Genomic DNA, 144,179 nt, shown 5'->3' with positions numbered 1-144,179 from the left:
TAACAGGGGAAAATAAAAATAATAAAATAAATAAATGAAGATTAAAAAATAATAACTTAGGTGTTTTTCTCCAACTGTTTGAAATCTTCCTCTTTCAGAGGTAATGAGCCTACAATGTCTTCAAAATTGCTTGGTTTCTTAAATGGATTTATCTGGTGATACTTGATCTAACAAAACTAATAGAACCAAGGAGTATGGCACTATGTCCATTCTCTTTTCCATTAAAAGGCCATAGTGTTCTAGACTGACTTAGGTGGTCCAGATCAGATTCAGTCCTAGGGTGCTATGAATTTTAATGAGAGAAATTAGACTCTCTTTTTCCATACTCTGATTTAACCTCTTCCTGGTACTGTGAAACAATTTACTTAAACCTTAGATTTGAATTCATGGCTAGCATCTTTCCAAAAGAAGGAGAGTAGAAAGGTATTCAATGAATAATATCAATCAGGAATAGGACAGGTATTTTTCCCAAACACAAATCCCAAAAGACCTAAAAGAGTCACAATGCACATTAGTTAGACAAGCAATCAGTAATTTATGACTTAGAACTACTATTATAACTTTTGGGAGGTTGAGTTAAAAATATTGGAACATAAGGCTATTTGTAGTTTCACTTAAGTTCTTCATTGTTCAAACAACATTTGGTCTATATTTTCATGCACCTCACCAGGGCTTAGGTGGTTACTTGCTTGCATGAAAAAAAAAAAAAATCCTCAAATTATTGCTGGTTCCAGCCAGTGGAGCTAGAATCTCTAGATCTCTGGAACAAAATTCATTATCTTTCTCCCTAAACTCTTCCCCTGTCTATTTCTATAGATATCATCCTGCCAGTATCTCAGATTTGCAATCTAGGATTGCATCTTGGATTTCTCACTATCTCTTACACTCCCTGATTCCCATTTAAACTATTGTAAAGCCCTGTCTTTGCAACATCTCTCATCTTAGATCTGTCCAATAGGAAAATGGGCTGCTTCTCTCCTCACCTTCTCACTAATATTGTGACTCTTTTAGTTCAGGTTCTTATCATCTTACAACTGGACTACTCTAATAGCCTCTGGTGGTCAGTGTGCCTCAAGTTTCTCCTCACTCCAATCTTTTCTTCATTCATTCATTAAAAAGATTTCCCTAATATGCAGTTGTGATCATGCTGCTTCTGCACCTCCAACTCAATAAACTCCAATGACTCTCTATTTTCCCAGTCTTCTTATTCTTATTCTCCAATACATACTCTTTGAACTGGTGGCACTCATCTCCTGGATGTTTCTCAAACAAGAAATTCCATTTCATAGTTTTTGGCATTTTCTTGAGCTGTCTCCTGGTCCTGGAATCTATTTCCTCCTTTTCTTTGATTACTAACTTCCTGGCTTACTTTAAGTTCCAATTAAAATTCCCTTCTATAGAAGGCCTTCTCAGCCTTCTTAATTTCAGTGTCTTTTAATTATTTCCTATTTTTCTCACAAATAATTTGCTTTGTACATATTTGTTTACATGTATCTCCCCCATTAGATTGCGAACTCCTTGAAAAAAGGGATTGTCTTTTGCCTCTTTTTGTATCCCCATAACTTAGCATAATGTCTGGCATACATTAGATGTTGTGGCCATCTTTAAGAGCTCAAAGCATATGAGTTCTTTGATCTCAGAGGAGAGATGAATGAGGCAGGAGACTCATAGAGTATGAAAAGAGCTCCAGTTTATTATGCCGTACAGTCTTGTTAATATACATTTTTGCAAGCGTGAGCAGTGTGTGAACAGTAGGCAATCCCCAATCACCATTCAGAGAAGCAGCTCATGGGCTTTGCATATGCATGGTATCTGCCAATGGGAAGAAGGTAGATTCAGCAATTCAGCAACTTGCTCACAGGCTAGAGGCCCTTTCAGGCATCCCTTTTTTATGTAGCAATTAAGCACTAAATAAATTTTTATTGAGTGGTTCAAAGTCACAAGTAAACCCCCAATTTGGACATGTTGATTTCATATCAATGTTCATCATTTACTCAAAAAAGGAAACAAGAAGAAAAGACAGATGAGGTCCCAGTGTCCAAACTCTTCTTACAAGTTAACCTGCTTCACTTACCATGTAAGATCAGCCACTTGATGTCCAGAGTAGGGAGACAAAAACATGCCCTTCCCTCAGAAGAATTTTAATGAGATACACTTGTTACCATAAGAGAAAGAACACTGGAAGCTATCTCTTGTTTTTAACCAATAGAGCATCCCACCCATTTGCTTGATCTAGTCTATTTTTCCTATTAATTTGCTTTAATTTTTTTTACTTAATAGTTTTTTTCCAATTATATGAAGATAGTTTTCAACATTCATCTTTATAAGATGTTGAGTTCCATTTTTTTCTCCCTCCCTCTATCTTCCCCAAGACAGCAAGCAATCTCCTGTACATTATACATGTACAATCATGTTAAACCTATTTCCACATGAGTTGTGTGAAAGAAGACTCAGAACAAAAAGGAAAAAGCATGTGAAAGAAAAAAATTTAAAAGTTAGAACAACTTGCTTCATTCTGCACAATTCTTTCTTTGGATATGGTTAGCATTTTCCAACACGAATTCCTTGGAATTGTTTTGAATCATTTGCATTGCTAAGAAAAGCTAAGTCTATCATAGTTGGTCATAGCATTTTACTGTGTACAATGTTTTCCTTGTTTTGCTTACTTCACTCATTGTGTGTTCATGTAAGTCTTACCAGGATTTTCTGAACTCCTCCTGCTTATCATTTCTTATAGAACAGTAGTATTTCATTACATTCAAATACCACAACTTACTCAGTTATTCTTCAGTTGATAGATATCCTCTCAATTTCCAGTTCCTTGCCATCACAAAAAGAGCTACTGTAAATATTTTGTACATGTGAATCTTTTTCCCTTTTTAAATTTCTCTTTGGGATATAGACCTAACAGTGATATTGCTTGGTCAAATTGTGTGCATGGATTTATAATCCTTTGAGCATAGCTCCAAATTGTTCTCTAAAATGGTTAGATTAATTACAACTCCACCAACAATGAATTAGTGTTCCAATTTTCCTATCTCTTCTCCAAATTTTATCAATTTCCTTTTCTATCATATTAGCCAATCTGAAAGGTGTGAGGTGATAACTCAGAGTTGTCTTAATTTGCATTTCTCTAATCAATGGTGATTTAGAACTGTTTCATATGACTATAGATAGCTTTAATTTCTGCATCTAAAAACTGTCTATCCTTTGACTTATTATATCCTTTGATCATTTATCAATATGACAATGACTTGTATTCCTATAAATTTGATGCAGTTCTCTATATATTTTAGAAATGAGGCCTTTATCAAAAACATTGGCTATAAAAATTGTTTCACAGCTTTCTGTATTCCTTCTAATTTTGGTTGCATTAATTTTATTTGTGCAAATACTTTTTAACTTAATGATATCAAAATTATCCATTTTGCATTTCATGATATGTTTTATCTCTAGTTTGATCATAAATTCTTCCCTTCATAAATCTGAAAGGTAAGCTATTCCTTGCTCTCCTAATTTACTTCTGTTATCACTCTTTATATTTGAAGCATGTACCCATTTCAAACTTATCTTGATACAGAGCATGAAATGTTGGTCTATCTGTGCCTCATTACTACTATACTATTTCCTAATTTTCCAGATTTTTTTTATTTTATATACAGTTCTCATCCCAGAAGCTGGGGTCTTTGGATTTATCAAATAGTAGATTACTGTATTCATTCACTACTATGTCTTGTATACCTAACCTATTCTCCTGATTCACCAGTTTATTTCTTAGCCAGTATCAAATATTTTTAATGACTCCTGCTTTATAATACATTTTTAAGTTTGGTATATAGCTAGGCCACCTTCCTTTGCAGTTTTCTTTCATTAATTTCCTTGACATTTTTAAACTTTTATTCTTCCAGATGAACTTTGTTAATTTTTTTTTTAGCTCTACAGAATAATTGTTTTTGACAGTGTTATGGTATGGCACTATTAGATAAGTAGATTGATTTAGGCAGAATTGTCATTTTTATTATATTAATTTGGCCTATCCATGAGCAATTGATATTTTCCCACTTGTTTAGATCTGTCTTTATTTTTGTGAAGTGTTTTATAATTGTGTTCTTATAATTCATGAGTTTGTCTTAGCAGGTAGATTCCAAAATATTTTATTTTGTCCACAGTTATTTTAAATGGAATTTTTCTTTCTATCTCTTGTTTCTGGGCTTTGCTTTTGATTACACAGAAATGCTGACAATTTAAGTGGATTTATGTTATGTTCTGCAACTTTGCTAATGATAATTGTTTCTAGTAGTTTTATAGTTGATTCTCTAGGATTCTCTAAATATACCATCACATCATCTGGAAAGAGTGATAGTTTTGTTTCTTCACTGCCTATTCTAACACCTTCATTTTCTTTCTCTTTTCTTATTGTTAAAACTAACATTTCTAGAACAATATTGAAGAATAGTGGTGATAATAGGCATCCTTCTTTCACCCCTGATATTCTGGGAAAGCTTTTAGCTTATACCCATTAAAGATAATGCTTGCTGATGATTTTAGAGAGATACTACTTATTTTAAAGAAAACTCCATTTATTCCTATGTTCTCAAATGTTTTTAATAGGGATGATGCTGTCTCTGGTCAAAACTTTTTCTGCATCTACTGAGTTATATGGTTTATTAATTTTGTTATTGATATGGTCAATTATGGGGATAGTTTTCCTAATATTGAATCGACTGTGAATTTCTGGCATATATCCCACCTGGTCACAGTGTATTATCCTCATCAAAGTTGCTGTACTCTCTTTGCTAATATTTCATTTTAAAATTTTGCATCAATATTCTAGGAAATTGGTCTACAATTTTCCTTCTCCATTTTGACTCTTCCTGATTTAGTTATCAGCATCATATTTGTGTCATAAAACAAATTTGGTAGAATGTGCTCTTCACCTATTTTTTCCAAATAGTTTACATATTATTGGAATTAATTGTTCTTTAAAGATCAGGTACAATTTCCTTGTAAATTCATCTGGTCTTGGATATTTTTTCCCTTAAGGAGTTAATTGATGGTTTTTAAAACTTCTTTTCCCCCCCTAAAATGGGATTATTTAAGTATTTTATTTCCTTTGTGTACTGACCTTCTGAGCTGAAAATTTGCCTTCTGAACTGGGGCTGAGAGCTTGACATCCCATTAGCCTACTGGGCCATGATTGAGAGGTCCTTGATTGCTGATTTGTGCTGTGGCTAAGAATTTCTTAGCTTACTTAGACAGCATCTGTGCTCAGCTGTGCTCCTCTTTTACCCAAGTGAAATCCTTCTAAGTTATCTTAAGTTGGAAAATTGTGTCATTCTGTCTTTTTGTGGATTCTGTTATGTTACAATCCACTTACAGGCTTGATTTAACATTGTTTCTGAGGGAAATAGGGGAGAATTCAGGCAACTTCTTGGCTTTTCTCTGCCATTCATTTACTTTAGTGGCATTTCTGTATTTCTGTGTCCTCATATAGCGTATCAGTGGTAGTTTCACTATTATTGATGAAGAAAAGATGTTATTGTACAAATCTTTATAGATCTTTTCCATTGCTATTCTTTCTTTCTTTTTCCAGTTTCATCCTTCAGTGTCCTGATGTTGACTTTGCTTCAGTGGGTCTCTGGTCAACCTTTATAATTTTGCATTTTCCTTCCATAGTTTCTGGAAGGTGTGAGGATAATTCTCTTCTAGGCTTCACCTGTTTTCACTTATTCCCCTTGCTTCTTTTTTTTTTTTTTCTTTAAAAAAATGGGTCTCCCTTTTCTATCCTGGCTAGAAATATAGGAGCCACTGACAGGCCCAATCCCACTGTAACTGGGATAGGAATTTTGACCTGCTCCATTTCCACATTCCAAAGGCCCTATTCTGCGCCCCTCCCCCTCCTCCCCCCTCCAGGTCTTTACTTTCCACTCTTAGGAGTTCAACACATTAATGAAATTTATGGCAGACACCAGATTGCCTTAGATACTAAAACTAAGAATTTTTGAATTTAAGAGATGTCAGACTAAGCACTTCTGGTGACAGTTAAGCCTGATTGTGCCCAACCTCATATCAAAGGCTTGATATTTAATTAATCACACCATATCCTGGCTCAATTTTAGCCTAAGAGCAATATAATAGTGTCCATAGCTCCTTCTCCTGCTGTTTTATGGAATTTTAATAGATCAAAATTTATAATTACAATGACAATAATTCAGAGTTCCCAGTTAGGAAAAATTCCCAACATTTAAATACATAGAGGATTGTTTCTTTGTCCTATTTTGTGTAACCATAACTGATTCTAGGTCTCTTTATGTTTGAGTCAAAGTAAGGATACAGAAATCTTTAAATAAAAGAAGTACAGAATTATTAGCCTGTCTACTATTGAAAAGACTTGGAGAAGGAAGATAGGGAAAGAACAGATTTTGGTGGGAAACTAATCTTGAAGCTGTGAGTGTATCTAATTGATAACTTTTATCTGAGCCTTCTAAGATACTTGCTTACCTCTCTTTGTTGCCACTCAAACCTTTTCTTTTTCAGTTTCTCCTTTTCATTTTTCATTTTCATTTTCTGCTTTAAGTTGCTGCTAAGCACTCATATTAAATCCTTTAAAAACTCCTAAGTTACAATTCAAAGTTCAAATCACTCTTAGAACTGGAAGGGAATATACTTTTTCCTCTGTTACTTACTAATATCTTACTAATAAGTTCTCAAAATACTATTACATTTTAATAATATTTATCCTGTCTGGCATCTTTTTACTCTTACTGAAAAAAAAATATTATTCCCTATAGGTGATGGTGAAGCTTCATTATTCACCACATATCTCTGGAAACATTTTCCAGCATATTTTGATCATCTTCCCTTATATATTTACACTTTCAATAACTATCAACACATATGTTGATTTAATTTGAGATTATATTCTTTGTGAATTTCTACACTTCTAATCCTCTGCAACAGATTCAGATTAATGAATGACCCTATCACTCATTAAAAATGCATGAGAAAAAATAGCCAATATCTCCAATGTAATAATTTTAAAATACTGAATTGTCTAAAATCTTTAATGTGCATGCAGTAAAATTTTACTGATATAATGTTGCTTTGATTCTATTTCGTTTATTGAAAAGATTTAAGGTCAAGTCCTATGTATATATTCTTGTTTATAAAAGTTAGGTTTGATGCATCCCAAGGAAGCATTTCCTAATTTAATTTCGACAGGTGGAAAGAGGAATGGAACAAGCATTTATTAAATGCCTGTTATGTGACAGACACTGTGCTAAAGCCTTTTTTTCCAACTTCAAAGAGACTGCAGAGATATTGCAGATTTTTTTCCAGACCACATTTATTTACAATAAAGTAAATAATGCAAAAAAAAAAAAAAGTCATACAATTTTTTTGGTTTTCCAGTGCACATAAAAGTTATCTTTATACAATACTGTTGTCTATTAAGCAATATTATCATTTCTTTAAAATGTACATAGCTTAATTAAAATACTTTATTGCTAAATATGCTAATCATCATCTAAGCCTTCAGAGAGTTGTAATCTTTTTGATAGAGTATTTTGACCTGTTGTTGTCTTATAAGGGTGATGGTTGCTAAAGGCTGGGGTGGCTATGACAATTTGTGGGGGGACAGGCAATTAGGGTTAAGTGACTTTCCCAGGGTCACACAGCTAGGAAGTGTTAAATGTCTGAGGCCAGATTTGAACCCAGATTCTCCTGACTCTAGAGCTGGTACACTATTCACTGATTCATCTAGCTGCCCCGACAATTTCTTAAAATAATACAATGAAGTTTGCCAAACAGATTGACTCTTCCTTTTACTTGAATGCTCAGAGGTCATTTTTGTAGGGTTATTAATTTCAATATTGTTGTGTCTTGAAAAAGAGGGAGGCCTGAGGAAAGGGAAAGAGAGAGAGAAACAGAGGGTTGGAGGATCAGTCAGAACACACAAAATACAATGTATTCATTGTTTGCTGTCATAGGGGTGCAGTTTATTGAGCAAAACAATTACAATAGTAACATCAAAAATCACTGATCACAGATCACCATAATAGATATAATAATGAAAAGAAGTTTGAAATATTGTGAGGGTTACCAAGATGTGATACAGACACATATTGGAAAAATGACACCAATAAGACTTTACTCAATGCAGAGTTGTCACAAACTTTCAATTTGTAAAATATGTATATATGTGTGTGTGTGTATGTGTGTGTGTGTATATATATACATATATATATATATATATATATAATATATGTATTATTCACTTATGAAGCACAAAAAACAAGGTATGTCTGTATTGTTTCATTTGATCCTCAAATAACCTGTGAAATAAATGCTATTTTTATCCCCATTTTGCAGTTGAAGAAACTGAAGCAGATAGAAGTTAAAAATTACCTGCCAAGAGTTACATTGAGTATTTGAGGTTGGATTTCAACTCAAGTGTTTCTGACTCTTATATCCATTGAACCATCTAGCTGGTTTAGATTTAGAGCATTCAGGATTTTAGAATCTGTTATTAGAAACCAGGAGGATCTTCATTCAAATGTGTGGACCATGTTAGAACAGCTTCCCCACTTCTTTGTCATTTCCTTAGATATTGATTTTTCCCCAAAATTCTTGGCTACCATTGTAGATTTCTGGTTTATACTCTCTTGGAAAGTGATTTGGACATACTTCATTTCCTTTAAAGGAGGCAGTTATGTGGTACAATGGATAGAAGAAGATCTGAATTTGAATTCACAGTTACTGTAAGATCCTGAGAAAATCACCTTAAAAAAAAAATCTCTATTTGCCTCAATTTCCTCAACTGTAAAATGATTAATATAAAAATATGCATTTCCTAGGACTCTTGTCAAAATAAAAGAAGATAGTATTTCTAAAATTCTTCACATAGTGCTTAGAGTGTAGTAAGCACTACATAAATGTTTTTGCCCAGTTGTTGTTCAGTTGTGTCAGACTCTTTGTGATCCCTTTTGGTGTTTTCTTGCCAAAGACACTGCAATGGTTTACCATTTCCTTTTCCACCTCATTTTACAAGTAAGGAAACTGAGGGAAACAGGGTTAAGTGACTTCCCCAGGGTCACACAGTTAGGAAGTATCTGAGGCCAAATTTCTTTTTTTAAATATTTTTGAATGATAGCCTTTTATTTTCAAAATACATACAAAGGTAATTTTTAACATTCACACTTGCAAAACATTGTGTTCCAAATTTTTCTTCTTCATTTCCCCCAACCCCATCCTTTAGACAGAAAGTAATCCAATATATGCTAAAGATGTGCAATTCTCTCTCTCTCTCTCTCTATATATATATATATTTATATCCACATTTATTATGCTGCACAAGAAAAAAATCAGATCTGTATTCTGAAGAAAGTGGATTTCTTCGACAAAGAGATCTAACTCAGTTTCAATTGATCAGTGAAAGACAGAAGCAGCTAATCCAAAGAAAGAACACTGGGAAATGAATGTAAACTGTTTGCATTTTTCTTTTTCTTCACGGGTTATTTTTACCTTCTGAATCCAATTCTTTCTGTGCAACAAGAGAACTGTTCCATTCTGCACACATATATTGTATCTAGGATATACTGTGACATATTTAACATGCATAGGACTGCTTGCCATCTGGGGGAGGGGGTGGAGGGGGGGAGAAGAAAAGTCGGAATAGAAGTGAGTGCAAGGGATAATGTTGTAAAAAATTACCCAGGCATGGGTTCTGTCAATAAAAAGTTATAATTATGAAAAAAAAATTCTTGTGAAACAATATTTTAAGATAAAATGCATAACCTTAATTGTTATATAAAGGTTTTTTAATTGTATAAATAGTTTTATATTTATTTTAGTAAAAATTGAAAGCAAGCCAATAACAACAAAGAAGTGAAAATACTATTGTGATCCACATTTAGTTCCCACATTCTTCTCTCTGAAAGCAGATGGCTCTCTCCATCACAAGTCTATTGGAATTGAATCACCTCATTGTTGAAAAGAGCCATATTCATCAGAGTTGATCATCACACAATATTGTTGTTGCTGTGTACAATGTTCTCTTGGTTCTACTCACATCACTCAGTATCAGTTCCTGAAAGTCTCTCCAAGCCTCTCTGAAATCATCCTGCTGGTCATTTCTTACAGAACAATAATATTCCATTACATTCATATACATAACTTATTTAGCCATTCCCCAACTGATGGGCATCCATTCAGTTTCTAGTTTCTTGTCACTACAAAAAGGGCTGCCACAAACATTTTTGCATATACAGGTTCCTTTCCCTCCTTTAAGATCTCTTTGGGATATAGGCCCAATAGAGACATTGCTGGATCAAAGGGTACACACAGTTTGATAGCTATTTGGATATAGTTCCAAATTGTTCTCCAGAATGGTTGGATCACTTCACAACTCCACCAACAATGTATCAGTGTCCCAGTTTTCCCACATCCCCTCCAACATTCATCATCTTTTCCTGTCATCTTAGCCAATATGAGAGGTGTGGAGTGATATCTCAGAGATGTCTTAATTTGCAGTTCTTTAATCAATAGTGATTTAGAGCATTTTTTCATATGATTAGAAATGGCTTTTCTTTGTCTGAAAATTTTCTGTTCATATTGTTTGACCAATTGATCAATTGAAGAATGGTTTGAGGCCAAATTTCAACTCTTCCTTTTTCCAGGCCCAGCTCTTTATGCACTATGGTGCCATTTACCTTTCTATGTAAATATTACCCGTTATTATCTCTAATTGTAATATTTGCCTCGGCATGATTATTGTCCTATTGAGTCAGTTCTCTGGTAGAAGATATGTCTTAATTGGCTCTTTTCTCTTGAAGTTCTCCAGATGCCCCATTGTTCAGGAATGGACAGCACTGATTCCTGCAGACCCTTTGAACTCTTAGATCCTATGATTTTGTCACCCCTAAGTAAAGAAAGTTTTCTTTAAATGTTAGGGAAGTTATGGTCATTGCAATTCAGATCCACTGAAATGGTTAAGGAAGGAAAACAGATTATAGAGAGATATTATGCAATGGAAGGATGGCAGTTATATACCAGACAAGGAAAAAAAATACTTTTTAAAGACCCAGTGAGATGCAATTTGAAGCCCTGTGACACAGCTTGTCAATAGTTGGAAAGTGACACCTTAAGCTTGATCCAGCTACTCAGTGACAATTGGTGATGGGGTGGCTCAGTGGGAACAAAAAGGTTGTGCTGTTCACAGGACAAAGAGGTCAGTCCATGAAGAGTGTTAGGCCAAGAATATATCAGCTGCTGTGAAAAAAAGCCGAAGTGAAAAAAAGCAAGAAAAAAGGCAATGAGTTCATTGGTTAAAAGCCTATTCTTTATTCATTGGAAATAAGGAGATATTGAAAAGGGATGAAAAGAAAAATCTTTTAACAAAGAATTAATCAGGTTTAACTTGGGTGGGATATCAACAAAGTTCAGATTCGTTATTTCCCTTTTGACATATATATCTAAAAGTCACTGGGAAATGTACCATTAACAGTCATGTACTGCTGGGTATCCTAAAAAAAAAAAGTCCTTTAAGGTCAACACAAGTTGGTTTCTTTTCAAAAAAGAGGCAAGCTGTTAGCTTATTTTCTCCTTTCTTCTCCCCCACTCAATTTGCTTTTCTATTTGCATTTTAACTTGATGACTTTTTTTAGTACTAAAATCCTATCAGCTTCCTGCATTTTGAATTCACCTGGGCTTTCAGAACATGACTAAAACCTAGTTTGGAATTAACTCTTTCATCTATTATTCTCCCTATCTATTTCCTCAGCCAAAGTTGATGTTGTTTTGGGTTTCCAACAGTAGCTGCCAAATACAACTTCAAAGAGAGTTTAAGATGTATATCCTGTATGAATATGACTTAGAGGGCAAACTTCCTTGTACTTAGGTTTAGGAGAGGAGAGGGTTTGGGGTTATCTGCCAGTTATAATTTCATCCAGCAAACTCAACTCTTTCAGGCCAATCTCACTCAAGCCTTTTCTATTTGATAAGTGGATCTTTTTAGTTAGCAGTTGATTTTTTTTTTTTTATTTGAGGACATGTAGGATATGTGGCGAGATGAAAATGGTGAAGTGAAAAAAAGCAAGAAAAAAGGCAATGAGTTCATTGGTTAAAAGCCTATTCTTTATTCATTGGAAATAGGGAGATATTGAAAAGGGATGAACCATGGTTGAATTATTCTATGTATGGAAGACATTTAAAGGGGGAGTTTTAGTAATCTCTTTTTGAGTTAAATATGGTGTGGATGAGGGATTTGGTGATGGGATTGAATGAAAAGAATATTTGTCACTTGGTCCTTCCCCCATGACCAGTCTCTTCCTGTACTGTAAGAGCAGAAAGAGGACTATGATGTGTCAGTGAAGTAGAAAGCTTTTAACTTTCTCTCTTCTGTATAATGATTCAGAACAATTCGTATTTTTTAAGGGTCATCAGAAAGTTAATCACTATAGGCAAAGGTTTAACATATTAATATTTCATCATCTGCTATTACATTCTACGATGACATCAGGTGAGCTGGGGAGGATCCTCAAAACCAGTTCCGCTTCATTTCCCACTCTTCACCCTTCACAATGAATGTCAGATCAAGATGTATCAGACATTAGGCAGGATTGTGGAACTGTCATGGTCATGGGAATTTTTTTAATAATAGGGAGAATTTAGGTATAAGAACTACATGTTTTGTCTCTAAGACATTGAGTTTTGGGTCAGAGTAAGAAATTTCCTTCAAATAATAGGAGATGTTGTTCTGGACTAAAAAAGGAAAGGCAAGGGCAAAGATATTGATTTGGGCATTTTCTGTGGCTTAGCTCAGAGACCACTTCCCATATGAGGTTTGTCCTGGATTCCTCAATTGTTAGTTCCCCCTCATGTTAAATTACTTAAAAAAAACTTTTTGTACATATTCATATTTACTTTATCTGTGTGTATATTATTTTCCTCTAGTAGAAGATAAACTTCTGAAGGGCAGAGACTCTTCATTTTTGTTTTTGTAATCTCAGGGTTCAGTGTGATCTCTGGCACAATATATACCTAACAGAAATGACTATTAAGTTTGAATTGAATCCAGGTACAGATGATAATTGGTACAGATAATCTCTCCAAGGGAAAAAGAGAATTAATCAATTAAAATTTATATAAGCATCTACTATGTGCCTACTATGAATTTAATGTTGTGAATACAAAAACAGTAGCAAAAGCAGTCTCTACCCCAAGGAGCTTTAGGTAATAGATAGATAGATAGACAGACAGACAGACATAGGGATAAGATATGTATACATACATACATATTTATTATTGTTATTTAGTCATTTCAGTCATATGCAACTCTTCATGACCCCATTTGGGGTTTTCTAGGCAAAGGTATTGGAGTGCTTTGTCAATTCCTTCTCCACTTTATTTTTATAGATAAGGAACAGAGGCAGATGGGATTAAGTGACTTGCCCAGAGTCCACACAGTTATAGTTAAATATATGAAACTAGATTTGAACTAGTATCTTCCTGACTCTAGGCCCAGCACACTATCATCTCATGGCCCAAATATATTTGTATGTATATGAAAAACACATAGAAAATGTTTACCAGGTGCTTTTGAGAGAGTCACTAGGAGCTGTGAGTATGCTGTGAGCATCCATGTAGAAAGTCCCACTTGAGTTGACAGAGCCTTGAAGAAAACAAGGGATTCTAAGAGATGGAAATAAAGTGTAAGCACATTCCAGGACATCTAGTAGAAAGGCATAGAATCAAGAGATGCACTCCAAATAGCAGAAGAAGCAGAATGTTAATCACAGACTGATGGTGATAGAATCTACAAAGCAATTCACATTGTTGCCTCCACTGGGAAACATGCCAGTAATTGGACAATGACTGGGGGTGGGATGGGGATGGGGAATAAAGGCAAAGTCCTTCTCTAGGGAAAAAAAATGTATATACATACATACACATACATACATATATATACAAAACCTTGAATACATATACATAAACATATATGTATATACATGCATATATATACATATATCTATATCTATATATACACATATATAATGTAAAAATATGTGTATATGCACAAAATTATAGAATTGGAAATATACAGTATATTAATTTTATATATACCTAAATGCACACACATACACACACACACCTCCAAACACACATACATATACATTATTGTAGATGTAATTTCATTGATATAGGGAATTCCCAAATGAAGAAACTTCCTCTACCAATGCAAGTCAGAATTTTCTCTGCAGATTAGAGAATTAAGACAGTTGCTGTGGGTTCAGCTTTATAAAATGTGGTTCATGACCACATGGGGTCTCATAAGTAAATGTGGGGGTCACAAAATTATGATTTATTATCAGTAAATGTTTGACTTGTACACCTATTTTTACATACCCAAGGTCACATAAAAATTTTTTGAATGAAAAGAGGTCACAAGTGAAAAAAAGTTCAAGAAGCCCTGGCCTAGGGCACTAATAGGTTAAGTGACTTACGTAGGACCATGCAACCAAGATCTACCAGAGGCAGAATTGGACTTCAGGTCCACTGTCTCCAAGTCTCACTCTTGGAGAGAGAATCACACTGACTCTCTACTAGACCATGTGTACTACCTCTCATATTACACATTCATTGCCTTTCCCATATATATAGACCAAACATGTTATACATACTTAAAAATTTTATTTTGTTTCAATGTGTCTTCCTCATGAAAATCAACCAAAATTTGAGGCTTAATACCGTATGTAGCAAGGATTTATGGAGCCAACAAATGCTAAATAGGTTCATTGTAATTCAAAATCATGAAAGAGTCCCTACAGAGTTTCATAATAAGCAGTAAACACACAAGACTATTCTCAGTGCTAACTAATACTGTTGGATTAAGCAACACAAAATTATCGAGGTTTTCCAAATAAAGCCTTATTTTATAATTTTTAGCAAACTATATTATCCTGAATGTTTTAAAAATTATATTTGGAAAACTTCATATGACATTATAAAAAATAACAACAACATGGATTTTCCTGAAGTATAGAAATATGACCTTGCCTTTAAGAACTAATCTATCATGCAATTTATTAGTCAAAGACAACAAAACTGTTAAGTGCTAGACTGTGTTCTCCCACGTGCCTATTTAGAAGAAATCAAATCTTCATTCTAACTGGGTCATCCATTAATCTAGATCATTTCTTATTGTATTGGGTTTCTCTACCCTCCTCTAATATATCATCTGTCTTTCTTCCCCTACAATCCCAAATATTTCTCTCTATAGAACTGTTTTCTTTATAAATTAAATCATGGAAGAAAAAAAAAATCAATGTAATCAGCACTTGAATGTAACTAGATATTTACCACAAATTTATGTGCAACTTACAAACAATTCCTATATCTACCTACTCAGTTGAGAAATCTATTGAGGTTGGAAAATAGGTCACAATGAAATTTCTGAAGCATTATTATTAAAATAGAGTAGAAATTTAGGTATTACTTTCAATATTCACCTTAGTCTATTACAAACCCCACCAAATCATACATGTATTTATCAGATGTGTTAACTCCTGCAAATTTACATTATTGTAACATATTTATCAAATTTTACATATTATAGCTGAACAACCAAGTTTCTCATCCCAAATTTTGTATTCTGTATGTTTTACATATTATACCATCATTTACAAATTTTGTTGAATGATGCATATCCAGAGTACCTATTAATTATCAAATGTGTCAAGAATTCTTCTGCTTGAACCAGGAACTTGATATTGTCTAGGAATGCCTCTGCTTAGACCAAAAAACAAAACAAAACAACAACAACAAAAAAAACCTGATCCCAAGAATTCCTCAATTCCTTTTCAGTTATTTCTGTCCATTTCCTTCTCCAGCACCATGCTGTTAACCTATAAATATTTATTAAGTGCTAATTATATCAGGAAGACTTAGCTTCCTGAGTTCAAATCTAGCCTCAAATATCAGTTGTATGATTCTGAGAATCATCTAGCCTGGTTTATCCCAAACCACTTTAGTATTTTTGCCAAGAAAAACTCCAAATGTGATCATAATTAGTTGGACTGAATGAAATGACTAAACAACACCACACGCCATACATTGTGCTAAGCATTGAGGAAAAGCAAAAGGCAATCACTGCCCTAAAGATGTTCACAATCGAAAGGGAGAAACAAGAAAATCAGCATATAGAATCAAACTATTTAGAGGATAAATAGAAACTGACTAAGAGAGGTATTAGAATTGAGAGGTTGGAAAGTCTTCCCTTAAAAGGCAGTATTCCCCTGAAGGAAGTCAGGGTAGCTAGGAGGTGAAGATAAACATGAGGAATAACCAGAGAAAATGCTTGCAGTTGAGAGATGGAGTGTCTCTATTTGAAGAATAGCCAGGATTATAGTATCACTGTATCAAAGAGTATATGGGAGAGAATAAGGCAAAAGAAAACTAGAAAGGTAGGAGTAGGAAGGTTAGGTGATAAAAAATTTTGAATGCCCAACAGAGTATTTTGTATTGAAACTGGAGGCAATAGAAAGACAATGGTGTTTACTGAGTTGGAGTGGAAATGACATTTCCTTTGCTTTCGCACAATCATTTTAAATGGCTAAATGGAAGACAGATTAGAGTGGGGACAGATAAGGCTGGCAGAATCACAGCAAATGAGCATGAGAGCCTGCACTAGTATCAATGTCTAAAGAAAGGGGCATATTTGGGAGATGTTGCAAAATTGTAATGAGTAAGTTTTGGCAACAGATTGGATGAGGGTGAAAAATAATGAGGAACCCATAACTTTTATTTTACAAGCCTGAGGAACTGGAAAAATGGTGTGATCTTCTATGGTAATAGAAAAGTTAGGAGCATGGGAGTGTTTAGAAGGAAAGATAATGAGTTCAATTTTGGAGATGTTGAGTTTAAGATGTCTACTGGATATCCAGTTAAAACTAAAAGGAAGCTGGAGATTTATGACTGGAGGTTAGCAGAGAGGTTAGTACAAGAGAGAGAGATTTGAGAATCATCTATGAAGAGATGTAATTAAATTTATGGGGGGTCTATGAGCTTATCAAATGAAGTAATACAGAGGGAGAAAAGATCTAGGATATAATCTTATGGGACACTTATAGTTGGAAGGCATAATCTAGATGAAGGTCCAGCAAAGGATACTGAGAAAGGTTTGATGTGGGTCTAGTGATGAGAATTGATGTGAGAATCCCCTCTTTGCTCAGAGGTGCAGGTCCAACTTGAAAGAATTCATGAACCCAGAATCTTAGTGGCAAAAAAGGAAGTTTTATTTTTCACTAAGAAGTCTGCTCTTAGCAGACAGGTCTCTTAATGAGGAAATTTGCAAAGAATGTGTTAACAGAAACTTATTTTATGAGCAGATCTTGGGGGCTGGGGACAGTTTGAGTTGATTATCAGACCCACATCTCCCAATTGAATAAAATCACTTTGAAGGCTTTTTCCAGAATTTGGAATTTCCTGAATGGGGATCTGGCTATCCTAAAACATCAATGGGGGAGGGGGCAGTGACTTGCCTTAGAAAAGGCCCATCTGGAAGTGGACCTCTTTGATAAAGAGAGCCTTAATTGATCAAAGATGGACAGAAGCAGCTACACCCAGAGAAAGAACACTGGAAATGAATATAAACTGCTTGCATTTATGTTTTTCCTCCCAGGTTATTTATACCTTCTGAATTCAATTCTCCCTGTGCAACAAGAAAACTGTTTGGTTCTGTACACATATATTGTATCTAGGATATACTGCAACCCATTCAACATGTAAAGGACTCTTGCCATTTGGGGGAAGGGGTGGAGGGAGGGAGGGGAAAAATCGGAACAGAAATGAATGCAAGGGATAATGCTGTAAAAAATTACTCTGGCATGCGTTCTATCAATAAAAAATTATTTAAAAAAATAAAAATAAATTAAAAAAAAGAAAAGGCCCATCTGGAAAATATGCCCCCTCCCAGACTCTCTGGAGTCTGAGATCCTGAATCTCCCTTCTTTTACAGATCAAAAGGGACACAGTTTCAGAGTAATTATTTTACAGATTAGAAGGGACACAGTTTCAGAGTTCACCCTCATCATCCCCTCCTTCCAAGCAGTTCCCCCAAAGTCATTTGGGGTAAACCGGCAAAGATCTCATTTTTCTGTAATTGCTTCAAGCTGACAAGGGTCGTAGAGTTATCCCTAAATTCACTGGGGGTTGGGGGGAAGTTCAAGCCAGGAGGGGAGGTATAAGATCTGAAAACAGCAGCAGTGGCATCTAAGGTGTGTTGTGTATCCCAATCAGTCATCCCATGATCTCCAGGCTAAAGGAGCAGTTGAAAATTTGCAGCTTGAACCCTAGAGGAAACAAATCTCAGGAGCAGATTAAAAATGTGGTGACATCCAGGATGGAGATGATGATGTTTGGGAATGGGGCCTTTTGCAAAAAATGCATCAAATTCTCTGTGGGTTGCCATAAGGATGCTGATAGCCCACCCAACAATGCTGAACTTCCCCCACTGCCCACAGAGCTCCCTAGCTGAAAGGCTAAGGAGTTAACTACTGGCAGAAGCTGAAAGGCTGAGAAGGAGTTAATTGCTGGCAGGGGCATAGAATGTTAATCAAGAAAAGTAGGAGAGAAAGCACTAGGAACAAAAAGTTCTCATCTCTGGAGAAAAAGTTAGGTAGAAGAGTGAAAGTGAGGGAAAGAAGGACACAGGCCCATTACACCCTTCTTTCTCTAGAATGCTCATAGAAGAACTCTGAAATATCTGAGAAATAAAAACTGGACTATTTGTCTGTCTACAAGGAGTTTAGGCAGGTTTATCAAGTGCCTTAATGTCTTTTGAGCCTTCTCAGCCCTTCAAGGAAAAATTTTTTACCCAATTAACAAAACTGAAAGCAGTTTGAAACCCCCTGCAAGGGGGCATTTGTGTAAAGTCTATTTGCCAATCTCTTCCTGGGTATGTGCTCCTTCTCTGAACTGGCTTCAAGACAGGATGAGGTTTAACAGCTCCCTCAGGATCACTTGGGCACAAATTGGGCAGGCCAGGCAAACCTGTTTGATTGTTTCTCCCAGCTTGTGACCAGTGAAAATGCATTTCACCAGGGATTGGAGAGCATTTCTTCCCAGGTGTGTAGCCTGATGAAGACCAAAGATCAGTTTCCACTGACTTTCCTCTGGTATTAGGAGGTGGTCTGAGGGTTTTTGAAACCAGCCGGAGGGAGAAAGGATGTACCTCATCTCTTCTGCAAGGGCTTTTTTCTTGTGAACTATAAGAAAGGGTATAAGAATCAAGGAGCTGGAGGATTAAAGGTACTATGGTCAGTGGTAAACAGGCAGCCACTTTAGCAGCTGAATCTGCAAACCTGGACCTTGGCCTGAAGCAAATCTCCCTTCTGGTGTCCTTTACAAAATATGACTGAAACCTCCCTGGGTTTGTGGACAGCTTGTAATAGCTGTAGAATTTCTTCTGCGTGTTTAATGGGAGAATTCTTTGTTGTCAACTGATCCCTCTCTCTCCATATAGCCCCATGAGTATGCAAAGTATAGATGTTCATTCTCTTCCTCTTCCCTAGTTCTAAAGCCCTGATTAGGACAAGAGTTCAGCCCTTTGGGTAGAAGTTCCAGGAGGTAGTGGCTTAGCCTCCAGGGTGCTCTTAAGAGTCACCAAAGAATAGCCTGCCTTTCTTTCCCCATTTTCTTTTTTTTTTTTTTAAGAACTATTAGAGTATTCTTTTTTTTTAATAACTTTTTATTGATAGAACGCATGCCAGGGTAATTTTTTACAGCATTATCTCTTGCATTCACTTCTATTCCGATTTTTCCCCTCCCTCCCTCCACCCCTTCCCCCCGGTGGCAAGCAGTCCTTTACATATTGAATGGGTTGCAGTATATCCTAGATACAATATATGTGTGCAGAACCGAACAGTTTTCTTGTTGCACAGGGAGAATTGAATTCAGAAGGTATAAATAACTCGGGAAGAAAAACAAAAATGCAAGCAATTTATATTCATTTCCCAGTGTTTTTTCTCTGAGTGTAGCTGCTTCTGTCCATCTTTGATCAATTAAGGCTCTCTTTATCGAAGAGATCCACTTCCATCAGAATACATCCTCAAACAGTATTGTTGTTGAGGTATATAATGATCTCCTGGTTCTGCTCATTTTACTCAGCATCAGTTCATGTAAGTCTCGCCAGTCCTCTCTGTATTCATCCTGCTGGTCATTCCTTACAGAAGAATAATATTCCATAACATTCATATACCACAATTTACTCAACCATTCTCCAATTGATGGACATCCTTTCATTTTCCAGCTTCTAGCCACTACAAACAGGGCTGCCACAAACATTTTGGCACATACAGGTCCCTTTCCTTTCTTTAGTATCTCTTTGGGGTATAAGCCCAGTAGAAACACTGCTGGATCAAAGGGTATATCATAGAAGAACTCTGAAATATCTGAGAAATAAAAACTGGACTATTTGTCTGTCTACAAGGAGTTTAGGCAGGTTTATCAAGTGCCTTAATGTCTTTTGAGCCTTCTCAGCCCTGCAAGGAAAAATTTTTTACCCAATTAACAAAACTGAAAGCAGTTTGAAACCCCCTGCAAGGGGGCATTTGTGTAAAGTCTATTTGCCAATCTCTTCCTGGGTATGTGCTCCTTCTCTGAACTGGCTTCAAGACAGGATGAGGTTTAACAGCTCCCTCAGGATCACTTGGGCACAGTGTGCCCAAGAATGGCTGGATGTGTTCACAATTCCACCAACAATGTATCAGTGTCCCTGTTCTCCCACATCTCCTCCAACATTCCCCATTATCTTTCCCTGTCATTCTAGCCAATCTGACAGGTGTGTAGTGGTATCTCAGAGTTGTCTTAATTTGCATTTCTCTGATTAATAATGATTTGGAGCATATTTTCATATGTCTATAAATAGTTTCAATTTCTTCGTCTGAGAATTGTCTGTTCATATCCTTTGACCATTTATCAATTGGAGAATGGTTTGATTTCTTATAGATTAGAGTCAATTCTCTATATATTTTGGAAGTGAGGCCTTTATCAGAACCTTTGATTGTAAAAATGTTTTCCCAGTTTATTGTTTCCCTTCTAATCTTGTTTGCATTTGTTTTGTTTGTACAAAAACTTTTCAATTTGATATAATCAAAATTTTCTATGTTGTGGTCAAAAGTGATCTCTAGTTCTTCTTTGGTCATAAATTCCTCCCTCTTCCACAGGTCTGCGAGGTAAACTATCCTATGCTCTTCCAATTTATTTATCATCTCATTCTTTATGCCTAGGTCATGAACCCATTTTGACCTTATCTTGGTGTCCGGTGTTAAGTGTGGGTCAATGCCTAGTTTCTGCCATACTGATTTCCAATTTTCCCAGCAATTTTTGTCAAATAATGCATTCTTATCCCAGAAACTGGTGTCTTTGGGTTTGTCAAACACTATTCTTTCCCCATTTTCAAGAAAGCTTGATCCATCTGTAACCCATTCCCCATCTGGGTTCTCAAGGGAAATTTCCCTTAAGTCATGCCTGCTGGAGTAGACAATATAGAGCTTTTTCACAATTATGGATAATTTCTCCCAATTAGGAATTGTCAGGGAGCAAGGTGGCAGGATTAAGGGTGTGGTACACTCGGAGAGTTAGTTCGGGGGTATTTAGCAGGAGCACTTAGTGATATCTACTAAGTCTCCCACTTGAAAGCCACTGATGCCCTTTGGCTTCTAAAATAATCCAGACCAATGGGGAATTAAAACCTCTAATGGCTTTCCCAAGGTTAAAATGTACTGGATCTCAAGATCTTTTAACTCTCTAACTAAAAGTTTGCTCGTAAAAAATTTCTCTGGAGGTCTAAGAAGAGAAAATTGGGTCCCCAATTTCATCATTAAATCACATCCCAATAAGGGAACAGGATAGGAGGGAATAATAAACAAGTATTTAAATGACAAGTCACCTGGTGAGGCAGAGAGAGGTCTTGAGATAGCCCTTGAATTCCCCTGAAATCTCCATTCTATGGGGTGAGAGTGAAGAAGTCCCTCCCATAGCAAAAAAAAAAAAAAAAAAGAAAGAAAGAAAGAAAGAAAGAAAGAAAGAAAGAAAGAAAGAAAGAAAGAAGAAAGAAAGAAAGGAAGAAAGAAAGAAAGAGAGAAAGAGAGAGAGAGAAAGAGAGAGAGAAAGAAAGAAAGAGAGAGAGAAAGAGAGAGAGAAAGAAAGAAAGAAAGGAAGGAAGGAAGGAAGGAAGGAAGGAAGGAAGGAAGGAAGGAAGGAAGGAAGAAGAAGGAAGGAAGGAAGGAAGGAAGGAAGGAAGGAAGGAAGGAAGGAAGGAAGGAAGGAAGGAAGGAAGGAAGGAAGGAAGGAAGGAAGGAAGGAAGGAAGGAAGGAAGGAAGAAGGAAGGAAGGAAGGAAGGAAGGAAGGAAGGAAGGAAGGAAAGAAAGAAAGAAAGAAAGAAAGAAAGAAAGAAAGAAAGAAAGACACATAGAAAGAAAGAAAGACACATAGACACATACATCCAGGGATAGCTAGGGTTCCAATGTTGATGTGTTGTTGGAAGTGGAGCTAGGGGGAGCATTACCAAGCCTCAAACTCCTACCGGAAGGCAGGGCATTGGGGATATATAGCATCCCCTGTAGGCAGTTCCTCCTCCAGTGCTCCTCCTGTCTGAACTCAGAGCAAGGACTGGGGAGTTTAAAACATGGACTTCTGTGGTTCCTGGAAATAGTAGCTAAGAGTAGGGACTTTCCTCCAAATCTCTTTTTAATTCCATGGCCTCTTTTCTTAGCTGCCATGTGATCCCCATCATTAAAGACTCCATAAGCTGTTTTTAAGGGAGAACTCTGAGGAACCAAATCTGGCTTCTGCAGCTTCCTCCCTATATCTGGGGCAGGTTGTTTAACATCAACATCTCCCCAGGACAGATCAAGGACCCCCTCAAAAGGCTGGGTGAGGTCTTCAGAGTAATGGCCAGTAATGGCAGTCTGGGAGAGATTTGACATTGAAAGAAATACCTCTGCTCTGGATGTCACTCCCGAAGTGCTGTTTCTCCCCCCTGGGAGTTAAAATCAGTATCCTGAAGAGAAAAAAGGGTCCCACTCCATGTATTGAGGAGTGGGGGCTGGAAAGTCTCAGGATCTAGTTCAGATGAGAGAGAGTTAAACAGATATTGCCGGACATAAGGTACTGTTCTGAAAGGGATTCAGAAATTTCCTGATAAGGACTGCAGAGTGGGGCTCCCTTGCTCTTACAGGGGCTGGAAGGAGGGAGTTTGATTTCAGTCCAGCAAATTTAAGCAGCATATTATAATACTGTTTTAATTTAAGCTTTCCAGTTTTGAGATCTTTCAAGCTGAATTTGTTTCTGCCTAAGGAAGGATCCTTAGAAACAGAGGTGTTTTGTCCCATTTTTCCACAAGTCTTAGTTGCCCCAATTCTATAGCTCCTTATCTGTCTCTAGACATCTCTAGAGATGGAGAGATGACAAAATGCTCCCTGAGTTAGGGAGCTCTTTTCTCAGAGAATGCAGGTATTTCCATACAGGCATCCCTGAGAGAATTCTATTGAGTATGGAGCCCCAACAATCCAAATTTTCCTGGGAATTTGGATTTTTCTGGCTATGGAATAAAACACACAAAAAAAGGCTTTGCCTTGTCCAGATTTTCAGAGATTCCTGGTCAGGGAATCAAAATGATACAGGTGTAGTTGTAGAGAATTGATGAAAGAATCCCCTCTAGTCTCTGCACAGGTACAACATGAAAGAATAGTGGCAAAAAAGGAAAGTTTTATTTTTCACTAAGAAACTCTCTCTTAGCAGACAAATCTCTTAATGAGGAGATTTGCAAATAACATGTTAACAGACACCTATTTTATGAGCAGATCTTGAGGGTTGGGGGCAGTTTGCGCTGATTATCAGACCAACATCTCCCAATTGAATGAAATCATTTTGAATGCTTTTTTCCAGAATTTAAAATTTCCTGAATGGGGATCTGGCTACCTCAAAAAACCAATGGGCAGTGATTTGCCTTAGAAAAGGCCCATCTAGAAAGTATGCCCCCTCCCAGACTCTCTGGAGTTTCCCTTCTTTTACAGATCAAAAGGGATTACAGTTTCAAAGTGATTATTTTACAGTGATTAAAGAGGACACAGTTTCAGAGTTCACCCCCGTCAGGATGGTATAATAGATTGAGAGACAAACAGAAGAGAGTGATATCCCAAAAATCTAGACAGAGAGATTATCAAGGAGAAGAAATTGATCAATAGTGTCAGAGATTTCAAAGAAATTTGAAAATATATAGAATGAAGATTGAGAAAAAGCCATTGAGTTATTTCAAGTTAGAGAGCAGTGGTATCTTTGGAAAAAGCAGTTAGGTAGAATGATGAGTTCAGAAGCAGAATTATAAGTGGTTAAGAAAAGAATGAGAAGAGATAAAATGGACATACTTATTATAGTCTTTTCAATAGGTTTTAGCCACAAAGGGCAGAAGAACTAAAAAAAAAAATCATAGGAAGGATAGAAGGATCAAATGAGGGTTTTTCAGGATGGTGAGTCTCTGTCTTCCATTTTAAAATCCTCTAAACAATGTATTACAAGATCCTTATAGCAGTACTTTTTGTGGTAGCAAAGATCTGGAAACAAAGTGGGTGGCCATTGATTGAGAAATATCTGGAAAATAATTGCATATAATTTAAAGTATATTATTGTGCAGTAGGAAAGGACAAATATGAGAATTTCAGGGAAACATGAGAAAATTTGTATGAACTGACAAAAAATAAAATAAGAACCAAAAGAACCTTGTATATAATGAAATCAGTGTGAATTAAAAGATCACTGAAAAGCAATCTTGAATAATTAGAAATCAATGAATGTTCTAAAATATAATGACACATCTTCATCTTCATAGTAGAAGTAGTCATTGTCTCAAATGTTTTTGCTTTATTCTTTTTGATAAAAGAATGTTCAGTCTGGAGAATATTTTTTCCCTCCCAGAAATGACGTATGATATAATGAGATGTAAAGAGGCATTATGTATAATTTATAATTATATCTTTATACATATATGTATACATGTGGATATATATAGAAATACATATTTTTGATATATAAAAATACATCTATGTAAATGTTTTAAATCTTCTATAAAACATTATGAAAAGACAAAGAAGAATGTCATTGAATGAAAAGACATGGAAGGGTTATCTGATCTATGTTGGGAGAGGAGGTACCCATATTAAGGAATTCTATCAAAAGAAGCAGCAACTTATCAAAGTATTATAAATTTCTTCTATTAAAAGGAAAAGTTGCCCTCTAGGAAGTGAAAATCTGAGCATTTTTAGTTGTGACTTCTTAGTTGATCACTGAATAAATATGTTTATGGCATCAGAGTCAATTATCTCAGTAGTTATTTCTATAAAAAGAAAATGCAATTTCTTTGGGAATTTTTTCACTCTTCTTGACTGAAAAGGTCCTATTATCTTCATAGAAAACAGGAATTCCAAATGTCCTCATACTGAATGGGAAACCTATGCTAAAAAGGAATAAAGGAACAGAAATACTTTGTAAGAGTTTGGTGAAGCATATTGAGGATAGGAATAATAAAAGGACAGTATCTTAGGTACAGCATTTAATATGTGGAAATGATGCAGCTGATTATCAAGATCTGTTTGAACCTTGAACCACTCTTTAATCTTAGCTATACATCAAGTTCCTCCACTCATCTGTACTTTACTTCCTAGTTCAGCCTGGGGCACTTACATTTTGGCATTGACTCATAGTGCCATGAACAGTATCAAGGAACAAGTCAATATGAGTTTGCAAAGAGGCAGGGAGGGAGATAATAATGTTCTATATCTTTCTGTCTTCTGAACTTTTATGCTTTTTATTATCAGTAACATGAAGTTGGCACTTTGCTACATACATTTTTAATGTTCCATAGGTTTAAATCTTTGCCTAACTAGGTTGTAAGCTTTTTGAAAGCAAGGATTATATTTTATATGTAACCTGTGACACAGAACTGAAGGTCTAGATTTATAGGAAATATACTTGATTGGAGCAGGAGGGATGCTATTTACATAATTTTTATTTCTCTGACTTGTTGGCTGTTAAGTTCATGCTAGTTCCCTGGAGGCCTCAGGATCATCCAGAGTAAGGAAAAGTAAAAGTCCTTAGTCTTTAGGGGGAGAAGGGAAAGAAGCAGGCAAACTGCCAGGAATTTTGCCAAAGATCTCTCCTCTATTCTGGAGTCCAGAATCTTCACCTTTCTCCTCCTCCTCCTGAGTCTCTGGACTCTGTCACCCCACTCTCTTATTCTTGCCTATGATTATCTTAATACCAAACATTGAGCCAACACCAAACAGTGAAAAGAGCTATTTATCCAAAACATATGCTTTGTCATTGTCTCACATCGAATAGGTAATTAGCCTTAAGGTTCAGTTATCTGATTCAAGTACACCTTTTCATAGTTTCAACCCTTTACAGTTGGCCACACCCAGGATTTTCCCTAAGAACTTCAGAATTTGGCTTCTTTTGCATCCCATCTCCTACTCTCCTTCAAATTATGTCCAAGAGTTTACCTTAGGAATAAAAATAAATATTTATGTCTCTGTATCTACAAAAAAAAAAAAAAAAAAAAAAAAAAAAAAAAAAAAACAAGAAAAGAAAAGAAAAAAGATACTCTGTTCTCAAATAATCACCATGAGTAATGAATAATAAGACAACAAATAGAACTGGTTTATTTTAATGTGACAATTAAAGAGAAAAAAGTATAATTGACTTATAAATAAATACTCTTCCTTCTCTAGGAGGCACTTAGGAGGCACAGTTCATAAAGCACTAGTCCTGGAGCTAAGAAGAAATGGTTCAAATCCTACCTCAAAAACTTAAAAGTTGTGTGATTCTGGTCAAATCACCTATCCACTATCTTTCCTCAACTATCAAATTGGAATAATAATAGCACCTACTGGCCAATGTTTTGGGGAAGAACAAATGAAATAGCATTTGTAAGGTTAGTGCCCGATAAAAAGCAATCACTTAAATTTTTATGCTCATGTAGTAAATTTCCTTCCCAAATATATCAATGGTCCTTCAGACTTATAATATACCATGGATTTGACCCTTTCCCCAAACATCAAGAAATACATATGGCAAAAAAATCAGGATTGTTAAAGAGTCAGCCAATTCTAATAAACTCCACTTCAAAGGAAGATGGGGCTTTGCAGCCCTTTACAATGATAGCATACCCTATGGGTGTTCCCTCTACTTCAAAAGGGAAAATTGTTCAAAGTGTCTAGAGAATCAAAAAATGCCATCTCCTGGACTTGTATAATCAATGTTCCTCATAGTTCCAGAGAAGGGCAGAGTCTGGGTCACTTTTATTCCATATAAAGGCTTTTCTTCTTGACTCCCATTTCTACTTTGTCCTGGATCTTGATTTGGGCCAAGAATTCCACTGCTGGGTCTTGAAACACTTAAAATACAGTTCAAGAGCATCTCTGTCACTTTATTGTTGCTTTAAAATGCAACACTGTGTATGCAAAATTTTCCTAGCTTTGTGTAACCATCTTTGTAGGTGAGGCATAGAGGCTATGTGGCTCGATGACATTGACACTGACTAAAAGCTCCTTTAGAAAATATGTGAAGTTCTCCATTTTAGATAGGTCAGTTTTCCAAGATGGCTGTCAGAAATGTTAGTAGTTGTTGAGGGTGACTGCTCCTTTGGCTTACGGCCCCCTCCCCCCTTCTCCCCCCACCCTAGCTCCTTTTTAAAAATCATCATCATCACCACTATGTGAGATTGTATAAGTCCATATGGAAAGGAGCCAAGAAATGTTGAGACAGGTATAATGCCTCAGAGTAGATCCCAACCATGTTTCTATCTTTGTTTTCCTGATGTTCAATTTGTTGCAAATCAACAACTTTCTATCTTGACCACAGTTGTAACAACAACAACAAAAAACAAAACAAAACACCAACTTGGCTTCCTTTGACTACATTGTTGCTGTTTATTCAGAAGCCTGCTTCAGCTTTTGGTCTTGACCTCTTCTTTCTAGTAAAGGGATTTGTCTCTGGTTTACTTTGCAGCAGGATTGGCCATAGTCTCTTAGATAAAATCTAATTGAATCTATGTAGCTCAATAATCTATATCTTAGGAGATACTCTGGGGACAGATGGGGCTGGTTTTTGTCATTTTCAAACATTCTTGGTCTATCTTCATGTCTGCTATCTTCATATCAAGCCATTTCAACTTCAAATAAGTGATAAAATGTCCTTGTTGCAGTCATAGGATTTCCTTATACATTAACCTCCTAGTCACAAGTTATTGTGACATTATCCACCTGTTCCAAGGGTATTATTCGTTTGATCTTCACTTCTGAAGTAGATTTTCTTATCTTAAAACAAAGTCGCAGCATGTTTTATTCCCCCATCTTTTGGAGGGTACTGAAGAACTTGACAGAGTTGGGTTGACTCAGGCATTATTAAATTGTGCATACAGCATCTGCAAATATTGGAATACTATGACCTTAGAGGTCTGCATTTTCAAGGAGCATATGAGGTCAACTGCAAGTCCCCTGAGGCTTTCCATTAATCTCCTGTATTTATCAGACTCATTTCTGTTGTGTGCTTTCTAGAGCCCTCAAGTTGGGGTGCCAAAATGTACTATGCTTTCTAAAGCCCTGAAGCTGGAATGCCAAAATATATCATCTGAACTAGCTCTCTGGAGGATATTGGGACCAGCCAGAGTCCTTGGTCTTAGTGGAGGAATGATGAGATGAGACTCATGTGGATGGTCAAAATATGGAGTCCGTTTATTCCAAATTCTCTCACCCTTATATACCCTAACATCCTTGTATAACCAAAGCAACACTGTGCATGCACTAACTATATACTGTGCACGTGGGACCACATAAACAACTTGCTATTGTATGTAGTTTGCCACCTGGTATCATTCTGCCACCTGGTATCACTCTGCTTTAATCTCAACACAGGTTGCCATTGCCTCCTGACTTCTCAGGAAGGCCAAGAGCCCTTAGGGGAGATGGGAGCCGAACTAAACATTGTCAGCAAGTTCCCTCTGGATTGAAGGGTTTATACCTCATTCAAAGTTCCCCACTATCTGTGGTCCTCTACACATTTTCATGCAACACCTACTTTCAGTAGAATATCTTAGCTTGGGTTCTAAAAGATCATTCTGGTAGGCAGTGATACTCCCCTGAGAATGACTATAATTAATATTTGGGGTTCTCTATAACAGGACTTGATGGACAGCCTGTTCTATAGACTTGATCTCTGTCAAAATTTCACTTGGGAAGCTGATTTTTAGAGAAGATGTTGGTACTGAGCCACTAGTTGTTCCTTAAAATGTTGACATTAGGTCACTGGCTACTCTAAAGCATATAAACTCCCTAGTTACAAATAAATATTTCATTTCTCTCAACAATCCTTTCATCCTAACTGTGAGGGATGTAAGAGACCCCTGCCCAAAAATGACTACTCAGAGATTTCTTGAAGTAGAAAACAGAAAGCTTGTTTATTGAATCTTTGCGAGGATGAGCAGTCCTACCACTAGATAAAGGGAAAGATAAAAGCTCGCAGCAGGAGGGCTAAAGAACTAGTAAAGATATACAGCTTTTATAGGTTTATATCATAAGTTGGAGAGCATTAATAAATGTGGTGCTCTCTCCCCAATTGAATGTTAGACGTTGATGCCAAAACAGATTAGAATGGAAAGCTTTAGTTTCCCTAGTTCTAAGGGGAATCATCCAGCAGAACTTCAAACTTCAGATTAATAGGCTAACAGTGTTTAAACTAATAGTTTAATAAACTATTTATTAGTTAATAGTTATTAGTTAATAAATCAACTAATAAGCAAATGAACTAATAGTTCAACTAACATTAAACATTGATAAATATCATCATCTCAGGTTAAGTAAATATAGCTAAAGCTTTAAGTAAATATTGGCTTACACACAATGTACTTATGCAGGTTACAGAGATACAGAGATAATGAAAATAAATACAGAAGAATAATTCACACATTTCTGTAAGTTCTTCACCTTATCTCTCCATTCCACACATATCCTTAGTTCATTCTGCTCTCTCTAGAAAGAGCAATAAAATACATTAATCAATTCTTGTTCAGCAGTGGTAGGTTTGATTACTATTCTATAATATTAAAAAAAGCTCCTTCAAATCTCAATTCAAGAATCAATCAACATGAAAATTTTCCTGAATGTCCCTCTATTTGCTTAATGCCTTGCTCCCCAAATTTTCTTGTTAACCGCATATATGTAATTTGTATGTATATATTTACATATATACACATTGTCTTCTTTGATTCAATATAAGCTTTTTGAGAGTAAGAACTGTTTCATTTTTGTTTTGATATCCCCGGCAGTCTGGCACATAGTAGGTGTTAAATAAATGCTTGTTAATTGTTTGACTATAGCACACCACTTGTCAACTTTCTTAAAGATGCCTTTTGTTTTTCTGAAGCTCACATAGCTATATCTTTTCTGCATACATCACCTTTCCCTTCCTTCTCCACTACTGCCCTGCCCAGTCCACAGCATTGCATCACTATCATAATCAGTGAGAACACCTCCAAACTCACATGGATGTGTGGAAAGTATTTTGTAATTTTGCTCATATAATGTTCACGTCTCACAATTAAGCAGTAATTCTTCAATAACTGGGTAGCCATGGTAACTGTTCATTTTAGCAAAAAAATATAAAATGTACATTAGCAGTTCAACAAAATATATCATTAGATTTCAGCACAGTTAGACACTGTTTCCTTAGATCAATTTGCCTGGGTTGTTAATAGAGTTTATCTGTCTAGTATGAAGGGGGTAAAAGGAAATGAAAAGGAACAGGAGAAACTAATGACAAATTACAGCCTTGTTCTTCAGGAAATAAAATCAAGAAGAGCCATTGGAACTTAACAAAATTCATGTAGAAGGTAAATACAGTTTTAAAATGACTCAATGGAGAGATTTTAAACATATCTTAAAAGGACAAAAATCATAAAAGAATGGAAAAGATCATGAATGCTGCTTTTACCAAAACTAAATTGAAATAAGAAAAAATCAGCAGTTTCCAAACCATGAGTTGTGAAGGCCTTTGTTTGGGTGCTGGCTATATAAGCTGAAAGAGATATTGTGAAGATGGAAATCACAACTCTTATTTATTAGTAACAGTCCTGCTACTCGTGTCATCTTTCTGTAAGAGAATTTTCCTAATTAAACCTCACAGCTTTTTTACTTAGTTTTTTTTTTCTCCTCAGATGATAGATTTCTTGGAAATAGAGATGTCTATACACAGTTCATAAAAATTTTAAAAATGACTTGAATTGTGCCAAAAATTGAAATCTATTTTCTTGTTCAGTTGCCAGCAGCAAATGGGGATCCAGCCTCTCAGCCTTCCCTGCTACTTTGACTGCTCTTTAACTAGTATTCTTAATACTCCATACCCCATTCCAGCTAATAAGTTTCTAAATTGAACTACAGGCTGTTTTTTCCTGTTCCATTTTTCATCTTTATGGAGTGAAGTGGGGAAGGGGAGGAGAGAGAGAAGATGACTAAAGATAGAGTTATTAATCTTTTTTTTCTGTTCTATTATGTTATGGAAATGCTTGTGTCTTAAGTTCATAATAAAATAAATTTTAAAATAAATATATGTATTAGAAAATTATGATTGACAGTAGAATTCGTTGTAACTGTTGATATATATGTCAATAAAAATTAAACATCAAAAATAAATAAACCAACAAAAGTTTTCAGGGCAGCTAGTTCTACCTAGGGCTAGAAGAGATAGATAATACCTACCAGTATAAAATTCTGCCCAGTGGTGAGTGCTTTCACTTGAGTATTTCCAGTTTTTTACCATCAGAAAGAGACCTTCCATAAATATTTTAGACTATACAGGTTTTCTATTATAAATAATTCAGAACTTTAGCAAAGTTGCAGGATAGATACAAAATAAATCCACATAAATCCTTAGCATTTTTATACATCACCAATAAAATCCAACAGCAAGAGATACAAAGAGAAATTTCATTCAAAATAACTGTCGATAACATAAAATATTTGGGGATCTACCTACCAAAGGAAAGACAGGAATTATATGAGCAAAATTATAAAACACTTTCCACACAAATAAAGTCAGATTTAAATAATTGGAAAAATAGTAAATGCTCTTGGATAGGCCAAGCAAATATAATAAAGATGACAATACTCCCTAAACTAATCTATTTATTTAGTGCTATACCAATCAGATTCCCAAGAAACTATTTTAATGACCTAGAAAAAAATAACAACAAAATTCATATGGAAGAACAAAAGGTTGAGAATTTCAAGGGAATTAATGAAAAAAAAAATCAAATGAAGGTGGCCTAGCTGTACCTGATCTAAAACTATATTATAAAGCAGTGATCACCAAAACCATTTGGTATTGACTAAGAAATAGATTAATTGATCAGTGGAATAGGTTAGGTTCACAGGACAAAATAGTCAATAACTATAGCAATCTAGTGTTTGACAAACCCAAAGATCCCAACTTTTGGGATAAGAATTCATTGTTTGACAAAAACTGCTGGGAAAACTGGAAATTAGTATGGCAGAAATTAGGCATGGACCCACACTTAACACCATACACCAAGATAAGATCAAAATGGGTCCATGATTTAAGCATAAAGAACGAGATTATAAATAAATTAAAGGAACATAGGATAGTTTATTTCTTAGACATGTGGAGGAATTTGTGACCAAAGATGAACTAGAGATCATTATTGATCACAAAATAGAAAATTTTGATTATATCAAATTAAAAAGCCTTTGTACAAACAAAACTAATGCAAACAAGATTAAAAGGGAAGCAACAAACTGGGAAAACATTTTTACAGTTAAAGGTTCTGATAAAGGCCTCATTTCCAAAATATAGAGACAATTGACTCTAATTTATAAAAAATCAAGCCATTCTCCAATTGATAAATGGTCAAAGGATATGAACAGACAATTTTCAGATGATGAAATTGAAACTATTTCCACTCGTATGAAAGAGTATTCCAAATCACTATTGATCAGAGAAATGCAAATTAAGACAATTATGAGATACCACTACACGCCTGTCAGATTGGCTAAGAAGACAGGAAAAAATCATGATGAATGTTGGAAGGGATGCGGGAAAACTGAGACACTGATGCATTGTTGATGGAGTTCTAAATGAATCCAATCATTCTGGAGAGTAATCTGGAATTGTGCCCCAAAAGTTATCAATTTGTGCATACCCTTTGATTCAGCAGTGTTACAACTACTAGATTTATATTCCAAAGAGATACTAAAGAAGGGAAAGGGACCTGTATGTGCCAAAATGTTTGTGGCAGCCCTTTTTGTGGTGGCTAGAAACTGGAAAATGAATGGATGCCCATCAATTGGAGAATGGCTGAGTAAAGTGTAGTATATGAAAGTTATGGAATATTATTGTTCTGGAAGAAATGACAAGGAAGATGGATACCGAGAGATTTGGATAGACTTACATAAACTGATGCTGATGAAATGAACAGAAACAGAATAAAGAACCAGGAGATCATTATACACTTCAACAACAATATTGTATGAGGATGTATTCTGATGGAAGCGGATATCTTCAACAAAGAGAAGATCTAATTCAGTTCCAATTGATCAATGATGGACTGAATCAGCTACACCCAGAGAAGGAACACTGGGAAATGAGTGTGAACTGTTTGTAGTTTTGTACTCCTTCTCAGGTTATTTTTATCTTCTGAATCCAATTCTTCCTGTGCAACAAGAGGACTGTTCAGTTCTGCACACATATATTGTATCTAGGATATACTATAACATATTTAAATGTATAAAAGACTGTTCTTTATTGTAATGTTCTGATTAGCTTTCTGGAGGTCTTGGGACCAGCTTTCGTTTTAGCAGAGTAATCACCACTAGAATAGTCAGGGATAAAGTCCAAAGTCTTTATTATCTCCTTCACAGTCTGTTTCCTTCACCTGGGGCTGGGGTAGCTTTCTGGAGGCCCTCCAGAATGGGTCTTGGTTTCAGTGCAGGAGGTGGGAAAGCCACCAGGACAGTCTCTATCTTGAAATCTGTGTCTGGTTGAGTTTGTCCCCAGTTTATATACTCTATTACAATTGCATCATTATAGTATATTGAGTACAAACCAATCATTATATCACTAGGGAACCATTATTTGTTGTAAGATTAAATCAATCATACTGAACTAGAAAACTCACATGCTAAACCAGATAACCATTGTATTATCAATTCCACTGAGTTAACACTTGTAGGATTAAATCAATCATACTGAGTTCTTGCCCTTTACATCGCTCACTTTCTTTTGTTTTAGAACATAGATGATCACACCCTTCCTGATTTCTCAGATAGGGTGGTGAAAATACTAAAAAAGGAGGTGATCACGCCCTCCCTGACTTCTCAGGAAGGAAGATGAAAACACCAAAGGGAAATGGGGAATCAAACCAGATTAGTGGGTTTCTGAAGGATCTCACTTGAAACAGGTATACATAAATCTATCAGCATGGGAAGTATTACACAAGCACATAGTCATATAACACAGGCTAGTAGTGATGTAACAAACATAAATCAACATGAGGAATTATACATCCCCATAAGTCCTAGAAATAGTTCAAAACCAATCTGTTGTCCATTACTTCATTATGAGGGAATTCAATAATTCCTGCAAGTTTTGAAGTCCTGCAACAGTTTTATCAACAATTTTTCATCTCAAGGAATCCAATGTTTCCTGCTGGTTTTGAAATTCTGCAACAACCTCATCAACAATTTTTGATGTTCATGAGTCAATTGTCATATACATTGGATTAACAGTCATACTTTTTCAATGGCACATGTAGTCAGAGATGGAACTACCCGAGGTTTCTTGAATTTTTTCCTTTGTTTCTAGTTTTTCTCTTTTTCTGTCTCTTTCTGATGGACAAAGAGAATATGGCTCATTGGCACCCATCTGACTCCTTCTCCATCTGTAGAGACACAAGCAAATCTTCTACCCCAAGCAATTAACCTATCTAGTCCCTTCCATTCACCACTTTAAGGATCTCTCCTCTTCACCTAGCGATTATATTTGAGCTGCTCACACTGGACACTGCCCTTCTGTCGGGCCTATATTCTTCCCAATTGTAATCCCTTTCTCCTATCAGGTTGCTTTTCGGCTGATTGATCATATCAGAATATTGAATTTCTAAAGACTCTCTGGGTATAACCTCAACTGCCATCATGCCTCATCTGTTTTTTTGCCTGGGGCTCTGGAGCTGGGCTCTGCTTCCCATTTCCCTGAATCAATCTACATTCTGATATCCAATAGAAGCCTTTGTTGCATTTTGGACATAGGGTTTTAAGTCTTGTTCTCTCACACTGTCCTCTCACTCTATCTCAATGTCAACATTGAGCTCTCAGATGTCCTACTTTACCACACTGAAAGCATTGAAAAATCTCCCTGGATGTCCCTTGCCAAAAGAGACTGCATCATAGCCTAGGTATAAAAGCCAAAAATGTTCTGCATCATAGCCTGTGTATAAAAGGCATTTGTGCCCATTGTGGCATAATGTCTTATGATCTCCTCTAAAGAAGCATCCTTGTGTAATGCCAGAATAATTGTTCTACAAACCTCATTAGCATTTTCTCTAGCAAGTTGTTTTATCATTATTCCTGTTGCTGCATTTTCACCAATCGTTCATATGACAGCTGTCTACAGATGTCCCACAAAATCAGTAAAGGGTTCATTTGGACCTTGCTCTATTTTCATGAAGGCTTCCCCTCTATTTTGTTTTCCTGGGAGGGTTCCCCATGCTTTGATAGCCCCAGTAACAATTTGCTCATATGTTATCAAAGGGTAATTAATCTGTGCTAAAGCATCTGAACAATGACCTATACCTGCTATTGATCAAAGGTGACACTATACTCCGAAAGTCACAACAAGTTTTGTCCAAGTTCTAAATATATCCTTGTTATAGATTTCCAATCACTAGGGGTTAAAATTTCATAAGCCAAATTCTCTAATACCATTTTAACATAAGATAATGTAGCCCCATAAAGAGTGCAAACCCTTTTCAGATCTTTGATAATTTCCAGATCAAAAGGAGTATATCTTCTCCTTTCTTGACCTGAAGAGTCAAACTCTTTAATAACAGGGTATGCTTTTATTGTTAAATAAGATACATCCTGTCTTTCTTTTTTAGCTTTAACTAGTGCCTTTTGTAATCTTGTCATAAGGGGTGGACAAAGCTGCTTTATGGGTGTTATTGATTGTATCACTACCCCTCCTCGCTTCTTCTCACTCTACCCATGGAGGGTTGATCAGGGAATGGAGAATGCCTTAATGGTTCCTGCTGTGAAGTACCACCTTCCTTAATTTCATAAGCATTGTAGTTAACTCCTTTCTTGTGTAATTCTTCATGCTTTTCAGTTGTTTTAACAGTACCTTCCCCCTCCTGTGCTTTCTTATTTTTCCTTATTCTAATACTTATGTAATCCCTTAAAGCCAATTGTATTAAGTTATATGTAAAGAATGTTTCTTTAGGAATTGAATCAGGACTATTATCATTGTAATATCCACTTAATTGCTTTCCCACTAATTTCCATTTGTCTGGCTCTAATTCTTCTTCCTTAGAGAACCAAGGAGATGTGTTTTAATGTTTTGAAGAGTACAATGATCTGCATCCAAGATACAATCAAACCTTCGTTTTTTATTAGCTTAACTATGTACTCTACATACTTCCCTTGGGGTGGGGAAGGCTCTTTTCTAAACTTTGTCCCATTTCAGCTGAAACATTACTTTAGCCCTTAACAAAGTTTCCTGCTTGTCTATTTTTGTTCTCACCCTAATTTCTGGGTCACAGAGACTTTCCCACTGAACTCAGGATCATGTCAGTCTGCTCTGCTGAGTGTAAATCTTTATTTCCACATTTGGGCATCAAAATATAATGTTCTGGTTAGCTTTCTGGAGGCCCTCTGGAATGGGTCTTAGTTTCAGTGAAGGAAGCAGGAGAGCCACCAAGACAGTCTCTATCTTGAAGTTTGTATGTGTCTAGTTGAGTTTGTCCCTAGTTTATTTTATTTTATTTTTATTTTATTACATTATAATATAATATAATTACATAATAATTATAAATTATTAATTTATTTTATTACAATTACATCATTACAGTATACTGAGTATAAACCAATCATTATATATCACTAGGGAACCATTATTTGTTGTAAGATTAAATCAATCATATTGAACTAGAGAACTCACATGCTAAACTAGATAACCATAGTTAACACCTTGTTGTAGGATTAAATCAATCATTTCCTGATTGAGTTCCTGAGTTCCTGCCCTTTACAGTACCTACTGTATGCAAAGCACTGTGAAATATTGTAAGACATCAGGCTCCTAGGGAGGGAGGATGCCAAGAATTAGGAAAGTGATAGAGGCCAATAAATCAATTGAGCAAGATAGTGTATAGAGAAAGAGAGAGGAATTTTTTCCTTAAAAAATGAGCAGCAGAAAGATGGAATAAGGACCGTAGGTCTTAATTAGAAAATTAGATTTTATTTCATATCTTTGTGTCTGTCAAATAAATTAAGTCACACCTACCAAATGGAATGATGACCTAGTATTCGGCAAATAAAAGGAATTATTGGCCATAAGCCGCAAAAATGAAAGGAAGTGGGTGGATTTTATTGAGTCTTTCTGGAGTCTCACTTCTAAAAAGAAACAATTTGTGACAGTAATTAGCTACAAGAGCTAACTAATAAATTTCTAAAAACTTGCTTCAATAAATATGGAACTCATGAAAAAAGTTATTGTGATCTATGCAGAGGAAGCATGCTATGCTTGTATTTCTGCCAATCCCACAAAAACCTTAAGTATGCATAGAGCACAAATTGGTCTCAATCCTAGAGGAGAATGTGAAAGAACTGAAGAAGTGCATGCAATTCTACTCTCCAAATTATCAAGAAGAATGAAGTGTTCCTTGAGAGAATGGAAGATCTATGCCTAGAATGAAAAAAAGAAAAAGGATGTCAAAAGACAAAGAGGAATTGTCTATAATCAGATTTTGGAGCCGAGAAGAACAAGAAATACACTGAACATTTTTAGCTAAATTTTAGATATTCGACTCTTCATGTAAGAGGGTGTTGGAATAACTGGTCTATTTATGGAGGGAGGAAATTTTTGTTTGTCAAAGCAAAATGATTTAGTAGTGTCATCAAGTAGTATGCCATCCATTAATGATCTGCAACAGAAGAGAAGAATAATGGAGTTTGTGACATTCTGCTGGGAGGGACCAAAACAACTGCTTACTAACATGATAGTCAAGATAGGTCTGCTCTTTTCCTGGAAATGTATCTAGTCCATGATGAAAACAAGTATATGAGGTATGCTCCTGCCATAGACTGAAATATCAGACTCTCTAGTTCTGGATGCTACATAACTCTATTAATGAAGTCTTAGATTGAATTGCATGTTTTGGCTTCTAATATCACTCACTATTGTTTCATATTAAGCTTATAGTTATTAAAATCTTTAGATTGGTTTTTTAGATGAACTGCTATTTAGTCTCAGTTTCTCCATTTTCTGTTTTCAAAATGATTTGAACTAAGGTTTAAAGATTTTTTGAAAAAACAAATTGCAAGTAAAAAAGATAATTCACAAGAAACAAAATCCAAGAAGAGAACCAGCAAAGCAAGATATGGAATTAGATATGTAAATGTACATGTATGAGTAAGAAATAGGATGCACTATAGATGCTAATGTGAGGAAATAAATTTGCCCCAAGTATTACTGAGACTTAATGAGAAGAGACTGATTGCTGAAACAGATGTGGGAGGTTATACCTTTTTTTTTTTTTTTGAGGTTATATCTTATTTAGAAAGTTTCAAAATAAATAAAAAGAGAGGTGAAGCAGTAGCATTGTACACATATTAAAACTGCATTATTATGAAGTCACAGCCAAACTTCTGACTATCACCCAAATCAAATTAATGTGCAACTGGAAATGTTTAATGAAATAAAATACAAAACAACATAGACGATGTTAATTTGTGGTTTTCTAAGTCAATGTGCTGCCTCAGGAATATGTTTATATTTTTTGACACCACTGGTATGCACTCTTTTGGGGGAGGATCAGTAGAATTCCAAGTAGAAATTATGCTACACTAAAGAATACCTAAATCAGGAATTTTTAAAATAAAGTCCATGAATTTCTCTTTTTCTTAAAAATGTCAAGATTATCAGTTTCTCTTGTAGTCATGTATTTAGTTTTATGAATTTGGAAATACTTTTCTTTTTTTTGGTTTTGTTTTTTGTTTTTTAATAGTTTTTATTGTTAAAAGAATATTGAATGGATTTCAGTGTAATAAGATATTTCAAAACATTATGCTGAGAAGAGATCCCTGGACTTCAGCAGTGGGACAAAAAGGTTCTAGACACACAAAAAATTAAAGAACCCTTGACTAGACATAAAGAGGAATTTGGGACATAGATCAAACAAATCTGGCATGAAGGTATGATACAGTCATGCTATGGGACTTATTTTCTAAATATTTACTAAACTTGTCTGCCAAATGTTGGGCAGCTGGCAAATTTGTGACTTTCTAAATGATGGTTACATCCTTCAAACAGTGGGAGAAGCAGCAAGAAGAACTGCTCTTCTGTTTTAGATACTGACCAACAAAGAAAAACTGGTTGTTGAAATGGAAATGATAGGAATATTTGGAGGCAAGTGGCAATTTCATCATAGAGTTCTTAAAGGCAATCAGCCATAGTCTAAGCCTTTTCTAGAGGTGGGAAGAGCATATATTAACACATTCAGAGAAGGACCAAGGTAGGCTCATATTTTGCCAGAAAAATTAATCCAAGAGACATGGAAACTCTTGAGAATAAATTCCAAAGAAACATGTTGCCATTATTCTGATGACTTTGAAAAGAGAGGAACTGCTTCATAAGAACAATATGGATGCATTAAAAACTCAATAAATTCAGGGGAAAAATATATCTGTAGAAAATGAGAGCAATGGCAAAATATTGAGTATAAAATGCAAAAGGGCAGGGTCTTATAAGAATTATGCCAGCAACAAAAGAACTGTATAAATATGTATACATATATTGTATTTAAGATATACTTTTACATGTATAACATGTATAAGACTGCCTGCCATCTAGGGAAGGGGATGGAGGGAAGAAAGGGAAAAGTTGGAACAGAAGTGATTGCAAAGGTCAGTGTTGAAAAATTACCCATGCATATGTTCTGTCAATAAAAAGCTATAATAAAAAAAATAATTATGCCAGTAGTGCTAAAACCCACCATGGCTTAAGACAATAGGGGGAAAAAAACAGATTTTAAAGTTATATTGGGAAAAAAAAGGAAAATCAGGGAAGGCATTGGACTGCTACCAAATACCAGGGAAGGTATATGGTATGATGATAAAGATGAGAAATCTGAACTACTCAAATTTCTTTGTTTCTGTTTTCTTATCACAGAAAATGATCTTTAGGATATAGCAGGTGGTGATCAGGATAGAAACATGAAAAGTGAGAAGATGGTCAGATAATATTAATTTTTCTTAAAAGAATTTGAGTCTGTTGAGTCTGAATTATATACTGGCAAATATATTTGCTGAGCTGTTGTCAGTGATCTTTGAAAGATCTTGGAGATTGGAAGAGGTTTCCTGAAGAAGAGCAAATTTAGGAAATAGTGCTATGAATGAGACTTCTCTTTTTGACAAACTCAGATTACTTGGAAAGGGAAGTATTGATCACTCAAAACCAGCAGGGCTTCACCAAAACTAGATAATGCCAGACTGACCTCATTTCTTTTTCTGATAACATGGAGACTGCTATAGATATAGTAAACTAGATTTCAGCCAGACATTTGCCAGTCTCTTATGTTCTGCTTGTCCATGAGATAAAAAGACATAGGCTATATTATGGTATAATTAGGTTGAATTAGACCAGTTTGAATGTCCATACTCAAAGCATAGTTATTAAGGTGGTGTGATAGGACTAATAACTATCACTTTGCCCCTATACTCTGATCAAAATGGATGTTTTCCCTTTAAAGAGTACAGTTATCTATGGGATCTGATTAATTTCTGCCTCTGATTACATAGATTTCTGGTGAGAAAAAAGGCATAAAAGCCTTATCAAAATGAGCTGGGGCCCTCTGATGTGTATGGATGTCTGAAGATCATGTGAAAATTCACAGTCACCTATGCTTCCCTGTGGGGATAAGAAGGGATGCATGTGTATATTCCTCTAAATAGAAGGAGCAGGCTCCTATTCAGGTAGAATGATTAGCTCAAAGTTTCCTGGAAAGGAAGGTAAAGGGAACAGCAAGAGTAACATTTCTGATTGTTTTTGATCATCCTATAGAGGTCGATTTGCCTAAATAATCAAAGTTCAAAACTTGGGGAAGTTAATAGTGCTGATGGATGCACAAATGTCAGGCTCTTAGCTGATAGGGATGGAAAATGACAGCAGATGGGAACATACTGTGTAGTCTCCAACCAAGAGATTCTTCTTTTATTCTGTATTCCAAAGAGATTGATACTGTGAGATAAGATTATGAGAGTGGAAGAGAAGAAGAGATTTTGGGAACTCCCATAGTTGGCAAAATCACAAAACCAAAACCAAAAAACCCAGACTTATAACTTGATTACAGCATAATTTTGAGCAAGTCAAATCACTTGACGCCCGAGTTTTGGGATCTCTATGTTTGTCATAAATCTCACAAGCCTTTGTTTTAAGAGTCAAACAAAATAAGTGATAAGATCCTATATAAATGTAAATTATCATTATTCAATCCCTGTGATTATCAAAGCTAAGCTTTGAAAACTAGTTTAAAAACCCTCTTTAAAAACAAAAAACAAGTAGGAGTAAAACTGTTACTTTAACTCTTATTTTTTAGCAAATTAGTTAGAGAAAAAAGGTACTAATCTATTTCACAGGAAAGATGATGCAAGTCTTGATTAATATTGTACTATTTTAATGGCTAAAAAGAGTGGGAAAAACACTGATGAAAAAGAAAGTATTTCAAAACTGGGTAGTTAGGTGGTGCAGTAGATAGAGTACTAGACCTGGTGTCAGGAATACCTAAGTTCAAATAGACTTCAAATAGTAGCTGTGTGATTCTGGGCAAGTCATTTAATACTGTTTCAGTTTCCTAAGCTGTAAAATAATGGCAAATCATTCCAATATCTTTATCACAAAAACCCCAAATATAGTTGCAAAGAGTTGAATATGACTGAACAACAACATCAAAACTGAGGACCACATAACTATAATTGACCAAACTGGGTTCCAGAAGAGAGAATACTTACCTCCCTTCTTTGCAGAAATGGGGAACTTTGAGTGTGCAATATTGCATATTTGGATAAGTTGGTATATTTATTAGTCTTGATAAACTATTTTTCTCCCTCTATTATTTTTAATGATAAAGGATAGCTCACTAATATATTTGGAACTGGAAGTAATATAAAAGCAAAAATCTGAATAAAAATGTCAAAGAATAAACTGAAGTATTTATTAATTATGCAAAGTTAAATTTTGAAAGTCGGTGTTCCTATGACATTTATGACTCAGTTAATAAACAGTATCTTAAATATGAATTCCAAAGCCAACAAAGTTTCACTTGTTTTTTTTTTTTTTTTTCCTGAGCTTGTTAGTGAAATCTGTTTTATAAATCCAAAGTGTTATTTTCCATTTGGCTCCCATTTAGAAGTTTGGCCAGAATACCTCCAGGGAATAAAAAGCAAATTAATTTCATGGCAAAGCACTTAGTAAAAGAAACTCTGTAATGAAAATAAGCTAAAGCAAGAGGAATCCAGATTTGGTATGAATAAATGATGATGCCAAAAAATAAGATTGGTCATATTAAAGACAAATTGATTGGGGAAAGGGAAGAGACAAATGAAAGGATGGCTTAAAGATAGATATGTAGTGTTACTGAACATTTACTAAGTAATATTAAAGGCATAAGTGATCATTAATAATTTCAAATATAAGTTCAATTTAATTTAATAAGTATTTATTGGGATGTGGTACAGTACCATGTATAGAAAGCTCACCTCAAGACCAAAAGATCTAGGATGAAGTTGAATCTTTGACAGGTACTAGCTGTATGATTGCTTCACTCTCAACTGACAAGTCACTTAATCTCTCAGTACCCTAGGACATCCCCTAAACCTACAAATTGTAAAGCAGATGCCAATCTGCATTGATTGGGATAGTTTCTAAGCAGAAATTCCCTATACCAATGGAATCAAAGATTCATGGCGTGAAAAGGATTTGAGGATTTATTAAATGTCTCCCACTTGCTAGTCACTGTCTAAGGGAATAAAGATATAAAGATAAAATAATTCCTGTCCTTGAGCAGCTAACATAAAAGCCTGAGATCAATTAATTGATTAATTTATTAAGAACTTCTAAGGTCCTACGGATATGAGACACAAAATGAACTGTTCTCTCCATATTCGACTATAAACTCTCCAAATATAGGGACTGCTTTTTTGCTTTTACTGTATTCCTAGAGTTTAGCACAGTGCCTAAAACAAAATACTTTCTGCCTGCCTGCCTGATTTCCCTAAAGTAGTTTATATTCTATTAAGGGGAAACAATATCACAAATGGTTTCTATCAGTGTGACCTTAGATAAGTCACTCAATTTAAAGTAATCGAATAGATTTGTCTCTGAGGTCTCTTCTATCACTAGACTTATGATGCTTCATTTATATACATAAGTATATGCAAAACAGTGTGGGAATCAAGAAAAGCCTCATATAGAGTCACTTTGAAGTACATTAGGAGAAAGTGCATTCCAGGCACAGGGAATAACAGCCTGTTTGAGGGCATGGAGATTAGGGATGGAGCTTGAGGAAAAGCAAGAAAGCCAGTTTGGTTGGAATGTAGTTTGCACAGATAGGAGTAGGATCTAATACCTGAAAGGTAGGCAGAAACAATGTTATAAAGACACTGAAGTAGCAAACAAGAGTTTGCTAGAAGGAGATTCTAGGTGAGACATGGATAGATACATACTTTAGGAAAATCACTTTGGCAGCTATGTGGAGAATGAGTTGTTATAGGGAGAGACTGGAGAGAAGGAAACTAATTAGGAGCCTATAGAAATAGTACATGGGAAAGGTAATAAGGGACTGAACCACAGTATTGGCTGTGTGAGTACGGAGATGGTGAAAGATACTGTGGAAAGAGAATCAAAATGACTTAGTTAATTAATAGAGTACATGGAGAGTGGGAGAATATGAAGTCAAAAATAACTTTCAGCTTGCAAATCTGGGTAACTGGGAGAATTGAGATTCCTCAGTAAAAATAAGAAAGTTCAGAAGAGTAAATGTGAAGAGTTGTTATGAGCCAGAACTGGAAACAAGGTGATAACTCAGTGGAATTAATGGAAACAATGCTTATGTGCTTGGGTTTGCACCTTTAAGAGTTTACACATTAGAGGTCACACCTTTAAGAGAGTTTACACATTAGAGCTCACACATTGGAGTTCACAAGTACAGGAGATACACAAAGTTAACTTTGTAACTTTGTGAATTTACACCTCCTATAATCCCACTCTCGGGAGGAAGAGTCAACCTTTGAGTTTACACCTCTAAAAGAGCATAAAAAGAACTTCAGTCAATCAGTCAGTCAGTTCGGAAGATTGCCAGGAGTCGGAGTTGAGCTAGAGGCAAAAGACTAGCAAGAGAGTTCTCGGAACCAAAAAAACTCAAGTCAGTTAAGGAGATTAAGAAGCTAATCTGAAGTTGAGCAGAACCAAGATTCAGAGGGAGCTGGAGGCGACAAAAGACAAGCTGCAAGACCTCTTGGAACCAAGGAGTGAGATAGGTCTCTAAGAAAACTAACCGGGCTATATTGAAGGAGACAATAAAAGTTCTGAACTTTTAACACTTGGTGCATTTGGAGTGATTATTATTCTGAACCGAAACTAAGGCTGCCTCCAGAAAACCTCCTCGAGAAACCTGCTCTCCCAGAGAACGATTATATTATATAAAAGAGAACACCACAAAGAGTGATTTCTCTTTGAGACATGCTGAGTTTTAAAAATGCCTATAGTTATCTACATAGTTGATGATGTACCCATTGAGAAGAAAGAATAGAGCTGGACAGAACTAGAAGTCATCTGTGCAGAGATAGTACTATGAGAGCTGATGAAATCATTAGGGGAATAGAAGATGGGCCAGAACAGAGTTTGGTGGATACACTCAGATGGGGCCAGAGATAGAGGACTATCTATTGGGAAAAGGAAGGAATAGTAGTTGTATAAGAACCACAGAGAAAAATATCATAAAAACTTAGGAAGAATGGTCAAGAGGAGATGGAGGTTGTGTCAAATTCTGCAAAAAAAAAAAATTTAAAAAGGATGCAGGTTAAGAAAAGTTCATCATATTTGGCAATTTAGAAATCACAGGAAACTGAATTTTTAAAATTTAAATTTTATTTCACAAATAAATTTTCTCTCATTCCTTACTCCTTACCCCTATGAAAAAAAGGAAAACAAATTTCTTTTAACAAATATGTATAGTCAAACAAAACACATTCCCTCATTGGGCATTTTCAAAAAATAAATGTCTCATTCTTCATCCTAAATGTATTACTTCTTTATCACAATGTAAATAGCATGCTTCATGAAACTACAGAAGCCATTTTATTGATTGCAATTTTCATAGCTTTCAAAGATATTTATTTGTATAGTGCTGTTGTTATTATTGAACAGATTATTGTCCAAGTTTGACTCATTTCATTCTTCATCAGGTTATATAAGTCATCAAAATTGTTCAATTTTATAAAACAGATGTCTTAGTATCAATTTTTCTTCTGGTCTTCACTCTACTTTAGTTATACAAACAGAACAACAGTACACTATTAAATTTGTAAGGAGCAATTAGGTGGTGCAGTGGATAGAGCTCCAGCCCTGAAGTCAGGAGGACCTGAGTTCAAATCTAGCCTCAAACACTTAACACTTCCTAGCTATGTGATCCTGGGCAAGTCACTTAACCCCAATTGCCTCAGCAAAAAGTAAGTGACTGATTTGAGATGAGGAGGGAGAAAAAGAAAGCTGTTGGCAAATTGTCTCAATTTTTAAAAAATAAAGTGTGAGACAAAGTTCTCAGTTGAAAGGGTTGATGAGAGAAACTATTAATAAATTTGAGAAGGTACAAAAAGATTTATTAAATAATATTTACTGGGCTTATTTGCTTTTTTTGTGTTGTATACCTAATCTATTCCAATGTTTGACCTATTTAAAAAAAAAAAAAACATTCAGAAGTGTTTTGAAAATCACTCCATTATGGAATAGTTTGAGATCTGGTGGTTGTAATTAGGGGGAAAAAAAACACAGGATAGAACAATATTTTATTTGGAACCACTTGCTGTATGAAAACCAGGCCACTGACAGTTAATCAGTGTTTACTAGGTTCAAAAAGCTATGTTAAGCACAGATATACAAAAAAGGCAAAAATAAATGATTCTTCTTGAGCTTGCAGAGTGAAGTTGTAATATCAAAGTTCGTAAAACCAGTGTCCTCAGAAATAAATAGAACTCAGCCTGAGATTATAGCCTCTTTATTTGGTAATAGGAGCATGCTGCTATTCCAATTGGTCTGTTACTTCTTTTTATGGCAGATAATTTATAGCATTCTACCTTTCCCTTTCCCTTTCTCCCAGTACATCCCTCTCTCACCTCTTAATTTCATTTTAAAATATCATCTCTTCATATTTAACTCACACCTGTGCCCTCTGTCTATAGATATTCCTTTTAACTGCCATAATAATGAGAAAGTTCTAATGAATTACAAATATTATCCTCCCATGTAGGAATATAAATAGAAAAACTTTAAGTCCCTTATGATATTACTTTTCTGATTATCTCTTCATGCTTCTCCTTATCCTATATTTGAAAATCAGATTTTCTATTCAGCTCTGGTCTTTTCATCATGAATGTTTGAAAATCCTCTATTTCATAGAATTTCCACTTTTTCCCCTGAAGGATTGTACTCAGTTTTGCTGTGTAGATGATTCTTGCTTGTAATCCTAGATCCAATGCTCTCTGGAATATATTCCAAGCCCTCCAGTCCTTTAATGAAGAAGCTACTAATTCTTGTTATTCTGACTGTAGCTCCACTGTATTTGAATTGTTTCTGGATGCTTGCAATATTTTCTCCTTGACTTGGGGGTTCTGGAATTTGGCTATGATATTTCTGGGAGTTTTCATTTTAGAGTCTCTTTCAAGAGGTGATCAATGGATTCTTTCAATTTCTATTTTACCCTATGGTTCTAGAATGTCAGGACAGTTTTTCTTGATAATTTCTTGGAAGATATCTAGACTCTTTTTTTTTTTTAATCATGATTTTCAGGTAGACCAATAATTTTAAAATCATCTCTCTTATTCAAGAAAATTTCTTAGAAATTTCTTTGAAATATTATTTAGAAAGAAATGATACACACACACACACACACACACACACACACACACACGCACACACACACAGATATTCCCCAGACAAAATTACTTAAACCTTTGAAGTTGAAAACAGAAGAAAATTTCACTGATATGCTTAATATAAAAATGGAATTATAATTTTCCTTAATTTTGGATAATCTTCAAATTTCTCCAGGTACCACCTTAAAAAAAAAAAAAAAACATAAGTTATTTTTCTAAGGAAACAATACTCTTTTAAAAAACATTAATCAGGTATTTCCAAAATAAAAGCAACGGGGGATATTTTTTATTACCATGACAGTAGAACAAAGAAATGGCTTAACTAGACCTACCTACTAAACTAATGGCTAGGATGGCAACAGAATGCCTATAGCAATTTTCATTTATGAATGGGCTATCAAATATCTGGTGCTATTCAAAAGAGATAACTAATTTCTATAGAGGATCACAGTCAGTGGGGAAACTCTGAGTGAGGTATAAGACCCTTCAGCCCAGAGAGAACCTGCTAACAATGTCTGGTTCAGCTCCCCAGCTCCCCTAAAGGCTCCTGGCCTTCCTGAGAAGTCAGGCGGTGGTGACAGCTTGTGCTGAGATTGAAGCAGAATGCTATCAGGTGGCAAAGAGTGATACCAGGTGGCAATCTACATATAATAGCAAGTTTTCATGTAGTCCCACATTATCAGTGTTGTTTTTGTTACATTATAAAAAGGGGAAAGCCCTTGAAATAAACAGACTCCATTTTCCCACCATCCTCGGGAGTCCTGCCTCATCACTTCTCCACTAGGACAGTATATTTTAATCACCCTGGTATGGGGGCTCTAGAAAGCTCATTATGTTTTATCAACCCAACTTGGGGGCTGTAGAAAGCAGGACACAACAAATTTCACTTATTTTGATTTCAGCAAGGTTGGTAATCCTGTCTCACACCTCTATTTTCATTGTCAACACTTAGCACCAGTATCTAGAAGGCATGTGATAAGCAGTTTACAAAATGCTTATTGATTGATTCTTATTGATCAACGTAGTAGGAAAATAGAGCTACAAAAAATTCTGGGCTGAAGTTCAAAAATCCCTCAAATAATTGGCAAGATAATTTTTTTTTGTTTATTTTCTTGTTTTTGTCCAGATCTGTGATTTCACTAGTGTAGTCAATGTCCTCAAACTCAAATAGAAATGGAATCCTGCAATACAAATGAATATAATTTAGGTCATGTTGTAGACACACTGGGGAATTTTGCAAGTTGTGAGCACTATGAGTTTGACAATTAGAATAGGATGCTCCTCTTTAGGAAACTTCCTATTTAACAAAGCATGTCAGCAAATATTCTTCAAGTCAAAGTATTAAAGGGTTGCCAAGGATATTGAGAAGTGTTATGGAGAGTTAAGTGGCTAGTTCAGGGGATTTAGTGTCTTTAGCAACTCTAAGATTATAAGAAGATATAGGGACTAAAGCTGCAATTTTTTGCTATGGAGAAGAATTCCAAGATAAATAAACTTCATCCCCAAATGCACATATATAATTTTGAAATTGACAGCTTAGAGAGTTGTCTATAGCAGTGGTGTCAAACTAAAATAGAAATAGGGCCCCTAATATGTAAATAAGGATCCTGCCAACTACACATTTAATTAATTTTTAAGTGTACTATTTATATTTTTATCTAAGTATTTCTCAATTACATTTTAATCTGGTTTTGGCTGTACTCAGGAGAGTAGGGATCTATGTGGCCCTTGTTTGACACATCTGTCCTAGAGCACTGAGAGAAGTTAAATAACATTCTTGGGGACACATAATCAGTAAATGTCAAAGGAAGACTTGAACTCAGGTCTTTGAACCTCCAATCTCTGCTTCTAATCCACTATACCAGGAAGTCTCTCAAGATATTAAGTCTAACAAGAAAATATATGAATAATGACTATGTGCCCCAAATTGAAAATGATTCAACAACATGTTGCTGCTTTTAGATTAAATAAGCATATGAAATATTTTAAAACAAGTTCAATTTTAGCCTCAGTGAATTAAAGTTAATAATACTTGGATATTAAAAGAGCTATTATAAAGTAAAGATGTTCAGCTTTAACTTCATCATTCCATAAGCACATTTAGGATAATTTATTTGCATTTCTGAGCAGTTTTACCTTGGATCTGAAAAGATGTCTAGCACTTAATACAGAAAGACCTGAGAGAAATGATTATCACTCCACTGTAACTGAGGGGGAAAAAAGGGTGCTTTACCATCTCTTAAACAAGTAGCTATAACCCATTGTGGAAGGGATACCCAGTTCAATTATAGAAAGGTAGAAAAGACACACGAAAACAAAGAACAACAACAAAACAGAACGACAGAATCAAAAAATTTCGCAGTTGAAAGAAACCTCAAAGACAATTTAGTTCAATTCATATTTGAACAAGAATGTCCTCAAAAAAAGTGATCATCCAGCCCCTGCCTGTAAGATGTCCAGTGAGGAGAAAACTACTCATTCTCACATATGCCCATTCCCTTTTGGGAAAACACTAATTGTTAGGAAGTTTTTCTTTAGATTAAGTCTATTATCTTTCCACAACATCTAGTAACAAATACACACACACACACACACACACACACACACACACACACACACACACACACCACTACTGCAGAGAGTGCAATTCCAATGAGCTGGCCACATTGTTCAAATGTCAAACATATGCTTGTCAAAAAGATTATTTTATGGAGAACTCATACAGGGCAAACACTCATATGGTGGTCAGAAACAATGAAACAAGGAAACTCTCAGGATCTCTCAAGAACTCTGGAATTGTTTAGCAACATGGAAGACACTAGCATAAGATCGCCCAGCATGGCATGTTCTCGTCAGAGAAGGGACTGTGCTCTATGAGCAACATAGAATTGAAGCAGCTCTAAAGAAAGGTGAGATGCAAAAAGTTAGACAATCCATCCCAAGTGTTCACATGGACTATTTGTGCTTGACCTGAGTAGAGTATTCTGAGCTCATACTGGTCTGATCAGCCACAGTTATTCATACTTTATTTTGACTCTAAAATAGTGATGTTATTTTGGTCCTCTTTGAGGACCATAAGAGGTTTTTTAAAATAGGATTTTATATATTTTCTCAAGCATGGTTTCTGAATCTATTGAAAAAAATCATATTTTGTTATTCTAATTATTAATATGCCCAAATATATTTATAATTTAACTAACACTGAACTAATGCTATATTATTGATATAAATCTTTAATAAATAGTGTATAATCTTTGAAATATCTTGCTGCAGCCTCTTGGCTTAAATATTTTATTTAAAATTTTTGCATCACTATTCCTTAGGGATATTGGTCTATGCTTTCCTTTCTTTGTTTAACTCTCCTTGATTTGGTATCAAGACCACATTTGTATCATAGAAAAAATTTGATAGAAGTCCCTCTTTTCTTATGTTTTTCAAGTAGTTTCTATAATATTGAAATTAATTATTCTTTAAATGTTTGATAAAATTCACTTGTAAATCCATCTGTCATTGGATTTCTTTCTTTGAGTTAATTTGTGGACAGTCTAATTTTTTTTTCTAAGATGAAGCTACTTGGGTCCTCTATTTTCTGTCTTATTTTACCAATTTGTGCATTTTATAGTTTTGGTAAATATTAATACATTTTATTTAGACTGTAACTTTTATGGCTATATAAATAAGCAAAACACTATCCAATAATTTCTTTTTTTTGTTCATTGGTCAAAAGTCCAACTTTTAAAATCTTTGATATTATTAATTTGATTTTCTTCTTCTTCTTCTTTTTTTTTTTTTTTTTTTGTAATCAAGTTATTTAAAGTTTTTTTTTTTTTCCTTTTTTGAAAAAAAACTAGCTTCACAATTTGGAACATGCCCAAAGGTTATAAAACTGTACATACCCTTTGACCCAGCATATCTGTACACCAAAGAGATCATGAAAGAGGGAAAAGGACCCACATGTGCAAAAATTTTTGTAGCAGCTCTTTTTATAATGGCAAGAAACTGGAAATTGAGTGGAGCTCATTAGTTGAGGAATGACTGGATAAGATATGGTATAATCAAACTAGTGGAATATTATTATCCTATGAGAAATGATCAGAAGACTAGTTTCAGAAAAGCCTAGAAAGACTTATGTGAACTAATGCTAAGTGAAGTGAGTAGAACCAAGAGAATACTGTACATAGCAACAAGAAGATTATGTAATGAGCATGCTGATTTCAGAAAATAAAATACTGAGGAAAAAGTAATTAGTTCCAAATTTTATTTATTAATTCAATGATTTTTTTATTCTATCAATACTGTAAATCTCAATGATTTTTTCCTTAAAAATTTGCTTTAAATTTTATTAATTCATAAGTTTTTTTTATTCTTTCAACATTGTTATATTACTGATATTAATTTGTTATCTATGGTACGTTTCAATAAAATGTAGTTTACATTTATTTCTTTTAATTAATTTTATTTTTGTCAATTTCATCTCTACAATATATCTTGAAAATGGCACTCATTCCTCTCCTCTGATACTGCTACCAAATCTGATGTAGACTTCATCAACTCACATCTGGATTACTATAATAGCCTGATGGTGGGTTGTCTGATTGCTCACTCCAATCCTCTATTTAGCCATAAAAGTGAATTTTCTATACTATAGGTCCAACTATGTCAGTCTTCTCCCCTACATCCAATCCAATAATTTCTAGTGGTTCCCTATTAATTACAGAATCAAATACAAAATTACCTTTGGTATTCAGGTACTTCATAACCTAGCCCCTTCCTACCTTTCTAGTTTTCTTATACCTAACTCTTCATATCATACTCTTTGACACAGTGATACTGCCTTCTGGTTGTTTCATGAAAAAGAAAAAAATTCCACTGTTCTCCATGATTTAAATATTTTTTGTCCCTCTTCATCTTCACCTCCTGGCTTCCTTTAAGTCCCAACCCAAATTTCACCAATACAAGAAATCTTCCACAACCCCCTTAATTCCAATGAATTCTCTTTGTTAATTATTTTCTATTTTATCTTCTACCTAGCGCATTTGTAAATTTTGTTGTTGTTATCTCCCCCATTAGATGGTGAGCTCCTTGAGGGCTTCTCTTTGTATCTCCAGTGCTAAGAACAGTGTATAGCACATATTAAGTGCTTAATAAATATTTATTAATTATGTAGTCCTGGTGATGGCAGTGGACAGAAGCAATTGAAGAAAGACTTAGGAGTTGTTGAACCAGACCTCCTTGACTGATCAGAAGAGTCCATAGACTCTTCAAATTTCTGGTCCAAGGAGAAGAATTCTGGCATATTCACTATGAAGAATATTCTGGCTATTCATCTGTTATGTTTCATTCAAAAACTCTTTTAAAAACATGAGACCATATGCATAACAGTATACAAAATTTGTGATGAGAAACTTGATTGTTCAACTACAACACATGGAAATGACGACTGTAATAATAGGCGTTTAATAAATGCTTTTGTCTCTTCTCCCCCTATGTTCTTGGAGTCTATTTACTAATATTTTATTTAATATTTTTGTGTGAATGCTTAATAGAGATACTGATAATAGTTTTCTTTCCTGGTTTATGTGTTAAGATCATATTTTTAATCCAGAAAGAATCAGGAGGGGTTTCTATTTTTGCAAAAAAGTTACAAAATATTTAAAATTAACTGTTTTTTGAATATTCGATATAATTAATTTGGAAATCCATCTAGTACTTGAAATTTTTCCTTGGGGAGTTTACTAGAGTGTGTTTAATTTCTTTTTCTGATATTGGGCTACCTAATCTATTTTTTTCTTCTGTTAAGCTGATACATTATATTTTTGTTAGTATTCATGCATTTCATCGATGTTATCAGTTACCCTAGCATATGACTGGGCAATGTTGTTTTGGTAGTCATTTTTATTTCATCAATTGTGAATCTTCTTTTTTCATTGTTGATAGAAAAAGTTTGCTCTTCTAGCTCTTTTTCAGTCAAATTAATTGTTTATTACCTTAGTTTTTTAAAATTAGCACTTGGTTTTATTTATCAATTAAAAGATTGTTTGCTTTGGGGGAGTTTGCTTTTAATTTTGTTTATTGCTTTTTTGATTTTCAGATTTAGTGTTTAATCAAGTGTTTGATTTGCTGATTTCCCAGTTTGTAGCTGCATGCCCAATTAGTTATCTTTCTTTTGTTGATGAAAATAATTATAGATATTTCCCCTAAGGTTTGTTTTAGCTGTATCCTATCAATTTTACAATATTTTTGATTAATGCCATTTTCTTTGATGAAATTTTCTATTGTTTCTATGCTTTGCTCATTGATTCATCAATTCTTTAGGACTGAGATATTTAGTCTAAAATTATTATTTTTCTTTCTGCAAAGGCCTTTTAATATAATTTTTATTTTATTGTGTTCATTTAAGGAATGTTTCTGCATTCATTTGTGAAGTTTTTATACCTCACTACATGGTCAGTTTTTGTAAAGATAGCATAGCAGAAAGATATGCAAATACCTTGCTGTTTCCATTTAGTAATCATCAGAGAGATCTCATCTCAATAAGTTTTGAAGTTCAAGTCAGGTTCTTCTTGTTTATCTTTTTGTTAGATTTGACTAGGTATGAAAGGGATACATAGAGGTCTCTTACTATTATATATTTATAATCTATTTCTCCCTTGATTAACTTTTCTTTTAAATATTTAGATGCAATATTACTTGATACATATATGTTAAGTACTGACATTGTTGTATAATCATGGTACTTTTACGCATAAGGCTGTTTTCTCTGCTTATCTTCACAAGTTTATTTTTACTGTAATCTTTCCTCAGAAATCATGACTGCTGTCCCAGCTTTTATAATTAAAACACGATAAAATAAACATAAAGAATTATTAAGATTTAAAAAAACTTACCTGTGATGTTGTTTTGCTCTGGCACTTAAAGTAAAGGTTGTAAATAGTGCAAATACAATGCCTTCAAGGGACCAGCTTGCAAGAGCATATCCGTACCATTCTATTATCTCTCCAGAGAAATTGGCTGCAGTAACATATTCAAACAAGCCTCCTAAAATGAAAGAAATCAAAACAAAAGTAAATTTACCATGAAAACTCTCCTCACAAGAATGAAGTGACATCAGTTCATGAACATTAACTGTTTTCAAGCTGTTTCTTTCATTGATTTTCAGAGAATATGAATTTAAATATGAAAAACCTATTCCTTTCAGAATTTACATTACATAATCTAGTAAGATTAAATAGTTTACTTTTACTTTTCCAATTTCTATTTTTATACATTCCTCAATGAAGCAGGATTCTGAATGGATTTAGCAACTTGACTCAGACTTGCTTAAATTTAAAGATGGAACTAATGGGTTGGTTGAAGTTGAATTCTTCTGTTTTACCAATATTGCTGAATTGATACCAGATCAATTCCTTTTTTTTTTTTTTTTACTATAGCTTTTTATTTATAAGATATATGCATGGGTAATTTTTCAGCATTGACAACTGCAAAACCTTTTGTTCCAACTTTTCCCCTCCTTCCTCCCACCCCTTCCCCCAGATGGCAGGTTGACCAATACATGTTAAATAAGTTGAAGTATAATTTAAATACAATATATGTATACATGCCTAAACAGTTATTTTGCTGTACAAAAAGAAATGGACTTTGAAATAGTGTACAATTAGCCTGTGAAGGAAATAAAAATATGTAGGCAGACAAAACTAGAGGGATTGGAAATTCTATGCAGTGGTTCACAGTCATCTCTCAGAGTTCTTTCCCTGGGTGTAGCTAGTTCACTTCATTACTGCTCTATTGGAACTGATTTGATTCATCTCATTGCTGAAGATGGCCACGTCCATCAGAATTAATCATCATATAGTATTGTTGTTGAAGTATATAATGATCTCCTGGTCCTGCTCATTTCACTCAGCATCAGTTCTTGTAAGTCTCTCCAGGCCATTCTGAAATCATCCTGCTAGTCATGTCTTACCGAACAATAATATTCCGTAACATTCATATACCACAATTTATTCAGCCATTCTCCAACTGATGGGCATCCATTCAGTTTCCAATTTCTATCCACTACAACGAGGGCTGCCACAAACATTCTTGCACATACAGGTCCCTTTCCCTTCTTTAATGTCTCTTTGGGATATAAGCCTAGTAGTAACACTGCTGGATCAAAGGATATGCACAGTTTGATAAATTTTTGAGCATAGTTCTAAATTGCTCTCCAGTATGGCTGGATGTATTCATAATTCCACCAACAATGTATGAGTGTCCCAGTTTTCCCACATCCCCTCCAACATTCCACATTATCTTTCCCTTTCATTCTAGCCAATCTGATAGGTGTGTAGTGGTATCTCAGAGTTGTCTTAATTTGCATTTCTCTGATTAATAATGTCTTTTCATATGGCTAGAAATAGTTTCAATTTCTTCATCTGAGGATTGTCTGTTCATATCCTTCAGATCAATTCTAAAATAAAATAAAATGGGATTATATAAACCCCAAAGTCATTCCCAGTAGATATATGGTCAAGAGATGAAATGTCTCTGGGAAGCTACTGTAGAATAACTTCCAATGTTAAGTTACCCAGTCCCTTTCTGAAAGGGTTTCTTCTGAATTTGATCCTTGAGGAAAAATAAAACATTCTTTCTGAATTTCTAGGTTAGGAATTGACAAATATTATTTCTTTAATTCTATTGAGACAAGGACAGTAACAAACAGCTTTACTTAAAAAAAAAATTAAAGGAAAATTTAAAATAAAATAACAGAGAGACACATGAGACAATCAGGTTAAAAGGGTTTAAAATTAGTCAATAGAATCCTGTTTAATAAGTCTATTAAAAAACTCTAATTTTTTTAGCTTCTTTCCAACCAAATTTGCTAACCTCTCTCAAAAATTCCTAAACAACTCATTTAAATGGAAATATTGGTGCAGGGCTCCTTTAATTATGAGGTATTCTTTGTAATTTTCTCCTAAAGCTACCTGTCCAACAGATGAATTTCTAGTAAAATGTCAAAGGCAGCTTTCATTTGTGAAGCATTTTCAGTGTATCTCAAACAGTTTCCAATATAGGCAGCTAGGAAGAAAATGCATTGCCAGCATAGTGCAGTGGAATTTAATTGGATTTCACTTTTTTCCCCTTTACAAATCATATCTAATATACCAGGGCCAGTAGGAGAAAGGTCATCCAATAATAGTTCATTGAAGTTACAGTGTGATTGTTTGGGGATTCCCTACTGGTAGCAACAAGAATAACATTATTGAACTGACACAAATAAGCACAAATAATAGAAGGGTCTGCTCTTTTCTTAGGGAATATCTCTAATATGCAGCAGAGAGTCTTCTGAGACTTGTCAAAGGTGACAACACTTTTTGTGGTAGCAAAATAACAAAAATCTCTGGAAACAAAGTAGATGTCCACTGAGCAGGTTAATAGCTAAATAAAAGAGAAAATGAAACAGTATTGTACTGTTAAAAAATAATGAAGATGACAGTCATAGAAATATAGTCAAGACCTATGAATTAATGCAGACTAAAATAAGCAGAAGCAGGAAAATAATGTTCAAAATCACTACCACAACGTAAATGAAAACAACAACAAAAATACCTTAAACACTATTTAATTATAATGACTATATTAGACAAAATTCAGCTCCCTTCCTCTTTGTAGATATAGTGGTCCAGAGTTGGGATAGTATACATATCATCATATATGATTCATATATCGGTTAGTTTTGTGGACCTTTTGTTGTTTTTTTTTTCTTTCATTATAATGCTTGTAGAAGAAGTGAGCAGAGCTCAACTTTAACATTAAATTCAAAGTTAACAAACAAGCTGGAAAAAAAAAAAGAAGAAGAGCAAACAATGAGGAAATAGCCAATCATAAAAAGCTATGGTGGTGATGGGAAAGATCAAGACAAAACTCTAAAGGAAACACTAAGTTGAAAAAAAAAAAGCTAAAAGTAAAACATCAGAGAAAAATGCAAATTAGATACAAGCCCAACAAGAATTCCTAGAAGAGCTTAAAAAAAGATATGAGTGACAGAAGGAAAATTGGAAAAATAAATGAGTTAAAGATGCAAAAAAAAATTATGAAAAGAACTAAAAGTTTGGTAAAAGAGGTATGAAATAATACTGAAGAAAATACTTTTTAAAACAGAATTAGTCAAATGGTTAAAAAAAAAAAAGAGGCATAAAAATTTACTGAAGAAAAGAACTCCTTAAAAAGCAGAACTGGCCACATGGAAAAAAGAAATACAAAAGCTTACTGTAGAAACTAATTCCTTAAAAATTAGAAGTGGGCAAGTTAATGGTTCTATGATTATTAATGATTCCATGAGACATCAAGAAATAATAAAACAAAAATCAAAAGAAAAAAAAAGAAGAAAATGAAAAATATCTCACCAGAAAAACTATAACCTAGGAAATAGATCAAGGAGAGATAACTTATGAATTATTGGACTACCTGAAAACCATCGATTAAAAAGGGGCTTAGATAACATGTTTCAAGAAATTACTAAGGAAAACTACCCTAATATCCTAACCAGAGGGTAAAACAGAAATTGAAAGAATCTATTGATCACTTCCTGAAACAGATCCTAAATAAAAACTCCCAGAAATACTACAATCAAATTCTAGGACTCCAAGATCAAGGTGAAAATACCTGTCAGTTTGCTTTGGGCAGTTCTAGCTCCGGTTTGTTTTGTAAAACTGATATGTTAGACTTAACTTTTCTAGCTTCATATCTCTTAAAATCATTCTGGTAGATTAATACTCCCTCATATCTATTCAGGAGTGCTAAAAATCTTCCTCTGAAAATATTCAGCAATAACTATTTTCCCTAATAGGGAGTTGTCTTCTAAAACAGTATCTTTTTTAGGTAGATTCATTGCCTACTTCAGCTAGTTGTTGTGGAGAAAGTGCTTTTGCTAATTTTACAGGGATAACTAAATGTTAAGTTCTTCTTGTTAGATATAATAGTTGGTATTTTTTTTTTTTTATAGCAAAGAATTGGAAACAAAGTAGCGACCTGACGAAAAATAAAGAGAAGCATGGGATAATGTATATGAAATCATTCAAAGTGAAGTAATCAGAATTAGGCAAATAATAGGCATGTGTCATAATAAAAATCCTTAATAAAGAGAAAGTAAGGCACAGTGTTCCAAGCACGATCAATTTATCAGTATGGCTGGCAAATGTCAATAAATTGGATTCAAGATTCTTCAGCAGTCAAGAATCTATCCAACAGTCAGAATGACTTTTTTATTCAGCTGACAAAATAACAGGTTATATAGGGTACCAATAATAGTCTAATGATGCAAGTGACATCTGAGGCTGTGACTGATCTGAACAAAGACAGAGGGTGGGCTATGTTTGACTTTTCTCAGAGGGGAGATTTCCATAATCCAAAGCAGCAAGAAAAAAAACGGGGGGGGGGGGGAAGAGAGGGGGACAGCTTGGTGGTATAGTGGATACAACACCAGTCCTTAAGTCAGGAGGATCTGAGTTCAAATTTGGCCTCAGGCACTTAACACTTCCTAGCTGTGTGACCCTGGGCAAGTCACTTAACCCCAATTGCCTCAGCAAAAACCCCCCAAAAAACAAAAAAAACAAAACAGGGTTAAGTAGCAACTTCTGGGAAGTCTCCTTTTGGCAAACATTTTATCATCAGATTACCTCACATCCCTTTTTAAAGCCTCATGGGGAAACAAACATCCTATGGTAATATTTACTTATCTGTTGCTATGGTCAGCAAAAGGTCACAGATTTAAATCTTTGTGGTTGGACTTTAGCCCATAGGAACAGGGTTAAAAAAAAAAAATCTTAGCAAATTTGACTAAGTAGACCTATAAAAGCCTAAATTCAGGTCACAAATACTGATTCTAATTAGAGCAATTTTTCAATCAAGGGTTATGGAATATTAGTTTTCAAATTTTACAAAACCTCCTTTTGAATCTCTGAAGACGTCTCCAATTAATCCTCATTTATAACCAAATTGATAGCAATAATTGCAGTATCCAATATTTTATACAAGGCCAGCCAAAGAAATTTGATTATTACTGGTACTGGTATATTGCTATCTAAGCTAGCTATTACTTGAACAAAAATTTGAGAAAAAAAATTTTTTTTTTTGTCAAAACAAGCCAATACCTCTACCATGTTTATAAATAAATAAATAAATAAAATATTTCAAAGCCCTGGTCCCCTTGTAAAAGGGATAATGGTAGACTTGCTCAATCCCTTTCAACTACAGGGTTGAGTTCAGTTTTTTTGATTTTGCATTAACATCATGGTGATCATCACATATGCCACTTTCGTGATACTGATAAATGCACCAAAGTAGAGAATTTTGACTAAATAACACAGAGGATGGATTAGAAAAGAGAGAAGCCAGGAACCAAAGGTTTAATTGATAGATTCATGGAATAGTCCAACTTATGGTGGAGTTGTGAACGAATCCAACCATTCTGGAGAGCAATCTGGAATTATGCCCCAAAAGTTATCAAACTGTGCATACCCTTTGATCCAGCAGTGCTACTACTGGGCTTATACCCCAAAGAGATACTAAAGAAGGGAAAGGGACCTGTATGTGCCAAAATGTTTGTAGCAGCCCTGTTCGTAGTGGCTAGAAACTGGAAAATGAATGGATGCCCATCAATTGGAGAATGGCTGGGTAAATTGTGATATATAAATGCTATGGAATATTATTGCTCTGTAAGAAATGACCAGCAGGATGTATACAGAGAGGCTTGGAGAGACTTACATGAACTGATGCTAAGTGAAATGAGCAGAACCAGGAGATCATTATACACTTCGACAATGATATTGTATGAGGATATATTCTGATGGAATATTCCTTTGACAAAGAGACCTAACTGAGTTTCAATTGATAAATAATGGACAGAAGCAGCTACACCCAAAGAAAGAACACTGGGAAATGAATATGAACTATTTGCATTTTTGTTTTTCTTCCCGGGTTATTTTTACCTTCTGAATCCAATTCTCCCTGTGCAACAAGAGAACTGTTTGGTTCTGCAAACATATATTGTATCTAGGATATACTACAATATATCTAACATATATAGGACTGCTTGCCATCTAGGGGAGGGGGTGGAGGGAGGAAGGGGAAAAATCAGAACAGAAGTGAGTGCAAGGGATAATGTTGTAAAAAAAATTACCCTGGCATGGATTCTGTCAATATAAAATTATTATAAAATTAAATTAAATTAAATTAAAAAATAAATAAATAAGGAGGAAAAGTTAAAAAAAAAAAAAAAAGAGGAATAGTCCAACTTAAGAGATAATGAGAATTGGGGGAGAAGCCAAGAGAGTAGAGAGAAGGACACAGTTGTAAGAGGAGTTGTGAGGGTGTTAATGTATATGTTGTGTAAACTGATTAAATATGAGGGTAAAGGATAGAGAGGAGTTGAGGATGACTTGAGTTTCAACTCTAGGTGAATGGAATGATGCTGGAGTCCTTGATAGAAATAGTGTATATAGGTTTAGGAGAGAAGAAAGAGTTCTGTACTTAAAAGAACCAGCTATTCCAGTATGATAGGATTAGTTTGGGTTTTGGACAATCTGTACTCAAGGAATAGGTGTTAGAAATTTTAATTCCCCTGGGGCTCCACTAGTGCTAAGAAGTTGTGAAATGTTTTATGAATTACTTTTTTTGAAATTGCTGAGTAGTAAAGAAAAATACCATTCTTATTTATGGCCTCATTTCATCTTTTAGCAAGTACAAGACAACTCTTTCACCCTTGCCTTTTCATCTAAACTACAAACTGATGTAACACGAATGCAGGATGAATAATGATGATACTATCTTATGGGTAAATGAAGCTTTATAAAGTATTTTTCTCAAAATTCCTAGGTCTTTACATTCTTTGATTCCAAGTAGGTACTATAGATATTATTATTCCTCTTTTACTGAAAGCAAAAAAACTGAAAATACACACACATACACATATACACAGACACATACACATTCATTATAGTAATCAGATTAAGAGAAATTGAAATCTAAAAGCCTTAAAAAAAAAAAATCCTAATTTTCTCACACAAAACACTGAACATTACCTAAATGGTTCAATATTATACTAAAGTTGCTTATCAGAATCTTACATAATTTTGGTGCAATACTACAATAATTTCATTAATAGTTCATTCCAATATGATTTTTACTTACCTCTTGGTATTTTGTATCCAGTCTCTCCTGGTTTTCTCAAGTTTCTTAAGATATGATCAGAATAGATATTTATTACCAACCCTATTAGCCACATGGCACAACCTAATGAGGGAAAGAAATGAAAATAAAAATTGCTTTAGTACTTATAAATACTACTATACTAACATAAAATCTTTCTAAAACAATTTAATTGCTACTATTATGAAATCTGCTTCTTGTTTCACTACCCTCCAGGACATTGAAAAATATTAATTTTCTTCTTTAATTGTTCAAAGATTATTAATTATACAATCCCCCAGCCTCTATATCTTTGCAGGGAAAATTATTATTGTTATTGTTTGTCCTTCATTCTCCAAGAGGACCATGATATCAGGGAGGTGATTTCATGACATGCAAGTAAATTGGATTCAAGTGAGGGAGGGCTGTGCAAGGTTATCTGCCTCACTTTTCCCTCCACAGACATCTAGATCCAGGGGCCGGATGCAGATCAGAATGACTGGAGCTGGCCCTGGATGAAATGGGAGACCTTGGTATTTATTAAGCTAAGGACTTCAACAGGTCAGTTTGACTAAGGCTACATCCATTCAGTGATTAAAACCAGGTAGCAATTGAGGGAAAGAATCTCCTCTTTCACCTAGTCAAAAAAAAAATCTAACTAAATTACAGGGGGCAGCTAGGTAGTGCAATGGATAGAGTACCAGTCCTGAAGCCAGGAGAACCTGATTTCAAATCTATTCTCAAATACTTAATACTTTCTAACTGTGTGACTCTGGGCAAGTCACTTAACCCTAAATGCCTCAGCAAACATAATAATAATAATAATAGATAATAATAATAAATAAATAATAGAAGGCAGGCAGGAAGGAAAGAGGAAAGGGAAAAGGAAAGAAAGGCAGAAAGGAAGGAAGGAAGAAAAGAAGGAAGAAAGGAATCTTTGTTAACTGGGTTATCAAGCTCAGATAGATAGAGTTGTCACTGGAGAGTGAAAAGAGGTGTGTGTATATATAGCTGAAAGAGTGGAAAGGGGTATCAGTAAAAAATTTTTATTGCAGGAGAGATGCACTGAGCATCATCATCACCATCATATGTAGTAATATATATGAATATATTATAATGACATATGAAAAACAATGTCAAGAGTGTATAATTGGGGAAAAAATATATCTTCAATGATTCACAAATTCTAGAACCTTAGAATTGGAAGGAACTTCAGAGACCTTGTAGTCCAACCATCACTGTTCTTTCCAACTTTGTTAAGAATCATTCAATAAGCATTTAAATGCCTACAATTTTCTTTTTTTTAATTTAAATTTAAATTTTTATTTCATAGCTTTTTATTTACAAGTTATATGTATGGGTAATTTTACAACATTGACAATTGCCAAACCTTTTGTTCCAATTTTTCCCCTCCTTCCCCGCCACCCCCTCCCCTAGATGGCGGGATGACCAGTAGATGTTAAATATATTAAAGTATAAATTAGATACATGATAAGTATACATGACCAAACTGTTATTTTGCTGTACAAAAAGAATCGAACTCTGAAATATTGTACAATTAGCCTGTAAAGGAAATCAAAAATGCAGGCAGGCAAAAATATAGGAATTGGGAATTCAATATAATGGTTCTTAATCATCTCCTAGAGTTCTTTTGCTGGGCATAGCTGGTTCAGTTCATTACTGCTCCTTTGGAACTGATTTGGTTGATCTCATTGATGAAGATGGCAGGTCCATCAGAATTGATCATCATATAGTATTGTTGTTGAAGGATAGAAGGATCTCCTAGCCCTGTTCGTTTCACTCAGCATCAGTTCGTGTAAGTCTCTCCAGGCTTTGCTGAAATCATCCTGTTGATCATTTCTTACCGAACAATAATATTCCATAATATTCATATACCACAATTTATTCAGCCATTCTCCAATTGATGGGCATCTATTCAGTTTCCAGTTTCTGGCCACTACAAAAAGGGCTGCCACAAACATTCGTGCACATACAGATCCCTTTCCCTTCTTTATGATCTCTTTGGGATATAAGCCCAGTAATAACACTGCTGGATCAAAGGGTATGGCCAGTTTGATAACTTTTTGAGCATAGTTCCAAATTAATGCCTACAATTTTCAAGGCATTGGCTGAGCACTTTATAAATAATATTGCATTTTATGCTCATAACAACTCCAAGAGAGGTAGGTGGTGTTATTATATACATGTTATAGCTGGGGAAACCTAAGGAAACAGAAGTTAAGTGACTTGCTCAGGGTCACAAAGGTAGCAAGTGTCTGAGATAATCTTTATGTTCTGCCTACTGTATATCTCATTGATTTATTGGAATTGAAACATATATATATATAAATTTCTTTTGTACATTAAATATTTCATATAATTAAGCACATTGAACTTCTCCCTAACTAGTCCATCAATTGATTTAAAATAGAAACAATTACTTTAGTCTGTAATTAATATTTTATTCCACTTTTATTCTATCTTTTAAAACTAGATATAAAAACTGTTTAAAACCTACCATTGAGCAAGAGCTAATCAACCTGTATGATGTCAAATAGGATTTTAAATCCATTTCCTGCCATATTTAAAGCAATTTTCCAATAGACAGTTAAATTTCTACTCTTTTCATTTCATATTAATTTATCAAATAGTAATCTTTTTATTTCATGCAAGGTCCTATCAGTTTTGGTATTTCACTTCATTACTATTCTCTGTGTAGCTTGGTTTGGAGGGTGGAACTATGTACTCTAAAACTTGCATTTAAGGAGAAAACTATGCAACAAGACAAATGGTGCTTCAAATTATCAAAGCTTCTAAGTTAAAGCAAAACAATTATTGTCTTGTTTTTGAAGCTTCTGTTATTGTTCAGTTGTTCAGGCATGCCTCCACTTTTCATGACTTCCATGGACCATGGAATACTATGCCCTGTTAAGTCCGGATTAGCTCCCTGGAGGCCTCAGGATCAGCCAGAGTCAAGATAAGTAAAAGTCCTTGGTCTTTAGGGGGAGAAGTAGGCAAACTGCCAGGAGTTTTGCCAAAGATCTCTTCTAGATTCTGGAGTCCAGAATCTCTACTTTTCTCCTCCTTGTCCTGCCACCTAGTGAGCTCTTGCCTCTGTCATTCCACCCTCTAATCTTTGCCTATGATTATTTTAAGACCAAACATTGAGTAAACACCAAACAGTGAGAAGGGCCATTTTTCCAAACATATGTTAAATAGAGTCATTGTCTCACATCAAATAGGTAATTAGCCTTAAGTGATCGGTTATCTGATTCAAGTATACCTTGTCATAGTTTGAGCCCTTTACATCTCCAGTTTTCTTTTGTTTTAGACTTTTCAGGGAGGTGAGAACCCCAAAAAAGAGATGATCACACACTCCCTGACTTCCCAGGAAGGGAGATAAAAGCACTAAAAAGGAGAAGATCACACCCTCCTTGACATCTCAGGAAGGGAGATGAAAAGCACCAAAGGGAAGTGGAAAGTCAAGCCAGACATTAGTTGGTGCAGGCTCAATGTGGTGTAACAAACATGAATTGTACATGCAAGAAGTGATATAACAATATGAATCAACATAGTGTTGTAAAAGATTGCCAGAAATCCTAGAAGGAGAGTATGTAAACAAGTCACACATATGCCTTCTTCAGTAGCTAAGAGATAGTCTAAAACCAATCTATTGTTCTAAATTACTTCATGTGTCAGGAAAACCAATCCCTGCAAGTTCTTGAAATCCTGCAACAGTCTTTTTATGTATTAGGGAATCCAATGATTCCTGCAGATTTTGAAGTCCTTCAATAGTCTTATCATGTTTCAGAGAATCCAGTGATTCCTGAGGGTTTTGAAGTCCAACAATTTTTGATGAACATGAGTCAAACACTGCCAAGCTCTTTCAGTGGTGAGCACAGTCAGCAATGGAAGCACCCAATGTTCCTTGGGTCTTTTCCTTTGTTTCAAGGGTCTGCTCCGTCTCTCTGATGGACAAGGCAAATACAGCTTGCTGGCACCCATCTGATTCCTTCTCCATCTGTAGAGACACAAGCAAACCCTTTCCTCCAAGCAGTTAACCTATCTGGTCCCTTCCATCCACCACTTTCTGGGTCTCTCCACATCACCCGGGGATTATCTAAAGATAGTGGAGCTGCTCGCACTGGACACTGCCCTTCTGGTAGGTTAAAAAACCTTTCTGCCGGAGCCAGTGCATCTGTCTCAAAAATCAAGAAGTTAATAGTATAAAGAACTAAATTTAGAAGTTCTCTAGGATTACCTATGGCTCCTCCTTTCTTTTGTTTTTGAAGGAGCATCTTAATGTCTCTGTTTCTTCTCTCTACTATTGCCTGTCCTTGAGGATTAAAGGGTATGCCAGTGGTGTGTAAAATCTTATACTGTGCACAAAAGTGTGCAAAATTTTTAGAAGTATATGCAGGACCATTGTCTGTTTTTATTGCTTGGGGCACACCCATAATTGCAAATGCTTGTATAAGGAATTCAGTGACCACTTGGGCTGTCTCTTTTGCTGCTGGTATTGCAAAAGTGAATCCTGAAAAAAGTGTCTACCACAACATTGATAAAAGACAGACGACCAAAAGATTTATAATGGGTCACATCCATTTGCCAAATTTCATTAGGTCTCAGACCACAAGGATTTGTCCTTGGAGGGAGCATAGGAGCATGGAAAGGAAGGCAAGCTGTACAGGCTTTTACTATGCTCCTAGCTTCCTCTTTTGTTATCCCAAATTGCCCTTTAATAAAGCTTGAGCAGCCTGATGATACTTAGAATGAGATTCTTTTTCTTCCTGAAATAAAGGAGTATTGGCTAACATGATTAGAAGGCTATCTGCCTTTGAATTACCATCAAAAATAGGACCTGGAAGTCCACTATGAGAGTGAATTTATCTATATCTATATCTATCTATAGATATAAATTTTACCTTTCTCACTTGCTCTTGAAGTTCCTTAAAGAACTGATATATATATATTTATTTATTTATTGGAAGCTACAAATCTTATTTGGGCTATGTGGACTTTATGTGGGCTTTGTACCACACCTACTGAATAGGCTGAATCAGATATTATATTTATATCTCCTAGATAATAAGTAAGAGCTAGAATGATTGCATACCATTCATTCTGCTGAGTAGACTGAAAAGGAGTTTTGGCTACTCTCTTTATAGTTAAATCACGAGAGTATACAACACAAATATGTATGCTGTATGTATCTGTAAAGACAGTTGGTACTTTAAGAGGAACTTTAGAAACCTTTTCTTCAAGCATCCATTGCCAATTATGTAATAATCTGGTTATCTTTAATGGAGACCCGTGTGTAAAATTTGGAACTGTGGTCAATAAAATTTGCCACTCTGGGATGGTTTCACAGCACACGTTAATTTGTGCATTAGTATAAAAGGTGTACATCTCGTCAGGTCTTATCCCAGATAATTGTACTGGCCACTTAATAGCCTATAATAAAATTCTAGCCACAAGCACTGGGTAAGGAGTAAGGTTTTGTTCTGGCTGTGCTGGGAGATTCACCCACTCTATCACACTGCCTCCTTGATGAAAGACTGCTGTGGGTGCCTCTTTTGTAGCAAAAATTGATATTTCTAAGGGTTTTTGAGTGACTCTTTCAACCATATTTGACAAAATTAGTTCAACCTCTCTCAAAGCCTCTTGAGCTTCTTTTGTAAGCTGGTGTGGTGAGTTTAAAATACTGTCTCCCCTTAAAATGTCATATAATGGTTGCAAGTGATAGGTAGTCAAGCCTAACACTGGTCGCATCCATTGGATATCTCCTATCAATTTCTGAAAGTCATTTAAGGTGTTTAGCATCTCTGTTCTTAAGGAAAGTTTTTGTACTGTAAGGACCTTAGGGTATACTTCATGTCCTAAATATTGAAAAGAAGCATGTCTTTGAATTTTTTCTGGAGCTCTATGCAATTTGTAGTTCGTTAGTGTTTCTATGGTCTTTTGTAGTCATGCTTCTAACATTTGTTCCTCAGGTGCACATCCCAATATATCATCCATGTAATATAATAACATAACTTTTAGAAATGCTTTTCTTACTGGAGTAAGAGCAGCAGCAACATACATTTGACACAAAGTAGGGCTGTTTTTCATTCCCTGTGGCAAAACTATCCATTCATATCTCTTATAAGGTTCAGCTAATGCTAGGCATTGAAAATACAAATCTTTTCATATCCTTCTTATCTAGAGGGATAGAATAGAAACAATCCTTAATGTCTATAACCCAAAGAGGCCATTCTCCCAGGCAACTGAGTAGGAGATGGAGTAGAGTTCCCAAAGTTTCCATCTGTTCATTTACTTTTCTTAAATTAGTCAACATCCTCCATTTTCCAGATTTCTTTCTTACAACAAATACAGGAGAATTCCAAGGACTTAGAGAAGGTTGTAAGTGTCCTTGGTCAAACCTCCTATACTATATCTAATAAGGCCTGAATTTTATTGCTAACTAAGGGCCACTGTTCTATCCACACTGGTGTATCAGTTTTCCATTGAATAGGAATACACATGAGAGTGTTGGCAGGCCTTCAATAGCAGCCCTAAAAACCGAGGTACTGATTTGTAATCCCAATTATTGTAAAACATCTCTTCCCCACAGATTGATGGGGATTTTTCAACTATAAAAGAGTGAAAACTCCTGTTTCTCCTTCATATGTCTATCTCAAAGGGGTAGCACTAACTTCATCTGCTATTGATCCTCCTACTCCAGACATGTAGGTGTCTGCCTTAGTCTTTGGCCAGTGACTGGGCAAGTTGGCACCTCTTATGACTGAATGATCTGCACCTGTGTCTACCAATCCTTCCAATGGTAGGCCATTTATATAGATCGTGAGCATAGGTCGGTCAGCTGTTACAGCTACTATCTAGAATATTCCTGGATTCTGTTGCTTGGAGTCAGAATCTGGGCAACTATCACCATATTGCCTATTAGGAGTCTGTATCAGTAAACGTGATGCTACTACTTCTGGTTGATAAGTCACACATTGTCTACCTGTATTAGTGTACATTCCCCAGTTTCCCACATCACTGTATGGATGGACACTGTTTTGTAAGTACTCAAAGGAGGTAAAATGGTCAAGCCTACTGTGCCTGGAGGAAAGAGATCCATAGTCTGGAGAAGAACAGATTTCACTTCTCCAGGGGGTATCTCAGTTGTCCCAGCTTCACACAACTCTATTCTCCCCAACTGTAATCCCTTTCTCCCATCAGGTTGCTTCCTGGCTAATTGATTGTGTAATCCCTTTCTCCCATTAGATTGCTTCTTGGCTGATTGGTCATGTCTGGGCATTGAACTTCTAAAGGTCCTCTGGGTGTACCATCAGCTGCCATGGTGCCCCAAGTATTTTTTGCCTTGGGCCCTGGGGCTGGGCTCCTCATCCTGTTTCCCTGAATCAGTCTACATTCTGATGCCCAATGGAAGCCTCTGTTGCATTTTGGACATGGGGTTTTGGGTATTGTTCTCCCACCCTGTTTTTTCACTCTGTCTCTATGCCAACATTGAGCTTTCAGAGGCCTTACTTTAACCACACTGAAAATATTGACGAGTATCTCTGGAAATCCCTTGCCAAAAGGGACCCTGTCTTCTCATGTTCGGATCTTGGAAAGTCTGCATCATAGCCTGGCTGTAAAAGGTATTTGTGCCCACTGTGGCACAGCATCTTGTGATCTCCTCTAAAGGAGCATCCTTGTGTAGTCCTAGTATAATTCTTCTGCAAACCTCATTAGCATCTTCTTTAGCAAGTTGTCTTATCAAAATTTCTGTTGCTGCATTTTTGCCAATAGTTCATATGATAGCTGTCTACAGACATCCCACAAAATCAACAAAGGGTTCATTTGGCCTTTGTGCTATTTTCGTGAAAGCCTCTTCTCTGTCCTGTTTACCTGGGATAAAATCTCATGTTTTGATAGCAGCAGAAGCAATTTGCATATATCCTGTTATGGGATAATTAATCTGTGCTGAAATGTTTGCATAAGAAACTACACCTGTTAGTTGATCATAGGTCATTGGAGTATTAACTCCAGTTTGCCTTTTTTCATTGGGCTTGTATCCTACAGAGTTCACTATATTTAGAGAGCCACAATAAGTTTTGTCCAGGTTCTAAGCATGTCTTTGCTATAGATTTCCAGTCACTAGGGGTTAAAATTTCATAAGCCAAATTCTGTAATAACATCTTAACATAAGATGATGTAGCCCCATAAAGAGTGCAAGCTTTTTTCAGGTCTTTGAGATCAATGGAGCAGATCTTCTGCTTTCTTGACCTTAAGAATCAAGCTATTCAACCATGGGATACATTCCTATTTTCAAATCAGCTACATTCTTCCCTTCTTCTGTGACTTTAAGTAGTGCCTTTGAAATTTAGTCATAGGAGAGGGTGATTGCTGGGGGTGAGGTGGGGGGGAAGGTGCTGGTGATATCACTGCCCCTCCCACTCCTCCTCCTCCCTCCACCCAGGAAGGTGAAGTTGATGGGGAAGGTCAAGATTCTGCTGGGGTATAGGTGGAGTTGAAGGTTGCCCCTGTGAGAATGAGAATCACTATGCCCTTCAAGTTCACTTAACTCCTTGTGCCCTCTGGCGATATTGCCATTAATCTCTCCTTTCTCTTTCTCTTTCTCCTCACACTTCCTCATCTGGCTATTCTTAAAACTTTTCTTTTTTCTATAACTTGCGGGATTTTTTAAGGCCAATTGTATTATGTTGTATATATAGAATGTTTCTTTGGAAACTGAATTAGGACCTTTATCATTGTAGTATTCACGTAGTTGATCTCCTACTAGTTTCCAATTATCTGCCTCTATTTCTTCTTCCTTGAAGAACCAAGGGGACATGTATCCATGAATCCATCAATCTGCTCCTAAGTTACAATCAAACCCTGTCTCTTTATTAGTCTGAGTATGCTTCCTGTAGATCTACCTCAGGGTGGGGTTGGGGGAGAATCTTTTCCTAACATCTGCTGCATTTCAGCTAGAAAATGAGAGTTATTAGTTTAGCCCTTAACAAAGCGAGTTCCCTGTTTGTCTATTAAAATACTCACCCTATTTCCTACTCAGCAGGACTTCTTCAGTGAAATTAGGGTCCTTAGTCCACATTGGGCGCCAAAATGTTAAGTCCAGACTAGCTCCCTGGAAGCCTCAGGATCAGCCAGAGTCAGGATAAGTAAAAGTTTTTGGTCTTTAGGGAGAGAAGCAGGCAAACTGCTAGGAGTTTTGCCAAAGATCTTTTCTAGATTCTGGAGTCCAGAATCTCCACCTTTCTCCTTCTCCTCCTGCTGCAAAGTGACTCTGGCTTATCTCACCCCACCTTCTAATCCTTGCCTATGATTATCTTAAGACCAACATTGAGTAAGCACCAAACAGTGAGAAAAACCATTTTTCCAAACAAATGCTAATAAAGTCATTGTCTCATATCAAATAGGTAATTAGCCTTAAGTGCTTGGTTGTCTGATTTAAGTATACCTTTTCATAATATCAGCCTTTACAAGGCCCTTCTATCCCTGAAATTTTACTGAGCTCACTTATATCTAAGTTACTTTTTTTGCTTTATAGTTGGTTGTTCTCAACTAAATTAGTATGTTATTTACAAATGATTCAACTCAATGAGAGATTATTAAGATCCTAATAGGTGTTATGCACTGTCCTAGATGGGAATACTAACATAAAAACAAAACAATTAGTGCCTTTCAGTGGCTTATAAATACAAACTATATATAAAGTACTAATTACTTTTTTTGTGATGGGGATGGGAGATGAGGCCATTACCAAGTAAGGAGATCAGGCAAGGTCCTGTGTAGAGAACATGAATTGAGTCCTAAAGAAAATCAGGAATCTGAAGAAAGAAAGTGAAGTAAATGAGCATTCCAGGTACAGAGTGTGCAAAAAAGGAAAGCAAAGAAGGAAGATGCCTGGGAAATATCAACAAACTAGTTTGGTTATAACATATATTGCTTAAGGGAAAATAAAGTGAAATTGAGTACCTTTGTTTTCATTGGAATACTTCTAATTTCCTCCACTGCATGTTACCTTGTGTTGAAGAAGAGCTCCTTAATGTTTGTACATTAGCTGTTTTTATATCCTCTCTCCATTAGCTTGTGAGTTTCTCAGAAGGAGAAGCTGGTTTTTTCCCCTTTTTTTGTATTCCTAAGCCCTTCACACAGGGCCTGACACATACAAGATTTATTAACTATTTTAAGATAGTAGCCTTCTCTAATTAGTTTTCACAATGTCTCCCAGGTACTATAATTCAAATAAATAGATATGAGCATAAAGAAAAGGGGAAGATGGGGGAGAATCAATACTAACCTCATCCTGAATAAATATATTAGCATGTCAACAATGTTGAATCAAAGCAGTGTCACAAATATGTCATAGTAAATGAAAATGCATGTTTTTGGAGTGTAAAGGGCAGGAACTCTGGAGAAATATACTTAAGGCTCAGTATGATTGATTTAATCCTACAACAAGGTATTAAGTCAGTGGAATTGACAAGACAATGATTACCTAGTTTAGCATGGTGATTAATAGTTCTCTAGTTCAGTATGATTGATTTAATCCTAAAACAAGATATTAACTCAGTGGAATTAAGATAATGATTCTCTAGTTTACATGTACTTAGTATTTAGTATAGTTCTACAAGTTGACACCCATTCTACAAGATTAATACCTAGGATGATGTACTTATAGAGTATATTAGAGCTAAGAGATCTATCTGGGAGGGCAGACAGACTTGAAGATAAAGACCCTTGTGGTGGCTGTCCTGTCTCCTTCACTTCTCCACTGAAACCAAGATCCATTCCGGAGGGCCTCCAGAAAGCTAGCTGGGCCCCAGGCAAAGGAGACAAACTGATAATAAAGACTTTGGACTTTATCCCTGACTATTCTTGTGGTGATTATTCTGCTGAGACCAAGGCTGGTCCCGACTCCTCCAGAAAACTAAACAGAACATTACATTGGAGGAAGAAAGCAGAGATATTTGAGTTAACTTTTCATGCACTTATGTTGTTTTTACTGAACATGATCTTTAATCTATCCAAATAATTAATTTACAAGCACTTTTAAATAGTTTACTATGAGATGTTAGTATTAATAGTATCCAGGAACTTGGGTTTAATAAGTTTAATAATGTCTTCCAGATAACCGTTTTGTCAAGTACACATATTATATTTCATGTACATACTTTTACAACCATTAAAAGGATCTTAGAGAAAAACTAGTCCAATTCCCACTTTGAGAGTGATAAAGCAGACTGAGATAGTTTAAGTGAATTATCTAAAGGCACACAGTAAGTGGACAAACTGGGATTAAAACCCAGCTTTTTAAATCTAATACTTGTTCTACCAGGAATTTGTGACACCTTTTATCTCTTAGATGAAAGTCTATAACTCCAAAGTTCTTCTGGAAAGAGATAAGAGATTCTAGTATTGTCTAGATTATCTAGGGTAGTAGTTTCCAAATGCTTTGGGCTTACTCTGTTGTAAGATTAAGAAAAAAAATCAGGTTTCTACCTAATAGTAATTGTACTATTGGCAAACCTCAAAACAACAGTACTCAGTGTATTCAAGCTTCTCAGATTCTTGGCAATAGTTCTTTGGTCTAAATATGGGTCCTACAGATGGGAAAATATGGCTTTGGACCTTTCTTCTATCCAGTTTGCTATCTTTGAGGGATGATGTGTGAATGGTTTCAGTTTTTACCTATCCTTTCTCTTGTCTATTCAAGCATGGGATGTCATATCCCAATTGGATATATTATATTTCTTGACTTAATTTCTCCTTTTTTTTTGTGATGTTGTAAATATCAAATACTACTGCTGACAGAATTTTTCAAATTATCCACACTCTGGTACAGAGAATCATTTATATAGGATGATATAAGGGAATGGTATCATAATTAGCTTTGAGGAGCACTGTTTGAAGACTGAAATACCCCAACCTGGTTTTTATCATTTTCATGGCTGGCCTGAAAATCCGTCACTTTAATAGTTTAGAAACCGTTTTCAAGAACACAAATAAGTTTAGTGCATCAATTGGAAAAAGGAAGACCTGAAAGAGTTGTGGAGGAGCAAAAAAGAAAACAAAATAGTTGTTCAAATAGGACTAGATTTATTTAAGCATCTTCAAATAACCTAAAATTTCTTAGATTGCAAATAGCTAATAGGTGATACATAAACCAGATGCCTGTATTAGGTTAAAAGTAAAAAAAAAAAAAAAAAAAAAAAAAAAAAACTCAGAGTTGTCTCATTTACATATATTACCTGTATAAAGTGATGGTGATGTAATTGGACCCAAGTATTTGTTTATTACTAACCACTTTTGCCACAAGTCATGTTAACAGGCATGTATGAATTAAAAAGCATGGTAAAATGGCACGGCCCTGGTTATAGGTCAGAGGCCCCAGGTTCAAAACATACTTCTGATGTTTACTACCTGTGTGACCTTGGCAAGTCACTCAATCTCTATGGACCTCAGTTAGTTCCTCTATAAAACAATGGGTTGTATTAGTTGTCATCTAAGTTTCCTTCCAGCTGTAGATCTGTTATTCTTTGAGTCAATTGATGTAATCCAATTAACGATGCCTATAAAATATGAATTTGTTTTCTCTGGACCTCAAATTCTCCATCAGATCAGGTAGTTGGACTGGATCCCCTTTAAGGACTCTTCTATATCTCCATCTATAAATTTAAGATTTCTAACTATGTAGTCCAGTATTGAAAAATTTGAGACACTTATGTGCTAGACAATTTTTTAAAAAAAGTAATTCACATTTATATAATATTTCAAGTTTACATATTACAGAATGTCAGTTGGAAGGGACCTCAAAGGCAATCTAGTCTAACTGAACAAGGTTCTTCTCTAAAACATCCTACAAATTTCCATCTTTGCTAGAAGATCTCTATGGAGAGAAAATCTACTGCTTCCTTAGCAACACATTACCTTCAGTAGTACTCTTATTATTATTGGGAAATTAAAGCTATCCAAAGTTAATAAGTAAAAAAAAAAAACTACTTAAAAAAAAAGCCACTAGTTTACATTAAATACAAATGTGGTAGGTAACCTTGTCTTCATATACTAGAAGATTTATTATTTAAATGAAGAATAGAAAAAACGGTCATTTTTACATTAAACCCAAAGTGAAAGATTTATTATCTTCATTTTACTGATGAGGAAACTAAAGCTCAGAAAAGTTAAATAAGCCAATGCTAAAATCCGCTTCTTCTGACTTCAAGACTGGTGTTCTTTACATTATGCACTGCTGGTTCCCAGTTGTAGGAATGTTTTATATAATTGGTTATCAGACTTACCTGTAATAAAACGAGGATCTTTTATCCAGTTATCAGAGTATACAGCATAGTTACTCAAGTACTGGCTTTGTAAGTAGCCATTAAGGGTACAGAATATGAATGCCAACAAAAATACTAGGATAGGTACTGGCTTTCCTCCACGAATCAGAAAGGGAAAAATTAATGACCTAAGGAAAAAAAGAAAGACACATTTTAATATCCAAATGGTTATGTGATCTCAACAAAGTGGGTACTCTTTACAATTATGCAAATTGTAAATAATCTATGCTTAGCTATCCTATATGCTTCTTGTTCCTTCCCTCCCATTATTTTTATCAGGGATAGGGAATAAAGGGGTAGAAAGATTGGGGTACTCAATGTTCTAGGGACTTTCGCTTCTTTGAAAGTTACGAGGATGACATTGGAGCATGCAAGCTTATCTACTTGATGTAAACTGTCTCTCTGATCTTTGGGGAGAAAGGGTTGGAAAGGCCCTGAATAGAAACCCCTCCTGGCCTTTGGGAGGGGCCCCACTTTCCTGATTATAGAATAAACTCCCAAATAATCTCTCTTACAATTCAATTGGAGATCTTGGCCTGGGGCATAATCACTACTCTCTACTGGATTGAAAATTAGTCCCTCAAAAACTCCAAACTATGTGCTCAAACCTTTGCAAAAATCCTAACAGGATTTTCCCCACTAAGAAAGTTGTTTTCTTAGTGTAATAAACACATTTTTTGCCACAAATCTCATGCCTCATTCATTAGGGTGTGAATTCTTTCACAAAGCCTGCTAGGGGACTCCATTGCTGTCAGAGGATTTCTCAACCCTCATTTCTCACACCTCAACACACCTGTTATCGGTTATTTTATACATGTGACTAGTCCATCTATTAATGAAAAAGATGGCTTGGCCATATGGTAAAAGCAATGTCAATATATTTTAATATTAACTTAAAATCTCAAACAACCAACAATCTAGTTCATGAAAATCTAAATAAAATTTCTTAGTATTCACATCTTTATTCCTGTTTCATATAACAATTATCATTCTAAGAAAGTGGTAGGGTCTCAATGTGAGGTTGAAGTTATTGTGTAAATTTGTAGCTATTCTTAGTTATTAAAGATTTCAATAACATGAAAATACATATTACCATTACCTCTTTTAACATGAATGTTGGGGTAAGAACAACATCTATTTTATGTAGGGTAAGCTAGTTTTTTTTCTAAAAAGGCAATGAAATACCCTTTGATCCAGCAGTGTCTCTACTGGACTTATACCCCAAAGAGACACTAAAGAAGGGAAAGGGACCTGTATGTGCCAAAATGTTTGTGGCAGTCCTGTTTTGTAGTGGCTAGAAGCTGGAAAATGAATGGATGCCCATCAATTGGAGAATGGTTGAGTAAATTGTGGTATATGAGCGTTATGGAATATTATTGTTCTGTAAGGAATGACCAGCAGGATGAATACAGAGAGGACTGGTGAGATTTACATGAACTGATGCTAAGTGAAATGAGCAGAACCAGGAGATCATTATATACCTCAACAACGATACTGTATGAGGACGTATTCTGATGAAAATGGATCTCTTTGATAAAGAGACCTAACTCAGTTTCAATTGATCAAGGATGGACAGAAGCAACTACACCCAAAGAAAGAACACTGGGAAATGAACATAAACTGCTTGCATTTTTGTTTTTCTTCCCGGGTTATTTATACCTTCTGAATCCAATTCTCCCTGTGCTACAAGAGAACTGTCCGGTTCTGCACACATAAATTGTATCTAGGATATACTGTAACCTATTTAACATGTAAAGGACTGCTTGCCATCTGAGGGAGAGGGTAGAGGGAGGGAAGGGAAAAATCGGAACAGAAGTGAGTGCAAGGGATAATGCTGTAAAAAATTACCCTGGCATGGGTTCTGCCAATAAAAAGTTATTTAAAAAAAAAATAAATAAATAAATAAATAAATAAATAAATAAAAAGGCAATGAAATTGTCATGGAAACTTAACTGGTCCCCAGAATGGTAGTGAAACAATTGACCTCATTTCCTCATTGCCTAAGGCAGAAAAAAATCTGGTGCTCAAGCTGAATGGAGGGCATTTCACTGTGTTATGTATGGAAGCAAGGGGACTTGTATCTTTGCTGAATGTCCTCTTCCTGTTACTGTTAAGTATGCTTTTTTTTTTGTTGTTGTTAAATATTACATAAGAATGTTTCATCTATTCTCACACCTAAACTACAAGACCTAACTTTAAGCAATCTAGCACTAGAATTATTTGCACTGTTGTCAGATTTAGCATGGAATAATCTTATGGCTAAATTGGGAGAAGGATAATGCAAAAGAATAAGAGTCCAGTGTGGGAGCCTGTTGCTCTCAAGTGGCTCTGCTTCTGCCAGCATTCCTTATATTATTTCACAGCGTCCCTCACTAACCCACAGGGATTAATTGAAGAGTGTCTAAGCATCCATACATAATGGATGTATCATAAGCATAAAGAAAATGAAAGTAAAGCATTCTCTTGCATGCAATTCAGCAACTATAAAGAGAGGTGAGTGTGTCTGGAGTCTTTTAAGAATTATGCTCTGAAGGCAGAGGGTCAGTTCATGGACAGTTTATTATTATTATCATTGTTACTATTATTATTATTTCTTTGCTTTGGATTGAGATAGGCTTTCATGGACAGCTAGTTAGGTAGTACAGTGGTCAGAGCCTCAGGACTGGAGTCTGGAAGAAGCAAATTCAAATTCCTTATCATTCACATCTTTATTGTGTGATTGAGCAAGTTACTTAACAGTTTGCCCCAGATTTCTCAACTGTAAACCTGTGACAATAATGGCACTGACTTCCCAGGGTGGGTATGAATATCTCAAATGAGAAAACAAATTGTAAAGCATCATATGAGTCAGCTTTTTTTTTTTTCCCCCTTTTCTTTTCTGAGGCAATTGGGGTTGCCCAGGGTCACACAACTAGCAAGTGTTAAGTGTCTGAGAGTACATTAGAAGTCAGATCCTCCTGACTTCAGGGCTGGTGCTCTATCCACTGAGCCACCTAGCTGCCCCGTTTTTTTTTTTTAAAGGATGTTCAACTACTTTGAATAGGTATTAAATTTCAAGCTGATAGCTATTCCCAATCAGCTTGGCTATATGATTTCAAAAACCTTAACATAAAAGATGAAAGGTCGTGGTAGTTACCTTTTGTGTAAAGTTATCTATAAGCTATAGAGAAGCAAGTTTTTGGTATAAAATGAGCTGTGAGCTCAAAGAAGATCTGGGAAGAGGTGTAGCTCAAAGAACCAAATAATTTATTTGTATTCAAAGACAGACACAGGGAAGTGAAGCCATTGGTGATCTCCTATTAGTGGGACATACTATTGCACATATTATAAGAGGAACTATACAGCACAATATTAATGACTAGCTCCAATATTCTTTGTTCCTCCTATTCCTTTTCATTTGAGAATTAAGAAAACAAAAACAAAACCATCTCAGGAATGCTTTACAAAAGCTAGAAAATGCCATGAATGTATCAATCATCAGTAAGTCCTGGGTTGTTTTGGCATATAATACTGTATTCTCTCCCCAAAACTGAAAAGCAGGGAAGGCAAAACTATGATTACTGTAATAGCCAGTCATACCAAGAACATATATAGAAATTGTCAGGGCTATACATACCCAGAAAATTGAGAAATTTTGTCTGCTTTCTTTAATATTTATTTACAATTTTTTGATATATTTTTAAAAAGCACTTACACTTCCCAATATATTCCACCCCCTTCCCAGAGGGAAATTTCTTATAACAAAGGATTTTTAAAAAATGAAGGAAAAGCAGTTCAGCAAAACTGACCAATTCATAACCTAAGTCTGACATTTCATGTAATACTCCATACAAACTGACGTAAAGAAAGGAGGTGTACTTTCGTCTCTTTTTTGGAGCCAAGTTTGTTAATGTTATTTTACATTGGTCAATTTTATGTTTTGTTTTTTTTAATCTTTCAACATTCATCATTGGAAAGTTTACTTATATCTGCCTTCCTATCAGCACATTTGATACACTAGCTGGTTTTACGTAACACTGGGTAGTTTTTCCACAGGTTTTATTTCCTTATTGAATATATTTGTGTGCTGAATATATCAGCCAGTACTTTTATTTTCTAAATAAATGCCTTTGGAAATCAGAGAACAGCTGTTTTGGTTTTGCAAACTGTACATAACTGTACAAAAATTTAGAGAAAAACTTTACACAGATAATTGAAAGTGACCAAAGTGATTAATTTTATTTAGATAATTTCTACATGCACCATTAGTTACTCCTTTTCCCTTGTTCATATTGAATATTTCTCCCCACCCCCACCCCCTAAAGCTCAAACAAGATTTGGATCATTCCACCAATCTTGGGTAAGTGATAACCATTCCCAGGGTATGAATGATCTCAAGGGTTTCTTAGCATCTTAGAAAAAAGTCCTTCAAAAAGGAATAGCCTTCCTATTTCCACACACAGGTTTGTAGTGAATTGAAAGAGACCAGGAAACTTGTTTGTTATGACATTTCCATTAATTTGCTTCTGCAAATGAAAACTACTCTGGCATTAGTAACCTATAAAACCACTGACTTTTGGGATTCCTACCCCTTCTAAAATGGTATGCATGTTTTATAATTCTTATTCTCCTCTGAACAACCACAATATGTTATAACCGTCTTACCATACTTTCATATGCTATTTTGTGATTCTATCTTTGGAGCTAAACTGAATAAAATACTGATGATGATGATGATGAAATTTGATGAATAAAGCATGAGTATGCCTTGAATGAGAAGGGTTAGTAGTTTCTTAGTATAGCTGCTAGAAAGGAAAAGACAAGGGAGAAGGATAGGAAACAGGAAGGGATAGGGATTTTATGTAGACACTAATTATAAAGTGGTATATAACGTGGAAAGTTGTCTATGCTCCTTAAACTAACATTCTTAAGCATTTTTATTGCAAAAGACATTGTTTCCAAAAGTATTTCCTGTGGGAAAACATTTTAAAATGAGTTTAAGATCCCAGATAAGAAGTGGAAAGCACCTCAAAAACCATCTAAGTACAATTCTCCTTGGATTGTTCTTTTAATTGTGGCCAACTCTTCAGGATCTTCTTAATAAAGATACTGGAGCTCACTTTACAGAAGAGGAAACTGAGGCAAACAGGATTAAAGGACTTGACAAGAGTGACACAGCTATTGTCTGAGGCTGTATTTGAACTCAGATCATCCCTACTCTAGGTCTGGCCTGCTAGCCACTGTGCTACCTACGTGCCCAATTCTCATTTTATAGATAAGGAAATTGAGTTCTAGAAAAATTTAATGACTTGCCCTAAATTACATAGCTATAATCCTAGAGACAGGATTCAAACCCAACCCTTCAAATCCAGCACTTTTCACTGTACCATGTTGCCCCATCCTATGTATGTCAACAAGAAATTATGACTACCTATTAATTTCTTTACACACAAAACTTTTCAAGAATATATGAAATGAACAAAGTGAGGTCTGACTGTTTAACAATAATACACATTTCTTTAATCTTTTAAGTTTTATAAGCCTTCTGAAAATAAGAGCAAGACAATATTTACTGACACAAAGAAATATTATATTGTTTCTATTCTGCCAAAGCTAAACACAGCATTTGTATATACAAATATTTTAGCGATGAACAAATGTTAATTGGACCATTTAACCAAGATAACTTTGTTCTTCATTCTTATTTAATTTAAACTTCATAACCCTGAGACCTCAGGAAATTTGGCCAAATCAGAACATTTATTAGAAGAAATAATATCTTTCATATTCTTTCTTTACTCTCCACTCCAAAGGACCCAAATTCAAGAACTCATCACTTCTCAGCTGGCTTCTTTCAATAGCTTCCTAATTAATCTCTATCAAGTCAATTAAATTCAACAAACATTTATTAAATACCTTCAATATACCAGACATGGTGCTAGATCCTGGGAATACAAAGTCAAAACCAAAATTCTCTGCCCTTAGCAACTTGGTTCTATTAGAGGAAAACAACAAGTAAACAGGCAAATAAAATACCAGAGACAGACATTAACTTTAGTATAACTAAAGGTGATAGACGCTGGGAACCAAGCCAATACGTCATAGGCTTCCAGCATTTTCCAACAACCTTCAAGTGTTCACGACAGTCTTGTCTTATAGGGTTGTTTATCAAATTATTGTGCCTTGGTTCTCCGAAGCAATCCCACCAGTGGGGAAAGTGGTAATAATATAGGTTCTAGCATGCTATAAAGGCTTCCGATATGGTCCTGTCAACTTTCCAAAGCCTAGCCTAAGTACGGGAGACACGCCACTAGTCGGGACATTGGATTCATTCTTTGGCCACAATTGTTGGTCTTTGCTTTTTGAAGACTTGAACATCACGGTTAAAGACTTAACTAAAGAAAACAAGAAATTACCCTTCAGCTCCTGTAGAGCTGAAAGAAAGGGAAGAAGAGCAAAAGTTATGTATTGTCGGAAGTGGGGGAGGCAGAATTCTCAGGTGAGGCTCAGCTGCCGGACTATCCCATAGTTGCACAGCACATATTAGTAACAAACAGGAGCCAACCCTTCCTCTAAGGGCCGCCGAAATCGTACCCTTTCTCACTGCTCCTGGTCCCTCTCCGTTTCTTTGAAAGTTCTTGGTACCCTAAGTCATTCCTCCTTTGTTTCCGCCGGATGAGCAAAACTCATCGGGGTAGGGGTGTTTTGGGATGGATTGGAGGCCACTACCGACTCCTGACGCCCCTGGTTCCTTTGGGGAGGGTAGAAAAGGAGGGAGGAGGAAGGAAGAAAGTGGTAGCCTTCTTACCCCTAAACGCCGTTACCTTTGAAAGTAGTGGGTGATGAAGATGGCTAGGAGAATGCGATTGGGCCAAAGGCTAAGGCGCTGGGCAGGGGTGCAGGTGACTACATAGAGGGGGACCAGCAAGCACGGCAGCTCTTGCATGAACCATGCCAACCTCCCCGGCAGCCCCGGGCCGAAGCTGGCGCTGGCGTGGCGGCCATACGGCGACCCCACCATCAATTGCAAAGCACAGGAAATCGGCCCGGAGAAAGCAATAAAGAAGGAGAGAGTTTCCAAGGGTCCGAATTCCGCCGCGAGCATCATGGTCTGGACAGTCAGGACTGGACGATCCGCGAGAGTGGTACAGAATGGCACGAGGGTAGACAAAGCAAGCCTGGGACCCGAGGTGTCAGTTTTATTCTAGTCCAGCCGCCAGGTCCCGAGAGAAGGGGAATGTGACAAAGGGTAAAGTTTACAAAGGTGGATCCAGAGATTCTGGGGCTGTAAAAATGTAAAGCCTATTTCAAAGGAGGCGGCTAAGGGGAGGGGCTGAAGATCAGGAGGTCAAGGACTGAGGTCGTCGATTGGACAAGTTGTCCTTTTAACTCCCCGAAGGAGGGCTCCGATTGGACGACACGTCTCCCTTCTTCCCTCCCCTTCATCTGCCGGCCCCAAGAAGATCCAAGTGTGACGGATTCTCCGCAAATCAGAAAATGCCGGTAATTACAAGTCACCTCGCTATCCCTAGTTGTTTAGCTAGTCTCTCCAGACTTGCCCACAAGTTGCATAGCACTACGCCTGCGTGACCGGCTTAGGGTGCCTTATCTAGTGCCTGAAAAACAAAGCCCTTCACTGAAAAGCTTCGTCCTTACGGCCATTCGGCCGTCAAAAACATCGACTCCTTTCTAAGGGCGTCCTGCAGAGAAGAAGTCAGGTTTAGGGCTTCCTGGGTATTTCCTCCCCACTTCTATCCACAGGCTCTTACGTTGGGAACTCTTGCCTGAGTTAGGGCCTAAGGAGAAGGGCCCCCTGGAGGTGGGACTCACCGCCGGCATCATTCTGAAGCTCGTGGCGCGTCGCGTGGTGGCGGAGCTCGGCAGCATGGGGCGGCGGTATCGGAACCGGCGGCGCTCGCAGCAGCCACAGCAACGCCCGGAGCCTAGGGAGGACGCGGCGGACGGTGACGGGAAGCGGGATAAGTCGGTAAGGGCCTACTCTTGTCTAAGATGGAAGTAGGGCAACCAGTATCAGGCTATTGGGAAAATGGGTTGGAGGCCCCGACCGGCCGACCCCCCTACCTCATCTCCCCTCAGAAGCGGGCGGTGGGGGAAGCAGTGGTCGGCGGTTCCTTGCCTTAGAGCCCACCGGGGTTCCCGGGAACTTTCCACCCTTCCAGGACAAGCGCGGGGGTCGTTCCTCATCTTTACTTGTCTTTCCTTAGGGCTGGGAGGGCGGTTACCCCGAGATCATCAAAGAGAACAAGTTATTTGAACACTACTACCAGGAGCTGAAGATTGTGCCCGAGGGCGAATGGGAACAGTTCATGCAGGCCCTTCGGGAGCCTCTCCCGGCCACTCTGAGAATCACCGGCTACAAATGGTAGGGAGAGGTTTGGAGGGGAGGGAGGGAGAGGGACATACCCCGGGAGGGGTCGAGGTGGTGGAGACCTTAAAAAGACTTTAGAATTCAGTCACGTGACCAACAAAAGTGACAAGTACGTGTGTGTTGAGTTAAAAGAAATGTGAAATTATTTTTTCCCCTAAACCACCAGTTCACAATCTCAATATAAATTTTTGTAAAGCAGTCTTACAAGAGAATTCATCCTCCTTTTGGACTTTGTGATAGTGGCAAATACCTTTATCATACTTCTTGTTTACTGTTGGTTGATATATATTATCTAGAGGTTTGTTAAGGGCTGTCACAATGATTGTATTTTCAGTCTTCTTTGATGTTAACATGAGTGAGACATTCCTTTTTGTCTAGAAACCTTTAAGGCTGTGTCTTGTTTTACTGAATCAAAATTTTTGTATCATATAATTTTATTTTTAACATACATTGCTTCATGAATCATGTTGGGAGAGAAAAATCAGAGTAAAAGGGAAAAACCATGGGAGAGATATTATATATATATATATAAATATATATAAATATATAATATAAATATATAAATATATAATATAAATATATAAATAAAGACATGAGTATATCATGTGTTGATTTACATTCAATCTCCTTAGTTCTTTTCCTATATGCTGATGGTATTTTCTGTCCAAAGTCTATTGGAATTGATTTGGATCACTGAACTACTGAAAAGAACCAAGCCTTTCATAGTTGATCACATATCTTGCTGTTATTGTGTACAGTGTATTCCTGGTTCTGCTTGTTTCACTCAGCATCACTTCATGCAAATCTTTACAGGCCTTTCTATAATCAGCTTTCTCTTCATTTTTTTAATAGAACAATAATATCCCAATTAGCTTCCTGTACCCCAACTTGTTCAGCCATTCCCCAGTTGATGGGCATCCAGTCCTTTTCCAATTCCTTGCTACCACAAAAAGGGCTGCTACAAATGTTTTTGCACATGTAGGTCCTTTTCCTTCCTTTATGATTTCCTTATGATGGCACTGCTGGGTCAAAGGGTATGCATAGTTTTATAGCCCTTTGGATGTAGTTTCAGATTGCTGTCCAGAATGTTTGGATAATTTCACAGCTCTACCAACAATGCATTAGTGTCCCAGTTTCCGACATTCCCTTCAACATTTATCATCTTTTCCTGTCATCTTAGCCAATCTGAGAGGTGTGAGGTGGTACCATAGAGTTGTTTTAATTTGCATTTCTCTAATCAATAATGATTTAGAGCATTTTTTCATATAACTATAAATGGCTTTAATTTCTTAATTTCTTTTTTTTTTCTTTATTTATTTTTAATAACTTTTTATTGACAGTAATTTTTTTACATTTTTTACAACATTATCCCTTGCACTCATTTCTGTTCTGATTTTTCCCCTCCATCCATCCATCCCCTTCCCCAGATGGCAAGCAGTCCTATATATATTAAATATGTCACACTATATCCTAGATACAATATATGTGTGCATGGCTTTAATTTCTTAATCCAAAAGTTGTTTGTTCATCTCCTTTGACCATCTGTCAATTAAGAATTGCAATAAATTTGACACAGTTCTTATGAGACTTCTATCAGAAATATTAGCTGTAAAGATTTTTCCCAGCTTTATACTTCCCTTTTAATCTTGTTTCTTTTGCTTTTTTGTGTGTGTGTGTGTGTGTGTGTGTATATGCAAAAACTTTTAACTTAATGTAATTGAAGTTGTCCATTTTGTCTTTCATAATTTCTCTAGTTTTTTGGTCATGAATTTCTCCCTTCCCCAAAGATCTGATAGGTAAATTATCTCTTGTTCTAATTTGCTTATGGTATCCTTTGCCCAAATCATGTATCCATTAAAAAAATTTTTTTAATGACATAATGAACCCAGTAGTATTTTCTTATAGCCAACTTGAAATTCTTGGGCTGCTGAAACTTTTCAAAAGCCTGTTTGTTCCTTTCTCATTGGGGATATAGTCTAGAACATGGCTTCTTAAACTTTTTCAACTTGACTCCTTTGCCCTAGAGAAATTTTTTGGCTCAGTGCATTGCAAGATGTATATATGGTGTGTTCAGAACTAAGATGACAGTAAAATCAGGGGTTGCAACAGGGCAAACTCTGCCAGAAACACCTTGGATTCATTATAGGTTTCATTTTGAATTAATTTTTGGTCATTGCGTTCAGAAGCCTTTGTTCTCAATAGTATTTTATTTTTGCAAATATCTGTAAGGATAGTTTTCAGCATTCTTTTTTGTAAGACTTTGTGTTCCAAATTTTCTTTTGTCTTCCTTCCTCAACTCCTTCTCTCCCAGAAATCAAACAATCTAATGTAAGTTAAATATGTTAAATTCTTTTAAATATATTTCCATATTTGTCACATTATACAGGAAAAATCAGATCAAAAGGGGGAAAAAAACAAAGAAACAAAAGGTGAAAATAACATGCTTTGATGTATCAGTATCTCAATAGTTCTCTCTCTGGATTTGGATGGTGTTTTCCATCCCAAATCTATTGGAAATTCCCTGAATCACCACATTGCTGAAAAAAGCCAAATCCGTCAGTTGATCATTACATAATTTTCCTGTTACTGTGTACAATGTTCTCCCAGATTCTGCTCTCTTCACTCAGCATCAGTTCATATGTATGTCTAGGCTTTTCTGAAATCGGCCTTCTAATCGTTTCTTATACAATAGTATTAATCACATTTATATATAGCATAACTTATTCAGCAATTCCTCAGCTGATGGACGTCCACTCAATTTGCTTGCCACCACAAAAAAGAGCTGCTACAAACACTTTTGCACATGTGGGTCCTTTCCCCTCTTTTGTGATTTCTTCCAGATACAGACACAATACTGACACTGCTGGATCAAAGATAACTCAGTTTTACATTCCTTTGGGCATAGTTCCAAATTGCTTTCCAGAATGGTTGGATCATTTTACAACTTAAGCAAAATGCATTAGTGTCCCAGTTTTCCCACATCCTCTCCAACATTTGTCATTATCTTTTCATGAGGTGAAAATTTGAGAGGTATAAAGTCAGAAAACTTTTACAGTTGCCAAGTATTTCATGACCTCATATGGGATCATGATCCACCATTTAAGAAGCTTTGGTCTAGAGCTAAAAGAATCCTCTGACTGTTTAGTCCAGCTTAGTTTTATAGTAAGGAAACAGGCTTGGGGAAGTGAAAGGTCATATAGACAATAAGCATGAAAGCACCAATGGTTCAATTTAGTTTTAGATCTCCACTCACTCCAGAATCAGGACTCTTTCCCTAATACAATTCTGATAGACTTAATATGCTATGCTAATATACTTAACACTTGTCCATTCCCATAAAGATATCTAAACATAAGGAAGTGGGCTGGAGGTGGTGGCCAAATAACCTGGTGGTTATTGATCGTATTCTTAACAACCTGATTTTGTTGCTATCTGCATCTTGCCTTCCAAAAGAAAGTTTGTAAATGAACCTATAATGCTTTGAATTTGTTCTTTTTATTTGTTTTGGTCTAATTCTCCCCAATTCCATTTTCTTAAAAACTGATTTTAGTATCTCATAATTATGGTGGATAATGACATATTTAGAATCCAAGTATTGAAATTCTCCTATCATTGGTGAAGAAAATCAAGGTTTTGTGATGATGGGGAATCTGTTGTCATTTTTTTCTTTTTATTATGCTCTCAATAGTGCCAAGAAGCTTTATATAAGCTAACAATATTAATCAGAATAGGAAATATGTCAGGTCATTTATTGCATTAATTTTTAGACTATTGTCAACCAGACAAGAAAATGGGAAAGATTTAGTTTTTTCCCCCCTAATAAGGGCAGTGACAAAATGCCTTCTTTTTAGGCTTAAAAAAAAATTTAGCTTTGTATTTTAAATTGTTTTGAAACATTTTTTCTTGTTTGTTCTGGTTATACATGTACATTAATTTTTCAAAATACACATTTCTTTATGAATCATGTTGGGAAAGAAAAATTAGAACAAAAGGGAAAAAAAAAACTGTGAGAAAGAAAAAGAAAAAAAATGAACATACCTCTGTTGATTTGCATTCAATCTCCATAGTTCTCTTTCTGGATGAAAAGGCAGTTTTCTATCCAAAGTTTATTGGGATTCAATTGGGATTGAATCATTGAACTACTGAGAAGAATCAAATCTTTCATAGCACATTCTTGCTGTTACTGAATACAATGTATTCTTGTTTCTACTTGTTTTGCTCAGCATTGGTTCATGAAAATCTTTTCAGGTCTTTCTAAAATCAGCTAACTGTTCATCATTTTTTATAGAAGAATAATATTCCATTACTTTCATATGCAATAACTTATTTAGCAATTCCCCCGTTGTTGGTCATCTACTCATTTTCTAATTATTTGCCACCACAAAAAGAGCTGCTACAAACATTTTTGCATATGTAGGTCCTTTTTCCTTCTTCATGATTTCTTTGAGATACAGACCCAGTAGTAACACTGTTGGATCAAAGGGTATACATAGTTTTATAGCCCTCTGGCATAATTCCAAATTGCTTTCTAGAATGGTTGGACCATTTCACAACTCCACCAACAATGTGTTAGTGTCCCAGTTTTCCCACATCCCCTCCAACTTTTATCATTATCTTTTCCTGTCATCTTAGCTAATCGGAGAGGTATGAAATGGTATCTTATAGTTGTTTTAATTTGTGAAACATTTCTTAAGGGAAATACGAATTTCTTTTTTTAATCAAACTGACAACAATTAAACTATTTGCCCTTTCTCAACAGCCATGCAAAAGAAATTCTCCATTGCTTGAAGAACAAGTATTTCAAGGAACTAGAAGATTTGGTGGTAGATGGTCAGAAAGTTGAAGTACCACAACCTTTAAGCTGGTAGGTAAAATGAAATTTCTTATTTCTTGTTATTTTAGTACTGTAATCATTTCCACTGTTGCTATTCTTGATTCTTTTCCATAGTAATCTTTGTAACTGTCATGATGATTGCTGTAGCCTGACTGATTACTTTGTGTTTGCCATGTTATCACTATAACTTCTGTACCTCATCCTCAGCTTTGTGAGATGGGAAACTATTTTACGTGAATTATATTTAAAATGGCTGATTTTAAGCTTGAATGACTATTTGTTTTAGTTCATGGAAGTTGTACGTCAAAGTTGCTATCAGTTATGTAACAAGTAAAATAAAAGATGAGAAAAAGATGTTAGGGGCAGAAGGGGAGGACCCAAGGAATTGAGACATTCCCAGGCACAGTCAGCGAACTTTGATAATGCAAATATAACTGAATTCATAAATTGCTATTTCTCAAAGCATTCTAGGTTATTTTCTTATTTTCCATCTAGCCATTAAGAGTCAACCTAAAATTTCATCCAGTTGGGTCAAGATTTCTAGTTTAATTCAGAGCAATGATATGCTTTGGCATAAATCTTTAATTCCAATTTTATTTAAAAGGTAATCTGAGATTCAGTGACACTGGTTTCACTGCCTATGATGGCCTACAGACTTAGCCTAGTATTCAGTGTCTTTGGCAGAATAACTATACTTATCATTGCAGCCTTTTGTAACCCGTTTATATATTTTGCAAATTTTAGAGTGATATGTCTAATGTCTCTGCTCCATTCCAAACAGATCTGTGTGCCCTCTGTTCCTCGAAATCACTTGTTCATGTTTGCCCTGACCCCATGTTACTTGGCTGTCTTCTGGACTACTCCATCCTAAAGAGATTTCTGCTTTTTCCTTTCCTGCTATTTGTGGCATTTCTTTGCCATATATTATATACTGCTTTGTATGGTTATAGGTGGGTTTTTGTGTGTACAAGTTTACTTCATTACAGTAAGATAAACCTGACATTTATTACAGGCATTATTTTGGGAATGTACCATGACATAATCCCTCACAGCTTTGAGTGGAAAATTTTTGGTTACAAAATAATCCTTGAAATTGTAATTAACACAAATTGAGACTGGCTTGCTATTTGGACAAATAGAACATTAAGTAAAAACAAAATATTATATTTATAAATCTAAATCTAGAAGAGGTAATAGAGAATTAATCTTGTATAAGTCCCTTATGTTTTCTAGACTAGGAAGCTAAAATTGTAATATATCAAATGTTATTTTTGAGACATTGAATAGATAGCAGAACCTAGAATTTGAACCAGGATTTCTGATTTCAAATTCATTGTTCTTTTTATTATGCAATTCTGCCTTCTAATTGTTGGTGAATTTTGGATTATCTAGTTTCTTTTTGATGAATTATAAAGATTGTTCTAACAGTTACTGAAAACAGATGTCAAAATAAATATCTTTTTTCTCTACAAAATCTGTTTTCAGCTATGTCAAAGTATTTAGCTTTGCTTTTCTCTCTTTTTTAACTTGCCTTCTAGGTGTCACAATGGTTAGAGTGCTTGAGTCAGGGCATGAATTCAGATTTAGCCTCAGTCACTTAGTAGTTGTATGATTTTGGACAAATCACCTGTTTCTCACTTTGCTCAACTGTAAAATGGGAACAATAATCATACTTCCCACAATTGTTGAAAGGATAAAATGAGACTATTTGTAGAATAAAATGCTTAGCGTAATATCTGGGTCATAGTAGGCATTATAAAAATATCAACTATCATTATTATTTGTTAGCTAATTCTCATCAGGTAACATATATATTTGTGGATTTTTGTTTTTCTTCTGGTTGAAGATTTGGAACTACATTCTTTCTTTTTTTGGAGCACTTCAATGTTCCATTGTGTCTTCATCAGGTTAAGGAAGGAATCATGAAATTAAAAGTAAATGTCTTTGACTCAGTTAAGGTTTTTTTTTTTTTTTTTTTAATAGTATTTATTGCAAAAAGAAAGAAAGAAAGAAAAGAACAACAGCAAAGGAATACAAAACAAAACAAAAAAGAATGTTGTTATGTTCCCAGAAGAACATCAGGGAAGATTATGAATATATAACAATGAATTACCATTTCAAGAAAGTATACATATTAGTTGAAGAAATTATATTCATGAGTGTCCATCTTTTAAAAAAAATTTCCTTGTTCTTTTGTTTTCTGCTGGGCACTTTTTTCTTTATTTTTTTCCTCTTTCAATCTCTCATTCCCCCAGGAAGGCTATAGTTAAGAAAGAATATATTTATGTATACATATATAGATATAACAATACACACACATATCTTTTCTATTCCTGCTGACTCTGCTTTAATTCTGCTCCTTAACTTACCTTGCTCTTATTTAACTTCTTTCCACTCTTGGATTCCTCCCTTGTCTTCCCTCACCCTTTGCTTTCCCTTCCACCCATCCCACCTTTCTTATTTCTTTATAGCTTTTGGAGGGTGCTATACCCTTCATGGTATATATGTAATGCTGTCTATTTAACCCATTCCTGATGTGAGTAGATTTTCAGAACTACAAGTCCTCCTCCACACTCTAAGTCTGTGTCTATTTTTCCTCTGCTCCTCATTTGTATAGCATAATTACTATTTTTACTTTGATTCTGCCTCAATCTTTCTTTTGAGTTACCCTATTGCTGATGTTAATCTTAAACATATGATATACATTTCCCATTAAAAAAAAAAAAAAGCATAAACAATTTGTCCGTGTTAAGTTCCTTAAAATTGTTTCTTTGATATTGGTTCTTATATGTTAAATTTTCTATTGAGATTGGGTTTGGTTGTTTTAAAAAGTCCTGAAAATCTGCACTTGGTTAAATGTCCATTTTTTTCTCATTCAATATTATAGATAATTTTGTAGGATATGATGTTTTTGGCCACAGGCCTAATTCTTTTGATTGCTGGTAGATGTGATTGTACGATTTAATTGTGACTGCTGATAAGTCCTGTCCAATTCTAATTGTAGTTCCAGTGTATTTGAATTGCCTCCCACCCCTCCAAAAAAAAAAGATCAAAAGGGGAAAGAACCCAATCATAGAAAGTTACTAAGGGAATAGAGAAGACTGGAGTTCATCTTCAGAGGAGGATACTGAAGTAAAAAAAAGCCCTTCTTACTCAAAGAATAATGTCAGGTGATCACCTGTCCAAAAAGAAGAAAAATACTTTAAAATTAAATGAGAGAGGTTGAAAACTAACAGGGGAAAAAAAAATAATAATAAAAAAAAAGATTACAGAAAAAAATTCAACGATCTAGGAAAGCTGATTCAGAATCTTAAGGAAGACATTAGTCCTTGAAAACTAGAATAGGGCAAGGAGAGGCCAGCAAAGATAGAGACTAAGAAACAATAAGACAAAATAGAAAGAATGACAAAGTAGAAGCGAATGTGAGACATCTCAGAAGAAAAACAGTAGATCCGGAGAAGAGAACAAAAAGAGAAAATAATAATAGGACTACCTGAAAGCTACAATCAAAAAAAGAATCTTGATACAAGAAATAATTACAGAAAATCGTTCGAAAATGTTTGAATAAAAGAATAAAGTATATGTAGAAAAAAATCCACTAATGACCACCTGAAAGAGAGCCCTCAATTAAAACCTATAGGGACATCATAGCCAAATTCCAAAACCTCCAGGTCAAGAAAAAATACGGTGAACATCAAGAAAAAAATTATTCAAATGTGGTGGAGCCACATTTAGAATCAGATCCAGTAGTGCTACATTAAGAGAGAGGTCTTGGAACACTATATAATGAAAAGCAGAAGAATGGAATTGCAGCAATAATTCTGAATGGAAAAAAAGAAAATATTCAGTGAATTACCAGACTTTTGGGATTTTGTTGCATAAAGACCAAAACTTAATAGAAAATTTGACATATGAAATCCAAAGTAAATGTAAGATAAACATCAAAGGCTAATTACAAGGGACTAAAAAAGCACTAACTTTATATTTTATACATGGAAATGTAAACTATTTAATATTTGTAGTTTGGATAGTTTGAATGAAAGCTGTAGGGTAGAGCTAAGTATGATATGATTCTAGTACAGAGAAGTTAGATGGGAAAGAGGACAGGTAGTTCTGGAACCCTCCTGTCATTGAGAATGGGTTAAAGAGGGAACAATACATATATTTAGAAGGGCATAAAAATCTTCTAAATTCTGAAAGAAATTAGAGGGTAAGAGGATAGAAGTGGTTAAGAAAAGGGAAGAATTCTTAGGGGGAACTCTGCATCAGATCAGGGTTCACGAAAGAATGGGTCATAGATTAACAGGAATGGGATAAATATATAGATTAGTAGGAATGGGATAAAGAGGGAGGGAAAAGGTGAGGAGAGAAGATAAGAGTCCTTGGAAGAGGGCTAGCTTAAGTAATAGCAAGGTAATGTAACTTGTAGAAGCAAAGCAGGAGTCAGTAGGGATGGGATATAAGCTGTAAACACAAACAATAAGAGTCAAATTTATTGGGGGAAAGGGTTATAATCATTGATTTTAGACAAAATTAAGCTAAAATAGGTTTAATCAAAAGAGAAAAGTAAGCCATGTTAATCAATATTGTTTTAGATTATTTAAAATAACTAGATAGATAATGTTGAAATTATTGTTATGGTGTAGGAAATGAGTTGATCTAAAAAACTATGGAAAGGCTTGGACTTAGGAAAGGAGATGTTATCTGTATGTGAATGATCATAGATGTCTGTCTATGTGTATATCTAAATAAAGAAAAAAAATTAGTGAATAGCAGAGAAAAAAATCTACAAGGAAGCAAAAAAAAAAAAAAAAGATGGACAGCTCTGAATAAATGTGTAGTATTATCTACATTTTTTTAAAATGGAAATTTATTTCATAATTTGATTCTTCTCATGTTCTGCTCTACATGTGGTAATGACTTTTTCTTTTTCTTTTTTTTTTTTTTCTATTTGAGTACACACTCAGAAAATTGTTACTTGTGATCAGTCCTCTATCCAAGATAGTTTTAAGTGTTTCATTGTGCTGTGGAGGTGACCTTGGTTTTTATGCCACAAGATTGGTCTCTGGAAAGTTTATCAAGCTAGAAAGGTCTCATGGACAGTCTGATGATGACTGTTCTACAAAGATTTATCTTTAATTTGGGGAGGCTCATTATTAATTATTGTCTGCAGTCTAGCTTCACAGATTATAACTTATTAAAATAGCAAAATGAATTGTATGGAATTTTCTATTTTAAAGAGGACTAATATAGTTCAGAAATGAAAATTTACACAATATAAATATTTCTATTCACAGCTTCATTGAAAGGCATTTTATAATTTTATGCTTTATTTTAGACATTTTAGCTTATTTATTTTCAGTTCACAAAGTTACTGAACTATCTGAAGAAAAAATAAGTTGCTCATTTATGCTTGGCTTTCTTTTTTTTATCATGTGTCTTTAAGATTACCAAATACCTCAAATTTGTTTTGTTTTTATCAGGTACCCAGAAGAGCTTGCATGGCACACAAATCTAAGTCGCAAAATCTTGAGGAAGTCTCCACAGTTGGAAAAATTTCACCAATTTTTGGTTAGCGAAACTGAATCTGTAAGTTTTGTATTTTCAAATATATGAACTGATTGAACAGACATATTTTGAGTGTGGCCAATGTAGAAATTTGTTTTGCTTGATTATGGATAGAATCACAGAATTAACTTGTAATGAACCTGAAAAAAAGACTACAATTTATATTTACTTAATACAGTATCACTCTTTAAGAGACCATAGCCTTTTTTTGTTGTTGTTTGGTGCTTCAAAAAACAAGTAGGACCAGAAGATGGAAGTTAACGATGATGTGGATATTGTCTTGGCTTAAGAGAAAACTTTCCCCAAAATAGAACTCTTAACCAGTGGTATAACTTGCATTGTGAAGGGTTGTCATCTATGACTGGAAACTATCATAGTCCTAATAACTCAGATTGTATTGTGAGTGGAAATCTCATTAGTTAGAAGTTGAGCTGGATTAGTTAAATCTCTGATATAGTTTTCAAAGTTGTTTTTTGGGGGGAGAAGAGAGATCAAATCATTTTTAATTATCAAGGAATATCCTTAATATATTTTTATGACAAAACTATCTTACAAAGTGACTTGAAATTCATTTGGATTATGATTGTATAGCAAATTATGAATATGTTTATTTTCATGTTTGTTTGCTAAAATACATGATGTCTTTGCTTTATATTTTGAAATAGAGGTTTTTGTGTTTTTATGTATTTGTTGTTACTGATACTTTTTTTTTTTCAGGGAAATATTAGTCGTCAGGAAGCTGTCAGTATGATTCCACCCTTGCTACTTAATGTTCAGCCTCATCATAAGGTATTATTTGTTTCTGAATGTAAAAGAAAACTAAAGAATTTATGTTTATTTGAAAGCGTAATGTATTGTTTAACATTTTGGCTTACTTGCCATTTAAGGGAAGGAAAAAATTTAGAACAAGATTTTGTAAGAGGGAATGTTGAAAATTATACATGTATACATTTTGAAAACAAAATATTCAATTAAAAAAAAACCTACAACGTAAATGTGTGCCATCACTTAAAAAATTTATAAGCTCTGCCTTCTACATGTAAAAATAATGATGGCTAACATTTCTGTAGGGCTTAATATGTGTCAGGCATTGTGCCATTTTTATTAATGTTGTCTTTCAAGTATTATCATAGATCTGGAGCTGATGGGGGAACTTGGACCAGTCTTTGGGCAGTTAGATGGGTCAGAGCTGTTTATCTTTGCACTTTGCAGATCTAATGCTCACTACTAATCCTGTTCATTTTTTAGCCTATTTTTCCTTTTGTTCTTTCTATGTGCTCTATTTTCCATATAGGATTTGCTATATCCTCAAGGCTTTATTCCTATAATAAACATCTCTGACATTCAGCCTCTAGGCTGGACAAATGCTATATTCAATTATATTAGTAAACATGAGTAAACTTTCAAAAAGTGTAGACTAGGTGCTAGAGATTAAAAGACAAAAATGAAATTATTCCTCCCTGTAAGAAATTTGTCGTGTTTAGTTGGCTACAAAGCATTTTCTCAGTTGATGCTTGCAATATCCCTTGAGCAAACTAGATAGGACAAGAAGTATGTTTTATTGTGTTTTATAAAGCTTCTTTGGAGAATATTGTTTTCAAAATGAAAACGTCAAATACATTTTCCTGTTTTCATGAATAGATTTTAGATATGTGTGCAGCACCTGGATCAAAGACTGCTCAGTTAATTGAAATGCTTCATGCTGATATGAATGTTTCCTTTCCAGGTATGTGATGGCATATTGTTTAGGTGGGGGATGGTTGAGGGCAAAACTAAGACACAGTCTATAACTGTGTTATTTGTAAAGTTAGGTGTTTTGTTTAATTTGCAATGTTTTTTCAAAATTAAAACAAAAGCTAGTTGTTTTTGTACCAAATGTCAATTACAAATGTCATATTTCTAATATGAAAGTAGCTTTCCCTTATTTGGATGTTATTATTATTAATATTTAATTCCTATTAGAGCTTGTTTTAAAGTTAAATGAGTAGACCTTATATATTAAGTTTATAGATGATACTCGTGTCTGTGATTTTTGAAATTTGCATGTAGATATATTGATTCTTTTTATAATAATAATATTATTGTGACAATAGACAATAGTCAGGACATTTAGGTTATATTTTCAGATAGTTTGTAGCAATTTTGTTTTCCTTATTACTCACTTCTGATTTATTTACTAAATCTGTTATATCCTAAAACATTTTAGAATGAAAAGTTTACACTGGTTGTGAACTAACTTGTTTTAAAAGTTAATTGTTTATATGAACTAAAGAGCAAAAAGTAGTTTAAATTCACCTATTTATATCCTTCATATTTGTAAAGGAGTTAATCTTTGACAAATTTTTTTTTTTTTTACTTTTTTACAAGTATGTAAGAAACAGTATAATAAACAATAATATTAGCAATTAATTTAGGGTAAAGTGAACTGGATAGCCACTTGAAATTCCACTCTGCCTTTGCCAATCTGGCCTTCCTTTAAACATACTTGATATCTTTGAAAATAATTTTATAACAGATTATCAGATTATTGATGTTATCAGGGGAATGGGATTATTTAGAAGTAAATCTATACCATCCAATCCTGAAATACTACAGCAATTTGCCATGTTTTTCAATCTTGATCTCTGTTTTTCCTTTGTATGAGCAAGGTTTTGTTAAAATCTTGTTTTAATGCTTATTAGCCATGGATTAGTCTCTTGAATCTGCTTCTGTTTCAATACCTTCCTGATATTGAAATACCAGGAAATTTATTCTGCTTTTTGTCATTTTCTGCCATTTGGTAATAAAAAAAAAATCAAAAACAGAAGAAAAACTTCAGCATAGAAGTTATACCAGGGATATTGATTTGTCTTCCTCATACTTTTAACAAAATTCATTTGATCATTTTTTATTAGAAAATTTTAAGAACAGTGAAGATAAATGAAGATTTACATGTTTACTTTTTTTTTACTTGATATGATAGGAGGAGCTAAGATTTGAAGTTATTGTAGTGAACAAACTTGTTAATGTTGCTATTTCTATTTCCAGTTTGTAAAGATCATTTTAGTTTCTAACCTTAGAAAAGTTAATCCCGCTTTTGAACTTGCATGTGCATAAAGTGTGTCTTTGGCTCTCCCTTTTCAGCATAACAGTGCCCTCACTAAATTGTTGATGAAAAGCTTTTCTTTTTCCCCTGAAGACATCTGGTCATTTCTTATTTTATTAACTTTCCCCACTGTTACTATGTGAAATTAATTTTTTTTAATCTGACATTACAATGTTATGTTCCCAGAGGGATTTGTTATCGCTAATGATGTTGACAACAAACGCTGCTATTTGCTGGTTCATCAAGCAAAAAGGTTAAGCAGTCCTTGTATTATGGTTGTAAACCATGATGCTTCTAGCATTCCTAGACTGCAAATAGATATGGATGGAAAGAAGGAGATTCTCTTCTATGATAGAATTCTGTGTGATGTGCCCTGCAGGTATTTTATGACATTTTTCTTTCTGATATTATAGTACATATGTAATTTCAGTACATCAGACTTTTGCTGAAATCATTAATTGTGTAAATGAGCTGGGTTTTTGTTTTGTTTTTTTTTGTTAAGTACATTGGAATTCTTTTATAAAATAATGATTTTTAGAGCATATTTTAAGTTGAGGTATTGTTTAATCATATACTTCTCCTTTTGGACCATGTTCTCTTTTAACAGGGAGTATAAAGTATTTCAGAGTAACATATGTCCTAGAATTAATTGAAACTATAACTAATTTCAGCACAAAATAGTTTAAGTATGATTGTTGTATCTTCTAGAAGAGCAGTGAAATACCTACCTGAGTCGCCAGACCAGATAAAAGTCTTTATAGTTTTGTCTAATTGATAATGAGTTTAGTGTAATCAATTATACCAGTGATTAGCAAAAAGCAACATGGTTTAAAATTTCTTTAGAGGTAATACTTCAAAAAGCCACAAGATGATGACATTGCTTCATTAGCTTTTGTGTTTGTCATCTTACTCCATTCTGTATATCTTCTGTTGTTTGTTTCTTTGCATACAGTCCTGTCTCATGTCTGTTTTATTTCATATTTCTATGTCAACTTATCAAATATTTTTTCCTATTATGTGTATCTCAGTGTTCCATGGATTGTAAACAATTGTTCTGTGTAGGCATTGGGAAAACAATGGTAAAAAAAAAAAAAGAACACAGTTCTTGATGTCAGGGAATTTATAACTTAACGTGTTGTTTTGGAGGGAAGAGAGCCAAGACAGTTAGAGAGAAACTTTAGGTACCATTGTAGCACAAATTTAAAATGACTTAGTATATAGAAGTCCCTGGTGGTATGAAGATTTAAGAATTATTCTTTCTCTGTTTTCATATTTTTTTTATCTGTTGATCTGTTCACAGAGTCTTTCCTCTACCCTTTCTAAATTAGTTATTTATTTTAGAGAATTGTCATGATTTTATTAAATATTTTGCTTCATTATGATTTTTAAATGATTAAAACCTTTTCATTTTTCCATCTTTTAGAGTAAAACCACAATTAATTGTTTTTTTAATCATAATGTTCTTTTATTGGTTTCATTTGTGGATCATTGATCCTTGAAAGAAAAGTGCTTCCTTAGCTTTACTCTTGAAGCCAGTCAGATTTATCAGTTTGCTTTCTATATTATCATATAGAACTAACTTGACAGTCTTAATGTCTGTTTATTTCCAAGCTAGGTACATTTCACCTCAACATTTAAAATATATGCAGCATTTTTTCATAGGTGAAAACTAATCACAATTATTGCCAAGGAAATGGATTAAAAATTGTAATTATAATTCATATTTTTTCATTCCAGTCTTAAAACTTTGCAAAGGGTTTTCAGTAATAATTACCTTTAGTTGGAAATTAATGAGGCATTCAAAAATCTATTTTTGAATTAAATAGTTTCCAAATTACTCAAATTAAAAAGTTACAATTCAGTTTATAGGAGATAGTACATTATATTCCAGCAGTTTTAAAAGATAGTAAAGTGAGTTCATGCCTTCTTTCTTTAAGATTGTTATCAAATTGTTTTTGAAGGAAAAAACCCAATTGTAATCATTTAAATGGAAAGCGATATATTACCTGAATTTATGCAGCATTTTTAATAAAAACATTTTTTTTTTCTTTTTTAGTGGAGATGGTACCATGAGGAAAAACATTGATGTATGGAAAAAGTGGACAACACTAAATAGTTTGCAACTACATGGGTAAAATATATGTTACATATTTTATGAGATTTTCTTTGAGGTAGACTCACCTATTTGATAAAATAAAATTAAAAAAAATTATTGTAGCTAAAGATCTTTTGACATATGAAAAGATTGAGATGATTAGAAGTTCAGTTTCAGATTTAAGCAGATTTGTATAATCTCTAAATATAGTCCAAATTGATTTATGAAAATAAAAAAGTTAGCTGATTTGGAAACTTTTCATGAATTCTTTAGTAAGCTAATATATGCTAACTCTTAAATTGGTGATTTTGAAAAATCCAAATAGTCTTAATATAGAGATTTTTTAAATCTTAACATACTAGTAACATGTTACTAACATAGATATTATTGTGCTATTTATATTATTTGCTGTCCAAATGACTTCTTTGTTATAACATCCTACTAATTATCTTTTTGTTTCTCCATTTATTTTCCCCCAAGTTTTTGTTTGTTTGTTTTTTCGTATAACTAAATTCTTAGATTTAAAGTTCCATTTTTACTGTAAAAGTAATTTCATCTTAAAATAGCTTGAGTAGGGATGTATACCAAAGGCTATCCTTTTTTTGTTGTTTGTTTTTTCTTTAGGCAACTGGGATTAAGCAACTTGCTCAGGGTCACACAGCTAGTAGGTATTAAATGTCTGGGACCAGATTTGAACTTGGGTTCTCCTGACATGGGCAGTCTCTATCTACTGCCTCATCTAGCTGCCCTGGTTATCCTTTTAATAAATTCAGTAACCTTTTCCTGGGTATATATAAATCTGATGTCAAAACAATAGAAAATGTTATTTTTTAATTTTTTAGGAGTAATTACTTTTTATATGCATAGTGTGACTTCTGTTTCATTTGATTAATTTGAAAAGAAAATAAGTTGGTTAAGTTTTTACTTTCTTGGAAGTTTCCTTTTGTGTTCCTGCACATCTTTTTAGAAACAATTCTGCAAGTTTGGGTTGGTTTTGGCTATTTAATGTTCTTACTGGCTACAAGATTTTTTAAGAGTCAAAATGAAATTCTTTTGATGGAAAACTACCCATATCATATATCTAATAGTCCTATTTGCTTGTAAAGAAGAGTCATATTAAGTTCATTTGCTAAATAGTAATATGCTGCAGGCCAACTAAATTTCAGTGTTTAGCTACGAAACAATTCTGTTCAGAATCCTGAAAGCAGTTTTGTTAGCATTTCAAGATTATCCCAGCCTAATACTGATCCAGCAACATAATACATACTCTAACACCATTTTCACTCTGGATATATATTGCACCTGTAGTCAGATAATATATGGCTTTTCCTATGGGCATAATTGCTAAGAGACCCTAATCCAAGAGAAAGAATTCTGGAAGAAAAATACCTTTATTTCTAAAATATTCCATTTTACACTGTTTTTAACTTACCTATAAATTAGATTTTTTGGCTAGTTTTTGATCTAAAGACTGAATTATTTTGATTAATTTAGCAGCAGATACTGAATTTGATGTTTTTGAAATTACCTTCATTAATCTATAGTTTGTTTAGCTCTATATTTATGACTTGGTTAAAGTATTTGAAGAACTTCTAGAATAATTTTGGAGAGAAGGTTTTTTTGGAATAGGGAACAATTCAATTTCTATTTAATCTAGAGTGTATTATCCTTTTAGTTTACAGCTTAGGATAGCAACACGTGGGGTTGAGCAGCTGGCGGAAGGTGGCAGGATGGTGTATTCCACATGTTCATTAAATCCTATTGAGGATGAAGCAGTCATAGCCTCACTGTTGGAGAAAAGTGAAGGTAAAAAAAATAATTTAAAACTGTAATTTAAAAATTAAAATAATTTAAAAATATAAAAAATGTACAATGTATACATTGTATAGTTAAATAATGTGTGTAACTTTTCTTGAACTACCTGGAAAATTGGGAACTAAAAGGAAAATTAGCTCTATAATATTGGAAAGTTTAAAAAATATTAACTCTATTTACACTTTTCACTAAATCCCTTAATATTTCCTGTTACTTATTCAAAAGACCAAAGTGAGGAGAAATTATATAAACTATTTAAATATTTATTGTTATCTTGGCTATTCTTTGCAAAACATTCTCCATATCATATAACCGTTATTGTTAGTTTCATCTGGAGGCATTATTTATAACTTATTGTACTCTTTTTTTTATTACCTATTTGTCTTTGTTATACAATAAGTTCTTCTGATTTTGAATTTTTCTAGGTTTAATATTCCATGTCTTTATTTTTATATAATGTCTAAGTTGTGTCTATATAAGCACATTGCAAAAACTTTGAGACCATAAATACTTGCTTTTTAAAAATACTTGTATTGCCTAAAAGTTTTGATAGGAATTATTGGAACTATACTATGTGTATTCTACATGACTAGTAAAATTATACCCAGAACTTTTGCAGGTCAGTTTTTTGATCATGTAGTAAGATTTTTTTTAAGAGGCAGTTAGGAATTTAGATTTTATTTTTATGCTTTCTGGAAAAGGAAAAGGCAAATTTTTTCCACATTCCTTTGATTTAGTATCAAAAACAAGCCACGGTGAAGGAAAAAAACAGTTTGAAATTTGAAGTTTCCACTTGATTTTATATCTTTCCCAATTTCATTTAATATTTTCAGATCAAATTTACAGTGTAGGTTACCTAACTCCTCACGGTATCTTTCTTGCCACATACATACTACTTTTTAAAGCATATAGCTTTTAGATTCTTTGGGAGTTTTAAACATCATCACATTTTAAAGCTAGAAAGGACCTTAAAGAATACAATCCACTCCTGCCTCTGGTTGTATATTTTTTTTTGAAATAATGTGTCTTTAAATCCATTACTTTTAATTCAAGTCCCACATCTACCAATTATTAGGTTTTATTTGATTATATCAAAACAATACTTTATATGTCCATATCTTCTCCATTTTATGGCTGTTACCAATTAGTTGGTCTCTTGGCATAGTGTTTTCCCAATGAATCTTTCATATAGCTACCAAAGGAATCTTGATCTCATGCTGAATTTGAATTAGTCCGGCTTGCCAAAGATCTGATCGTTAGGTATTTATTTAACCTAGACTGAAAGGAGAGTTTGCTGCCTTCTCTCTACATTCCTCCTTCCCTATTTTTCAGAATGACAAAACGGTAGAAGCTAAACCCCTTCAGCACTGTAATGAATAACATCTCATCTAGCTATTTAATTGCTATAATCCACTTTTGCTCTTTTGTCTTAAAAAAGGTACATTACCTGGCTTAAAATTTCTAAATTCTAAATTTAGCTAAAATTCTAAATTCTAGCATTTCCTTCATTTGTGAGGAACTTCAATATATATAATGTCCCCTTAAGACATTTAATCCTTTCCCTTAATTCCGTAATTCAATTTATTGCACTAAATTGGTTAAATACAAATTTTAGAAAATATTCTTTGAGACAAATAAAGATAAAACTAGAGTGGAGGTTCTGTGTCTTCTTCCCACAATTAAAAAAATTTTAATTTATAATAATTTATAATTATGTTTATTTGTATGTAGATATATACATGTACATTCATATGTACAATTTAAAATCTATATAAATCCCAATCTTGTTATTAATGCTTTTCTCTTTTATACAGGGGCTTTGGAGCTTGCTGATGTTTCTTCTGAGTTGCCAGGTTTAAAGTGGATGCCTGGGATCACAGAGTGGAAGGTAATAAAGAAAATATTTAAAATATTTTAAGTGGTTTTAGCTAGAAGATAGATCATTTTCATTTCATGGAAAGATAGACCAATGGCTGAATTGCTATTGCATTTAATTCAGTAATTTGAGTAATATTGTATTTGGGTACAGAGATTAAGCATATAATGAAATAATTTGTAATGTCATGCTACAGAAGTCCTGGTACAATGATTTCCTGGCCATACTATGAGGAGAAAAGATATTGTTTTATTCCCATCTTCTGAATTACATCCTTATTTTTTATTTTCCTCTAGAATAAAATATAAGCAATTCTTAGTATAAAATAATTCACTGCTTTGTATTGAAGTGAAAAGTCTGAAAGTTGTTAAACTTAAGGTTTTAGATTTTATTATTTAATAATTATGTACATTTTCCTTTGAGTTGCTGTAAAAATTATTGTGCTTTTTCATCAAGTTTAATTTTCATTCCAAATATGAATTTAATACCAGTAATGATAATTTTGGATTTTTCCCCCCTCTATGCTTTTTAATATTCTCAAACAGCATTGGTACATTTGGTTAATATATTTGGTTTTGGTTGTATTTTTTTCCTGAAGGTAATGACAAAAGATGGACAGTGGTTTGCAGATTGGAAAGATGTACCTCAGAGTAGGCATACTCAAATTCGCCCTACTATGTTCCCCCCAAAATGTCAAGAAAATTTAAAGAAAATGAAGTTAGAACGTTGGTGAGTTTCCATGTGTTGGTAAACACATACATTGTTTTATGTACTTTTAACTAAAGAGGTTTGAGGTGAAAAGGTTCGTCTATTTGTAGGAATTCTTTTGATAAATTTTACAGTAGTATAGGAGATGCATCTCCAAATCTAGGTGTCAACATCCCATAGGCAAGTGTGGGTTATTTATAGGAATTTGAGATTTTCAGTGACCTTTTTTATCTTCTAGTTGTATATAACCCATGTTTCAGGTTCTCTGAACATACTTGAGGTGTATAAAAGTAACAATGGGTAGAAGAACCCATTTTCACTTGAGATAGCTATATTCCTGTTTATATGCCTTAAACTTTAGTTTTAATTTCTTTACCTTCTTCTTAGTAAGTAAGGAAAGAAAGCAAACCATCAGAATCATGGCTAGGCATATAAGTGAAAGGGATCAAAATTATATGCAAGAATTGAGTTTTCTGCTTGGGAGTCACAGTTAATATTTTGTAGTGAACTGTCAGAGAAGTTATGATATTGGTTGCAAATATAGTATTTAGACATTTCTTGTACTGCCAAGTTAGTGAAAGACAAAATTTGATAACATTTCAGTTTATTTTAATTTGTTCCACTGTGCTTACAGATATGTGAGTTTTTTGGATTTTTTTAATTCATGAAGATACCCAGCTCTTGGGTAATTGCTGTGTTATTTTTATGCATAAAAATAATTTCACCAAATAGATGAATAGCTTAAATGTGTATGTGTTTTTAATTAGCCTTCGAATATTACCACATCACCAGAATACCGGAGGGTTCTTTGTGGCAGTATTAGTCAAGAAATCTTCGATGCCTTGGAATAAACGTCAACCTAAGGTACAATTTATTCTTGAAAAGAACTCTGCTAAGTAGTTGTACTTCTCAGCTGAAACTAATAAACAAGTTCAATGGAAGACAGGATATATAGGGAGTGTGAAGGAGGCGGCTTAGTAGGGCTTGTCCACTCTGTATTGGAGTGCCCTACAACTATTGGGTATTACTATTTTCTTAAATTATTAACTTCAATGAGGAGAGAAAAAAACTCAAAGGAGTCTTGAATTCCTAGTCACTAGAATTATTAAAACCTTGGCTAGACAATACTTCATAAAGATGCTATGCATAAAGATAGTTTATATATCCAGGTGATGAATTTGGACAATCTTTTGAGATCCATTCTACCTTTTTGATAGTCATTCAGTCAGTTTTGTAACTGAATATTACTTGTTTTATGAAATAGTTTTTTGTTTTCCTTCAAGTTTATCCCTAAAGTATATGGGAATAACTTTTAAAAAATAAATCTAGGTTTTGGTAAACAAGTCTGTTGATGCTTAGTTATGTGGGTAATAACAAATTTAAGTTCTGTTTACTTGAAATATATTCTTAATCCTCATGATTTTCTGATAGCTCCAGCGAAAATCTCCTATGCATACAGGAGAAGCTGCAGAATCTAATTCTTCAGTCTCTGTAAAGATGAGTGCTTCAGCCCCTACAGAAACAAGTCTCACAGCTTCTGCAGAAACAGGTGATAGACCTGTTACTGAAACTGGGGGGGATGAAACCATGCAGAGAACGCAAAATTTGGAGAGTGAGATTAACAAGAAAGATGGTGTATGTGGGTAAGCAGTTTATGTTCTCATAGGAATATTTTTATAATTTCTAATGCCATTGTTAAATTGGATGGGATCTAAGAATCACACTTTTAAAAATATATAGCTAGTCTTTTCTTTGGGAGGGAGCAGTAAAAACTATACACTGAGTTGGCATAGAAGTTAAAGAAGTAAGTTTTATTTTCTAATCTATAGTACTTCATAATTTGTCTTGTAAATTTTTTTTCTGTTCTTTGCTTGGAGTCAGTAAATTTACCAAAAACTGATCAAAATCATAATTTTATCAATAGCTCTTATGTGAAGTTTAGAAGGGTATGGAATGGTGGAAAAGAATTTGAGAAATATTCTTGCTATTGTGTTTAAATAGTGCTAATTATCATTTTGATCATTAATTACAAATTTGTTGTTCTTATCTCATAATTGCTTTAGTCCACCCCCGTCAAAGAAAATGAAGTTGTTTGGATTTAAAGAAGATCCATTTGTATTTATTCCTGAAGATGATCCATTATTTCCACCTATCCAGTAAGAATAATTTTTTTTATTTTAATGGATTAACAAATAATGTGTAATCATTAGCTAAAGATTCTTATATTGGGCTAGATCATAAAAGACATTACTCTTATGTTAATGTGTAATGGTAATAAAATAGTGGATTGTCTGCTGTAGCTGTTAATAAATGTAATATATGGAACAGAAGTTTTACCTGAAAAAGCACAGTTTGTGTTCTGTTAGTAAATTTTTTAATACTAATGTTCAGATTATCTAGTGTTATAAACTAAAATCCTCATTTAAATTTCAAACTAATTTTCTGTTAAATGCTTTTATTTTTATTTTTAAAAAACTTTTTACATTATACATATTATTACGTAACGCAGTTATATTACATTACTGTTGTCTGATCATTTCAGTTATGTCTGAAGTAGGGGGCAAATCATATCTCCTCATAGATGATGTATTTGGAAACAGTTTGCAATGTATTAAGAAGTCATGAGTTAATGAATTCTGAACTCCAGGCATAAAATATGTTGTTTTATTTGCAGGAATTTTTATGCTTTGGGTCCTTCATTCCCAAAGATGAATTTATTGACTCGAACCCAAGAAGGGAAGAAACGACAATTGTATATGGTTTCTAAGGAGCTGAGAAACGTGTTGCTGAATAACAGTGAGAGAATGAAGGTATAACTTAGCATTTTAATAACTAATATGTAAATTGGAGTGTTTGCTCTTGTGTTTATCCAGTTTTTAATCCTCCTTATTTTGGAAATAAGTTTTGTCATATGCATATAGTTTGTAAATGTTAATGATTTTAAAATTAACATGTTTTTAAATGTAGGTAAGAAAGTGTGACGATTGAATTTTTAAAGAGCCCTTACCATTTGGTTGCTGATAATGCTAAAATCAGTTACATTATTTTCGTAATTCTTCATGATTAATTTACCTTAAGATTTATAAATTTTAAAATTAATATAATATTTTATAGATGCACATACTAGAACATTTTGTACCAGTACCAGTAATAATGTGATTCTTATCTCATATCTGGACCTGAGCTATAGCATGGCCATGTAGCTTCTTCCACTGAGAAAGAGGTTGAGCAATAAGATGATTGAGGCTAGTTCCAATGATCTTGTGATGAAGAGAGCCATCTACATCCAGAGAGAGGATTGTGGGAATTGAGTATGGATTATAACATAGCATTTTCAGTTTTTTGTTGTTGTTGTTGTTTGCTTGCATTTTATAATTTTTTTTCCTTGTTAATCTGATTTTTCTTGTGCAGCAAGATTATTGTTTAAATATGTATACATATATTGGATTTAACATAATATTTTAACTTGTTTAACATATATTGAATTACTTGCCATCTAGGGGGAAGGGGATGGGGGAAGGAGGGGAAAATTTGGAACACAAAGTTTTATATGGTTCAATGTTGAAAAATTATCCATGAATAGGTTTTGAAAATAAAAAGTTTTAGGGTAGCTAGATGGTGCAGTGGATAGAACACTGACCCTGAAATCAGGAAGACCTGAGTTCAAATCCAGTCTCAGACACTTAATACTTGCTAGCTGTGTGACCCTGGGGGAAGTCACTTAACCCCAATTCCCTCATCCCAAAAAAAAAAAAAAAAAGAAAAAGCTTTAATTAAAAAGAGGAGAGTTGGGGAGATAGGAAATAAGACAAATTTGGAACTCAAAATCTTGTAAAAATGAATGCTAAAAATTATCTTGACATATATTGTGGGGAGGGAATAAAGTACTGTTTTTTAAAATGGGGGGAATAAAAAAAGGAAAATAGATTGGGAAACTTACTTTGAAGCTAAAGAACGTATAGCAGCATAAGCTTATATTCATAGATCACCTTTCTATCTTCTTTATTTTCTCTCCACTCTTCCTCGCTTATCACAGTCTTCTCTATCTTAATTATCTTAACAAAATAAGAAAATATATAGGAAAATCTTGTCTCTTTGAGAGGCAGCATGAGCCCTTTGAAAGCATCCTGGATTTGGAATAGGAAGAGTTGGATTCAAATTCTGGCTCTGAAGTTTACATCTGAATAAATCACTTAAGCTTTCTGGGGCAATTTTGTCTTTAAAGTGAGGAATTTAGATTGCTTGGACTCCTAAGGTCCTTTGTAGATCTCAATCTTTTAATTAGCACTTTGTATAAAACATTGAACCTCTGAGCCATTTTCCTTTGATATATATTCCCCATTTTATAATTGTTAGTCCAGTTTTATAATTTTTCTTCCCCTATTTATGTTTAAGAAAGAAGGAACAAATTAGGAACCATTTTATTCCAAAATACCTTTGATAAAAATGAAAATGTTTCTTCTTGCTTCTGAGTGGCTTTAAGCTCAAGCTTCATAATTTCCAACCTTTGAATATATTTTCATCAATTACAGGTTATTAACACTGGGATAAAAGTATGGTCTCGGAATAATGATGGAGAACAGTTTGGTTGTGCTTTCCGCCTGGCGCAAGAGGTAACTCTAAAATTCCTGATTGGTGGTCACAGAATTTTAAAAATTTTGCATAGCTAATCTCTCAATGCTAAAACTTAACTTGCCAAGACACCAAATTTCAAAGCTCAGACATATCTTTCCCAAGGCCTGTATAAAAGTACTCAATACTTAAGTTTTTATTAGGATTCATATTAAAAGATACTCTTGTTTCTTATAAATTTGGTTATTGATATAGTCAATTATACTAATAGTTTTCCTAATATTGAACCAGCCCTGCATTCCCGGTGTAAATTCTTCTTGGTTATGGTGTATTATCCTAGGGATGATTTTCTGTAATCTCTTTGCTAATATTTAAGATTTTTGCCTCAATATTCATTAGGGAGATTGATCTGTAGTTTTCTTTCTCTATTTTTGTCCTACCTGGTTTAAGTATTAGTACCATGTCTGTGTCATAAAAGGAATTTGGTAGGAGTTCTTTATTCCCTATTTTTTCAAATAATTTATATAGTGTGGGAGTTGTTGTTCTTTAAATGTTTGGTAAAATTCCCATGTAAATCTATCTGATCCTAGGGATTTTTTCTTAAGGAGCTGATTAATGGCTTGTTCTGTTTCTTGATACTCTTGTTTCTTAATTTTAGAAAATGTGTGTTGAGTTATTTTTTGTTATTGTTTAAGGTGAAAATGATGACATTGTGATAATCTTTTTTTATTCCAACAGGGAATATATACATTGTATCCATTTATTAATTCAAGAATCATTGTTGTGTGTATAGAAGATATTAAAATTTTATTAACCCAGGAAAACCCATTTTTTAGTAAGTTTAGTAGTGAGACACACAGACAAGCTAAAGATATGGGTAAGTTTTTATTATATCAACTATGGAAAATTAATTGATTTATCACTTACCCCAATTGCCTTGGTGGTATGGGGAGAGGGGGGAGGAATGTAATTGATTTAGATAGATTATTAGGCTTTATAAAATGTACTGCTTTTTTTGTTTGTTTGTTTTGTTTTGTTTTGTTTTATGTTTTTTCATATTATTAAAATCACTTAATGTTTTAAGTTTTATTTTCTCCCTATAAAGAAGTACTTTTGTTGAGATTTCTCCCTTTTCTTAAAAATGTTTTTCTCACAGCATTTTTTGTATTAATCAAAATACTATCATGAGTAAAGTTTGTGCAACTAAGCTTAGATCTCTTAACCTGGAGTTTTGACAACTAAGATTCCTCATTTATCATTAGATTTACTTTAAGGGGAAAAAAAAAGTGTGGTGTTCTTTCTAGTTCAGTTCAGAAGGCAATACTTTGTCAATTCAAAGACAAAAATGAAAATATCAGTCCCTAAGAAACTTGTTTTCTACTTTGACTACTTTATTAGGGACTGGAGTTTCCCAGACAAGTTTTCGTGTTGTAACTTCATTCCCCAAAAACGTTTTTGTTTGATACTCTTATCTAAAACTCTCTAAAGACTATTTAGAAAACAGTTCAGTAGGATATCAAACCACAAAATTTAACAATTAAAAGCAGCAACCGAACTATGTAATGAAATTACAGATTGTAATTTCTTTTTTGTTCTTTCTGTAAAAATAACAAAATACTCAATAGAAATAAGATATGTAATTTATTTTTGTTAAATATCTCAAAGTAATCTGGAAGCAAGTGAGAAAGGAACTTGAACCATAGAAGAGAGTGTGATCAAAGCTTCAGCCTTATTTATTTCAGTCTATAAGTTGTGCTTTGTTTGACATTTTGATCAGTATTCACATGAAATAAAATGAAGAATTACTGTATTCTTTGTGCAAGGTAGTTATAAAATATTGAGGATCTTGCATAAAATTGAGCCTTATTTAGTGTTTGTTTTCACTTTTTACATTTCATGCACTTGCCTATTAATGTAGGTAAAAACTTTTGTTTCTTCTTGAGAAACAACAGTATTCTTTTTTCCTCTGAATTTTTTGTTCATCTTATTCTTGTTCCTTTATTCTGTTTTAATCTCTTTGGTTCTATATTTCTGATTAAGTTTCATGAAATCTTAATAGTAATGATTATTATTATTATATAATGAGCATGCAGCTTTTATTGGGCCTTGGAAAGTAGAAAAGATTATAAGAAATGTCATGTTGGAATTTTCCAATGGTCCGAGATGTTTAGTATTTTGTCTCTGATTAAAGGGTTTTCCAAATGTTATCAATTCAGATATGTTTGCTTTTTTTTTTTTTTAATGATACACATAATAGTAGTTGGAGATTATATTATTGTAATTGATGATTCTAGAGATAACATTTAACTTTTTAATCTTTATATCTCCTTCTTCCTACCTTTTTTCCTGTCAGTGGCACTTTGTTTCTTGAGTGCTAGATTGCTTTCATTCCCTATAACCATTCATTTATCAAGTTTTGTTTTTCCTGCAAAATATCTCTCTTGCATCTCTTTGATTTACTTTTATAGTCTTAGTCTAGGCTTTCTTCATCAAATCACATTTTAGTTCTCTTTTCTGACTTTGGGGTCTTTGACGCTATCTTGCCTCTACCAGCTACCAGATAATTCTTTCAGAAGGATTAGACTTGTCTTGCTTGGCCCCACATAACAGCCAGCAGTAATAGGTTGAAATTAGAGGGCAGATGTAGGAGTGATTTAAAGGAGAATTTTCTGACAATTAGCTTTCCAAAAGTAGAATGAGCTATCTCAAGAGTTAAATGGGTTTGCCCCTCAGTAGACTTTTTTTAAGTCAAAACTGAGTGACCACTTTTTCAAGTTTGTTTAAAGACAGCATTTTGTTATGCAGGAACTGCAATCAAGAAGGCCTGAATTTCTTTTCTATGACCATTATCATTTTTCTTAATCTTTCTGTGCCTCAGTCTCCTAATCTGTAAAATGAATCTGATAGTATTTATAATACCTATAGCATAGGCACATGAGATGTATGTAACATTCTGGTTTGTACAATCAGTTCATATTAATAGCTAAAAGATTAAAAGCTGTTAATTCCAAAAGGGATTGGTTTTTGTTATTGTTTTTTGTCTTTGTATCCACAGAGCCCAGTTTTAATGTTTTTGCATGTATCAGGTACTTAATAAAAAGCTTGTTGGATTGGATTATTTAGAAAGTTCTGGTTCAGAAAAAAGTTTGATTAAGTGACCTCTTAAGTTTTTTCTACTTCTGAGATTCTATAATCTGAAAATATTATTTTTATCTTCTTAATTCCTCACTAAAAAAAAAAAAAAACAAACCCATAATCAACACCAGATTTTTTGCAACATCAGATCTAAAGTCCTTTGTTTAAATTTCAAAACCCTTCATAATCTAGCTTTGTTGTACTTATATTTTAAGACATCTAAACTTTCACTAACTTCCCATTTTTCATTAATCTCCCCTTTCTCTGAGTTCCTATAGCATATCTACAATATTCGTTTTGCTCTTTTATTTTGTAGTGTATTATATTGTATGAATATTTTCTGTGTATATAATGTGGCTCTAGCTAGATCATAAACATTTTAAAGCATGGTCTATCTTTTATACTTTTTTTTTTTTTCTCTTCCGCAGTGCAAGGTAAATTGTAGATTGTCATTAGATAATTTTTAACATTGTTTAAGCTAGTAATGATACTGGCTAAATATCTTTGGTTTCTCTTCTAGCTAAGGGAAGCATTGTCCTGAAATATGAACCAGATGCTCAGTAAGTAAAAAAATGTCTTTTGATTGAATGCTTAAATGGAAGATTTAGAATTTTTATTTGAGAAGAGGTTATTTTGAAATGGTAGGAATTTGATGATTTTATTTATCTTAAAATTTTATTTTAAATTACTTGAAATGCAAATACTGAAAAGTTTTCTGGAATACTACTGGGAACATTTAAAAACTAAACTTTTTTCTAGCTCTTTTAGCATATTATTGCAATCAACTACTGTTACCAGCTTGTTTTGAGAGCACTTTATTTAAAATGCCAGCTTAAAAATGCTTCTGGATTTAGTTAGAAGTTAGTTAGAAAAATATTTCCCCACAACCATAAGCAGAAAGAAATCCCAAATTCTTTGAGAAATTAATAATGTATTAAGAAGAGTTAAGGATTGTCCTGATATTACCTGGCAAAATAAACTTGGAAAAAGAATATTTTTTCCTTCGGCTCAAAGTGGCAGGTTCTTAGGTTGAATAACAGTACAAAAGTAAAATGAGTACAAGTTAGTAGGAAATAACTAAAAATGATTTCAAAATCTAATTTTTGTCTTCCTCATACCTTATCATTCTCCTCCCTCCTGTTGTTGGCTTGACCAAGGATAGGATCTGCTAGTCCTTCCTTGGAATAGTAATGAAATGTAGTTTTCATCCTCTTTGTGAGTTCTCAAATTATTGTCTTCTAAAGATGCTAGCAGTGTTATGTGCTCAATCGTGGCTCCTCATCTTAGGACCCTAAAACCCAGATGACATTTAAATAGGTGCAAATGATAAACAATACAAGCCAATACATGAGTAAATATCAAAGCATATAGTAGAGAGAAGAAATAATTACTGTAAGAATTCATAAAAGAGATTTTTAATATACATTTGAGTTATGAAGAGCCTTATAGAAGAGCTGTAGAGATTTAGCTGAATTATGAAAAATGTGTGTGTTTAGATGGTCAGAACTATATAGTAATGGCAATGAATGTGATAACAGTGTATCCAGAAGATAAGGATCAATGTGGTTACTCAGAGCATGTATAAATGTCAAGTACTAAAAACAATGTTCATTGGTTGAATATTAGGTTGGGAATTTGGGGCTATATTCTTTTCACACACAAAAAAAAAGGTTTTAAAGTGGGCTGGTGATGTGATGAACTCAGTAACTTAAGACCTTTATAAAGTTTAACACTGTTATTTAGGTACATTGTAGGAAATTTGGAAAAATTGAGCTTGGATGATAACAGTGGGAACAGATAGAAAGGAATGATATCCTATGGAAAACTTGATGAGATTCGTTATCTGAGTGAAATAAATGAAAGTTATTTCTAGTTTGAGAGAAATGACTTAATAGAAGAAATTGTGGAGGGGGAATTTGAGTGACTAGGACAAGAGAGAAAATGAATTTACTTTAAATATACATGAAGCTGAGACTATTATAAAACTGTATAATCTGAAGAACAGTTGTCACCCTGCATTGACAGTGGGGATTTCTTCACTATGAGGTCTCTACACCATGAAATTCCAGAGATTTTTTTTTAAGTATCAGATAAAGATTCTTTTAATATATTATTCCCATTAATAAATCTTTGATTTTTGTGTGGATTTTCTAGAATATCTCTGGGAACATTTAAAAACTAGGATTGGATTGTTTTTTTCCTTAAAAATATAGTTCATTCAGATCTATTGATTGGTTTCTTAGTTCAGCATCGGAATTAGAAACTGGATCTGTGATTCCTTGGCATAGGAAATTCTACTGAGAAATTATCATTACAACTCAGATCCTTGCCATTCGCTCTATTTTTAGAGAGCTCATTATAGGGAAGGCTGAGAAGGGAGAAGTCTTGCCCAGAGATTCCTGGCCAGTATATGTCAGACCCAGGAATTAGACCCAGGAATTAAACCCAGGTCATTCTGACTCAGTGGCAAACTTATTATCAACTGTATCACACTTTCTAGTTCATCACATGAAGATGATTTGAGCTCGTTAGAGGAAAATGATATATAAATTCAAAATAATAAATATTATTATATTAAGAAGCAGAGATTGCTTTATGTCTTAAAACTTGGAGAAGTCACTATAAAATCATTGACAATAAATGGTTAGCCTATATACTAATATCTTTTAACTTGTTAAATTATTTCAATATTCATATGAAAATTTGAAATATTTTCATATTATAGGAAACCAGATACTCTTCAGTGCCCTATTGTGCTATGTGGATGGCGTGGAAAAACTTCAATTCGTGCTTTTGTACCCAAGAATGAACGACTTCATTATCTAAGGATGATGGGAGTGGAGGTATTTAGAGAGAAGAGAAAAGAAGAGTCTACAAATAAATTAGAGGAAAGCCAGACCATTGCCAAACAGACAGATAAAGAAATGGATATGGAATGCAAAACAAAAGAATCGGTCAACTCAGATTCACAAATGGAGGACGAATTGGATGAATTAATGCAGGAATCATTGGAAAATTCCCTTGATGAAACAGAAAGTAAAATGGAAAATGACAAGCCACAAGATTCCAAAAATCAAACCCAGTGTTGACCATAATACCAAAGACTCAATGCTTTTTAGTTTGCATCTGCCTGCCTTGCTTTGTTGAGATAAAGAAAAAAATATATAAAATTTTGATTTATCTTAAAAAAAATTTTTTTTAATATGTTGCAAAGAGGCATGAGCATTATCATACACAGCCCCTCAGTTTACCCTTTTATGGAGCTTAGCAAGAAGTATTTTTCAGCTGGTTATAAAATAACTTACTTTTCTTGGTCCTTTTGTTTTTATGACATTGCTGGTTTGGGTGTGTCTATTGCCGGCAATGGACCTTGCCACCAGTAAAATCTTAATTTCCATTGTGAAGACTGAAGAATAAAACTGCTTATGGATTTTCTTTTTTTAGAACCCTCTTCTTTTATGTTAATATTCATTACAAAGAATTCTTATAAAATACAGATTGAATGAATCTAAAAATTCATTAATGATTTTTAAGATACACACATAAACATGTATGTATATGAAAGTATACTAATCCTTATGAAAAATGCTGTTTGCTTTAATAATTGTGTAATTGCACATTTTTATGCTTTTAATAAGGTTAATATCTGAGGTTTCAGGTAACCATTGTACCTTTTGAAATAAAGGACTAGTAAACTTTCTCAGTATAGTTTATGATGTATTGTGATTTAGCTGACCAATAGGAAACAATCTTATTTAAATGAATCTTTTATATGGTTGTATTTTTATTATTAATGCTTCCATTTCCTTTTCTTGTTTTCAGGTTCTTAACTCTTTGCCATCTGGTTTTCAACTTCATTATTCAGCAGAAACTGCTTTCCAAAGTTACAAGTGATCTCTTGCTAAATTTAATGAACTTCTCACAGTTTGCATCTTGATTCTCTATAGCCTTTGACACTGTCAGTTACACTTTTCTTTATAGTCTTTTCTCTAGATTTTCATGATGACTCTCTCAGTTCTCCATGCTGATTGCTTCCTTTGCTATTTCTTCAGTCACATCTGCTAACTGTGGATTTCCCTCTTGCGACTTTTTCCTCAACAGTATTTCATTTGGTGATGATCAACTCCTGTGGATTAACTTTTACATAAATAAAGATGACTGTCAGATCTATTTCTTCAGCCCTAACCTTTCCCGATTTCTATTTTCAATCTTCAATTGCCTGTTGGATGTCTTAACTGAATGTCCTGTGAACATCTTAAACTCAGCATATCCAAAATTAAATTCATTGTCTTTTCCCTAAAATCCTCTCTTCTTTTAGATGATACAGTGCATAGAGTACTGGATCTGGAGACAGGAAGACTTGAATTCAAATGTAGCCTCAGTTATCAGATGTTTGGGCATATCACTTGACATCTGCCCGAGTTTCTTCCCCTCTGAAATGGATCTGATAGAGAATCTATTATCTAGGGTTGTTGGAAGAGCAAGTGGCAATGTTTTTAAAGCACCTAAAACAATGCCAAAGTTAGGACTTCATAAATGTCTGTTTCTCCTGTTGCTATCACCACTATTTTACCAGTTGTCTAAGCTGACCACATGGGTGTCGTCCTTGATTCCCCATTCTCACCCTACATATCTAATTAGTTGCCAATTTCTGTCATTCCTGCCTCACTAATATTAGGTATTTGCCTCTCCTGTGACACTGCTGCCATCCTGGTGCAAGCCCTCTTTGCTCCATACTGAACTATTGCAGTAATCTTTTGGAGAATCTGCCTTTCTCAAGTCCATCCTTCACTTAGCTTTCAAATTGATCTTCCTTAAACACAGGTCTGATTGTGTAATCCCCCTATTAAATTCCAATGATTCCATTACCACTAGCAATGAATATAAAATCCCTTGTCTCTTATTTTAAAGTCTTTCATAGTCTATCTGGTCCCTTCCTCTTTAACAGTATTTTTGTATTTTATTCTCCTATTTTCTGATAACTATGACACTGGCTCTGGATGGTCTACTTTTCCTCCTTACATCCTTTCCCCTCCTTTCTAGGTTTCCCTGGCTTCCTTCAAGTCAGACTTCCTTAATGTTCCTTCCCTTCGAGATTATCTCCAGTTTATTCTGTGCATATTTTTTGCCTCACTCATTAAATAGAACTCCTTGAGGGCAGAAACTTTGCTGCTTTTCATTGTATCCCTAATATTTAACAAAGTGCCTACTTGTAGAATAGGCTTGTTGACTTGATACGGTAAGATTAACAGAAGCTTGGAGCAATTAATGGCAAAGAGGCAAGTAGGTGGTGCAGTGAAGTCAGAAGGACCTGAGTTCAAATTTGGTCTCTGACACTTAATATTTCCTAGCTGTGTGACCCTGGGCAAATCACTTAACCCCAATTGCCTAAGCAAAAAAAAAAAAAAGTTAATGGCAATAATGTGTGTGAATCCTTCCTCCTTTTCCCAGAATAGTGGAAAATAATATTTGTTGGTTATAACATCTCTAGGGGAATTAAAGCTTTAAAGTCTCACATGCAGGAGTCCAATAAAGTTTTTGGACTAGTGAAGAAACTTGTATAATCTGTAGTGAAGACTAAGACAGTATATTAGGTGCCTTTAAAAAAATTTTAAGGGCTGTCAAGAGAAAATTTCCATACACATTTATACAGTGAACAGTAATGGATAGAAGTAACAGGAATGTATATTTTGTCTTAATGTAAGACAATGTTCTACAATTATTTGTGTAGTTTAGCAGTTTTCCGACTTCTTGGTCTCAGGACCTCTTCACACTTAGTTTATGAGGACCTCTCCCACCTCCTCCCCCACAAGAACTTTTGTTTATGTGGACTATAATGTGTCTCAATACTTAACATGTTAGAAATAAAAGTATTTTTAGTATTGCTATGAAAGTTTTGATCTTTTTGACCTCCTTGATCTCATGTAAAAGTGTCAGATAGTCCTAGGGACCCTCAGACTACATTTTGTACACTCTACTAGAACAAGATTGGAAAGTTGAATTACTGGAAGATGATACAATAGAAATTAAGTTTGAAGGAGGGAAAAGATTTGAGAAAAATGAGTTACATTTTGGACATTGTTAAAAATTGGTTGAAATATATGGAGTTTGGAAATTTTGTTTACTGCCTTGAAACAATGTTTCAAAGATGTTTTTTGGCCTTTGTCTCTTCATGTATGCTCTTTTCAGTTTAAGTAAACTTGGATTATATTGTTAAAGGGCATATTTTTGGCTATTATTCGCAACCTAAGAAGCAGTATGGTTAGATTAATGGTAGATTACTCACCTTTTAGAAGATTCGATTGTCTTCTCAGGAAATGCCTTTTTCAGCCATAACAATCATAAAATTTGAAGGAAGTTGGATTTGAATTAGTACAGGGAGTGGGAGGGGTTCCAATGTGGATGAAATAATGTATCTTTCAAAGTAAACTATCTACTTTATGTCATACTCTGTAGAACATAAGAATTGCTGCTACAAGTCACATTGAATCTTAGATATTATGCTCCAAATTTACGTGGCCCTAATATCTCATGGCTTATTTTTCAATGAACTTTTGTGGATAGAATGTCAAGCATCTATCTGCAGCCTGAGGAGGATGGACTAAATGATTTCTTAAGGATTTTTCTAGTTCTAAAACCCCCTACATATCTATTCTAAGTAAATTCAGTAAGAATTCAGCTTTATTTGGGATCTTTAAGGGATTTAATGAAGTAGGAGTTAGTTTTCAAAAAAGTGCTCAGGAAATTTACTTAAAAAATAGAATTGAATTGCTAAGTTGTTCAATATATGTGATGAGTAAAGGATTAAATGACTGAGGAAAAGGAACTTCCAAGCTTATTATTTTATTAAGCAATGTGTGCTAATTGCATCATCAGCTTTTAACACTCAACTTCAAAAACAGAGGAGGTAGATTTCTATATATCGAGGACAAATACCAATTAAAAGGATACTATATGAGATAGTCTGGTTAATAACTGGAGAAACTATTAGAGACTTTACAAGTTGAGCTGGCATTAGGGTACAATTCTTTGAAATCAGAGGAGTCTGTATTCAATCAAAGGGACATGGAAACAATAACTGGGGCCACTTTTCAGAAAAAATAAATGGGTTGTTTGAGATGTATAATTGTAAGAAAATTCCTTGTATCAATCTTTGGATTTGAGTGGCTTCTCTTTTCTCACAAAACAAATTGGATTAGACCCATTAGTGAATAGAAAAGGAACTGAGCTAGATCCAGAATTGAGTCACAAGATGAAGTCGGTGTTTACTCAATTACTACAATTCCCTCACTTCACTCTTGATTCTTGGGAGAGGGGCCAGTCCACTCCCTCCATGGATCACGGATCTGTAAGCCAAATGTATAAGGTTAATCAGAATTACATAAATCAGGTTACAGATCAAATTGCTTGATTTTTGGACTTGAATTTAAGAAGGAAAATTTACATGTCATCAAGATAATGGAGAAAACTCAGCAATTAAACATCATGAAAAAAATGTCAAAGCAATAAAGTAATCATTAGTATTAAATAACATCAAGTCTAATTGTATCCTCGTAATCCACGCCCAATTCATTTAATCAGTATATTTTGTCTTGAATACCAGTTATCCCATTTAGTCTTCTGGTCCTTGGAAATAACTTCTCAGACACTCTGGAATAAGCCTCATTCTCAAGGCAGCTCTCAGAAAGCCTCTGCTTCTTTGGTTTCAAATAAACTTGTAGAGATTCTTAGATAATTTTCCTAATATCTGTCAGAACAAGTGAATTCAAACTCTTAAATTTGTTTTCTCAAACTTGAAATTTTAAGAGAATTCAGTTTTTATGTACCATTTGCTGTTTTTGTTTTAATCAAGCCCTATACCTGATATAAGAAGCTTGAAAAAAAATGAGGATCTAACTTTTAAATTTTTAAAATTGAGACAAATTTAAAAATTGGAAAATATTTTTACTATATCAGTTCAATTTTATATGTAAAATTCTGAATCTAATTTTGAGAACTTACTCCTAAAACATACTCAAAATTTGAATTTTCCATAGTAGATACATTAAAAGCAAATCATATATCTAAATGTATAATTCTTAGAGGAAGCAGGCTAATTTTGTTGTTTTCTCCAAACTTACTGTTCTAATTTGAAAACTTTTTTAATTAAAACTTTTTATTTACAAAACATATGCATGGGTAATTTTTCAACATTGATCCTTGCAAAACTTTCTGTTCCAAAATCTTCCCTCCTTTTCCCCACCCCATCCCCTAGCTGGCAGATAGTCTAATACATGTTAAATATGTTAAAATATATGTTAAATCCAACATATACATACATATTTATACAGTTATCTTGCTGCCCAAGAAAAATCAGATCTAGAGCCATGTCCATCAGAATCAATCATCGTATAGTCTTGTTGACGTGTATGATGATCTGGTTCTGCTCATTTCACTTAACATCAGTTCATGTAAGTCTCTCCAGGCCTTTCTGAAATCATCCTGCTGGTCATTTCTTACAGAACAATAATATTCCATAATATTCATATACTATAACTTATTTAGCCATTCTCCAATTGATGGGCATCCACTCAGTTTCCAGTTCCTAGGCACTACAAAGAAGGCTGCCACAAACATTTTTGCACATACAGGTCCCTTTTCCTCCTTTAAGATCTCTTTGGGATATAAGCCCAGTAACACTGCTGGGTCAAAGGGTATGCATAGTTTGATAACTTTTTGAGCATAGTTTCAAATTGTTCTCCAGAATGGTTGGATTTGTTCACAGTTCCACCCACAATGTATCAGTGTCCCAGTTTCCCCACATCATCTCCAACATTCATTACCTTTTCTTGTCATCTTAGCCAGTCTGACAGGTACATAGTGTTATATCAGAGTTGTCTTAATTTTCATTTCTCTGATCAATAATTATTTGGAGCACCTTTTCGTATGACTTAGAAATAGTTTCAATTTCTTCATCTGAAAATTGTTCATATCCTTTGACCATTTATCTAATTTGAAATTTTTTACATTACATCTTTGTCCAATTCCCCATTAGGAGGCTGTATTCCTATATTATAATTTGATTACAAAAACAGATTAAAATAGTAGGTTTTTTTAATGCTTTCATTCTATTGTAGTATACTTTGATATGGTCTAATAACAGCCTTAATTTTTTTTAGAACTTAAGAAACTTTTGCTCACATGACCTGGTTATAGAAATTTGCTGTGCCAGGGGAAAAAGGAATATTGTTACAATGTCAAGACCCATTCCACAAGGAGAAGACAAATTGATCTGAGACATACCTTAAAAGGGGGGATAACTCCCTGATCTCTTTTTGATTACAGGCACAAGTCATATCTGACAGTCAATCATATAGTCACAGAGTGTCAAAAACCAGACTCAAGATTAACCAGGTGAGGACATTTCCTATTTAGAAAGGATATAACACATGGGGAAACTGCATTGAGAAAATCCTACATACAAAGTTTTAATACCAAGGTTGGTCCTCTTAATTTTCCCAAGGAAGATATCCACTTGGAACAATTCTCAGATTGTAACTGTAACTTACAATTTTCTATAACTGTGTTCATGACAATTCAAACAACCATCCCTGTAATAAAAACTCAAAACAATAGCAAATTAAATTCTCAAGAATTTTTACCTCAAGTAACAAAATTTCACTAACCATAATGTAGAACTTGATTGTCTTTAAACCATCCTCTACATTTTCATAATTTTTGTAAGTTATATCCAAAACTTTTCATGAAAACTCACCATTATGGTAAACAACAGTTTTAAAACAAAATGTTTCCCATTAAATATTTAAATTTTCAATACCTATTTTATTGCGTTTTTGTAAAAGCTCAATTCACAATTTTAACAGCATCCAGATTTAAAAAATTTTTTCTAACAGCATTTCCTTAATTTTGTTATATAAGAGAATCTAGAAATACAACAATAACATATAATATGTATATAAAACATGAAACCAAGCTTATTACCAATCAGATGGCATCAGTTCAGTCAAATGTATTTCCAAATTATCTTACATAAAAAACAATTTTATTATCTTTGGTATTTTATATTAATCACATCTAAAATGCAGTATGCAATTATGCTCAAATAATAACTAGCAAACATTTATATAGTGCTTACCATATGTCAATCTCTGTATCATTTTGATTCTTACAACAACTCTGGGAGGTGAGTATCATTGTTTTCCTCTTTACAGATCAAGAATCTGAGGTAAACGGATAACTTGCTTAAGATAACAAAGCTCATAAATTTTTGATTATATTATATATATAATTTAGGTTTTCCTATTTTTAAGCATTTTTTTGCAATATATTTCACAATTAATAGGTGAACACATTTCACTACATCATAATTCAGTTGTTAGGTTGGTTTTCCTTCATAAGTGAAGAAGACCAGAATGACATCATTATGTTTGGATCAATGTACACAATGTGTATCTGACTGGCTGATCAGACCAATACAAGCTTGAAAACTATATTACAGATGGTGACAAATAGTCTGTATGTAGATATCTCTAAATTTATGCATTTCACATTTCTTCTGAGCCACTGCTTAATGTAGGCATTCCATGCTGGGCAGTCCTGTGCCAATGTCTTCTAAATTTCACAATGATCCCAAAGTTATTTGAGCGATTTTAATAGTGTCCTTGTAGTACTTCTGATCTCTATGTGAGTGCTTGGCTTGAGTGAGTTCTTTATAAATATATAAATAATATAGGTAAATGTACATTCAAATGAAAGTGATTTAATTTTCTGGCTTGGTGCTGATACACTTTCCTGATTTCCTGATATCTGTCAAAGTGCTACCTGTTATGCCCATAATTTTTTGCCTTAATAAAAATCTCAGCCTTCCAAAGATAAAGAAACAAACAATTTATAATCTGGATCTAATTCTCACTAACAAGGAGGATCTACTTGCTGAGGTGGAAATACTATGATCTTGAAGGAAAGGGACCACTCATATATTAGATCTTGTGACAGTGGAAAGCAATTATTTAACTTCATGAAATACCTTTCCAGAAGAATTATGGAGAAATAAAGTGAACAAAAGTCCATCGGATATTGTGGGATGTATGCTGTTTCAATAGCAGTACTTTAAACTAGAAAGAGTCCTATGAATACAATCCTGTTATCTTCCAAGACTCAAAAGACTTTAACTTCCAAATCAGCATGAATTTATATTTTGTAAACAAGTCCTGAGCCTTTAGGAAACAAGTATCATGGCTTCTTAAAACTGTGAAAAGAGCTGAGCTGAACACTTACAGTCCAAACACAAAAGACGTGAATGTTGATCTTTAATGCTGTAAGTCACACTCTTAAAACCAGAGAACTCTAAATAGGCAATTTCCCTCCAAATCCAATCATAAGAACCTTTCTATAGAGTTCATTATCTTACTCTGCCAAATGTTTGTTTTGCTTTCTGTTATGCCATTTTCCAAACCACCCACTGATTTAACTGCTTTTAAATGATAGGGACGGCAGGGGGCAGCACACTGTCGTTCACAGATGGAATGCTCTGCAGCACAATCCTGGATCTTTGGCCATAGGAACAAGTTTAGCTGCAGGTTTATTTGAAATACTCTGCAGTAAGCCCTGGCAGCAATACAACAGATTATTACTGGGTCATACAGGGTTTTTCTTTTGTTTCTTTATGTGAGATGGAGAGGAGGCTTCGGTATTCCCAGGGGGGTTGTGTAAATGCATTGTTCTAGCTTGATTGAGTCAAACCCTGGCATCATCAGATCTGCTTTCAAGGAGACATCCGATTTGGATGTTCCATGATTAGTATTAAGTCACCTAACCTACTGAAGCTTAGAAGGATAGATCAGCTTTACATTTAATTCCCTCTTTTTTAATATTCTAAATTTGATCAGCAACATTCATGTAATCTTTTTCTGGGATTGCAAGGAGATACAAAAACCTATGAGGTCCTTTTCTTTTCTTAATAGAATCACAATCTATTCTATTAGCCTGAACATAGGGGACTTTATGAAAAGTAATGAATCTTTGACTTCCTGGTATTTTTTTTTCCTTGAAATGGAATTTATAGAAATGCTAACTATTAGAAAATGGTAACTGTCTTTTGCTCATCCTTTGTTGATATCTTATTTTATATTATGAATGAGGTTGAGGTAGCAATTCCTAGATTGAAAAAAACATGTGATAAATTCACAATGGCCATTCTCTTTGGCAAAAGTTAAGTTTCTTTAAGGGTAGAGGTTACAAACACAATAAAAGATAAAATGGAAACCAGAAGTGGCAAATATGAAATAGAGTTGACAGAGCAATAAGTAAAGTTATCATTATCAAGGAACAAAGTTTAGAAGAATTCATTAAAGGAATATGCCATGAAGCTAAAGCATATTATTGTCAAGTTAGATCCATAGAGGAATTTAGCAGACTAATAAGAAATTAGCTATGATAAAGAGAAAGAGGCCATTAGAGGGAAGGCCCTATGAGGGAAAGAAAAAGATTACTTCACAGTAGACTTAGTCCTGAAAGAATTTAGCAAAGATCTTCATCATGAGCAGATGTTTTATATGTTATATCAGCGTTAGGGTTTCTCAAGGAAATCAGGGAAGTAAAGACCTCCTTCAGAGGGAGGGATCAAACAGCCAGATGGAATGCACCAGGTCCCAGATCTGTCAAAAGATATGCTAATCAACATTTCAAATGTTGTTTAAAGATGCACAGAGACTGGAGAATAAACAAAAGAGAACCACATACAAACAGGTTAGTCTGGGAATTGGTTACATCTGATAATAGCCAGATGGGCTTCTTCCAGACAAAGGAAGAGAGTAAGTCCACATCATTATGATCAACCAATCACAGGTTGAGAACTGGAAGGGATCTCAGAGAGCCAATAGTCTTTCCTCCTTCATTTAACAATCAGGAAATGGAGGGCCAGAGAGATTAAATGTACAATACCACACTACTCATGGATTCAAATTGATGGAGCTCAAAAAATCTTTGAGATGCTAATAAATGATGCTGTACTATATCTGTCTCTGCCTCCAGGAACCTTAATTCTCCTTCCCCTAACTTCCTGCTGTGACATACTTAGGGGAAAAACTGGTTTGATAATCAAGAGATTAATAATTAATGATAGCTGGCATTTATGTAGCATTCTAAGATTAATAAAGAACAGCAAATTTTACTTTAACTTAATAACAACTCTGAAAGATCAGGTATATTATCCCCATTTATAGGTGAATGAAGTAAGGCTAAGAGTTTAAGTGACTTCCCCAGTCACTTAATATCAGAAATGGGATTTGAACCCAGATTATTGACTCTTAGTCCAGTATGTTTTCCATTATGCCATATTAAACATTGATTTTTTCAAAATTTCTTCTAATTCCCTCTTCTAGACTTCCCTTTTCTATCAAAAACACCTTTTTTTTTAAAACCAATTTTCACTTCATAACCTAGGCATTGCCCCTTATCCCAAATATTTAACCAATCACCAACCCTTGCTATTTCTCCCTTCACCACTTCCTTCATACCTGACCCTTTTATTCTCCTTACATAACTGCTATCTTAACTCAGAGCATTATCAACTTCCACATAGTCCATGACAAGCACTTCCTAATTAGTTTTCCCGCCTCAAGTCTCTCCTCATTCCTGTGCATCCCACACACTATTCCCAAAGTATTCTTCCTTAGGCACAGATCTGACCAAATGATTGCATTATTAATCAAATCTAGTGGCTTCCTATTGCCTTTGGGATAAACAAACAAACTCTTTTTAGCTTTTCAAGTCTTATATGACCTGGCTCAAGTCTTATGAGATATGACTCACCCTCCATCACTGGTCTTCTCTCTGTGTTTCTCACACATGATGCTTCTGTATCCTATCTCCATGCCTTTGCACAAGTATTTCTTCATTTTTAGAATATACTTCTTACTATCTTGAAGAGTCCTTGTCTTCACCTTTGGTAAGAAGTTTTTTTTTTTTTTTTTTTTTTTTCCTGATCTCCCCAAGTATGAATGTTCTTATTACTTTTTAGTTTCTTTGTTGTTGTTTAGTTATTTTTCAGTCATGTTTGATTCTTTATGATCCCATTTGGGGTTTTCTTGGCAAAGACACTTCAACCAACTCATCTTACAGATGAGAAAACTGAGGTAAATAGGATTAAGGATTTGCCCAGTGTCATACAACTTGACTGAGGTCAAATTTGAACTCAGGAAGATTACTCTTCCAGACTCCAGATCTGGCATTCTAACCATCGTACCACTTAGTTGCCCCTTTTGTAGCAATTACTTCGTTGTTAACGACTTTATATACATTTGTATTTATTCATTAATATTTACGATGTATTTATTTTTATGTATACTTGTTTCCCCCATAACAATAGACTCCAATCCTTGTAAAATGAAGAAGATTAAATAGAAGATCTCTGAAATCCCTTAAGAATTTGTTATTCTGTGCTGTCTTGTCTTCTAGTTTGATGGGAATGAAAGAATGAGTTTCATTAAAGAGATCATTTCTTCTACTTCTCCTGCTCCCCCACCATATAGTTATTCATCAGTCATCTTCTGAGATAGAAAGCATCTTGCCTTTCTATCTCCTTGAGTTCAAAGTACCTACCCAAGCAAATTCTAGAGACTTCTAGGTCATGCCATTTACTGGTGAGAAAGTTCAGATTGATGATCTTTTTATTTTTTTTTAATAATATCAAGTCATAGATTCATTAAAAGCTATCTTAGCAATCATTGAGACCAACTCATTCTACAAGTGAAGAAATTGCTGCTCAATGAGGTTAAAACTTCCATGCAGTCACACAGTGAGCAAGAATGTGAAACTATTACAAGGCTTCTTGACTCTTAGTCTAGTGATATTTCTTCTACCTCATGCTATACATAGCGTCACAAAGCAGCAAATTTTAAGATGTAATAAAGCCTCACATAGATCACAAAATGGCACCTATTTCCCAGGGTTGTTGTAAGGATCAAATAAGAAAATATTTGTGGGTTTTTTTTTTTTGAAAGCACAAAGTAGGTAGGAGCTTATTCTTTTATAGCTATTGGAAGTCATCTTCAGAATATTCAAATATATGTTATTGTTATTTTGTCATTTCTTGACTCTGTGACCTCCATTTGGAGTTTTCTGAGCAAAGATACTGGAGTGGTTTTCCATTTCCTTCCTCAGCTCATTTTTCAGATGAGTAATACTAAAGCAGATAGGATTAAGTAACTGAGATTACACAGATACTAGTATTTGAGGCTTAATTTGAATTCGCAAAAATGAGTCTTCTTGATTTCAAGCCCAGCACTCTATCCACTACTTCACAGAGCTGCCCATTCAACTGTATATGTGATCCCATTGATTCAGAAGTTCCCTCCAACAAATCAGATGACAACTCATTCATACCTGACTATCCTATATGACTTGTTCATATCTTCCATTCAGTCTGCTATAGTAGAAATTGGGAAGGGTAAGATTCTATCCACCATGGAGGCCTTTCCCTTGATTTCTTCTAATATTATGCAGTTACCAACAGAGCACTTGGCTATCCCTCTGTCATCCTTTCCCTTTCTATGTGATGTGCCCCAATTCTTGTGTAGCATACATTTCTTTGATTATATTTGTTATTCCTGTTCTTTAGAGTCCTTCACTGATTATACACCAATATTCACACCCACCATGCATTTTTCATTGTCCTTAGTGTATATTCAATTTACATGTCTTTCTATTGTATAGCAAAACCAAAATATTAGTATCAAAAATGTGGATTTTTGCTCTAATAAAAACATTGGATTGTTAAAGGATCTTGGCAATCTTCAGAATATGCTTGTGAAATTGTGATGAGTACTATTTCTATCTTGTAAATGAGTAAATAAGAACTTACCATCAGGTAAGTTTCCTTTAATTTCTAGATTGGTGTTTTATATATAAAAACTAGTATTATTTACCCTCTCACTCAAGTTCCATCCACTGGCTACTTAGGCAAATTTCCCTAGAATATCCACATCTTTCTTTTAATCTTCTTTTATATTATCACTGACTCCCACAAAATGCACTAACTATAGTTAGTCAATTTGATCTTATGAAAATTCATTATTTGTTTTGGATCTTCTGTGAAGATAGAAATTCGGAAAACCCGAATTTTTTTGGGTTATACTGACAAATTCACATGTTAGGAAACAATACTGACCATCTTAGTGCTTAACTTTCAAATCCATTGTGACACTATAATTACTAGTGTTTAATGTAGTGCTTTATACTTTTAAAATGATTTTACATATGTTATTTCATTTGAGATTCAAATAACCCTGTGAGGTAAGTACTCTACTGTCAAAGGTCTAGCTCTCTATCCTACATCATTCTATATTTATAGTTTGCATTGAAGATATTATTTAGTGATTCTAACTATCCCTGAGTAAGAATAGTAAAACAAAATGTTTCCTCTTCTTTCCTACGGAATTTTCTCTTTGTTTCCTTAAAATTACTTCAAAGCCCATAATTATAAGAATTATGTTTTCCATCTCCTAGATATTAGTCTGTATTCACAGAGGCTTCTCTCTCTTCTCAGATTTTCTTATACAACTTTGAGCATTTCTTTTGTCTCCTTTATTCTTTACCTCATATTCTTCTCATCTACTTGTATTCATATTGCATCCTCTTAAAAACATAGACTTCTTTCTTCCCAAACCTAGCACGAGGTCTTCCATACACTAGGCTTTAATAAATGATTGCCAAATTGAATTGAATTTGTGCCTATAAATCATCAATGCTTTTTGGAAAGAGAAAGGTACAGGAAGATAGAAATATCCTCCAATACTTCCATCAATGTCACTTTTTCACACCCGGGACCAAGATTACCCCTATATAGCATAATCAGTAATATAAATGAGGCATATCAGTGTGAAGCTACTCCTGAGATTAACATGTCTGTTTTCCATGAATTATCTTATTATACAGATGTAGTAGACACAGAATAAACCTGTTTTCAGAAAGGAACCAATCAGTATTTTCATATCAGGAAGACCCTCATTTTTAAATCATATTCCCTCCTTGTTTAATAAAGTGTGAAGTGTCTCCATCAGAAGTCCTTTTTCTTTCTTTCTTTCTTTTTTATTGACAAAACATATGCATGGGTAATTTTTCAACATTGACCTTTGCAAAAACTTCTGTTCCAACTTTTCCCCTCCTTCCCTTCACCTTCTCCCCTAGATGGCAGGAGGTCCCATACATGTTAAACATGTTAAAGTATATGTTAAATACAATATATGTATACATATTTATACAGTTATCTTGTTGCACAAGAAAAATTGGATTTAGAAAGGAGGTAAAAATAATCTGGGAAGAAAAACAAAAATGCAAGAAAACAACAACAGCAAGAGTACAAATGCTGTGTTGTGGTCCACACTCCTTTCCCAATGTTCCCAGCTGCGTATAGCTGGTTCTGTTCATCACTGATCAATTGGAAATGATTTGGATACTCTCATTGCCAAAGATAGTCACTTCCATCAGAATTGATCCTCATATAGTATTGTTGTTGAAGTGTATAAATGATCTCCTGGTTCTGTTCATTTCACTTAGCTTCAGTTCATATAAAGTCTCTCCAAGCCTCTCTGTATCTATCCTCCTGGTCATTTCTTACAGAACAATAATATTCCATAATATTCATATACCATAATTTACTCAGCCATTTTCCAATTGATGGGCATCCATTCAATTTCCAATTTCTAGACACTATGAAAAAGGCTGCCACAAACGTTTTTGCACATACAAGTTCCTTTCCCTTCTTTAATATCTCTTTGGGATATAAGCCTAGTAGTAACACTTCTGGATCAAAGGGTATACACAGTTTGATAACTTTTTGAGTATAGTTCCAAATTGCTCTACAGAATGGTTGGATCTGTACACAGCTCCACCCACAATGTATCAGTGTCCCAATTTTCCCCCCATCCCCTCCAACATTCGTCATTACTTTTCCCTGTCATTCTAGCCAATCTGACAGGTGTATAGTGGTTTCTCAGAGTTGTTTTAATTTGCATTTCTCTAATCAATAATTATTTGGAACACCTTTTATATGAGTAGAAATAGTTTCAATTTCATCCTCCAAAAATTGTCTGTTCATATCCTTTGATCATTTATCAATTGGAGAATGGCTTGATTTCTTATAAATTAGAGTCAATTCTCTATATATTTTGGAAATGAGGCTTTTATCAAAACCTTTAACTGTAAAAATGTTTTCCCAGTTTATTGCTTCCCTTCTAATCTTGTCTGCATTAGTTTTCTTTATATAAAAGCTGTTTAACTTGATATAATCAAAATTTTCTATTTTGTGATCAATAATGATCAGTAGTTTTTGTTTAGTCATAAATTCCTTCCTTCTCCACAGAACTATCCTATGTTCTTCTAATTTATTTATAATCTTATTCTTTATGCCTAAGTCATGAAGCCATTTTGATCTTATCTTGGTGTATGGTGTTAAGTGTGGTCCAGTGCCTAGTTTTTGCCATACTAATTTCCAATTTTCCCAGCAGTTTTTGTCAAATAGTGAATTCTTATCTCAAAAGTGGGGGTCTTTGGGTTTGTCAAACACCAGATTGCTATAGTTATTTACTATTTTGTCCTGTGAACCTAACCTATCCCACTTATCAACTAATCTATTTCTTAGCCAATATCAAATGGTTTTGGTGACTGCTGCTTTATAATATAGTTTTAGATCAGGTACAGCTAGGCCACCTTCATTTGACCTTTTTTTTTCATTAGTTCCCTTGAAATTCTTGACCTTCTGTTCTTCTAGGTGAATTTTGTTCATTAACAGGTCATTAACAGCAGTCCTTTTTCTAATGAAGAAGAAACATCTCCATTTCAAATATTCATACAGACAGTTTGTACTCTGACTATGGTAGAGGGTTTGAAACTCAGATTGGTCTGATTGGTGACAATTGGACACACTATACATTGTCCCTCACATAGTGATGCCATTTTGTTCTTCATCAATTACAAAGGGCAACAATCACAGGTCCTTTTTTAAAGACTCCTGTCAAATCAAGTAGTAAATCTTTTTACTATAGGATAATAACAATTTTTCAGAAAATATGGAGTAGAATGAAAAAACTGAGTGAATTAAAAGTATGTACCCGTGTGTATTATAGATGTATAGATGTGGAAGAAGAGTAAGTTGAAGACAAAATCTGCCTTCTTTGCAGTTAGACTAGTGCTGATCCTGCCCATTTTTCTTTTCTCCAATCTCTGACCAGGCTCTACATTATGAAAAAATCCCAGTTACATTGCTATAGCATGTTGTTGGGCTTGCTGCATTCAGAACAATCTCCTAGCACTGGATTTTATTCTGGCAAGGACTTTGAAAGAGGTAAGTAGTTAGAGTTTGGGGAACAACAAGAGAAAATGCCCAGAATTGAGAGACAGGTGTCTTGTTCATGGAACAATCAGGAGGCCAGAATCATTGGACTGAAGAGTACAAGTTGGGGAGTAATGTAAGAACACTTGAAAGGTAAAAGGAGGATAGTTATAAAATGCTTTGAATGCCAAATATTTGCTCTTGGAGAGAGTAGGAAGCCATTGGAATTTAGGAAGGGGTTACATGATCAAACTTGCAATGTAGGATAATCACTTTAGTGAATAAATGGATAGTGGATGGGACTAGAGACCAAGATCTCTGTATACAAGACACACCTGGGTGCAATGCATAGAGTTTTAGTCTTGCAGTCAGGAAGATCTAAGTTCAAATCTAACCTCAGACACTAGCTGTCACTTATTCTCAATTGTCTCAAAAAAAAAAAAAAAAAGGAGCAGTGTATATAATGCATCACACACACAAGGAATGGATAAGGTATAGCCCACTGAAAGAAGAGATAAATGTAATGGCAAGACAGAGACAGAAGATGTGTAACATTTATCAGATAATCACGATGAAAAGAAAACATGTTCATAAAGATAATGGATGTTTTAAAAGTTTTTTTTTAATTGATTACTTACTGTTCTTGGTAATTATTAATTTATTCATTAAAATCTTTTAGTGCCAACTATGCATAATAGTGTATAAAGTAAAAATATGGGGATAACAAATATATGCATATTCATACATATGTATATATTCTACATATCACTTTAATGTTTATGAAGCATTTTGCATACATTAATTAACTTGCTCTTCATAACAACTTTTTGCTCAGAATAATCAGATCTACAATGTGAACAACCTAGAGTTGTACTTCCATATAGAGATAAGGACTTAGAGAAAGGTCACATTAGCTGACCAAGTTAGTTATACAAAAATAAGTATTGAGCCACTGAGATAATAAACTGATAAAAAATCACCCCAAAACAAGAAATGAGTTGAAGTTCATTGTAAACATGGAGTGTACGTTCTTAATGGACTAATTAATGCTGTCAAGGACTTTGAAAAAGGTCAGTAGTTGGAGTGGAAGAGAGAGGATGTTTTAGGCATGGGAAATAGAGAAAATGCGCAGGATTGAGAGATGGGTGTCTTGTTCATAGAACAGTCAGGAGGCCAGAATCATAGTCAAAGGAAAAGTTTCCCACCATTTTTGAACAAGAATTGTGTGATGAGCAAGAGGGAACATGTCAAAAAGGAATATGCAATGGCAGGACCAAGGAAATCTGTTAATTTTGTCATCCCCAGGCAATTGGGTGGGTCAGGGGAGTGACCTTGTGCTTTAGGATAGGAAATAAAAGGTTCATTCCTATGTCTTTCAGTGCAGATCCATCTAGGTTCCTAGAGAGTGCCCCTGCGTGGATCACCCATTTCTTTCAAGAACAGTAAATAAACCAACTTACTTCATGTACACTTGAGTCCTTTTTTATCTTAGTGACATATTTATAATAATTTCTCCATCTGCTTATCAGAAACCTGGCTTCCCTCAGAAGATACTTGTATCTCTTGCTTCCTTTTTAGTAATGATAATGATACAAAGTATTTATATAACATTTTAAGGTTTTCAAAGTACTTTACAGACATTGTCTCATATGATTCTCACAATTACTCTGGTAGGGAAGTGGCATTCTTATTTCCATTTTACAGATGAAGAAATTAAGACCTAAAGAGGTTTAGTAACCAATCATGGTTATAACTAGTAAATATCTGAATCAATATTTAAGCTTCTATCTTCCTATCTCCTAGTCTAGCGTGATCTGTTATATCATTCTACCTTTGCACAGAGGGCTAGACTAGAGGAGGAGGATTCATGTTTCTTGTTTCCCATGGATACTTCCAGATTTTCCATGTGAGATCATAGCGGAAGTATGAGAAAAAACATAAATACTCAAAGGATTGTAAATCACATTATTACTCAGAACTACACTGCAAGTATGTCTCTGCAATCTGGCTTCAGATATTTACTAGCTGTGTGATCTTGGTCATAACTTCAGTTTCCTTAATTTTAAAATGTGGGTAATAATAATACCTACTTCTCAGAGCTGTTGTGAATATTAAATGGGATATTTTAAAGGATTTAGAATAGTGCTACATAAATGCTGTTATTGTTACTATGACTATGATTGGATTAGTTCCATCTACTTGCCTTAGTACTTATAAAAGCTGCTGGAGAAAGTTATGTGAGCATGTTAATTAGGTCAACTCAAATGAGTTCTCTTTACTACACACCAATTCTTTGATTCTTTCCTGATTGATTTTTTATCACTCTCCCTACAATCGCCATTCAAAAACATTTTTCTGAAGCCATTTCTCTCACTCAATTTTCTCTTAACAGAGCTCATCAACTCATGCTTCACTGAAAAAAAAAAATGGAGCCATCCATCAATAGCTCCCTCACCTTTCCAATAGAATTGGAAAATTCTGTTCTTTAGGCCATCTTAACATCATACTCAATTCTTTCTTCTTTTGGAGCTTCAGAAGATAAGGTGCCCCTGATGCTGAGTGAAGTGAGGAGAACCAAAAGAACACTGAAAAGATTAACAACAAGATTACATGAAAATCAACTGTGATGGACTTGGCTCTTTTCAACAATGAGGTGATTTAAGGCAATTCCAATAGACGTGATGCAAAAGAGCCATACATACCCAGAGAGAAAACTATAAAGACTGAATGTGGATCAAAGCATAGTATTTTCATCTTTTTGTTGTTGTTGTTGTTGTTGTTTACTTGGGTTTTTTCATTCTTTCCCCCTTTTTGATCTGATTTTTCTTGGACAGCATTTCAAATATGGAAATATGTTAAAAGAATTGCACATATTTAACCGATATCAGATTGTTTGCTGTTTTGAGTAGGGGGGAAGATAAGGAAGGAAAGGAGAAAAAATTGGAATACAAAGTTTTACAGAAAAAAATGTTGAAAACTATTTTCATATGTATTGGGAAAAATAAAATACTATTTTAAAAAAGGATGTTATCCCCTCACCAAATGGAAAACTGCTTCAGTCCTTGATCTCATCTTCCATCTCCATTTCCTTCAGGAACTTGCCCTTTGATTATTACTTCTTTCCCCTCTAATTTTCAGTCTCTTTTAATGTCTCCTTCCCATCTGCTTACACATATACTCAGAAATCCCCCATCCTTTAAAAAATAAAACAAAACAAAACATCTGCTCTTACTATTCCCTTAGGTTATTGTCTTCACTCACCCCTTTCACCGTGATACTCCTAGACACCCTCAATTTGTTCTATGTTCTTACTGCACACTCGCCCATTCACTTTTCAACTCAACTTCTCAACTCCTGGCTTCTCTTTCTTAGATTATTAATAATTTTTTGCTAAATTCAATGACCTTCTTAATTTTAATTCTCCTTGTACTGTATTCACCACAATTCCCTCCTAGACACACACACACACACTCTCTCTCTCTCTCGTTGTTGTTTTTGTTTTTTGGTGATAGTTCTTTTTCTTCATCTCAGGCTCTTAGTCTTTTTTGCTGGATCATCAAAAATTTAATCCATTTTTAAGAGTGTATCCCAAGACTCTTCATTTTTATCTCTCTTTTTTTAATGTTGGGTGGTCTCCATTTCTAGGAATTCAGTTATCATTTCTTCATGCAGACTTCCTAGTTTTATCTCCTGAGCTTCTGTCCCATATCATACACCTTTTTAGAGGAAGCTAAGTGCAGTGGATAGAACAATGGGCTTGGAGTCAGGAAGATGCTGATTAGCTATGTGACCTTGGACAAGTCACTTAATCTTTGTTTTCACTTGCTTCTATTGTAAAATGTGGATAATAATAGTACCTACCTCTTAAGGTTATTGTGAGGATCAAATAAGTTAGTATTTGTAAAGTGTTTATCCTGTGGAAGACTATAGCTTAAAAGGCAAAAGTCTCCCATTTTATCCAAGGTCTTCTCTAATTGTCCTGATCTATATCTTGCCACTGAATCCAGATGACTCTGGAGAGGAAAATGAGGCAGGTGACTTTCATGGCCTTCCCTCACTTAAATCTAATTCATTTTCATGTCATGGTATCAACTCCCTGGTATTATAGTCCTCTTCAAGAACGAAGGAAAACCACAACGTCCTTGCATATAGTAGGCATTATATGTATATAGAGAGACACATACAGACATATACACATATGTACATATGTGCTAGCTCTTATTATTGTTATCCTCATGAGGTTTTCGTTGGAAGTAGGTGTTCCATAGGCATCTCAAATGTAATACGTTCAAAAAGGACCTGAGTCTTCTTCCTAAGTTCCCTATTTCCTTTGAAGGTATCACTACTCTTTCTGTCATTCAGGCTCATAGTCCAGAAATCACACGTTATGTAAGGTGCTATAATTGATTGTTTATTCCCCATTCTTTCCAAATCCACAACTCAGAATAAAACTGACAACTTGTACCCAGTATCCTAGGCCAATCAGTTCTCAGATTTCTGCACCTGAAGAAGCATCTTCTTGTTTATTCAAACACATAAACATAGCTACAGGGTATGGCTTTGCATTGGAAAGCAGATAAACAGCTGTTGAAATTACAAAGAAATCAGACCTGAAGGTAGAAAGCCACTTTCTCCTTAATTTGCATTCTGTATGCAAGCATATGGTAAATATTGCGTTTTGATTAATTATCTAACATAAAGGACACAGAGAGCACAGGAAGATTCAAGTTTTCCAAAATAATAAGATTTGTAGCTTAGTCATTTGGAATCTAGCCTAACTCTTTCATTTTACAGAGGATGTATCTGGGGCCCCAAGGAGTAAAGTAACTTGACTGAACAAAAGTCCTCTGAAGGCAAGCTTTGCATGACATCATTGCAGCATGAAGCCTTTATGGTGTTTCATCTGGATGACCAGCACAATTAGCCATAGAAGTATTGGACTGGGAGGCACTTATCCCACCTCTCAGTCTCTAAACCCATCTGAATTAGTATTGCTGCTTGTTTTTCAAACTCATTCAGCCAACAAATCTTGTGTTTCAAGGAGATCTATTTGAATTTTCTAAAGCCCATCCTACTCTCCCTAAAGCTTTATAGTTTTTAGTGCATGCTTCAAGCATATCTTCATAACAACCCTTAGAAAAGCAGGCAAAACATTATGACTACTTCCATTTTTTGAGATAAAGAAACTGAGGCTTAGAAATTAAGTGATTTACCCAAATTTAACAATTAGGATTAGGGTCAGATAACCCGGATTTAGATACCATTTTTGCAACTTATTTATCTCCTGAAAATAACATAGCCTCTCTGGTACAGTGAGCAATAAATGTGCCAGATTATGTTATGAGTATTTTTTTACTTTATGACAAGTTTGTGTACATTTGAAATATTATATGTTTGTTTCTGCACTAATTCAAACCTATTATGATGACATACACAACACTGCTGGTGTTTATGCAACAATTACATCAAATTCTGACTGCTTCTAAGTGAGACATGTTCTTTCTACTTTTTCAGTCTTGTCACTGAATAGTTTTCAAACTGCTATGAGGATTCAATATCTAAGCACAAACCAATTTCCAATCAAAGGTCAGACATGGACACATGCCCTCATCTGCATTCTGTACACTGCATTTGAGTAGTTCTCTCATTCCCTTTTGTTATTCTGTAATTGTACCTAATCAGCTGTACAGTCATGTGATCAAGATCTTCTTAATATTTGCCTTCTTGTGACTCACATGTCAAGGCCCACAACTGCTGGGCATGTACATGCACATTACAAGCCATCTTGAAAGCATCATGGACAATTTGTATTCAGCAAAAACAAATCTTATATGGCTTCTCATTGCAGTATTGAGACTTGGGTTTTTTTTTTCTGATTTAAACTGAAGTTTTACTCTTCTATTTGAAGAATTTTCAATAAATTGGTTGGCAACAATGGTCAATTTTTGAGTAAAATTTCTGTTGGAGTAGAGCCAGCATATCAGTGATAAGAGAGAAAAAAGTCACATCTTTAAGAGATAATTTCTTTACAAAGGTTAGTTTATATACAAACATATTTAAAATGAAATAATATATGGAAATAAATTTTAATTACTTTTATCATCTAATACAGTGCTTCTCATTAGCCAGTAAAAAAACAAAATATTGCAACTAGCTTTTCATTTTTGTCAATTGGTTAGGTGAGTGGAAATTTTAAAAAACTGAATTTCCATCTTTCGGCAAGGGAATTTATAAAATTCAATTATCAGAAAGGAGAGAAGGGGACATATTCAAGAGACATTACAAAAGTGAAATCAATAACTATGAGATTGGAAATTTAGGGAATGGATCAAAATATAGTAAGAAGTCCAGAATGACTCCTAGATTGTAAACATAAGGGGTTGGAAGAAATATGATAGAGTCAGAGAAGTTTCAGGGGTAAAAATAATGAGTTCGGTTTTGGACATGTTGAGTTTAAGATCTCTGCTGGATATCCATTTCAAGATGTCTCAAAAGTTTGGAAACTAGAAGAAAGACTGGAGAAGGATAAATATATCTGAGAATCATTAGCACAGAAATGGTGATTAAATTCATGGGAACTGATGGATTTCTAAGTGAAACAATAAAGATGGAGAAGAGAAAGGACAGAGGACAAAATCCTGAAGGATGACTATGTTTAGAAGAAACTGAGTATCAGAGAGGTTAAAATGTTTGGCCCAAGGTCACACAAATAATGAGTAACAGAAGTAGTTTTGAACCCAAGTCTTCTGGTCCCAAAGCTATTGCTTTTTTTTTTTTTTTTTTTTTTTTTTAGCATAGCACACTTTCTTTGCAGATATTATCATTTCTATTTTTCTGTTAAAGAAACTGAGGTTCAGAAAGATTAAATGGCTTGTCCTTGGTGATACCAAGGATAAGTGTCAGTATGTTGAGAGAAATTGTCCAGGTCCTCTATGTGTGTACTCCTGTGAATATGCGCCAGACCATAGATTTTCAAATTGAGGCACTGTATTGCTGCCTTATGTTCAACTTGGGATCCCCTCAGCTCATTTTCTGCACTATTGGCACTTAGCTAGTTCTTCTCTATAATGCTTTTGTGCAGTTTATTTTTCCTCCCATAGGTGCACTTCTTCACATTGTAATAAACTGACCATTTCTCTAACTTTGTCAAGGTCATCTGGAATTTTAAGGATCTGTTAGCTAGCTTCTCCACTTGTTATTATCCATCTGCTCTCTAGTCTATCATTGAAGGTGCTGTTTAAGTATACTGGACAGGTCCCCTCCTGGGCTCTTTTCAGAATGCTTCACTTGTGGCTAAAATTGATAATGATTCTTTGGCAGAAGTATCCAACATCAAGGTCTCCAAAGTCATTTGTTTGACTCTGGTGCCTACATAGCTGAGAATGATTTATTTTTCATTTGTATTCAACTTTATTCTGCTTCCCCAAGAGAAGGGCCACTGGAATTAGAAAAAGATCTGAATTTAAAGATCATGGCATAATGGAAATCCAAAAGGCTTTATTTGCAGACAGGAAAAGAGGTTTGCTTCTAGGCTCTGTCACTGCCTAACTGTATTCTCCACATTTAATTTCATTTTTCTGGTCTTCAGTTTCTTCATATATAAAATGAAATGGTTGAATTAGATGCCTCATAAGGTCGCTTTCAGCTCTAACAAACTGTGAACTGTAAGAATATTTGAAAAGAAATTAAATTTTACTCTTTTCAGGTATATACAACAAATGGAACTAGGTCAACCAAGTCTTGCCTAATTTAGGTCATTTAGGGGAACTGCTTTTTAAGGATTGGATTGAGTCTCTGAAATTAGATTACCAATTGTTTGGCTGGCAAGAGGGCTTTCTAAAGTCCTAGAAAAAAGATTGTTTGTTCTCTTAGGGGTTGAATGATATTTACAAAGTTCCATTGCTTAGCAAATCTTTCCTTCAGAGTATGATAATAAATTCTAGCCTTTTCCCCAATTAAACAATCACCAATTCTGGATTAATGAGAGTTGAATTTTCTGGATGGAACAGCTTTAAGATTCTCTGATCAGATGAAGTTGACTTTGCCTTCTACTTCATTGAGATCATTTGAACTCGAGCCTTTCAACTTCCCTTCCCCATATTTTAAAGATTCTTTTTATCTTTACCCATTCTTTTTTTTTCTTTCAACAATAGCTCACTTTCACAGAGTGTTTTACATAAATTATCTCATTTAATACTCACAACAAGATGAAGTAGTTGTATTATCTCTATTTTACCAGAGAAAATTGAAACTGAGAGACAGCTAGAAAGTGTCAGAGGTGGGATTTTAATCCAGTATTTTGTCTACTTAACCATGCTCTCTTAATAGGCACACATAAATTTAAAGATGTGTGTGTGTGTGTGTGTGTGTGTGTACACATACAAGGATATATATATATATAATATATATATATATATATATATATATATATATACATGTGTACATATACACACAATATATGTGTATATGTATACATGTGCACATCCACACATACATATATTTGTAAAACTCTTTACTTGGTCTTGCCTTTTTGGAATTTCAATCTTCATCAAATGATTCTATGAAATGAGGAGGTCACCATTTGAGCATCACTGGGTATCCTCTTTCCTTTCTCTGGAAATGGCTAATGACTCACTCATATACAGTTTACAGCAGTTTTCTGCATAATTCCAAGAACATCATTTGTCAGTGTTGAAGGTGACAATATGTTGACCCTACAAGTCACTGTTCAAAGCTTTTTGGTTAATGTTGTATCTTCAAATGAACAGCAATTTAGACTTGGATTTATTAATAAGCCACTAGATTAAAAAAACTTGGCAATGTTCCCATCTTCCATTAGGAGCTAGGCAATAGAAAGATATCATTCCATCTTTGGCTTCCCCTTTCACTCTCTATAAGTGATTTTATCTCTAACTAGCAGCACAAAAATTCTAGGGATAACTGTACTCTATCTCAGAGATCCATTTTGAAATTTGAAAATCAATTTGAGCTCCTTAGAAAGTGATAAATGTAAAGGTTAAAAAGAAGACCCCCCAAAGGTTGGGGTCACAGACTGGTGTCACAATGTGTCTCAAAAAATTTTTCAGGCTTGAACTCATCTCCAAGTCAAGGGGCAAAGTTTATTGTAATTATAATGCCAACTGAAGCTGACTAAGTTCCAAAAGAATTTGGCAAAGAACCAGGACCAAGAAGAGAAATTTATAGGAAAAGACAGAGAGATCTGGTTCTTTATATCACTTATATGCTAATTTTATGACCCAGAGGTAGAAGTGAGGAGTGATCTGGTATATACTTTACCATTTGTCTCAGTAACCTTGTTTTCACTGACCAACAGTTTGTTATCTGGCAGAAAGCAAAGTTTCTAGGATTATACTATAATATTCTTAAAATCAAGAGACTTTAAGATCATTTACACACAGATTGTTAGAACAATAGCACTCCTAAGGTCTGGGGGCCTCAGGATTACTGCTATATTTCTTCTAGAAGCTGCACCCCCATCAATAAACATTTCACATTAATATATTAATACTAATATTAATGGTAATGGCAGTGCTAATTAATTAGATAATAAATATGAAGGTACTTTATAATAGTAAAGCAGTACAAGGATATCTAATTTTATTGTACTTTGTATATTGTGCTTCCCAGATATTGCCTTTTTTACAAATTGAAGGTTTGTGGCAACTCTGCATTGAGCAAGTATATGAGTGCAAATTTTCTAATAGCATATCATCATGTCACATCTCTGCAACACATTTTAGTAATTCTCACAATATTTCAAATTGTAAAATTATTATCATGTGTATTATGATGATCTGTGATCAGTGATCTTTGAGTTATTATTATACTTGTTTGGGAGAGCCACAAACCATTTCCAAATAAAACATCAAATTCAATTGATAAATGTTGTATGTATTCTGACTGTTCTACCAACTGGTTATTTTTCTCTTTCTCTTTGGGACTTTTCTTATTTCTTGAGACATAACCATGTTGAAGAATACAACAAACTTAGTTGATAAAATATGAGCAGGGTTTGAGAGGATTGACTCTGCTTTTGAAAAATTCTGCTGTGGATAAAATGCTATTAAATAACTCACTATGCTATATTCTTAAAAAAGTCAATTGATGCAGCAAACCTCATTGTTGTCTTATTTTAAGAAATTGCCATAGGTACCCAACCTTCAGCAACCACCACCTCAATCAGTCAGCAAATCGTTAACATTGAGGTAAGACTCTCCACCAGCAAAAATATTATGATTTACTGAAAGCTCAAATTATGGTAAACATCTTTATAAATAAAATGTTTTAAAATTAAAGTATGTACATTGTTTATTCAGATATAATACCACTGTATATTTAATAGATTATAATACAGAATAAATATAAAAATAATAAACATTAGGAAATCAAAATGCATGTGACTCACTTTATTGCAATTTCACTTTATTTCAGTGATCTAGAACTGAACCTGATTTATCTCCAGATATGCTCCTAAATGAAATGTGAGCTATTATCATCAGTGATAATAAACTTATGATACCATTTTGTAAAACCAACTGTAGAACATATACCTGAGAAAATATGTTCAGAAGGTGATTTCATCCCACAAATACTTAACAAAATACTAAAGTAGCTGAGACTGAGTGCTGAAAACTCATTAGATCTATTTATTCACTAAAAGATTCACACAATTAGTAATAAGTCAAAGATCACGCAGTTGAACATTAGTAGTTATAAAATGAATTCATTTTTAGCTGAAGGCTGTTATTTGTCACATTCCCAGCATAAATAAAGACTGAAGATGGAAATCCTTGTCATTTGCATCCATAGGTCTATTGAGACCTAACATTTGACTTGCCACTACACTTTCCAAACCTAGAGATGTTGCCATATGATTTTCCAATGTACCTTAAAGACTTATGGATATTGCTGGCTGCCTTGCACCTGAACTTTTAAGACCATTTGACCTTTCCATCTATCCTGAAACTGAATTCTCCTATATGTAGTTTCTTTTTCCATCAGAATATGAACTCCCAAAGAGCACAGATTGTTTTACTTTTCTATTTGGAACCCTAGGATTTAAAATCAAAGAAACATACACATACTAAGTACTTACTAAACACTGTCTTTCATTCATTGAAGATAATGGGTATTCAAAGAATTTTTCATTCTGTTCAATTCAACAGACTTAACTGGCCACCATGTACAAAGAATAGACAGGTGCTGTCATTTCCAAAAGGCAAATCCCACTGTCTTTATTTTATTTAATTCTGGTTATGGTTTATTTTCTATATGCAGTGTTGTCAAGATATATGTACTTACTAGTGGATCAACTACATTAGATACCCATTTATTGCTTATCACAGACTTGAGAAATGGGTGTTCTTTATCTATCTGGTTTTTCAGATATGGATAAAGTTAGGCCAATTTATGTGAAATTTATTCAATGTCAAATGTTTTAGAGAATTTGCAGGAATGGGTAAGAATTGCACAGGATAAGGCATGATAGGATTATGCTCTATCTTATTGGAGTGAATACCCATATTGATAAAATTACAAATCCACCCTCCCCCCCCCAAAAAAAAAGTAAGTCTTGAAGATAGAAACTAGAAATTAAATGAGCAATGTGATTGCTAATACCATTGTGATGAAGTACTGAATGATGTTTTGGACCAAGAGAAACTAAAGAATTGATCCCTGAGGCAAGCAAGCAGAAGACATTGATAGAGATCAGTTTAATTCCATGGTTCCACCCTCTAGGAAGATTGTCTAGTCAGAAATCTAAGAAATGGGCAAGAAATCATCTTACCCATGCCCTGTCAGAAATACCAGTCATGTCCCTGAGGTTAAATTTTCTGTATAAAATCTACTCATGGGCCATTCCATGGATGCTACCCTTCTTTGGGTCAGTTCTCCTTATCCCTTCTCTCCCATGCCACATGGCATTTCCCCTAACTCCACTATGCTTCTCAACCCTACATCTCCTCCTTACAGATAATTAACTCTTTTAGGATGCTATGTCCCTTTCAGGATTTAGTCTGCCAGCTAAGGGCTTGTCCCAACTTCATGGGGTGCTCCCTTTCTACTGGGTAATTGTGACTTCCACTGAAGAACTTGTCTTTCATATGCTCTCCCAAATCTATTTCATATTTATTATTTCTGTTGTCTATGTGTCTCTATTTTGCCTGTAATCTCTTCCATAAATAAATCTACCTTTTTTCTAAAGAGAATGGCCACTGTGAATTCTTCACATGATCAAACCTCGAATTTTGGTTCCTACCATCATCATTACTACATCATGTAGGTCCTCAAACCATATCAATTGCTTATGCTTTATTTTGTTCCCAAACTTTTATAATGGGAAGGGTTGCTACAGTTGGCAGCTGCCCTTTCAAGCTAAATCTTTGACATAGGTAGTTCTTTTGCCCCTGTGAAAAACCCAATTAATTGGGAAGACCTTCAATATGTCCCTCATTACTACTAGTCATAGATGCTTGAGCACACTCCCCCACAGACCACTTTCTTTTTTAAGTTTCTTCTCCCTCACAATTTTCACAGGAATCATAAGAAATTATTTTCATTTTACCTTACAGAGCAGATTGAAATTATTGAGCAGACGGTCACTGTTGTACTGTCTCCTCAGCTTATCCTCATCATTCTCACATCCTTCTGTTTAGTCTCAAAGGAACATTTTTCACTTCTTTTCAAGATAATCATTTCATCATAGATCTTCAGCATTATTATATAATGCTATATAAAATGCCTTATTATATAATAACCTTTTAGCTTTTCTATCTACTTTCATTTGTTGTTCAGTTCCAATTCATTTAGCACTAACTTGTTCTCTATTTACTGAGACTAAAGACTCTCTGGAATCCTTTGAACTTTGGTGCTTTTCAAAACTGTAAGCTAAGAAAGCTCTCCCTGATTAACTCCACTTCAGAGGTATGTTTCCCTTTCTCTGAATTCTTTAGATATTCTGTATGATCTTCACTAAAGCAGGTCTCTATATTGCCGGGATATTGCTCTTCTTTGTTTCACAAATGTGTTCTGTCACCTAATTAGACTGTATATTACTGGAAGGGAATGTGCTTTTATAATGTGCCTTGTAGGGCCTACAGATGTTTGGAGACCTAAATACTAACTATTGTTGCACTGAGCCCTTTCTAAATGTTTCTGAAGCTGTTTCAAGCAACTGTGACCTCCCACAACCATTTTCTTCTTAACTATGTCTTTCTCTTTACTTATTCATTCAGAATCTTAAGCATTTCAAGGTGACTGAATTTTCTTTTCAGGCAAATATTTACCTGCTTTGACATCTGGAAATCTTTCCCACTGAGACACTATTAACTTAGTTTGTCTTTATTCATGCATTTATCTTATGCTCTACTCCCTCTTATATTTGTTTTCAAGTAATTTAATTACCAATTATGACAGCAATCCTGTTCATGTTCAAAGACCAGATCTTCATTAAAAAAAAAATTGGTTAGAGTCAGAAGTATGGCAGAAAATACTATACTAGGGAACTCATTCTGGTATCTATTCTGGAATAGCCCTTGGAATAAAAGTAGCAAATGAATGTTTTTAAATTTAGAGAATTTTAAGATGAACTAAGAGTAGTTCTTTCCAAGGCAATAGTGATACTTCCTAGAAGAAACTCTGGGAAGTAAATAAGAGTGATAAGATTTTTCTAAAACATTAAAGATTCCCAGAATCTCTGAGATAGGTCAAACATCAATGGTGATCTATCAAGTCTAGTCTGTACCTAACTGAGAAGCCTCTTTTTAAAATCCTCTA

General features: G+C 34.5%; 2 protein-coding genes across 2 annotated transcripts; one reads left to right on the top strand and one right to left on the bottom strand.

The window, feature by feature from the left end:
- Nucleotides 1-47,505: 47,505 nt before the first annotated feature.
- On the bottom strand, nt 47,506-82,466 carry SRD5A1 (steroid 5 alpha-reductase 1). Its single transcript, XM_051969829.1, has 5 exons — nt 81,800-82,466; nt 74,958-75,124; nt 61,651-61,752; nt 54,369-54,519; nt 47,506-47,663 (listed from the first exon to the last, which is right to left on the bottom strand). Exons 1-5 carry the CDS (start codon nt 82,081-82,083, stop codon nt 47,597-47,599), a joined length of 771 nt encoding a protein of 256 aa, XP_051825789.1. The 5' UTR covers nt 82,084-82,466; the 3' UTR covers nt 47,506-47,596.
- Nucleotides 82,467-82,755: 289 nt separating this feature from the next.
- NSUN2 (NOP2/Sun RNA methyltransferase 2) lies at nt 82,756-115,237 on the top strand. The gene is made up of 19 exons (XM_051969827.1): nt 82,756-82,962; nt 83,201-83,358; nt 88,124-88,228; nt 93,682-93,787; nt 94,484-94,555; nt 95,408-95,492; nt 97,038-97,230; nt 98,908-98,982; nt 100,622-100,752; nt 102,576-102,649; nt 103,236-103,366; nt 104,113-104,209; nt 104,777-104,988; nt 105,409-105,501; nt 106,020-106,155; nt 107,878-107,958; nt 108,656-108,794; nt 111,573-111,612; nt 113,778-115,237. The coding sequence occupies exons 1-19, from the start codon at nt 82,861-82,863 to the stop codon at nt 114,139-114,141; spliced, it is 2,394 nt and encodes a 797-aa protein (XP_051825787.1). The 5' UTR covers nt 82,756-82,860; the 3' UTR covers nt 114,142-115,237.
- Nucleotides 115,238-144,179: the final 28,942 nt, after the last annotated feature.

Source organism: Antechinus flavipes, chromosome 1 (assembly GCF_016432865.1).
Source record: "Antechinus flavipes isolate AdamAnt ecotype Samford, QLD, Australia chromosome 1, AdamAnt_v2, whole genome shotgun sequence".
Lineage (NCBI taxonomy): Eukaryota > Metazoa > Chordata > Mammalia > Dasyuromorphia > Dasyuridae > Antechinus > Antechinus flavipes.
Note: the sequence above shows the minus strand (reverse complement) of the source record. Positions and strands in the feature narration are given on the sequence as shown.

What these genes read in the sequence shown, in the direction of transcription:
- NSUN2 (XM_051969827.1), top strand. Translation starts at nt 82,861, where the DNA reads ATGGGGCGGCGGTATCGGAACCGGCGGCGCTCGCAGCAGCCACAGCAA. An exon ending in AGAATCACCGGCTACAAATG is followed by an intron (nt 83,359 to 88,123) that starts GTAGGGAGAGGT and finishes CTTTCTCAACAG; the next exon opens with CCATGCAAAAGAAATTCTCC. An exon ending in CAGACAAGCTAAAGATATGG is followed by an intron (nt 108,795 to 111,572) that starts GTAAGTTTTTAT and finishes TTTCTCTTCTAG; the next exon opens with CTAAGGGAAGCATTGTCCTG.
- SRD5A1 (XM_051969829.1), bottom strand. Translation starts at nt 82,083, where the DNA reads ATGATGCTCGCGGCGGAATTCGGACCCTTGGAAACTCTCTCCTTCTTT. An exon ending in TGGATACAAAATACCAAGAG is followed by an intron (nt 54,520 to 61,650) that starts GTAAGTAAAAAT and finishes CTTTCATTTTAG; the next exon opens with GAGGCTTGTTTGAATATGTT. An exon ending in AGAGCAAAACAACATCACAG is followed by an intron (nt 47,664 to 54,368) that starts GTAAGTTTTTTT and finishes TTTTTTTTTAAG; the next exon opens with GTGGTACCTGGAGAAATTTG.